Source organism: Oncorhynchus keta, chromosome 10 (genome assembly GCF_023373465.1).
Source record: "Oncorhynchus keta strain PuntledgeMale-10-30-2019 chromosome 10, Oket_V2, whole genome shotgun sequence".
In the NCBI taxonomy this organism is placed as follows: Eukaryota; Metazoa; Chordata; class Actinopteri; order Salmoniformes; family Salmonidae; genus Oncorhynchus; species Oncorhynchus keta.
The window spans coordinates 52498981-52643159 of record NC_068430.1 but is presented as its reverse complement, the minus strand read 5'-3'; the positions used below and the strand labels follow the sequence as shown (position 1 = coordinate 52643159).

The 144179-nt window shown below is 40.7% G+C and overlaps 3 protein-coding genes across 14 annotated transcripts in view; 2 read left to right on the top strand and 1 right to left on the bottom strand.

Moving 5' to 3' along the window:
- LOC118388945 (N-terminal EF-hand calcium-binding protein 1-like) overlaps nucleotides 1-45443 on the bottom strand; it is a 62306-nt gene extending 16863 nt beyond the window's left edge. For all 10 annotated transcript variants that reach the window (XM_052527261.1, XM_052527262.1, XM_052527263.1 and 7 more), the window contains exons 1-5: nucleotides 45095-45443; nucleotides 37346-37370; nucleotides 15433-15541; nucleotides 8826-8851; nucleotides 4495-4592 (exon numbers count right to left, since the gene is read on the bottom strand). In XM_052527261.1, the coding sequence (XP_052383221.1) occupies nucleotides 4495-4592; nucleotides 8826-8851; nucleotides 15433-15541; nucleotides 37346-37370; nucleotides 45095-45220 (384 nt within the window). In that variant the 5' untranslated portion in view covers nucleotides 45221-45443. The remainder of the gene's footprint in view (nucleotides 1-4494; nucleotides 4593-8825; nucleotides 8852-15432; nucleotides 15542-37345; nucleotides 37371-45094) is intronic.
- Nucleotides 45444-52515: 7072 nt separating this feature from the next.
- Nucleotides 52516-113880, top strand: LOC118388944 (E3 ubiquitin-protein ligase Itchy-like). Of its 2 annotated transcripts, XM_035778567.2 has the most exons (24): nucleotides 52516-52778; nucleotides 61792-61860; nucleotides 62331-62472; nucleotides 67945-68069; nucleotides 69970-70101; nucleotides 70774-70822; nucleotides 70950-71149; nucleotides 71535-71754; nucleotides 72557-72652; nucleotides 84116-84290; nucleotides 85529-85598; nucleotides 95342-95426; nucleotides 95535-95663; nucleotides 98152-98224; nucleotides 102685-102756; nucleotides 103001-103089; nucleotides 103227-103386; nucleotides 106461-106594; nucleotides 106802-106942; nucleotides 108430-108550; nucleotides 109035-109139; nucleotides 109262-109358; nucleotides 110281-110353; nucleotides 110722-113880. In XM_035778567.2, the coding sequence occupies exons 2-24, from the start codon at nucleotides 61836-61838 to the stop codon at nucleotides 110819-110821; spliced, it is 2613 nt and encodes an 870-aa protein (XP_035634460.1). In that variant the 5' UTR covers nucleotides 52516-52778; nucleotides 61792-61835; the 3' UTR covers nucleotides 110822-113880. The 2 variants fall into 2 exon arrangements, with proteins under 2 accessions (XP_035634460.1, XP_035634461.1); XM_035778568.2 differs by lacking the exons at nucleotides 52516-52778; nucleotides 61792-61860; nucleotides 67945-68069 and having other exon boundaries at nucleotides 62339-62472.
- A 12635-nt stretch (nucleotides 113881-126515) lies between these two features.
- On the top strand, nucleotides 126516-136618 carry tgm5l (transglutaminase 5, like). Of its 2 annotated transcripts, none has more exons than XM_035778566.2 (15): nucleotides 126516-126598; nucleotides 127130-127309; nucleotides 127500-127733; nucleotides 128200-128318; nucleotides 128585-128713; nucleotides 129123-129300; nucleotides 129512-129647; nucleotides 129831-129934; nucleotides 130236-130475; nucleotides 132859-132888; nucleotides 133029-133058; nucleotides 133824-134033; nucleotides 134312-134469; nucleotides 134727-134863; nucleotides 135599-136618. In XM_035778566.2, the coding sequence occupies exons 1-15, from the start codon at nucleotides 126592-126594 to the stop codon at nucleotides 135750-135752; spliced, it is 2046 nt and encodes a 681-aa protein (XP_035634459.1). In that variant the 5' UTR covers nucleotides 126516-126591; the 3' UTR covers nucleotides 135753-136618. The 2 variants fall into 2 exon arrangements, with proteins under 2 accessions (XP_035634459.1, XP_035634458.1); XM_035778565.2 differs by having other exon boundaries at nucleotides 132856-132888.
- The last annotated feature ends 7561 nt before the right edge of the window (nucleotides 136619-144179 follow it).

Here is a 144179-nt window from a genome sequence, read left to right as displayed (position 1 = left end):
ATCGTTATGTTTGGAGGAAAGAGGGAGAGGCTTGCAAGCCCAAGAACACCATCCCAACCGTGAAGCATGGTGGTGGCAGCATCATGTTGTTTGGGTGCTTTGCTGCAGGAGGGACTGGTGCACTTCACAAAATAGATGGCTTCATGAGGAAGGAAAATTATGGATATATTGAAGCAGCATCTCAAGACATCAGTCAGGAAGTTAAAGCTTGATCGCAAATGAGTCTTCCAAATGGACAATGACCCCAAGCATACTTCCAAAGTTGTGGAAAAATGGCTTAAGGTCAACAAAGTCAAGGTGTTGGAGTGGCCATCACAAAGCCTTGACCTCAATCCAATAGAACATTTTTGGGCAGATCTGAAAAAGCATGTGCGAGCAAGGAGGGATTACACACCTGACTCAGTTACAGCAGCTCTGTCAGGAGGAATAGGACAAAATTCACCCAACTTATTGTGGGAAGCTTGTGGAAGGATACCAAAAATGTTTAACCCAAGTTAAACAATGTAAAGGCAATGCTACCAAATACTAATTGAGTGTATGTAAACGTCTGACCCACTGGGAATGTGATGAAAGAAATAAAAGCTGAAATAAATCATTCTGTCTACTATTATTCTGACATTTTACATTCTTAAAATAAAGTGGTGATCCTAACTGACCCAAGACAGGGGATTTTTACTCGGATTGAATGTCAGGAATTGTGAAAAACTGTATTTGGCTAAGGTGTATGTAAACTTCCGACTTCAACTGTTGGTAGGGTATATTCTGTAGCCTATATCATAGGGTATGTTCTAAAGCCTTTATCTATCCTATAGAGTATCCCTTGAGTTGGTATTCTCAATTCCCCCACCTTGGGGGAAAAAGCATGGGAGTTCTCACTGACCACCAGCAAACATAAAACCTATTTATATTTAGCGTATAACTGCTTTTCACACTACTTTTGGATTATAATTGGATTGTAAGGCTCATATGAATGTCCTGCTTAATTTAATGTTTGTGTCATCGTTGCAAATCAACTGCATTATACTTTTTTTAAAAACACTTAAAATGGTTCTTTGGCTAGCTTTGCTACAGTCTATGTCAATGAGCGTTAGCATTCTAGCTAACAACTGCGACAATCAAAAATAGGTATTTAGCAACGATCACAACCAAATATAATCTTAGCGACCGTTCAAGCAATAATCAAAACAACATTGTAAGTGTATGAGAATCCAAAAAAGTGTTTTTTTAATAACTAAATCTAGGCTAAATTGAATGGGTGCAGATGGCAAACAAGATTTGTTTTCCCCATGGTGGCTGTTAAACAGTATATTGAACAAAAATATAAACGCAAGTGTTGGTCCCATGTTTCATGAGGTGAAATAGAATATCCCAGAAATGTTCAATAGGCACAAAAAAAGTATTGCTCTCAAATGCAACAATTTGTTTACATCCTTGTTAGTGAACATTTCTCCTTTGCCAAGATAATCCATCCACCTGACAGGTGTGGTATATCAAGAAGCTGATTGAACAGCATGATAATTACACAGGTGCACCTTATGCTAGGGACAATAAAAGGCCACTCTAAAATGGGCAGTTTTGTCATACAACAGAATTCCACAGATGTCTCAAGTTTTGAGGGAGTGTGCAATTGACATGCTGACTGTAGGAATGTCCACCAGAGTTGTTGCCAGATAATTTCCTTTTATATACTCAAACTCAGTAAACTCATTGAAATATTTATATTTATGTTCTGTATATTTGCCCAACACCTCTTATTTTCACAATATTAGTCCCGCCAAGTTGTACCTCCAAATTCACTCTGAAGGCAGCTGACCACTTGTACCAGCCAATCATAGTTGACCATTCCCTGTGCACCCCACTGAACCACATGCTGCTGCCGTCATAGTGAGATTGCAGTCAGAAATTAAGACTCATTGAACTGTACCTATCTGCATTTGACTTGTGTTAATGCTTGCATTTAAGTGTAAATACGGCACATGCCATTGCTTCTTTAATTGAGTGTTGCTAATGCAGTCTAGTTATTTACCGTCATGCTTGTTCAAGCTTGCTAGCCAAGATGTTAGCCAGTCATGCTAGCTCATTTATGCTGTGTGCCACATGCCTTGTTTAGAATTATTCCTTTAATACCGTTTGCTTATAGACATAGTATCTTTCTTTAATAGCCATGTTACGGACATTTACAACCTTTATGTACTGTAGCCTCATGCTACCGTGTATCGTTACTGTAGCATGTAGTCTAATTTAGCCGGTACCTTTGCTTGCGGCACAGTTACTATTCCACGTTGGTCGTGGCCTAGTGCACATGTGCAGACGTCGGTTACATTCCAGTCATGTTTTCAGTTATTATGCTTACCAGTATTTTGGTCTTTTAACCTGTATGTGTATTTCTATAGCCTGTGTATTTGGTTTTGCCCCTTACATTATATCTTGGCATAAGCAGTATAGAGATGGGGTATATGGGCTCCTGAGTGACGCAGTGGTCTAAGGCATCTCAGTGCAAGAGACGTTACTTATACCTGGTTCAAATCTAGGCTGTATCACATCTGGCTGTGATTGGGAGTCAAATAGGGCGGCGCACAATTGGACAAGTGTCGTCCAGGTTTGGCCTGGGGTAGGCCGTCATTGTAAATAACCGTTTGTTCTTAACTGGCTTGCCTAGTTAAATAAAATTTAAAAAATATGGGTGATTTTGCAAATATGGGCCTTTTTGTGTCTCAGGGTTAGATTTTTAAGATAACATTTGAACATAGATTGTTTTTCTTCACATCCATTAAGTAATCCAGGCTGAATCACACCCGGCCGTGATTGTGAGTCCCACAGGGCGGCACACAATTGGCCCAGCGTTGTCCAGGTTTGGCCCGGGGTAGGCCGTCATTGTAAATAACAGTTTGTTCTTAATTGACTTGCCTAGTTAAATAAAGGTTAAATAAAACACGTTTTAAACCAATTTCAAAGTAGAGATTAAAATAACCTTAAACTTTTTTTTCTCCATAATGTTATGGAGAAAAAAAGTAATGTAAAGTTATTATTTACACTGTTTTGCACTGTTTTTGTCCTGCTTCACACCTGGACTTTTGACAATCTTCTATGCATTACACTTACAAAAGTCTAATGACAAAACATTTAATGCACCTGTTTAAAAAAAAAGATTCAAATAAATGGAAACTATATACATATTAGATGTGCATAAGCCATTTGATATACATGTATATATATTTTTTTACACAAAATACAGAAGTCTCTAGGTGTTGTGTCATGACCACCATGACAAGCAAATAATAATCACCTTTTTTCTCAAAAGTTTGCGTACTTGGATATGAATAGTGACAGTGGAGCACATGGATGTCATGGAGGGGAATTCCAATGTTGATGCCAGGAAATGATAGGAAAAGAAAGGTAAATATGACTTGAGAAGATATTTCCCAATAGGCTATAGTTTCATCAAATGATGTTAGATTTTTTCAATGTTGTTTTAATTATGTGTATTTAGGATACATTGTATGCTAGTTGTTCAACTGGAGCATGCTGGAATCCCTTCTATTTATGACCAAATACTGTAAAAATGTCATTCCCGCCACATGTCATTACCACCACATAATGAACTGTGATGGTAAGGACAGAATGTGGTGGTGATGACTAACTGTATTAGTTAATACATTATTACTTACCTTAAGACCTGAAAAGACAAACAAATTACCTATATGATCATGGTTAAGTTGAAATTGAACACTTATTTGCAAAATAAGACGATTACATTTTTTATTGTATTATGTTAGGAAGATTGAGTGATTTCGATGTCTATTTATGTGACTTACAATGAATATTACTGACTTTAATTATTTATTTTAAATGTTTCTATAAGATGCCCCCTAAATCAACCAAGAAGAGAACAAGGACATACACCATATATACAAAGGTATGTGGACACCCCTTCAAATTAGTGGATCAAATTAGTTGATTTGGCTATTTCAGCCACACCCGTTGCTGAAAGGTGTATAAAATTGAGCACCCAGCCATGCAATCTCTATAGACAAACATTGGCAGTAGAATGGTCCATACCAAAGAGCTCAGTGACTTTCAACGTGGCACCGTCATAGGATGCCACCTTTCCAACAAGTCTGTTCGTCAAATGTCTGCCCTGCTAGAGCTGCCCCGGTCAACACAAGCTCACAAAACAGAACCGTCGAGTGCTGAAGCGCGTGGTGTGTCAAAATCGTCTGTTCTGCGTTGTAACACTCACTACCGAGTTCCAAACTGCCTCTGGAACTATTAGACATGGGTATGGTAAATTCTTTAACCCACAGTCACTAAGCTGTTAAGTGCAACTCTTGCTTTCACCTGTGCAATCGTGTTAAATCAGTGATTACTTCATTGTGCAGAGTAAAGAAGGTCATATTTTCAAAGTGTTATTGAATGATTGGATTCACGCATCGATTTGACAGTAAACCTCGAGCATGGATAGGATGTCTCAGAATAGTAATCACAAAGGTGTACCTTTTTAGTTTTGTTCATAGCCTCCAAGATGGCAACATTTAGGATCTCCAGAGCAGAGAGGACATTCACATATCCCCCCAAGTGTTGAGCAAAGTCATCTGAAATGAAAGAAAGAAAGCAACACTAATTGTATATTTAACAATGACACCAGTTTCTTATACTATACAGTACGAATAACAAATTCAGTTGAATATCTAATGTGCATGGTATCGCAATATCCTTCCCCATAATGCACACTTTGATCTAAAAAATGTCTATGAGAAATGTCGCAACTACCTTAGACTGATCGAACAACAAAACAGAACAGTACATCCTGAGACACAAGACCGGACATTGATTAGATCAAGTGTTATAATCTCTTATAAAGTTGGAAAGTAAAGTCAACCAAAACGCTTCCGTGTGCCAACACTGTTCTTATACTTTATTATGGTAATGTTAAATCAATCAGGACATTATAACTTTCACCAATCTAAGAGTGCCCCGGATTTCTTTTGCCTATGAAGCAGTCATTGATTGATGTTCAACGAACTAACTCCAAGATAACACAGAGAATGCACTTACAGTGATAAAGAGATAGTCAACATCCCCCCCATGTCAAGCTGCTCCACTGACTGATGTTTTTCCCATTCAATAAATTATGCAGCAGGTTTATTCTCGGAAGTGAGTGTTTACGGGTTCTTGTCCTACTTTTGGCTTTCCATCTGCCACTAATTTTCATAAGCTGGGTATCTAGATGTGTTAATCAGGTTATACCCACACTTATAATAATAGAAGGTTATAGATGATGATCAGCATGACAATGTTGATTATGAGGATAATGAAGATCGGAATGACAAAGTTTTGCTGATAACAACTTATTACAACAATAACCCACTGGGCACAAACTGGCTGAATGGTGAAGGTCGAGAGTCGTGCATCCTCCGAAACACAACCCAGCCAAGCCGCACTGCTTCTTGACACAATGCAAGCTGACACGGTCGCCAGGTGTATGGTGTTTCCTCCTCCGACACATTAGTGCGGCTGGCTTCCGGGTTAAGCAGGCGTTCGTTCTGTCAAGAAGCAGTGCGGCATGGCTGGGTTGTGTTTCGGAGGACGCGCGGCTCTCGACCTTCACCTCTCCTGAGTTCGTATGGGAGTTGCAGCAATGGGACAGGACTGTAACTACCAATTGGATACCATGAAATTGGGGGAGAAAAAAGGCTAAAATAAATGCAAAAAGTAGTTTTGAGGGTGAAATTTCAATCGCAGAATTGTCATCATGGTAACCAATTTTCAACATAGACAAACTTTGTGGAAAATATCTAGAATTTGTACCTTTGAAACCACGTCAGATCTTAAATGTTACAGTGGGGCAAAAAAGTATTTAGTCAGCCACCAATTGTGCAAGTTCTCCCACTTAAAAAGATGAGAGAGGCCTGTAATTTTCATCATAGGTACACTTCAACTATGACAGACAAAATGGAAAAAAAAATCCAGAAAATCACATTGTAGTATTTTTTATTAATTAATTTGCAAATTATGGTGGAAAATAAGTATTTGGTCACCTACAAACAAGCAAGATTTCTGGCTCTCACAGACCTGTAACTTCTTCTTAAAGAGGCTTCTCTGTCCTCCACTCGTTACCTGTATTAATGGCACCTGTTTGAACTTGTTATCAGTACAAAAGAAACCTGTCCACAACCTCAAACAGTCACACTCCAAACTCCACTATGGCCAAGACCAAAGAGCTGTTAAAGGACACCAGAAACAAAATTGTAGACCTGCACCAGGCTGGGAAGACTGAATCTGCAATAGGTAAGCAGCTTGGTTTGAAGAAATCAACTGTGGGAGCAATTATTAGGAAATGGAAGACATACAAGACCACTGATAATCTCCCTCGATCTGGGGCTCCACGCAAGATCTCACCCCGTGGGGTCAAAATGATCACAAGAACGGTGAGCAAAAATCCCAGAACCACACGGGGGAACCTAGTGAATGACCTGCAGAGAGCTGGGACCAAAGTAACAAAGCCTACCATCAGTAACACACTACACCGCCAGGGACTCAAATCCTGCAGTGCCAGACGTGTTCCCCTGCTTAAGCCAGTACATGTCCAGGCCCATCTGAAGTTTGCTAGAGAGCATTTGGATGATCCAGAAGAAGATTGGGAGAATGTCATATGGTCAGATGAAATCAAAATATAACTTTTTGGTAAAAACTCAACTCGTCGTGTTTGGAGGACAAAGAATACCGAGTTGCATCCAAAGAACACCATACCTACGAAGGAGTGGCTTCGTAAGAAGCATTTCAAGGTCCTGGAGTGGCCTGGCCAGCTCAACCCCATAGAAAATCTTTGGAGGGAGTTGAAAGTCCGTGTTGCCCAGCAACAGCCCCAAAACATCACTGCTCGAGAGGAGATCTGCATGGAGGAATGGGCCAAAATACCAGCAACAGTGTGTGAAAAACTTGTGAAGACTTACAGAAAATGTTTGACCTCTGTCATTGCCAACAAAGGGTATATAACAAAGTATTGAGATACATTTTTGTTATTGACCAAATACTTATTTTCCACCATAATTTGCAAATAGATTCATTAAAAATCCTACAATGTGATTTTCTGGCTTTTTGGTCTGTCATAGTTGAAGTGTACCTATGATAAATTATAGGCCTCATCTTTTTAAGTGGGAGAACTTGCACAATTGGTAATAGTAGGCTGAGCAGCCCCTCCTACTGGAGCTATCCATTTGGTCTCCCATCCAGGACTTTAACCAAGCCCTGCTTAGCTTTGATATTATATAGAATGATTATTGAGAGATCTCTTATTATCTAAATAGTCAGTGTTGCTATCAAAGTCATTCAATTATACTATTTAGGCCTATGCTGTCACGCCCTGGTCTTAGTATTTTGTGTTTTCTTTATTATTTTGGTCAGGCCAGGGTGTGACATGGGTGATTTTATGTGTCTTGTCTTGTCCAGTGGTTTATTAGATTTATGGGGTTGTGTTTAGTAGAGTTGTGTAGGAAAGTCTATGGTTGCCTCGAGTGGTTCTCAATCAGAGGCAGTTGTTTATCGTTGTCTCTGATTGGGAACCATATTTAGGCAGCCATATTCTTTGGGTATTTCGTGGGTGATTGTTCCTGTCTCTGTGTTTGTTTGCACCAGATAGGGCTGTTTTATCTTTCATGTTATGTTTATTGTTTTTGTATTGTTCGTTATTATCTTTATGAAAGATGTATCAAGATAACCACGCTGCATTTTGGTCCTCTCTTTCGACGGAAGAAAATCGTAACATATACAGCATTTGCGAAGTCATCAAGAGGTACTGTTTCAATTCAACTAAAAATAAAACATTACCTATAGGCCTAGGGTTTCAAGCTTAAATCTTAATCTTAAATTTAATAATGAATATGTTGGATGCACGTCTACATTTCAACCAAAATTAAGTTAAAGAATTGGACTAAATCAAATCAAACTACAGTATAAATAAAGTTTGACTTGATTTAGTCCTATTCTTTAAATTAGATTTTTGGTTGATATGGAGACGTGCATCCAACATTTAAAATACAAATTTGAGGACAAACTGGAATTAAAGTCAGACTAAGTCAGTAGGCACAAAATATACATAATATATGCCATTTAGCTGACGCTTTTATCCAAAGCGACTTACAGTCATGTGTGCATACATTCTACTTCAAATGTTGGTATTTGGTTGTGTTGTCAACTTAATAACACAATTCTATATGACTTGTAATACTATAAATAGCCTAAAGTTAAGGATGATGTAACAGTTTTTATTCAACCTTAAAATGAGTAACACATACATGGCCACATTTTGAGTTGACTGCAACTATAAAAATCTTACTATGCAATCATAGAAAACATGCATATCTCACAATATACATATGGGACAGCATTGATCACTTGTACTATGTACAGTACTTTTGATGTAATCTCAACTACAATCTAGGTCATTTGGTTGTGCTATTAGATGACACACAGTGATGACACTAAGTTGTTGTATAAATACAAAATATCAGACAATGTTTTTTTTCATTATAATTTGTTTGTGCTTTTAGATGGTTGAAAGCCTAGTGATAACACATTGGCTGTCTTTTTGAGTGGGTGTATAAAAGGTTGAAATGTCATTGATCAACACCTCAACCAAACATAACCCACATTTCCACATTGAAATGACGTGGCGTGCTCACTGGAAAGTCACTGACCTTATTATGAAAGAGAATTGTTGAGCACAAAAGATTCAAATGTGGGAATAATGTATTACTGGAGGCATGTTGGAGAGATTGCAGGGTTAATTTCATGAAAGGATAGGCCACATTAAAACACACACTCACCTGATAGTTTGTCGGTATCTAGGTTGCTGCAATGTATCAGACAATAAATAGATGGGAAAAGAAAGAGTACATTGAATTACAGACATTTCAAAGATGTTTGGTGTTTCATTTAAGTCCTGGAGAGGTCGTGTGCCTCGGGAATGCATGGACAGAATTTCGAATTCTACAGAGGGAAGCTTTGAAACCACTTCATGAAGCCGGGTGCCCCCCAATGTACTGTAAAACGTTCAGGAATTAATAGGTTCATTAAAAGATAACAAGATTACTATGAGCTCTAAATAACGCTTCATTCACCTCACACTTTTCCACTTAGTGAGTGACGCCTACAGGCTTTGATTAAAGAAATGTGATCTCCTCTCTGGTAATATCATTTCCATGGTATTTGAAGTGGACTTTGTGGAACAATATTTAACATTACCTTGTAGTTTACAAATATTACAACAAATATGGTTAAACTCAAATATATACTAATTGATAAAAAAAAACATTATTTTTGGCATGAAAGAAAAAAGGTATCATCTTTGAATTATATCATAAATATGACTGGTGGAGTTAAGTCACACATGTAGTTAACAAAAACATATGGACATGTCTGCTAGATCCAAAATTACAAGCAACTGATTTCAGCATTACTACAAAAATAGAAGTGGAAGGGGGAGGAGGTAAGGAACTTGTCTGTCGGCCCTGCATTAAAGACCGAAATTGGTTAAAGAAAATTGTATTTAATAAAAAAGTATACCAGTATACCAGGGCCAACAAATATAAACGCAACATGCAACAATTTAAAAGATTTTACTGCGTTACAGTTCATATGAGGAAATCAGACAATTTAAATAAATGAATGAGGCTCTAATCTATGGATTTCTATGGACTGCGAATACAGATATGCAGCTGCTGGTCACAGATACCTTTAAAAAATGGGCCTCACAATGGGCCTCAGGATCTCGTCATGGTATTTTTGTGCATTCAAATTGCGAGTCAATAAAATGCAATTGTGTTCATTATCCATAGTTTATGCCTGCCATAACCCCACCACCACCATGGGGCACACTGTTCACAAAGTTGACATCAGCAAACTGCTCTCCCACACGACGCCATACACATGGTCTGCGGTTGTGAGGCCGGTTGGGCGGACTGACAAATTTTCCAAAACGACGTTGTAGGCGGCTTATGGTAGAGAAATTAACATTCAATACTCTGGCAAAAGCTCTGGTGGACATTCCTGCAGTCAGAATGTCAATTGCATGCTCCCTCAAAACTTGAGACATATGCGGCATTGGGTTGTGTGACAAAACTGCACATTTTAGGGTGGCTTTTATTGTCCCCAGCAAAAAGGTGTGCCTGTGTAATGATCATGCTGTTCAATGAGCTTCTTGATATGCCACACCTGTCAGGTGGATGGATTATCTTGGCAAAGGAGAAATGCTTACTAACAGGGATGTAAACAAATTTGTGTATAACATTTGAGCGCAATAAGCTTTTTGTGCATATTAAACATTTCTGGGATCTTTAATTTCAGCTCATGAAACATGGAACCAACACTTTCATGTTGCGTTTTATATTTTTGTTTAATGTGTATGGGGGATACATCCTAGCTGTGCAGATTTTGCAGTGAAGAGACAGAATCATTAGATCACTTGTTTTGGTACTGCCAATATGTATCTTGTTTTTGGTCACAGGTTCAGGAATGGTTGAAGAATTTCAACATTTACCTGGAGATAACTCTGCAAATAGCACTGCTGGGTGATTTGAAAAGTCAAAGACAATTGAACAATAATATAATAATACTCTTAGCAAAAAATGTGATCTTTAATTAATTTACAATCTGTAGAAACTATGAGAATAAAAGGTTCAGAACGTTTGGGAAATCACAGCACAGTAGGAAAATATATGACAATTAGAAATCAAAACGGGATGGTCTTCAGAGATACTGTGGGTGGTAGGGGTTGAGGGTCTCTCTGAAGGTTGGGACTAAAACAGACAAACAAAAATAACTCATGTAAAATATACTGTGTCCGTAAAATGTATAAACTGGAAGTAGAAGCTTAAGTATTGTTGTCCATTTGTTTACTCCAATTACGGGAAGGGTGGTAGAGTTAGGGGAAAATAATAAAGAAAGAAAATATATAAAAAATATATACAGCATATATTTAAATAATGTTTTATGGGGGATTGGAAATGATGCAGACAATTACATGTTATGCAGTGTTAGCCTAATATGCGCATGTATAAAAACATCTCACTTATCCAGAGTGCTTCTTTGCTGGTATTTGAAAGACCTTTACTGGCTCTGCTTGGACGGCCAAATTAAGAGCAAAAGTTAAGTTGGTTAATGACTTGTGTAATTGACATGTGCAACCTGCATTGCTCCTACTATCGTCCACTGTCATTTATCAACGTTGACGCAAAAATTCATTTTCAAAGCAACAAGCCGCAATGCCCTTTGTCACCTTTTAGCTGCCAACGTGTTTTCATTAGAAGAGTAACATTCGTTTGAAGTTGTACTAGTCGTCTGTACGGGATACGCATTGTATACATCGTCCAACGAAATGCTTACTTGCAGGTTCCTTCTCGAAAATGCAATAATAAGAAATAATAAAAGACAAGAATAGGAACATAAAGTAAATGGCTCAGAATAATATAATATATTTTTTAGCATAAGTATAATACAGGAAGGCACAATTTAAAGTCCAATATTTACACCTGTATTGGGGAAGGTGGGGTGATCTTCACTGTGGGGGGAAAATGCCCTTGCCATTCAGGAATTGTTTTCATTACCATAATCATTAACATAATCTCAAAATTGTGTGTAGGACTTCTTCAGGCAATCTTGGTTTCCCTATTTGTTCATCTGAGCTGCAGGGACTTTGACGGACAAGCTAATTTCCCTAACAAGGATTTTGTTGGACTTCAAATGCTATAATGTTGTGAAATTCTTCATGTTTGGGGAGCAAGTCAGTGGATGCTCAATTAATATACAATTCCATTCAACAGGCTTAAACAATGGAAAGTTCAACTTTTGCCACTTCAGGAGAGAAAACGGCTATGGAAAAAGCTGGCTTTTAAAAGGATAGTTTGGGATTTTAAAACTTCATATTAGATGTGAGAGCAAAATTACAATATTATGTTATAATACTGTTATTGCATCAAATGGTTGTTTTATGGAATAGAATAAGGATCTTAACACTCATCTGTGTGTGGTCTTCTGAATTGGGTCTCTGGAGCATAATGCTGACAGTGGATTTACGATGCCTTTGGTGATAAAACCTAAAGACCACATTCCATAGCATGAATTGGTGTTTGTGTACTGGGAGGTACCAGGGTGGAGATGGCTCGGGTATGGATAATGATGAAGGGAACCTTGTTTTGGGGGACAGACCCTGGTTTCCACACAATGAGAACAGTCTTTACAGCAGATACTGTCCACTGTGAATTATTCATTTCTTTCATACGAATCCTAACCTTGTGACTCATTCCACACATCTGTTGTTTGTCATGAACATTCAGGAGGATGTACTTTGCTATAAAATTCTGTGGCTGAAATCAGCTTGTTGGGATTTCAACTAATCATCTAAGGGTGGTTTGTCGACCAGCCATCATTATTGCATAGCACTCACATCATTCACTGGTGTGTGTGGTGTGACATGCTTTCCTAATTAATACGTTTTGAATAAAGTAATATCCTGATTGGTGATTGACCTTGTCTCTCCTCATTGTTGATTAGAATTTCCACGATATAGATCACTGGTCACTAACCGGTTGATCGCTAATCTTAGTCGGTCACCAAATATTTCTGTAAAAAACACAATGATAAAGCCTTGCGTTTTCCTATGTTCTTTATTTGTTTTGAGCTGTTGGCGGTAGGTGCACTTGATTCAGCAGCCCTAGTGCCGGGAAGGCAAAGTATTCCCATTTTGAACCATTTCATGTGTCTGAAGGTAGAACTCCGCCTACCCGGCAGGCCCAGAGGGCAAATCAAGCGCACCTATAGCCCTACCGCTGGCCAATCAGATAGTTCAGATCACTGTGTCTGCAGTTTCCTCGCGCCATATGCTGTAAAAAGAAGCCAAGGACACAAAGTTGATAATGTAAGATTTATAAAGTTTTAAAACCAGGACTAGAGAGAGACTCAACGAATACAGCAAAGAGCTTCTGTTTTAGGAGTAAGTTCATGTTTAAGTTGTTATTCAGCACTGTCAACACTTTGTTCAAAAGTTTTATAAGCCATAAAATGCGCATTCTCCCTACTCCCACTCACACTACAACCAGCAATGCAGCTGCAATAGATGAGTATAGCAAAGTGTTAACAAATCAAAATCAAATCAAATGTTATTTGTCACATGCGCCGAATAGAACAGGTCTACACTTTACAGTGAATTGCTTACTTACAAGCCCTTAACCAACAATGCAGTATTAAGAAAATACCTAAAAAATGTAAGTAAAAAAATGTAAGAGATAAGAAAAACAAATGATTATAGAGCAGCAGTACATCACAATAGCGGGGCTATATACAGGGTCAATGTGTCAACGTGCGGGGGCACCGGTGTCAAGGTAATTGAGATAATTATGTACATGCAGGTAGGGTTGTTAAAGTGGCTATGCATAGATAATAACAGAGAGTAGTAGCAGCGTGGAGGGGGCGCAAATGCAAATAGTCTGGGTAGCCACTTGATTAGCTGTTCAGGAGTCTGATGGCTTGGGGGTAGAAGCTGTTTAGAAGCCTCTTGGACCTAGACTTGGCGCTCCGGTACCACTTGCCGGGTGGCTAGAGTCTGACCATTTTTAGGACCTTCCCCTGACACTGCCTGGTATAGAGGTCCTGGATGGCAGGAAGCTTGGCCCCAGTGATGTACTGGTCCGTTCGCACTACCCTCTAGTGACTTGCAGTAGGAGGCCGATTAGTTGCCATACCAGGCAGTGATGCAACCCGTCAGGATGCTCTCGATGGTGCAGCTGTGAAATCTTTTGAGGATCTGAGGACCCATGCCAAATATTTTTAGTCTCCTGAGGGGGAATAGGATTTGATAAGCTTGCGTTGTTATTATTTGCAGCTTGTGCCTTTTTTAATATCAAGGAAAATGTCACTTTCTCTGGTCATAGGAGTAACAACATGAATTGGTGCATGAGGCCATAATGCAGTGCGACTTTAGTTTCGCCATCAGCTGGACGACTGATTCACCTTTTCTCAGCAGAGGGAAGGAGAGAGGCGGGATGGTGAGTCGGGTGAGAGGCTGACCTTCACTCCAGTAAAAAAAAGCAAATGATTATGCTCACTCAGCTGTGCCTCGCAAGTAATACAACAAGTGACCTATTACCAGTGTGATCATATACTGTAGCTACCTGTACATTTAAAAAAATATATCATTTCAAAATTGTCTGAGAAGAACATTGGCAGGGCCTATTGCCTACTGAGCAAACCTCATTGCTACAGAACAGTTTTTAATTGGTGCATAGGCTTACGCTTTTTAAGTCATGTTAAAAATGAAAAATAAATCAGTGGGTCGTATTTAAATAGCCTCTTGTTTCTCATTCCCCACCATCTACTCTGTTGTTGATTAGTTCTGCAAAATGCTTCATCAAGTTTACAAGAAATGTGCATGTTGATGAATTGGACATGCCTGTGCTATGTTTCGCTATAAATCAAATCAATGTTGCACACCATTAGGCTATGGCAGTATACCTTATATATACCGTATACCAGGGCAATTTTAAATACTCACGGGATAATTTTAATAACATTTTAAAAAAATACATCTTTGCTTCCTGACGATCCACTGTTGTGCATCGCAAGAGAGGTGATCAAGTTACACATGATATTCACTACGGATGTTTGCCAGCTATCTTATAAGTTTAACTGTGTGCTTAATACATTTTCTCCAGTTCAGGGCCCCAGCTATGAATTTGGTTTGCTTAGTGTCTAGCTTGCAAGATCAATATTGTTGAACATAATATACTCTACAGGCATGTCAAAGTTCCAGAGTGTGATCTCTGCTAGTTTTAATGTTGTTTTTTTATACAGAGAATGTAAGCAATCACAACCCTCCTTTTACTTGTATCATTACACATCCTGCAAATCACCAGCAGAGGGCGACCATTTTGAATCCATTTTCACATTCACTCTGTTGGTAATACTTACAAATTTGATTATAACTCCTAAAGTAGAAGAGATCCCACTCTGGAACATTGATATTCCCCCCGAGTATATTATGCTCAACAATATGAAAAATGTACCAAATCTAAAATGGTATATTTTCAATATTCATAAATTAATGTAAGAAAATTGTTGTAAGATATTAATGTAAGGAAATACTACTCATATTATAGAGCAAGCGGTAAAGTGTAATATGAAACCAAATGTTGCTTTTTAGTTCCTACAGATGATACATTATGGTGTCTTAAAGGAGGCCTCGGTCAGGCCAAAATGTCACAAATACTCCAGCCTCAATTATTTCTCAATTATGCTTTAAGATACAAATGTAAAATACATGTCAACAATCCTTCCTCCTACTAAAGGACCCTTCTATGGATTAAATGTTGTGAAAATCCCCCAAAAATCATTGTCTTGTTTTGTTTTAGTTTCATGAGGAATCACAGAGAGGGAACATACTTATTCTGCCGCCCATCTATGGAGTAGAAGAGCTCCTGCAACTCCTCAGTGGTGAGAATCCCGTCTGCGAAATAAGCATTGAACTCATCAAACGACAGTTTTCCATCATCTGAAAGACAACACAAGACCACAGCTTATGCATCAACGACAGACACATGGCCAAAGGAAATCATACTAGGGTTCAAATACTATTTGCGGTCTTTCAAATGCTATGAGCGTTTGATTCGGCATGCCTGTGCCAGATGTTTGGAGTTTGAACTTTTGGGACAATTCCATTTTTGTCCATCCATTTATGCCAGACAAACTCAGCTTAAATTATTTGATAGAAAACAAATATTATTTGAACCCGGGTCTGGACGAAATAGAGCTGGCCTACATATAATAGCTTAAATGGTTACGTCCCAAATGTCACCCTGTTCCCTACATAGTGCACTACTTTTGAGAGCTTAGTTGTCTGATTTGTGATGAACATGTTCCTGGTGTTAAGCTGCCGCTTGGCAGGAGGACTAGACAGACAAACGTTGGAGCTGGAGTCAGCAGCTGGCTAGCCAGACTGGGCGTACTGACGGACAGAAGGAAGTCATCAGCAGATTTATAACACTTTGTGTGTATCCTAAACGACACTCCATTTACTATATAGTGCACTACTTTTGACCAGGGCCCATAAAGCTCTGGTCAAAAGAAGTGTACTATCAATGCGTAAAATGGTCTGTTTCCGAGTGTGTACATGCAAGGGAGAATATCTTTAATGATATGCAGTAGAAGCTCAGTATTGAGATGTCAGAATAAAAGCAGAGCTGGACCACTTGATTAGTTGGCTCTGAAAGGTCATGGATCTTTACACATGCTATTAGCCCCTACACCTTGTCTATTGTACTCATATAATGCCCCAATTCATCTCAGCAGGCAATCTACTCCAAACATGTATTTAGTAGGTATATAACCTAGTTCATACATTTTAAAAATGTCTTAAGAATGATAGACTATAAAGTTAATGGAGCCTATATTCATACAATCCTCAATTAAAGATCCAACATCTAATCAAACTTCAATTCAAATGTTATTTGAAGTGCATTTAAAAGAGCAACACACTTAAAACAATAAAATGAAAAAACAAGCACGGCAATAAAAGAGATCAAATGTTATCAAAGAACATAAAACATAAAAACATAAAACATAAAACAAAATAGGAAAAGTAATCCTTCTCATCCCCCCTTAAAAAAAAATTTAGATGCACAAATGTTCCACTATGTCATAAGGTGTAAATTTGAACTGGATAATAAAACTTAAATGTAAATGTAATAAAGCCGTCATTGATTAAAGGCCAAGCTAAAAAGGCTGGTTGACAATTGGGATTAACATAACAAAAATGTATAATAAATTGTGGAAAAAATGATGATACTTTATAAAATAAACAAACCATTTAAGAAATAAACATGAGAAATGCACAAGTTTCCATTTGCTGGACCAACAAGCTCCTCACAACAGAACAACTGTGTTGCTATGCCTGGTGTTAGCTCTACATCTGGTTGAATGAGTGGTAGACCAATCTGTCTGTCAGTGGCGAACCACGTGGTAAGTACATATGATGAGCGAAAACGTATACTTTGATCAGTGCTTATAACCTCTCACAGCATCCCTACCTTATCATGTTCTGTCAGCTGTACAATGGTGAAATCCTTGTTTAGATACATGAATGTGAAGACACCATACAGATCATGCCGATCTTCACTTCCTTATGACAAACAGCGGTTTAGGGGGCAGGCAAATAATGTCTGAGCTCACTGCAAATTCAACACCGGTCATATCCTTATTCTCATAGATCGTTATTCTAAATTATGTAAGTACTTGGTACCATCAGAACCTACGTGTACTGCACGTCATCGCTCTCATGACTGCCTGCTAACAAGTTTGTCATATTATCAGTCAGTTGGCCAGACCCTGCTCTTAACCTCTTGGGCAGTTCAATAATTTCTCATTAAATTAACTGAGATGCTGTGATTGTTGGTCTTCTGTTTACCGATGAAATCACTGAAATGGAAAGCATCAGAAACGATATACTGGACCATAGTCCAAAAAGTGTTTATTCAAGAGGTTAGGTAGGGGCATATTTGGTGTGCAATACTGTTTTCCATAAAACCTTGCAAAGCTCTCACGGAACTGTTGCAAGTGGCGATGATCCTCTCTAACTCGCTCCATTGTGATACATCTAGCACATAATATGGTACAGGCTTTGATAAAATGGGATCAGAAATCATAATGGGCATCCTCAACAAGTCCTTTAAGAGCGAATAAGGAGTAAACGTATGTCAACATTTTTCATTCTTGTTCACTGAAATGAGAAAACCCTGAAGAGATTTTAGCGGGTACTTGGCACATGCCTGCAGGTGCTTTCAGTTCATCATCTTTAAGATGAGTATGTGTTTGTATTCCATCTTCAAGCACACCAATATTCTTCCAGACTGTAAAAAAAAAAGTGTTTTGCTGTCCCAGTAAAAGAATATGCATTGACAAAACCGACATGTGCGGAACTATGGGGCAAAATAGACATGGTTGGCTTAGACTGTTAACAACATGTAAACTATATTTAGTCTCCCATGTTTATTGAAAACATAAATACATTTGCACAATGAGCACTTGTCTCTCAAATACATTGTTAGTTGTTGGTTATCTAGCTCGTGAATTCTTGCCACATTAGCATTGACATGAAATCAGCCAAAACACCTCAGAACAAGACACAGTATTAAGAACAAGATGAAACTATCTGGAAAAAAAATCACATAGTGTTTCCCCACATGGAAGTTTGTCATTGTTGGTAGCTATCTGGCCATCCTGTATCACAACAACTCACAGACTTCTGCCCTATTGTAGTGTGCACATCTTTTCCATGACATTGTCAGCTAACCCATCTATAGGATCCACTACAGCCATGTTTATGGGCAATGAAATATGGCAATTTAAATAGCTCTCTGCCTTGATCTTCGTCTGTGTCCAAATACTCCCTTGCATTTTGTGAACTTCATTCTGACGTTGTTGTCCTTCCAGTGCATGATGGAATAAAATGCTTTTCATCCCATTTCCATGGAAATGGTTCTAGGCATTTGTTGCAACCTGTGTGAGCTTGACCTGAATCTGTGTTGTTGGAACAGATAAAAAGATTGTGAATAAATCCCAAGTAGGCTACATGAAAGTTAGAAACATCACACCAACAAAAAAAGTTTCTAATAAAAGTTTCTAATCGAATGACATGGAAAATAAACAGGGGCCAACTTTATAAACGGTTATGATATGTTATCGATGTACTCTAGCTTTGAGCGAAGTCTTGTGGATCTGTGCACCTAGAGCCAAAGATGGTGGATAAATGAAGATGCCTTACTCAGCCCGTTTACCATTGAAAAAATGTGTCACAGTTCCGGTCTACTTAATTAAGCGGTGGCTCTCCTATAGATATTACATTTATATTTTTGTCATTTAGCAGATTAACATATTTTTTTTAACCTTTATTTAACCAGGCAAGTCAGTTAAGAACAAATTCTTATTTTCAATGACGGCCTAGGAACAGTGGGTTAACTGCCTGTTCAGGGGCAGAACTACAGAACGACCTTGTCAGTTCGGGGATTTGAACTTGCAACCTTGCGGTTACTAGTCCAACACTCTAACCACTAGGCTACCCTGCCACCCCGTATACACTAGGAGTCAGGAGGCAGGTGCAGAAGGTAAGTTTAATAAAGAGAATAAGCAGATAAACAAAACAGGAGACACGTACTGAAAGTGAACAAAAAGCATATACTGCATGAAGACCAAGGCTACTGAGGACTAAATAAAGGGGAAGTAATCAAGGTAATGATGAAGGCAGGTGTGCTTGATGATGGTTGCCAGGTATGCGTAATGTGGGTTGCTAGGACCAGTGGTTCGTAGACCGGCGACGTCGAGCGCCGGAGTGAGGGAACGGGAGTGGGCGTGACACAAATGCTCTTATCCAGAGCAACTTACAGGAGCAATTAGGGTTAAGTGCCTTGCTCAAGGGCACGTCAACAGATTTTTCACCTTTCGGTTACTGGCACAACACTCTTAACTGCTAGGCTACCTGCCGCCCCACGATATAGCAGCTTGGTCTGTTCTACTTGTATATGAACCAGAATTTCTTTGCCAGTGAGATCTCGATTCCTCTTCCGTCTAACTTGTATCACAGAGGCTGCAGTCCAAATTGAAAGTAGACAGCCCTCGGCCCTTGAATGACGTATTAAATCGTCACATCCGAATGTACCTTAAATGTCCCTGGCCCAAGCGAGGGAGAGTGATGAATCGGAGAGGCAACGTCCTTGGTGGAAATCTTGAAGTTGAGTTTAAAAACAACCAGCCTAAAGCTATTCATGTACCTATAGTTCTATAGTTTGGTCATTTATTCCAATAAATTTCCGAATTCACAAATGTTAATGAAGCTGTCCGGAGACACCTGAAACCCCACCTTTTTAAGGAATACCTAGGATAGGATAAGTAATCCTTCTCCCCCCCCCCCCTTTAAGATTTAGATGCACTATTTTAAAGTGACTATCCTACTGGATGTCATAAGGTGAATGCACCAATTTGTAAGTCGCTCTGGATAAGAGCGTCTGCTAAATGACTTAAATGTAAATGTAAGCTAGCTACGTTTTATAGGCTCCTCACTACGAGATTAAGCCAATTTGCCAACACTAAAATCAACTAAAATCAATGTCGTAATATAAACAGTACCAGTCAAAAGTTTGGACACACGTACTCACTCCAGGGTTTTTCTTTATTTTAACAATTTTCTACATTGTAGAATAATAGTGAAGACTTCTGATCTATGAAATAACACATGACGGTTATTTGATCAAATCAATTAACTATGTTTAATTATTACGTGATTAATTACGTGACAATTAACTCAGAAAAAGTTTGTTTAATGAGTTACCTTTTCCTGAATTAACTCAAAAATATCAGAATATTTCGTCATCGTATTAGTCATCCATTAAATATTATTACATCATATCAGTCTCAATCTGAACGTCGTTGACTTCAAATCTGCACGAACCCTAGTCTAAATGATGATTCAGCGATACACAAATTGGCTTAAACATCTCAAGACATCAGTCAGGAAGTTAAAGCTTGGTGGCAAATTGGTCTTCCAAATGGACAATGGCCCCAAGCATACTTCCAAAGTTGTGGCAAAATGGTTTAAGGACAACAAAGTCAAGGTATTGGAGTGGCCATCACAAAGCCCTGACCTTATACCTATAGAAAATGTGTGAGCAGAAGTGAAAAAGCGTGTGCGAGCAAGGAGGCCTACAAACCTGACTCAGTTACAGCAGCTCTGTCAGCAGGAATGGGCCAACATTCACTCAACTTATTGCGGGAAGCTTGTGGAAGGTTAACCGAAAGTTTGACCCACGTTAAACAATTTAAAGGCAATGTCAACTTCTGACCCACTAGGAATGTGATGAAAGAAATAAAAGCTGAAATAGATCATTCACTCTGCTATTATTCTGACATTTCATATTCTTAAAATAAAGTGGTGATCCTAACTGACTTGGCTCATTCATTCCCCTCCTCTCCCCTGTAACTATTCCCCAGGTCGTTGCTGCAAATGTTCTGTCAACTTACCTGGTAAAATAGCGGATAAATAAATAAATAAAATGACTTGGAATTTTTACTAGAACTAGAATCTCCCCTTTCTGTAGAGTTTGGATGCTACTGACATTTTTTTTTAAATGCAAAAAAACAGATATCTCTATCTCAAACTGACATATTTTGATGAGGAGTTTTGTATTATGTTAAATACCGGTCATGTCTCAGGCTGGACACATTGGCAGTCAGGATCTCTATTCTCCACTGAGTGTTGTTAACACCCATGGTTCCCCTTATCCCTTATCGGTGAAAAGAAACTGTGTTCGGAGATGAAACACCTAAGTTCTTCAAACTGGCATGGAAGTGGCTAGAGTCTTAAGAGGTGTCAAGGATAATTAGGAGTCTGAAACTAGGGTATTTGGTGCAGTGTACAGTATATAGGGAATAGGGTGTCATTTGGGATGGAGAGCCCTGTACGGGCATGCATTTTAAGCCTGAGCCATAACCATACACGCGACATTCAGGCCCGATTGCTTCTGCCAAATTTAAAACCCAGACCTGCCGGAAACCCAAAATCAGAAATAAATTCCTTAGTTAATAAAAACCATTAGATGCTCTTCTCTGTCTGTCTCTCGCTCCCTGCGCGCAGGCATAACAATGGCTTGGGCTGCTCTCCTCAATGAGACACGAGAAAGCTGTGGGCTACTTTGACACTCTAAACTCTGACGAAACTCAAGGAACATGATTATTTTCTGCAAAATAGTCCTGTCTTATATTTGATGAGGTCGAAGCGCTTCTGACACCATGTTGTGATTATATCAGATATGACTGTACTGTGTAGCAGAGCACAAGCAAATGGCTCAGATTCACAATGTTCATCCCCAACCAAACTCTAGTTGAGTTTCATTTTTTATTTAACCTTTATTTAACTAGGCAAGTCCGTTATGAACAAATTCTTATTTGCAATGATGGCTTAGGAAGAGTGGGTTAACTGCATTGTTCAGGGGTAGAACAACAGATTTTTACCTAGTCAGCTTGGGGATTCGATCAAGCAACCTTTCGGTTACTGGCCCAACACTCTAACCAAACAGGCCCTACCCGGCTCTAACCCGATGTATGATGTCGGGGCCCGTCGGGTTCAGGTTGGATAGCAGAGCTCTATTGGGATGCAGCCTTTGGCTCGAGTTCTCAGCTCTAGTCTAGGACACAAAGTAAGGCACTTTGAAAGGGCAAACCATATCAAAACACTCAAAAAGAACTCAGAGCTACTTCCCAAATAGTCAGGCCAATCTGGCCAAATTGCGCACAACAAGGTAACAATGATTATAATTAAATATGCCAGAAGTTCCAGACGAATGATTCTGCTCAATTCAAGGGCAAATTTGAGGACCATCTGTTCGCCGGGCTCCGTGGCACACCTCATGGCGGTTCTGAATTTGTAATGTGCTGGGTGGGAGGATGATGCAAGGCCGTTGCCGCCACCTCCTCTCACTTAAAATACTGTAGCTAACGACAACCCAACCAAATGGCTATTACCCTTTTAAAAGCCGTGACAAACAGAATTCAAGTCAATGTTTACAACTTTGTTCTGGGAATAGGAAAAGGCCAATTTTGACAAAATGAAAGGGTTCTTCGTTTAACTAGGTCCTATATGATGCAATCAATGGCTTTGTTCAGAATTGTGGCTCATTGATAAGATAAATCAGGCAAAGCCTATTATACAGCTGAAATCTCCAAGGAATATTCTTCCACAAAATCAGAGTTTTTAGGAAATAGAAGTAGATATGCAGTAAACTTGGTCCAATATTTTGATGCTTTATCTAGAAACAATGGGAGGCCGTCTGCACTCTTCTATAGTCCTTATTTCAAAAATAATGTCAACACATGTTTCAAAAACAGGATGAAGGAAAGGGTAGATACTAGATCTAGTTCATGTTGTACAGATCCCGATATAGATGTGTGCCTTCAACATCTGACTGTGCCCTTCTTTCATTGAAGACCTCTCATGTCTTGCCGTCCAGCCACTATATTTGATGCCTTGCTCTTTGGCAGCCCAATGGTGACTACTGGGAGCTCACCTTTTTTGACAGCTCTAGGTGGAAATGTTGTCCTCGTAGAAACCAGGACGACTTAGAAGAGCACATTATTTCCATGTTTTCGGCTTATTTCATCTATTAGTACGGAGGGGTCAGACAGAAGGAAGAGCGATTGAGTAGCCTGCTGTGGGATTAAAGTACTTATGGGAATTTACCTTGATTAGAAGAGAATAACAGCATGAGCCAGTTCAAATCCCCAGTGACTGGATCTGTGACTCAATAATCAGCTAGGCCTATTGACATGCGCTCTGCCCCAAATTGCAGGCTTGCCAAATAGGCATAGGACCACCCATACGTAGAATGTATGCACACATGACTGTAAGTCGCTTTGGATAAAAGCGTCTGCTAAATGGCATATATTATTATATTATTATAAGCTTGTGATTTGAAACAATCCACAGCTATTATTTTTTTTTAAAGAAGCCAATGGTCGTCAATTTTTCTGTGAAGTGATGCTCTCTGGCGAAGTATTTTTTAATGATTTTAATCATTTTGGTATAGACAGGAGAAATTACATAATTTTGGCAAATGCATTTCCATTTATACTTCCCCATTGGACCCACCGCTATGCCATTTCTCTACTGTTCTATTGGTTTTCATATGAACTTTTTTTCCATTGTCCAGAAGCACAATCCTGCTCATATTAGAAACCCATCCTAGTTGTTGCACCTTAAATTCCACTCCTTTCTAAGTTTCTAACAGAGATTTGTTAACTCTGTCACATATGGAACCGCTATCAGGTGCACTGTTTAGAATGGTGTTCTCCCACAAATTGCATTTTGGCAAATGTTTGAAAATTAGGTTTAATTGGTTGCTTCATTACGATTTGCATGTTCTGTTAAGATGCACTAAATGTGATTTATGTCATTCTGACATTCTGAGAACTGTGGATGAATGCCCTAATGTGCTTTCCACCCAATGCATATGGGTCCAGGTAAATTCAAATCTTCCCGGTCACGTTGTATAGTGCCACATTGTCCTAACGGAAAAAATGTCATCCATATATACTTTATCAGTATATTGCTGTACTGACAAATATACAAAAATATATTAAGCAATATATTGAAATACACTGAGTATACCAGACATTAGGAACACATTCATAATATTGAGTTGCACCCCTACCTTTTGCCATCAGATCAAACTCAAATTGGTCGGGGCATGGACTCTACAAGGTGTCGAAAGTGTTCCACAGTGATGCTGACCGATGTTGACTCCAATGCATCCATCCCACTGTTGTGTCAAGTTGGCTGGATGTCCTTTGGGTTGTGGACCATTCTTGATACACATGGAAAAACCCAGCCGCGTTGCAGTTCTTGACACAAACCGGTGCGCCTGGCATCTACTACCATACCTAGCTCAAAGACACTTAAATCTTTTGTCTTTGTTTGAAAATACTGGGATGTCTGGGACTGCTCAAAGATGGGATCAGTAACCCTCAGATTGCATCTCTGACTTGCTCACATTAAATGAGCATTGGGGACGGCTGCGCGCCCTAAGTAGGCAACAACATGGGAATTTTGTGCCCGATCACAAAAACTTGTCTGGAACATCTAAAATCAGTACCAAAATTGCGTAGTGTATGTCCGGCCTTAACTTTAAATCAACAAAAAGGATAAAGACCTGACCACACTGGAAGTTATAGACCTGTCAACCTTCGTAATGTGGATGGAAAGATATTATCTTAAGAATCTTGCCTCTAGACTGGAGAAAACTATTCCAGATATCATCCACTCTGACCAGGTTGGCTTTGGGAACTTAAGTGATAGCTTCGGACGTTTGTGGCTGAATAAATCTGGATCCTGCCCTGGTTTTTCAAGTTTGTCCTCAGTAGATTAGGTTTGGTTCTGGGTTTATGAATTGATGTCCTGTTTTTCAGGTCCTATGACAGCTGTACAGACTAATGGAATGATTTCGCAATTGTTTATTTATCTAGATCTACAAAACTGGAGGACCCTCTCTCTCCTTTGCTGTTTTTGATAGCGATAGAACCTCTGGCGATATCTATAAGGGGAAACCCAGAGATTCAACAAGTATATAGGGGAGAGGAATACAAATTGTTCTTATAAGCTGATGACATTGTGTTGCTGATTAAAAACTCCATGTCATTGATCCAACCACTGCTCAAAACTGTGGAGATACGTTCTGTTATTTCCGGATACAAGGCTAATTGGCATAGATCTGAGGCTATGCCAGTCTCTACAATACTCCCGTCCGCTATGGTTAACCCCTTTTGATTGCAAGTGTATACAATCGGGTATTAATTATCTGGGGATTGTGTTGACATTCGAGTTAGATAAGATAGTGGATATCAATATGCTTCCAGTCCTCCAACAAAGAAAACAAAACATTGACAAGTGGAAGTTGTTCAATCCTAGTTTATGGGGGGGAACTTTTATTCAATTAAAATGATGGTTACTCCTAAGTTTAATTATATTTAAATGATGCTACTGATATGCATTCCAGCATACATTTGTAAGCAGTATAATTGCATTATTAAAGAGCAACTGAAAGCACAGATTGGTTGCTAATGAAGAAAAACGAGATTTCAGTCTTGGCGTTGTGGTTTGATGTGGTAGTTACTGATGTGTCTCCCATGAGTCACCGTAGGAACAATGGCAGTATCAGTTCTTCAAAGTAGTAAGTGCATCTAAGATAACTCAAGAATTTTGTAATTAAATTAGAAGTCTTTGCAGGGGAAGTTTTAGTGGTGCAATTTTACATCTAGCTACGGTATTTAATAAGTAAAAAATGTGCAACGTGATCTCTTATGTAAACCAAGTCCAATCCGCTGTGCTGCTGGGCAGGTCAGTCTCACAGTCTGTGTGTTCTGCGGCAGCATTGGATAGAGTGCAATCACTGCAGCTGTGTATCCCGTGTTACTGGGCAAGTGTCGAAATCAAAAACCAATGCTCAAGTAAGTTATGATGAACCTTTGGATGAGATTGACTTTATCACCAAAATTATGATATTTACACTGCAGTCAATTTTGACACTAGAATGTTTGTCTAATATCGATGCCACATCGGCCGTTTTCTATCAGAGAAGTTGATTGTTGCCTTCAGTTGTGCTTTAAATACTTTACATGGGAGGGAAAAAAGACCATGCATTGGTATGCTGAAAATACATGCCCCTAAAGAAAGAGGGATATGACTCCCGGCAAGGCCGGTCCATGCCGTTCTGACGCTCTAGGCAAGACCAAAAAATGCCAACCCTGCAAAAATGGATCGTCCCAGTAAGCAAAATTAAGTCTAAAACACGTATTTTCCAGGCGTTGAAGTTACATGCTGACCTGACCAGACCGGACACGTCGCGTGCGTCGCAAAATAAATGTAGAAATCCATGTTATTCAATTATTGCACCCACACTGCTCGCAGGCGCCAACGAGTGTCTGCGATGCCAATGGCTAAAATATAACTCCTTTCTATTTCTGACACAGATCGCGCTGAAAGTCCTGCCTCTCCCAACTCCTCATTGGTTTATAGAAGCAGGTACCTACGTGCCATCTCCTCATTGGTTATACCCACGTGGGTGATTGAAAGACAAACTGTTTTGCCGGTCGTCGTGGTAATACTATGAAAGTTTAGATGCAATCACCATATAAGTTCAAAGATGAAAAAGCTTGGAAGGAGGAGAGATGACTAGAAACGATTCATTTGGCTGTTTTATGTGTGGATTAATTGTCGGAGTAGAGGACCTTGTGCATTTTAGGTAAAATAACAACTCAATGTTTATATCCCAGGACAAATTAGCTAGCAACAAATTAATATCATTGGTTCAGAGTTTGTTTTGATATTTTAACCTGGGTGTCGTGATCGCGTTTGGTGTAGGGGGACAAAATAAATGTATGCGCACGTGTTCAGTCGGTTTGGGTTCCGTGTTCCGTTCTGAAGGTGAAAATATGCATTTTCCAGGACTATGAAAATGCATTTTTCCCAGACATTGAAATAAAAACGTATCATCTGGATGTTGAAATTAGGTTTCTTTTCAGTTCTGAATGAAGGTTGAAACTATGCATTTTTTGGATGTTGAAATCAGGCAAATTTTGGGTTCTGATTGAAAGTTGAAAAGACGTCATTTATAGACGTCGATGTTTGGGCCTAATCAAAAACCGGACAAAAAATAAAAATATATATATTTTTTAAAAACGATGTCCGGGGACGATGAAATCAAGGCCGGTCCAAATCTGAACCAAACATAGACGTCTATGAGTGATTCTGATTTTGTCCGGACCAAAAGACGCCCAAAAGGCATCAGCATCGGTCCGTTCTTACTGTGATTAAAATAACTGCCAATGTCAGTGTGCTGATTCAATGAATGATGGTGCTGAGTTTGCCTTTTAGACCAACATTTAATTTTAAGGTGCTCCAGAGCTTTTTACTGTCATTCTTCATATAATTTCTTTGTTTCATAGTGTGGTTTCTTCTTTTTATTCAGTTTAGTCACATAATTTTCTCAATTTGCAGTACTTTTGCCAATCGGTTGTGCAGACGGACTTAAATGCCATTCGTTTTACATCAAACTGACATCAGTCAGTTTACATCCGTCGTTTTACATCATTACATCAGTCTAAAATAGGTGATGCATTCAAATATGGCTGCACTGTAACTATAGATGCACGTTAGCACATATGCTAATGCTAAAAATGCTTTAAAAATCTTATTTTCATCAACCATATATCAGATTGACTCCAGATGTTATATATAATTAGTTTCTAATGAATTTAAAAGAGTTACAGCACTAGACTAAACTTAACTTGCATCATTGTTGTGATATTGAGAAAAGCATGGTAATATTATAATATTTTACACCTTTTTCTCCCCAATCTTGTGATATTCAAATTGGTAGTTACATCACTGCAACTCCCGTACGGACACAGGAGATGTGAAGGTTGAGAGTCATACGGCCTCAGAAACACTATCCTGCCAAGCAGCACTGCTTCTTGACACACTGCTCACTTAACCCAGATGCAAGCCGCACCAATGTGTTGGTGTACAACTGGTGACCGTGTCAGCGTGCGGCCGGCCCGTCACAAGGAGTCGCTAGAGCACGATAGGACAAGGACATCCTGGCTGGTCAAACCCTCCCCTAAATCCAGAAAAAAAACTGGGCCAATTGGGTGCTGCCTCATGGGTCTCCCAGTCACGTACGGCTGCGGCACAGCCTGGGATTGAACCCTGGTCTGTAGTGACGCCTCAAGCATGGTGATGCAGTGCCTTAGACCACTGCGCTACTCAGGAGGTTGGTAAAGCTTTTACTGATTGTACCTAAAGGAAGATTGTCATGTAGGAACTGATTAGTTGTTTTGTTATCCAGCGGATCTTGTGTCCTCTCTATCATCCTGCAAACCCCGTTCATTGCTGCTTGCAGCTATACTTGTATTTATTATTACATTTAATTGAACAGGGGCAACATACAACAAAACACAAGTCTCAGTACACTTCAGAAAAGATGCGTAGAAACAGATTTTGGGAAACCCTGCTCTACACCAGATTGTTTGGGGGGGAAATTAGACGCCTTCATAAACAAAACAGTTTTTTGGGGAAAAATTAGGCAAATTAGGCTAAACACAAAAACGTTTTTTGGTAGTGCCCTTTAAAAACATTGGTGTGGCACATTAAAATCAGTTATGTTTTGCCTAATTCATTTTTTTTAATTCAAAATGTTTTCCCCAAATTTTTTTTGTTAAATCATAAAAACAGCTGAATGTGATGTTCTATGCTCACAACAATACTTAAACCACATCAAATCCAATGTTATGTCACATGCTCCAAATACAACAGTGAAATGCTTACTTACAAGCCCTTAACCAACAATGCAGTTAAGAAAAATACAAAAAATAAAAAATAAAAGTAACAAATAAAGAGCAAGAAGTAAAATAACAATAGCTAGGCTATATACAGGGGGTACCAGTAAAGAGTCAGTGTGCAGGGGCACCTGTTGGTCAAGGTAATTGAAGTAAAATGTACATGTAGGTAGAGGGGTAGAAGCTGTTTAGAAGCCTCTTGGACCTAGACGTGGCGCTCTGGTACTGCTTGCCATGTGGTAGCAGAGAGAACAGTCTATACTAGGGTGGCTGGAGTCGTTGACCATTTTTAGGGCCTTCCTCTGACAATGCCTGGTATAGAGGTCCTGGATGGCAGGAAATTTGGCCCCAATGATGTACTGGTCCGTTCGCACTACCCTCTGTTGTGCCTTGCAGTAGGAGGCAGAGCAGTTGCCATACCAGGCAGTGATGCAACCTGTCAGGATGCTCTCGATGGTGCAGCTGTAGAACCTTGAGAATCTGAGGACCCAGTCTCCTGAGGGGGAATAGGTTTAGTCTTGCCCTCTTCACGACTGGCTTGGTGTGCTTGGAACATGACCTCCTCCCTATAGGCTGTCTCATCGTTGTTGGTGATCAGGCCTACTACTGTTGTGTCATCAGCAGGGGACTGAGCACCCACCCCTCAGGGGCCCATGTGTTGAGAATCAGCGTGGCGGATGTGTTGTTACCTACCCTTACCACCTGGGGGGTAGCCCGTCAGGAAGTCCAGGATCGAGTTGCAGAGGGAGGTGTTTAGTCCAAGGGTCCTTAGCTTAGTGATGAGCTATGAGGGCACTATGGTGTTGAACGCTGAGCTGTAGTCAATGAATAGCATTCTCACATAGGTGTTCCTTTTGTACAGGTGTGAAAGGGCAGTGTGAAGTGCAATAGAGATTGCATCATCTGTGGATCTGTTGGGGCAGTATGCACATTGGAGTGAGTCTAGGGTTTCTGGGATAATGGTGTTGATGTGAGCCATGACCAGCCTTTCAAAGCACTTCATGTCTACAGACGTGAGTGCTATGGGTCGGTAGTACTTTAGGCAGGTTATCTTAGTGTTCTTGGGAACAGGGACTATGGTGGTCTGCTTGAAACATGTTGGTATTACAAGCTCAGACAGGGAGAGGTTGAAAATGTCAGTGAACTTGCCAGTTGGTCATGGCATGCTCGGAGTACACGTCCTGGTAATCCGTCTGGCCCTGTGGCCTTGTGAATGTTGACCTGTTTAAAGTTCTTACTCACACCGGCTGCGGAGAGCGTGATCACACAGTTGTCCGGAACAGCTGATGTTCTCATGCATGTTTTAGTGTTACTTGCCTCTAATTTGGCTCGTCTGGTAGGCTTGTGTCACTGAGCAGCTTTTGGCTGTGCTTCCCTTTGTAGTCTGTAGTAGTCTGCAAGCCCTGCCACATCCAATGAGCATCGGAGCCGGTGTAGTACGATTCGACCTTAGTCTTGTTTTGAGGCTTTGCCTGTTTGATGGTTCCTCAGGAGGCCATAGCGGGATTTCTAATAAGCTTCCGGTTTAGAGTCCTGCTCTTTGAAAGTGGAGGCTCTACCCTTTAGCTCAGTGCGGATGTTGCCTGTAATTCATGGCTTCTGGTTGGGGTATGTACGTACAGTCACTGTGGGGACGACGTCATCAGTGCACTTATTGATGAAGCCAGTGACTGATGCCAGAGCTTTGTACGTGTCTCTGTGTGTGGAGTATAGCATAGTATAACGGATTTATGTTTCCCTGCATTAAAGTCCTCGGCCAGTAGGGGCGCCACCTCTGGATGAGCATTTTCCTGTTTGCTTGTGGTTCTATACAGTTCATTGAGTGCGGTTTTAGTGCCAGCACTAATACCGGACATTCACCAAAAAGATCAGTTCTAGTTGCTATCCAAACTGAGCATTTACCCACTGAAGTCGGTTACGACGACGAACTGCAGTCAGGTCAGGACCCTGGTAAGGATGACGAGCACGCAGATGAGCTTCCCTTAGATGGTTTCTACAGAAATTCTTCAGTTGTGACTCGTCTCAGACCGTCCCGCAGGTGAAGAAGCTTGATGTGGTAGTCCTGGGCACACGTGGTCTGCGGTTGTGAGGCCGGCTGGAGAAATGAACATTCAATTATCTGGCAACAGCTCTGTTGGACATTCCTGCTGTCAGCATAGCAATTGCACGCTCCCTCAAAACATGATACATCTGTGGCATTGTGTTGTGTGACAAAAATAGACAATTATTGTATTTTATTGTCCCCAGCACAAGGTGCAACTGTGTATTGATGTTTACTCAGATTCTTGATATGCCACACCTGTCCGGGGGATTGACTATCTCGGAAAAGGAGAAATGCTCACAAACAAGGATGTAAACAGTGGCAGGCCACACAAGCTCAGAGAACCGTACTGCCGAGTGCTGAAGTGTGTAAAATGTGTCTGTCCTCGGTTGCAACACTCACTACAGCCTTCCAAACTGCCTCTGGAAGCAACGTCAGCACAAGAACTGTTTGTTGGGAGCTTTATGAATTGGGTTTCCATGGCCGAGCAGACGGGATGCAAAGCATCGGCTGGAGTGGTGTAAAGCTCACCGCCATTGGACTCTGGTGTAGTGGAAGTGCATTCTCTGGAGTGGTGAATTACACTTCACCAACTGGCAGTCCGACAGACATATCTGGGTTTGGCAGATGCCAGGAGAATGCTACCTGCCGGGATGCATAGTTGTTATAGAAATTCATATGATTTATATGTTTACGGTAATGGTAAGATAATGACTCAATTATGTATAAGGTCAAATTAATGATAAGGCAATAACTAACAGTATTCCACCCTGTCACTGTATAATGGAGTGAAATTAGGTTTGAATCATAAGACTAGAATTCATGAATGTTTGTGCATAGGAAAAGAGGTACTGTTACAGACAACTTGTGACCACTGTGAAACTGATAACAGGGAAGGAGGTCTCCCCACCCAGGGAGGGGAGAAACCGTTAGGCTTGCAGTAGATCATGAAACATATTGAAGCAATGCATTTGTTGGAAAATTCTTGTAAGCAGCATTGACAGTGTTATAGAGGAGGAGGGGCATTTACAACCCCTGGGAATTATTCAAGGCTTAAGTGATAGTTGAGTTCAAAACATTGGGATAAAAATTCTCATGACAATAGTGCCAACTGTAAAGTTTGGTGGAGGAGGAATAATGGTTTGGGCTTACTTTCATGGTTCGGTTTAGTCCCCTTAGTTCCGGCTAAGGGAAATCTTAGCATACAATGACATTCTAGATGGTTCTGTGCTTCCAACTTTGTGGCAACAGTTTGGGGAAGGCCCTTTCATGTTTCAGCATGACAATGCCCCAGTCCACAAAGAGAAGTCCATACAGAAATGGTTTGTTGAGATCGGTGTGGAAGAACTTGACTGTCCTGCACAGAGCCCTGACCTCAACTCCATCAAACACCTTTGGGATGAATTGGAATGCCCAACATCAGTGTCAGACTTCACAAATGCTCTTGTGACTGAATGGAAGCAAGTCCCCACAGCAATGCTCCAATATCTAGTGGAAAGCCTTCCCAGAAGAGTGGAAGTTGTTATAGCAGTATAGCAGTAAAGTGAGGACCAACTCCATATTAAATGGCAATTATTTTGGAATGAGATGTTCGACGAGCAGGTGTCCACATTCTTTTGGTCATGTAGTGTAGCTTAGAAGCCAGTTAGCCGTCTAGGTCTAGTTGTTTTGTATTGCTTTGCATTGGTTGTTATTGCATTGGTTCTTATGTTATGTTGCCTTGACTCTTATCTGTTTAATAAGCTCTCTAGGTAGATAGCCAAGGAAGGCACTGAGCCCCAAGCTGTCCCCACAAACCCAAGTGCTTGAAATGCCCTCCTCAACCTCATACTATTCCTCAACAACATCATAATTGACAGGTTAGTTCAGACAGAAACATGCTATTAAGACGTTTAATGTAATGGTTTATTTTTTTTAGCAACCATCTCTAAACTTGTGGAGATCGTTTAAAAAAATATGCATATTTTGTGTTTCTTCAAATGCATGTGTGACCTGTGATGGAATGGCATCAGACGTGAGTTGGTGTCTTCCAAAGGTGGAGAAGAAGTGACCTGGCAGAAGATGGTGAAACGTTCTAATGGTAAGACAGCCTGAAAAATATACCAGGCCTCGTTTTAAAGGAAGCTGACATATATCCTGATCCAATATGTTTCCCACCTGATCACATCGATAATTTGAAATGTTGTTTTCCCCCATTGTATCATTTGGCGATGTGGCCCTGAAGGTTGTGCCTGCCACCCTGTCTCCATTGGTATACAGAATAGATGGAAGGGGAATGATATCCCCTTAACAATACAACCTGTGCGTGCATGCTAAATAATAACACATAAGACCATTACTATAATGCAATCAACCTGTCCTATCAGTGCAGCACAGAAATGCCCTTATCCAGGTGATGTGACAAAGGCATTTCCTAACAGACCTGCTAACTTTCTTTCTATACCATTTGTATTTCATATACCTTTGACTAATGGATGTTCTTATAGGCACTTTAGTATTGCCAGTGTAACAGTATAGCTTCCGTCCCTCTCCTCGCTTCTACCTGGGCTCGAACCAGGAACACATCGACAACAGCCACCCTCGAAGCAGCGTTACCCATGCAGAGCAAGGGGAACAACTACTCCAAGTCTCAGAGCGAGTGACTTTTGAAACGCTATTAGCGCGCACCCCGCTAACTAGCGAGCCATTTCACATCATACACCAGCCTAATCTTGGGAGATGAGGGAGACCTGTTTGAATGAACGAGCCTGCTGGTGCCTACCATCGCTCAGACTGCTCTATCAAATCATAGACTTAATTATAACACACAGAAATAGGAGCCTTAGGTCATTAATATGGTCGAATCCGAAAACTATCTCGAAAAACAAAACATTTTTTCTTTCAGTGAAATACGGAACCGTTCCGTATTTTATCTAACGGGTTGCATCCAGAAGTCTAAATATTCCTGTTACATTGGTAAGGTTTAAAAATATAAATGATATATATATATATGATTTTAAGAAAGGCATTGATGTTTAGGTACCTTTTTCACAAATGCGCACCGCATCGATTATATGCAACGCAGGACACGCCAGATAAACTAGTAATATCATCAACCATGTGTAGTTAACTAGTGATTATGATTGATTGATTGATTTTTATAAGATAAGTTTAATGCCAGTTAGCAACTTACCTTGGCTTCTTACTGCATTCGCGTAACAGGCAGGCTCCTCATGGAGTGCAATGAGAGGCAGGTGGTTAGAGCGTTGGACTAGTTAACAGTAAGGTTGCAAAATTGAATCCCCGAGCTGACAAGGTAAAAATCAGTCGTTCTGCCCCTGAACAAGGCAGTTAACCCACCGTTCCTAGGCCGTCATTGAAAATAAGAATGTGTTCATTACTGACTTGCCTAGTTAAATAAAGGTGTATACATTTAAAAAAAAAAAAAATTAAAAAAGAAATTAAAATAAATATATATTTTTTTATTTTTTTTATTTTTTTATTTTTATTTTTTAAATCGGCCAAATTGGTGTCCAAAAATACCGATTTCCAATTGTTATGATAACTTGAAATCGGCCCTAATTAATCGGCTATTCTGATGAATTGGTCGACCTTTAGTCAGGACATACAGATACGTTTCCACCCAGAAGTCAATACATTATTATGTACAATCATTTGAAACTATGCTATTGGACCTATAACTCATGAAAACCCATAGCAAAACACAGCAACAAAATAAATTATACACTACTGTTCAAATGTTTGGGGTCACAACGAAATGTCCATTTTGACTGGCTCTAACCCGATTAGAAAGAGTGGGAGGCCCTGGTGCACAACTGAGCAAGAGGACAATTACATTAGCGTCTAGTTGGAGAAACAGACACCTTACACGTCCTCAACTGGCAGCTTCATTAAAGAGTACCCGCAAAACACCAGTCTCAATGTCAACAGTGAAGAGGCGAGAGTAATGGGGAGTCACTACCATCATGGGACCTTTATTAATTGTTTTATTCAGTGTTGTTACAGCATTCAACCCACATAATGTCCCCCAAAAATTATGAAACCGGGGAAAAAAAAGTGTATTTTTTAAATATAACCAGAACTGAACCAGCCTCTTAAAGCACCTATCGCTCAGCACTAGTCTCGGGACTTGAAACACATTGAAAACCTGTGGTTTAAATTGAGGAGGTCAGTCCATAAGTGCAGGTTGAAGGATATCTAAGAACTAGGGATGCACCAATATTACATTTTGGCCAATATAGATATTCAATATTAGTCTTGACAAAAAAAACTATGCCGATATTTCATTATTTTTTTTTGCTGCCTTTTAAGCATTCTAGTACAGTTAAATACTTAACACACATACACACGCAAACATGGATGCAGCGGTCTAAGGCACTACATCTCAGTGCAAGAGGCGTTACTTCAGTCCCTGAGGGCGGAGCAAAATTGGCCCAGCATCGTCCGGGTTTGGCCGTCATTGTAAATAAGAATTTGTTCTTAACTGACTTGCCTAGTTCAGGTTACACACACACTCACAGGTTATTTTGTTGGCATTTATGTATGTCCCCATTGCCAGTAAAACACAATCAAAACCTATTTATTTCATTTACTTGCTGTGCTCTTTCGTTCATTTGTTCAGTCGTTTCATTCTCAACCAGGATTTCATCATACATGTCAAGCAGTGAAGTTTCAGCTCTGTCTGTCCGTGGTCTCTCTTCCTCGGTGCCCACTTTCACTGTGTCCATTTCCATCTTGTCCAGCTGTGTACAGTATGTACCATTTCACGTAAACCCTGTTTCTTGTCTGCATCGAAGTAGAGGTCCTAGTACCAAGTATCGAGCATGGTGGCGACACAGTAAAGAGGCTCAGAGAGAATGCCACTGAGTACTTTTGTAAGTTTTAACCCCACGGAATGTGTCGACAGTTTTGTCAAGCAGGCATTTCAATGCCACAACAGAAGGTATCACGTCTGCTGCAGACGCAGTTGATTAGCTTATTTCTCGAGTCAGTTGTTCGAATGGCGCTTAGAGTGTGTTCATGTTTCCAATATTCAAACATGTTCTCAAATGCCATTGAGATGGCAGCAGCGGTATGAGAACCAGAGCATTCTTGAGCGTGCAATATGGCTTTCCTCAGTACGAAATCCTCGTCGACCCCGACTCAGCATGCTCAAGGGGCTGACATCGCTGGTCCAAATGTCAGTCGTGAAGCTAATAGCAGTGACGCCCAAAACAAGTAGCTCATAGATGTACGTTTCAACAATACTGTGTAACTCTGGTAGGGCAACATGTGAAAAATAGTGTGTACCGGGGCTCGACCAGTCGGCGAAAGCCAACATCATCCACGACAGAGGACAGTTGATTGTCAAGGGCAATGAATTCCATTACCTTGGCGTTAATGGATTTTGCCTTTGAGTTGTCTCGCTGAAATGTTCTTACTCTTTCAAATGACTGCTCAACTTGAATTTGTTTGCTGAGTATTTTTCTGCTTCTGTTCTGTGTAGCGCTGTATTTCGTGGCATCATTATCTACTTACGTTATATAGGTATCCACGTCAGCTTTGACATCGATTTTGCACATCGGTGTTAAACTAGACATCGGGCCGATGCCAATGTTAGCATTTTTAGCTAATATCGTATGTTTCCGATATGCTCAACGATATATTGTGTATCCCTACTAAGAACACAGCTCCTACCACTCCCTCTTTGTCAAGTTTCAGTTGAATATTCCCCAAAGAATAACAGTTTGCTAACGCATTAGAATGATTAGCTCTGAAACCAAATTGCATAGGGTGCAATGAGAAACCACTCGTGTCCAAATGATCCATCAATTGCTCAGCAACTACCTTCTCTGCAGCCTTAGAAATGATTGACAGAATACTTAGAATACTTATAGGTCTATAATTATTGATCATTAAAAAAAACTTTACTTCGATTCTTTTGAGAATATACCTTGGTTTATGGATAAATTAATCAAATGTGTTATTGGGGAGGTTAAAATATCTTTGTTTTAAAGAACACGATCAAAACCACAGACAGTTTGGCCAATATCCCTTGTTTATTGATGGCACTGGCTGCACCAGGTCGGAGGTTTCTTTCTCTCTCTCTCTACCCTCGGATCTGAAAGAGTCTCTCGGATCCAAACGGGCACGGGTCTGTTTTCCACAGGCTTTTTCAGAAATGGGTCTGACTGTCCTTGGGTCCATTCGGAACAGGCCTGTGTTTTACTTTTTAAAATGTTTATGTATTTTAAATGCCACGAAAGCCACGATTGAATGAACCATAATAACAACAGCACATTTCCCCCCTAAATGGCACCGTGTGAAGATGATCCTTTAGAAATGGAACAAGATAACTGTAAAAAACAACACATTCACAACACAAACTGTTGTTTTACTCACCGTTTTTGTCAGCGCGGCAGAAAATCTGAAAGAAAAGGGAAAACATTTAGGTATTGATTTTAACAAAGCGTCAAAATAGGGTTTCTTGCAAGGCTATTTCAAATTGAGGTAATTCATCATAAAAGACAGTTCCCAGAGACTGTGATATCCTTTTGTGTTAATGGAGCATTTGAGGGACATGTGGTCCTTCTGTGGCTCAGTTGGTAGAGCATGGCGCTTGTAACGCCAGGGTAGTGGGTTCGATTCCCGGGACCACCCATACGTAGAATGTATGCACACATGACTGTAAGTCGCTTTGGATAAAAGCGTCAGCTAAATGGCATATATTATTATTATTTATATATTAGGGTAGGCTATTAATTGAAATATATATTGTGACAAGGAAACAAGCATGCAGGGAAATGCGTACATCCACTTATCCACACATTTATTCATAGTCATAGGATCCCTTGTAAAACAAATCAAATCTAACTCAATCCAAAGAGCATAAACCAACACTTACATGTGACAAGCAATTACTCAATCTGATGTCTCCATCACTTGGGATAAGTGAAGAGTAATGACCTTTGACATCAGGATCCATCCCTAGCTCAACCTACGGCGTATTAATAAGCTGCCTCCGACTATCATCTTGCAGAAGTCAACAACCTCAGGGTCTTCAACTAGCCTATGACCCCTATTGTCAATGTTTATTTGCTCATAGGCCCAGACCAGTCAGTTGTGACAGTGTGACCACATATGTGTTTTACTTGCTATATTGTATTTACTTTGCCACCATGGCCTTTTTGCCTTTACCTCCCTTCTCACCTAATTTGCTCACATTGTATATAGACTTGTTTATACTGTATGTTTGTTTTACTCCATGTGTAACTCTGTGTCGTTGTATCTGTCGAACTGCTTTGCTTTATCTTGGCCAGGTCGCAATTGTAAATGAGAACTTGTTCTCAACTTGCCTACCTGGTTAAATAAAGGTAAAATAAATAAATAAATAAAAATATCTATCACAATTGTTTTTCTATTTCGGATGCATTTGTCTGTGCTAGACAAGCTGATAAGTGCAAAGTTATGCCATTGTGTTTACTGTAAATTATAGAAATACAGTTGAAGTCGAAAGTTTACAAACTTAGGATGAAGTCATTAAAACTCGTTTTTCAACCACTCCAAAGATTTCTTGTTAACAAACTGTAGTTTTGGCAAGTCGGTCTGGACATTTACTTTGTGCATGACACAAGTAATTTTTGAACAATTGTTCACAGACAGATTATTTCACATGATCATAATTCCAGTGGATCAGAAGTTTACATATACTAAGTTGACCGCGCCTTCAAACAGCTTGGAAAATTCCAGGAAATTATGTCATGGCTTTAGAAGCTTCTGATAGGCTAATTGACATCATTTGAGTCAATTGGAGGTGTACTTGTGGATGTATTTCAAGGCCTACCTTCAAACCCCAGTGCCTCTTTGCTTGACATCATGGGAAAATCAAAAGAAATCAGCAAAGACCTAAAAAGAAAAAAAATTGTAGACCTCCACAAGTCTAGTTCATCCTTGGGAGCAATTTCCAAACGCCTGAAGGTACCACGTTCATCTGTACAAACAATAGTACGCAAGTATAAACACCATGGGACCATGCAGCCGTCATACCGCTCAGGAAGGAGACATGTTCTGTCTCCTAGAGATTAACGTACTTTGGTGCGAAAAGTGCAAATCAATCCCAGAACAACAGCAAAGGACCTTGTGAAGATGCTGGAGGAAACAGGTAAAAAAGTATCTATATCCACGGTAAAACGAGTCCCATATCGACACAACCTGAAAGGCTGCTTAGCAAGGAAGAAGCCACTGCTCCAAAACCGCCATAAAAAAAGCCAGACTACGATTTGCAAATGCACATGGGGACAAAGATCATACTTTTTGGAGAAATGTCCTCTGGTCTGATGAAACAAAATAGAACTGTTTGGCCATCATGACCATCGTTATGTTTGGAGAAAAAAGGGGGATGCTTGCAAGCTGAAGAAAACCATCCCAACCGTGAAGCACGGCGGTGGCAGCATCATGTTGTGGGGGTGCTTTGCTGCAGGAGGGATTTGTGCACTTCACAAAATATCATCACGAGGATGGAAAATTCTGTGGATATATTGAAGCAACATCTCAATACATCAGTCAGGAAATTACAGCTTGGTCGCAAATGGGTCTCCCAAATGGACAATGACCGCAAGTATACTTCCAACGTTGTGGCAAAATGGCTTTAGGGCAACAAAGTCAAGGTATTGGAGTGGCTATCACAAAGCCTGACCTCAATCCTATAGAAAATGTGTGGGCAGAACTGAAAAAGCATGTGCGAGCAAGGAGGCCTACACACCTGACTCAGTTACACAGGCTCTGTCAGGAGGAATGGGCCACAATTCACCCAACTTATTGTGGGAAGCTTGTGGAAGGCTACCCAAAACTTTTGACCCAAGTTCAACAATTAAAAGGCAATGCTACCAATTACTAATTGAGTGTATGTCAACTTCTGACCCACTGGGAATGTGATGAAAGAAATACAAGCTGAAATAAATCCTTCTCTACAATTATTCTGACATTTCACATTTTTAAAATAGAGTGGGGATCCTAACTGACCTAAGACAGGGAATTCTTCCTATGATTAAATGTCAGGAATTGTGAAAAACGGAGTTTAAATGTAATTGGTAAGGTGTACGTAAACTTCCGAATTCAACTGTATATTCCCATGATTAATTTTGCTTGTTTTTAATGACAGATTTGAAAACATCTATTTTACACTTCAATGAACAACAACAAAAAAATCACATTGAATGTAACATCTTAGCTTTCCTGTCTTCCTTGAAAATTAAAGTAAATGTATTAAAAGAAATCTCTAATTGGACCAACACATTCTCTTATCTGTCTAAACGTTATTTACTTGGCATTTGCTTCTAGATGGCAGTGAGAAAGGCTCAGTTGCATGGCCCCATATTTTGCTAAAGTGTTTTGAGAGGATAATGCATCATTTACAACGTGCAGATAAAGGTCAGCCTTGCATCCCAGAGCGTCTCGAGTCCTACTGACACTGTTCTCTATGAGGGGAAGGAGACTGGTGCCCAAGTGACTGCCTGAGGATGATCTCCCTCGTCCCAACTTCCTGTTATTCAGTGTACGGAAACGCACGCACGATCGCACAGTTATGCACGCACACGCACATTCAAGCACAAATATTTTACACACGGTCAACAAAGAAGCCATCAAACCAAGCGTCTGCCTTCTCCTTCTGCCTAATTCAAGCAGTTGAGATGCGAGGCTGTGTTCAAATTGCAGCTTAAGACCATTATTATTTGTGTTCCCGATTACAAATATTACGCACAGCTTCACACTTCACATAAATAACATATGATCCCAACTCACTGTGATGAAACAAACAAAGAAACAAGGAATCCAATTAAAACTAGGCAGTAAAAACCTCAACGGAGCTTCTGTGTCACGTTCTGACCTTTATTTTTGTATTTATTTAGTATGGTCAGGGCGTGAGTTGGGGTGGGCAGTCTATGTTTGTTTTTCTATGATTTGGGGATTTGTATGTTTCGGCCTAGTATGGTTCTCAATCAGAGGCAGGTGTCATTAGTTGTCTCTGATTGAGAATCATACTTAGGTAGCCTGGGTTTCACTGTTTGTTTGTGGGTGATTGTCTATGTTAGTTGCTTGTGTCAGCACAGGTCTCATTTATAGCTTCACGGTCGTTATTTGTTTATTGTTTCTGTATAGTTTGTATTCAGTGTTCAGGGCTTTCTTTTATTAAATATTCATCATGAACACATACCACGCCGCATTTTGGTCCTCCGATCCTTCTCGCCTCTCCTCTTCAGATGAAGAGGAGGACGACCGTGACATTCGGAGTGTTATATGAATAAGACATCCACAAATGAACAGATCCAAACTCACTGTGATGATCAAGGAACACATAAACCAACTAACAAGGGATGCTGTAAAAACTACACAATAGAAGCCACTATGTCACTTTAGTGTGCTAGTATTCAAGGTTACTGTAAAAGCCAATGTAAACAGCAGTCTATCTAAGGAGCTTTTCCATTATTGCTTCAGATCTCGACTTGTGTCAAGCTTTGCAGAAACATTGCTGCTCCTTATAACTAAGATGTGCCAAATAAATGATCTCTAACTAAGGGCTCCAGCTATACATTTGGTTTGCTAACTTACTAGCTAAGTGGCTAGCTTCCGAGATCAAGCTTCTTTGTTACAGCAGAGACAATCAATCCCATCCAGGATCAAGATCCTTGGTGCCTAAAAATGTTGTGTCCAAAAAAACAAAACATTTTTCAAATACTTTTTTAGGTTTGGAGAGCAATAGCGCCCCTTGTGTGCACTGTCAGTAATATCAAATACCCCAGTATGGTACAGGAACGGTATGAAGGTATGAAAATCTGGATACTGCCCAACCCTAGTGATACCGCCCAACAAACGCACACACAGTCTTGTACAGCTAACTTTGTGGAGGAACACAATTCAGTGCCATTCAAAATCACATTTTCCCTAACCTGTACTCTTACCCTAACTAGGGATGCACGATATATCGGTGAACATATTGGAATTGGCCGATATTAGCTAATAATGCCAACATCGGTAACGGCCGATGTCTAGTTTAATGCCGATGTGTAAAACCGATGTTAAAGCCGACGTGCATAACTATATAACGAAGGGACATGACGTAATGACGCCACGTAAAATGTTGCGCTACACGTGCAACACAGCATTCCTAACCTCGTCCACAATGTCTGCTTTTGGGATCAAGCAGTCAACAAGTCAAGCAGTCATTTCAAAGAGTAACAAAAAAGGCAAGACAATGGAATGTCATTGCCCTTGACAATCAACCGTTCTCTGTCGTGGGTGATGTTGGATTCGCTGACTGGTCGAGCACCGGTTAACACTACAAAGTGCCTTATTTTTCCGATGTCGCCCTACCCGAGTTACACAGTAATAATGTCACTTATTAGCTTCACAACATTTTATTTATTTATTTCACCTTTATTTAACCAGGTAGGCTAGTTGAGAACAAGTTCTCATTTACAACTGCGACCTGGCCAAGATAAAGCATAGCAGTGTGAACAGACAACACAGAGTTACACATGGAGTAAACAATAAACAAGTCAATAACACAGTAGAAAAAAAGAAGAAAAAAATAGTCTATATACATTGTGTGCAAAAGGCATGAAGAGATAGGCGAATAATTACAATTTAACAGATTAACACTGGAGTGATAAATGATCAGATCAGGTCATGTGCAGGAAGATATACTGGTGTGCAAAAGAGCAGAAAAGTAAATAAATAAAAACAGTACGGGGATGAGGTAGGTAAATACATACTATGGAACGCCATTTGGGTCTTTGCGTGTCAAAAAAGATACAGTAGCACTGTCAAAGCTGTACAAAAAAAGTCAGCAAACAAGCAAACACCGGCCACAAACGATGTGTTTACAATACCGCGTAGGTAATAAAGAATCATTTGTTTGACCGCAACTTCTGGGGTTGCTAGCTTTAGCTTGGTACCGAGCTAGCACCAATACAACCAGCCTGAAAACAATGACCAGTAGAAACTGCAGTCATTTTGATTATTCTTAGCAATGACTTAGGAATCCTTGTGAGTAACTATTAGCTAGGTTGCCACTTGTTGTTCACCTATTGAAGTTGAACTTTAGTTCATGAAAATAAATAGCTTGCCAGCTACTTAACCCTGTTGCTGTCACACCTTGGTCTTAGTATTTTGTGTTTTCTTTATTTATTTGGTCAGGCCAGGGTGTGACATGGGTTATTGTGGTGTGTTTTTTGTCTTGGGGTTTTGTGGGGTGTCTACGTAGTCTATGGCTGCCTGAGGCGGTTCTCAATCAGAGTCAGGTGATTATCGTTGTCTCTGATTGGGAGCCATATTTAGGCAGCCATATTCTGTGAGTGTTTGGTGGGTGATTGTTACTGTCTGTGTTTGCACCAGATAGGGCTGTTTCGGTTTTCGTTATTTCATTTAATTTACTTTTGTAGTTTCTGTATGTATAGGTTTTCCTTCATTAAAATATAATGAATCATCATCACGCTGCATTTTGGTCCGATCCTTGTTCTACCTCTTCGTCAGAGGAGGAGATAGAAGAGAGCCGTTACAGTTGCCCAAAGCTAACATTATATGCAGCCAGCTAGATTAATCTGGCTAGTATTTTTTTAAATGACCAGCACTGTAGGTGCACAAGACAACTTCACTAGCACCATAGCATACGTATCGATGAATCGTTGTGATATATGAAATACGAGTGGTAGTGTAATCAATGTGTAATAACTACTCTAAAAAATGTATGATTGCGTTAAATGTTTTGTGTGACGTGCAGTCATATTCAGGTCCTGATTGGTCAACAAACTTATTTGACACGTCAAATAGTGCTATTTGAAATGTCAGTGTTATTTGACACGTCGAATAGTTTTAAATAGTGTCTTTTTTGACAGGCAAAGACCCAAACGGCGTTCCATAGAAATCCTGGTTGAGAATGTAACGACTGAACGACTGAACAACGAAACAGCACAGCAAGTGAAAGAAATGTGGAAAGGACTTGTGTTTACTGGAAAGGAGGACATAAGTAAAGCCAACAAAATACATTTTTGGTCAGTGTGGTGTGTTTGTGTGTGTAAGCTTTATTTAACTAGACAAGTCAGTTAAGAATTAATTCTTATCTACAATGACGGCCTACCCCGACCAAACCCAGACGACGCTGGGCCAATTGTGCGCCGCCTTATGGGACTCCCAATCACGGCCGGATGTGATACAGCCTGGATTCGAACTAGGGACTGTAGTGATGCTTCTTGCACAGAGATGCAGTGCCTTAGACCGCTGTGTCCATGTGTGTGTGTTAACTATTTAACTGTACTAGAATGTGTAAAAAGGTCGCATTTTAAATATCGGTTATCGGTATTGTTTTATTTTTTTTACAAGGAAAATATCAGATATCGGTATCAGCCAAAAATGTAATATCGGTGCATCACTAACCCTAACCCAAAAACCTAACCTTAACCCTAGCTCCTAACCCTAACAAAATGTCCCCAGTTGGTCAAATTTTTGGTTTGTTTACTATTCTTGTTAAACACACACACACACAGCGGTTGAGTTCAATTCATGGTTGTCAAATATCATATCAGGAGTGAATGAGTGCAGCAAGGTGTGGTGGAGATATGGGCACTTAACCTCCTCAATTGAATGTTTGTGTTGGTTACAGTAGGTCGATAATGGGGTCTTTAGCCACAATATGGCAAGATGTATTTATCATGCATTTTTAAAACAAGATGCTTACAAAACAAGTAACTTAATCTCCATAATGATTGATTATAAATACATAGAGGTTCACTGGTTTTTAACACATAGTTCAACTATGCATAATAGTTTTTCTGCATGCTTTCAAGGGTGGGTATAATTTGTGTTACGTTCCAACAGTAATCTGTTCCAAAAACTTCGTAAATAACAAGGTTGTAAACAAACAACGCATACAAAGTTGTATAGCGGGAGAATAAGATACCAGGTAGGGAGGGAGCGGGCAAAATCCTTGTTATTTACGAAGTTATTGGAACAGATTCCCGTTGGAACGTTCCACAAAATTATACCCACCCCCAAAATTAACATACATCAACCATAGGCAAATAAAGAATTTCAAAAGCGTGATTGTTTCTGACAGCAGTATGCAGAGCTTTCAAGAGAGAATATGTGACTACTTACATCTTTGAAAATTGGAAGTCCATTAACAGGGCTATGCAGTGGCTGCGGTTGTTCCTGCTGAGAGCGAAGGTGCTTATTTTTCGCCGACTGAAGGCACATAGTGATCATCTTTGTGCACGCCATCATCTTGATGTGGAAGATGTATAGCCGACTTGTAGACAGACACCTGCTCGTTGGAAAGTGTAGCCTTTGACAATGGGTTCAAAAGTGTCGCCCTGCTCTGTTAAACCGAGGCAACAGTGCTGCAACAGTGATGTTGATCTGCAACCGTACTCCAGTAGAGATGTTGCTCTTCAACTTTCTGCGGTAGGTAAACCCCACCTTCTGGAGCGCTGATTGGTCAAAATCTTTGTTGCGCATCCCTGCGAAGCAAGAGGAGGAAAATATACTACGTGGCGCAATAATAACATTATTTTACAATATAAATGGTAGAAAAGGCTAGAATAGGTGAATTTCAAACATTAGAAGCGAATAAATTGATAGAGCTACAATAAGGATATGAAGGAAATAAAAATTGGCCTCCCGCTACCTGTAGGTTAAAGGTAGACTCGGCGAAATGAGCAGATAATGGTCCTGTTTGAGAGAATCAAAACTGTGATGTATCATGGGTAAGTTGATGTGACTGATCTACAAATAATAATGAGTAGTTATTTATGATGCAAGCTTTTTTACTGGGTAAAGTTCATGATGCCATTGACCTTAACAGGGGCCCCAGGACCAGTGGAAACAAAATAGCCCCATAACATCAGAGATCCACCACAGATGTTCCCAAGCGGTCTTCCCTTGTTAACATAGCCACAAAGTCATGATTATGGCTACTCCCCGCCCATTTATCAAATGTGTCTTCTTAAAATCAGATATTAAAAACCCTAACTGTACGTCCAACCCTAACCCTAACCTGTTTTTCAACAATAACAAACGAGTACAATCTTTGTTAATTATATCATAAATAGGACTGGTGGAGTTGTCACACATGCAGCTAACTAAAATATATGGAAATGTCTGCTCTATCCAAAATTACAACCAACTAATTGCAGCATTACTTCAGAAAGGGGGGAAGTAAGGAACTTGTCTGTCGGCCCTGCATTAAAAACCAAAATTGGTTAAAGAAAATACTGATAAATAAGTAAGTATACCAGTTCCATTTAAGGACCAAAAATTGACAGCTGTGCCATATAGATTGAAAAATAGTTTGGAAGAGATTTCCGATGTACCGATTCCATGGCACATGGTTTTTGAACTGATTGTAATGGCTGTCTGTGGAAGAAGGTGAAGACCAATGCTCAACGTGGTACGTGTTCATCTTTTTCATAAAGTAAACTGAACACTGAATAACAAAGAAACAACCGGAACAGTTCTGTCTGGTGTAGACACACAAAGACTGAAAACAACCACCTACAAAACACAATTGAAAATAGGCTACCTAAATATGATTCTCAATCAGGGACAACGATTGACAGCTGCCTCTGATTGAGAACCATACCAGGCCAAACACAGAAATAGAAAATCATAGAAAAACTAACATAGACAACCCACCCAACTCATGCCTTGTCCATACTGAAACAAAGACATAACAAAATAACTAAGGTCAGAACCTGACACTGATACACAAAACGCTGGATTCAAAACATCACATTTTTCAATTACAATTATTATACAAATTCTTGCAACCAAATAGAATGTTATATATTTGGGGGATACAACCATCCCAGATCTGCAGATGTTGCTGCAAAGAGAAAGAATCCTTTCTTTTGGTACTGTCTATATGTAACCTGTTTTTGGTCGCAGGTCCAGGAATGGCTGAAGAATTGCAACATCGTCAATCGATCAATAATATTATAATACTTTTAGCAAAAATGTGTATCTTTAATTTACAATCTGTAGACACTATGAGAAGAGAAAGGTTCAGAACTTTTGTGAAACATCACAGCACAGTTGAAAAATATATGGCAAATAGAAATAAAAATGTATGGTGTTAAGAGATAGATGGGAGGGGTTGATTGGAGCTGAAGTTTGCGACTTAAAACAACAAGATGACCAATGTAAAAAAAATATACTGTGTCCGTAAAATGTATATAGGTTCAGAACTTTTGTGAAACAGCACAGTTAAAAATATATGGCAAATAGAAATCCCATTTGATGGTCTTCAGAGATAGATGGGAGGGATTGAGGGTCGTTGAAGGGTGGGATTAAAAACAAACAAAAGATAACTATTGTAAAATACATTGTGTCTGTAAAATGTATATAGCATGTATGAGCTGGAAGTAGAAGCTTAATTAAAGTGTTGTTGTCCATTAGTTTACTCCAATTAGGGGATGGGTGGTGGGGTTTGTGGAAAATAATAAGGACAATATATTTATATGCTGTATATATTTACAAAAAATATATGGGGGATTGTAAATGATGCAGACAATTACATTGATGGAAGCTACAATCTATCGGCAATATTAAAGCTGATCTACCCCCCCCCCCCAAAAAAAAAAAATGTTTTTTTAAATAATAATACTTGCCTAACCTAATGCCTAACCCTAACCTTAAATTAAGACCAAAATACACATTTTTGAAGCCAATTTAGATTTTGTGGGTGTGAAATCTGACTTTGTGGCTGTGTTATCTAGTCGAAACAGAGCCTGGGCTCTGCTCAACTCCATTGGTGGAGTTCATCAGAAACTTCCTTCACCATGGAGTTAACTTGAGTCAGCTAGTGGAAACCTAGCTATCAAACACTTCCCAGTGGGGTTTTCAGAGATTAGCTTCGCCCACAGCTGTCTCCATGTGAACTACAATGTCCTGATGTCCTAGTCATGTCTGAAACCATGCTTAGGAAGGCCACCTAAAATTCAGAAATTTCCATCCCCAACTACAACATTTTCCGACAAGATAGAACTGCCAAAGGGGGCGAAGTTGCAATCTACTGTTCTGTCATACTATCCAGGTCTGTGCCCAAACAATTCGAGCTTCTACTTTTATAAATCCACCTTTCCAGAAATAAGTCTCTCACCGTTGCCACTTGTTATAGACCCCCCTCAGCCTCCAGCTGTGCCCTGGACACCATATGTGAATTGACTGCCCCCCATCTATCTTCAGAGTTCGTACTGTTAGGTGACCTAAACTGGGATATGATTAACACCCCGGCTGTCCTACAATCTAAGGTAGATTCCCTCAATCTCACACAAATGATCAAGGAACCTACCAGGTACAACCCTAAATCTATAACCATGGGCACCCTCATAGATATCATCCTGAACAACTTGCCCTTTAAATACAACTCTGCTGTCTTCAACCAGGATCTCAGCGATCAATGCCCCATTGCCTGTATCTGTAATGGGTCAAACAACCACCCCTCATCACTGTCAAACACTCCCTAAAACACTTCATCGAGCTGGCCTTTTTAATCAACCTGGATTGGGTATCCTGGAAGGATATTAACCTCATCCCGTCAGTAGAGGATGCCTGTCTCTTTAAATTGCTTCCTCACCATCTTAAATAAGCATTCCTCATTCAAACAATGTAGAACTAAGAACAGATATAGCCGTTGGTTCACCCCAGACTTGACTGCCCTTGATCAGCACAAAAAAATCATGTGGCATATTGCATTAGCACCGAACAGCCTCCGCGATATGCAACTTTTCAGGGAAGTCAGGGAAGTCCTAACTGACACAGTCAGAGCACCTCCTCCCAGCTGCCCACTGCACTGAGGCTAGGAAACACTGTCACCACTGATAAATCAACGATAATCGACCATTTCAATAAGCATTTTTCTACGGCTGGCCATGCTTTCCACCTGGCTACCCCTACCCTGGCCAACAGCTCTGCACCCCCACAGCAACATGCCCAATCCCCCCCCTCCTTCTCCTTCACCCAAATCCAGATAGCTGATGTTCTGAAAGAGCTGCAAAATCTGGATCCCTACAAATCAGCCGGGCTAGACAATCTGGACCCTCTCTTTCTAAGATGATCTGCCGAAATTGTTGCAACCCCTATTTCTAGGCTGTTCAACCTCTCTTTTGTATCATCTGAGATTCCCATAGATTGGAAAGCTGCTGCGGTCATCCCCCTCTTCAAAGGGGGAGACACTCTAGACCCAAAGTGTTATAGACCTATATCCATCCTGCCCTGCCTTTCTAAAGTCTTCGAAAGCCAAGGTAACAAACAGATCACCAACCATTTCGAATCCCATCGTACCTTCTCCACTATGCAATCTGGTTTCCGAGCTGGTCATGGGTGCACCTCAGCCACGCTCAAGGTCCTAAACGATATCATAACCAACATCGATAAAAGACAGTACTGTGCAGCCTTTTTCATTGACCTGGCCAAGGCTTTTGACTCTTTCAATCACCGCATTCTTATCAGCAGACTCAATAGCCTTGTTTCTCAAATGACTGCCTCGTTTGGTTTACCAACTACTTCTCAGATAGTTCAGTGTGTCAAATCGGAGGGCCTGTTGTCCGGACCTCTTGCAGTCTCTATGGGGGTGCCACAGGGTTCAAGTCTTGGGTCGACTCTTTTCTCTGTATATTTCAATGATGTCGCTCTTGCTGCTGGTGATTCTCTGATCCACCTCCACGCAGACGACCCCATTCTGTATACATCTGGCCCTTCTTTGGACACTGTGTTAACAAACCTCCAAACGAGCTTCAATGCCATACAACACTCATTCCATGGTCTCCAACTGCTCTTACATGCTAGTAAAACTAAATGCATGCTCTTCAACCGATTGCTGCCTGCACTACTCTGGCCGGTTCTGACTTAGAATATGTGGACAACTAAAAATACCTAGGTGTCTGGTTAGACTGTAAACTCTCCTTCCAGACTCACATTAAGCATCTCCAATCCAAAATTAAATCTAGAATCGGCTTCCCATTTCACAACAAAGTGTCCTTCACACATGTTGCCAAACATACCCTCGTAAAACTGACTATCCTACCGATCCTTGACTTTGGCGATGTCATTTATAAAATAGCCTCCAACACTCTACTCAGCAAATTGGATATAGTCTATCCCAGTGCCATCTGTTTTGTCACCAAAGCCCTATATACTACCCACCCTCGCTACATATTCGCCGCCAAACCCACTGACTACAGGTCATCTATAAGTCTATGCTAGGTAATGCCCCGCCTTATCTCAGCTCACTGGTCACCATAGCAACACCCACCCATAGCACGCACACCAGCAGGTATATCTAACTGGTCATCCCCAAAGCCACTGGTCATCCTTTGGCCACCTTTCCTTCCAGTTCTCTGATGCCAATGACTGGAGCGAATTGCAAAAATCACTGAAGCTGGAGACTTATTTTTCCCTCACTAACTTTAAGCATCAGTTGTCAGAGCAGCCGTACCTGTACACAGCCCATCTGTAAATAGCACACCCAACTACCTCATCCCCATATTGTTATTTATTTTTTTGCTCTTTTGTACCCCAGTATCTCTACTTGCCCATCATCATCTGCACATCTACTTCGGTGTTAATGCTAAATTGTAATTATTTCTCCACTATGGCCTATTTATTGCCTTACCTCCCTAATCTTACTATATTTGCACACACTGTACATAGATTTTTCTATTGTGTTATTGACTGTATGTTTGCTTATCCCAAGTGTAACTCTGTTGTTGTTTTTGTCATGTAACAGATGTGAAACGGCTAGTTTAGTTAGCGGTGGTGCGCGCTAAATAGCGCTTCAATCGGTGTCGTCACTTGCTCTGAGACCTTGAAGTAGTAGTTCCCCATGCTCTGTAAGGGCCGTGGCTTTTGTGGAGCGATGGGTAACGATGCTTCGTGGGTGACTGCTGTTGATGTGTTCCTGGTTCGCGCCCGGGTATGGGCGAGGGGACGGTCTAAAGTTATACTGTTACAGTTGTAAATGAGAACTTGTTCTCAACTGGCCTACCTGATTAAATAAAGAACACAGTCCCGATGCTGTGTTTTAACGTTTAGAAATGTCAGTAATACTCGCATGCAAAACAATTTTCGAAACATATGGCCCTTGTCTTTCCTATTGGCTATAATGAATATTTTAAATAAAAAATATTCACTCGTAGCAGTTTTGCACACACCCATATGCTGTGTGCCTCCAAGCGACAAACTAATCTTCCTCCCCAGTTACGCTTACAAACAGGTCTTCGAAGCACACAGGGTTGGGTAGGTTACTTTCTAAATGTAACCCGTTTTCATTTCATAGTTACCTGTCCAAAATTGCAATCTGTAACGTAACTTTTCGATTACCCAAACTCAGTAACATTATCTGATTACTTTTAGATTACTTTCCCATTAAAAGGCGCAGGTTAGTAGCTGGCACAGCCACAAAGTGATAAAATCTGACTTTAAATGTAACCTTAAATTTAACCACACTTCCTAACCCTAATGTTATATTAAGACTAAAAATCTATTTATTTTCTTAAATGTTTACAACAGGCTATATCCAATTTTGACTTTGCAACCGGCCCATCTTGTGGAAATCACTCAGTTCTTCCTCAAGGACCTCATCTACCTTGGACCCCTGCATATTGATTCGGTACATTTTAGGAATGGGCTCGAAAGTAAGCATTTCACCATAATGCATAAAGCACATTTTTGTTAAGAAAGTGCTCTGTGAACAGAACAACATCGACTGATGTGAACTCCGTGACAGCTCTGCTTGTCCTGCTTCGCATGCCATTCTCTACTCTCATCTGAGATGCAGAATAAAGCTACTACCGGAAGTGACTTTTTCGGAGCAGATTATGAGAATTTACACAGCAGGTTAGTAGAATTAATGTAGCAGGTTAGGTGAATGAGGTTAAGGTTAGGAAAAGGGTTAGAGTCTGCTAAAATGCTCTTCTAATCTGCGGTGGATTTAGAGCTTTCAACATAAAAAAATACAAAATAATTTTGTAGTATTGAAACAAGATCACCTTCTCTTGGTCACAGAGAGACAAAATCAACTTGTCCTTAGAGCTGAAGTTTGTAACGAGTCAGCAGGCATTTGAATGGTGGAGAACACTGGGCAGAAAATGCTCTGTCATCAGTTACAATTTGTACTGTAACTAAGTATGATCATATTTATTTGAAAGTTATAGGAAATGTGAGATATTAGATTAAGTCGGATATAATTTGATTGTTACTATATTTAGAAAGCATTTCAATCATTTAAACCCCTATTCCCCCACTTTTGTTGAATAGGAAAAATGATATGATTTTTATATTTTTACATTTTAATCATATTTGTACTGTGTACTTGACCTTGTGTCCTAAAAATGACTACACCTCAGCAATGTATAACTATGTTTGATAAATAGATAACATAACTATGAGATTGTAATATTTCTGGTAGTATAAGCATTACTAGGTTTTGTTTATGGCCCTCTCATTATAACGAATTGCAGTGCTTTTGGGTATGTCTATGTAGGCGGAAGTCAGGTTGTGTTTGTTTATTATTTTTGTCTGTCTTTATTAAACTGTGATTGACTACACACTCCAGTACAGTAGGTGGTGGCATGCACCTCTAGTGTTTGTTTGCTAACCGCCGTAATACCATATACGAAGAAGTGAATGGGCTTGTGCAAACCTGGTGGAAACCGTGCCGAGGGCTGTTGAGCGCTACCTGTCAGACATCTTTCTAGTTTTTCTGAGAAATCGTTTACCGTCCACATATGCCTTGGTGGGCGTGAGGGGACATCACAGAAACATTTGCTACCAACCGTCACGGGTAAGACATAATCCAATCGTTTTTATGGAAGAATTGTACATTTTCAAAGATATCCGTAGTTAGTTATTTAGCTTAGGCAGCTAGCTAACGTTAGCTAACAATCTCACCTGTGTGACAGCAAAATGCAAAGCTAGCAAACCTGTGCAAAACTTCGCGACACATGCTACTGACTAAGTAGCTAGTTAATCATTAAGATGGCTAACTATAATCTAGTGTTTGTTCTTATGTATGTTGTGAAGCTAATATGTAATGATAGCTAACTAGCTAACTACTAGAGTTGTTGTTGTTAGCTGTTCGTAACTAGCTAGCTTTTTTGGCCTGCTTTCAACCAGACAGAGCGACCAGGGATTGTTATTGTAATCCCCGTTTTGCTTTTCGCTTGACATTTTCCTCTTTTATTGCTCATATTCCATGTAGCAGTAGGCTATACATTGTTGTATCATTACCCTGTTGAATCAGAAATTATTCAAATAGTATCTACAGGGCAGATAATTTATCTAGCAAACATACAGTAGATACTTTAGTTATCTAACGTGGTTAGGTCTACATTGGTTGTATTTTGCTAACACTAAAACGTGGATTAGTTGGTTAGCTAATTTAGCCGTATATCCCCCCACACAAACTAAAATATGAAGCAATACTAATAACGTTAGTTACTACGCGTTTGTCCTTCTACCAGAACTAGCTAGCTAGTTAATTATGTAAAATCGGATTTGCGTTTTGTAGTGAGAACGTTATATATATTTTTTTATTTTATTTAAATTTAACCTTTAGTTATGGAAGGGGGTTTTGTGGCAACTTCTGACCTTGACATACTTAATGCCACTAGCCTGTGGAAGTCAGGAAACCAAGGGACGAGTCAATGTTTGCCTTCAACCCAGACAGAAAAGTGTGAGCCAGGTCACAGTAACTAAAGAAATGAGGCGAGGGGAACAGTAGGCCAGCATCCTTTATTTTTTAGACTGCCTTGTTTCCTCGGAAGCCCATTGCCACTACCAACATTTGTTTAAAAGGTTGATGTAAAAGGTCAAATTCACATCTTGAAATTATGACCAAGTATTTCAAAATGTTGACTTGCTTATCTAGAAATGTTCTGATACTAAATAGACATTTTGAGATGCACAAGTCAATCCATCTAAATACATTGTAGAGATCAGCACAGCAGGCCGCTGGCAAACATCTGGCGAGCTGGCATTTGCCCCAACAAATATTGACACAAACGTGTTGAAAAGGGGACAAAGTACTGTTGTTTAGACTGATTTGCCTCATGATTTGTGAGCTTGTGCACAATGAATCTGTGCTTCAGTCTGATCAACTGTAGCCTACTGATAACAACCACAGCTGCAGGTAGCCTAGAGATGCCTATGCGCTCTGATCCCCATTGGCCAGGGGAAACGAAGCGGTAACGTCATGTATTTATAGCCTAAGCTATGGATTTATAGCCTAAAATAGGCCTATTTATTTGTGTGAAATGTTAATGTGATCAAATTTGGTTTATATTCTAACTTCGGGTGGCAAGGCTACCTAGACGTTATCAATCACATTATTGACTGGGATTAATAAACACAGTAGTGATGACCTACTGTGTGAGTACATTTTTAATTGGAAATGCAAAGGCCTACACGATGCAACCCAGCATAAAGTAAGCTCAGCCCTGTTAGTTCTATTGTCCAATCTGGCCCCATCATAGCCCATATAAAACTGTTTTACAGCTGGTTTATTACAATGTTCTACTCTACAACTAGGGTTCTCCCCACTCTGGGACCTTGTTGTGAATCACTACATAATGTTACAAATGAAAAATCATGTACAAGTATGGTCTACTATCTCAACATTTCAACTTAGTATCTCAACATTTTGAGTTGCGTGTCTCTAAATTGTGAGTTAGTATCCTCATTTAATATTTTTTTTGGGGGTGGTGGGAATGGGCTTCCATACTGTGGGACCCATTGTCATTCCAAAACATGTTATTAAACAGATATGAACATTTAGGCAAAAATATTTTGTTTCTATTGATTTGGGTGTACTTTATTCAGTCAGACTTAAGACCCATGCACAGTACTGAGACTGCCTTGGTGAAAATTGCAAATGACCTGCTCATGGCTGCAGATTCAGGATCATCTTGACTTTTCTGGAGCTCAGTGCTGCTTTTGACACAGTAAATCACACCATTCTACTGCAGTGCCTCAGAGAACACACTGCCATCTGTGGGACTGCCCTAAACTGGTTCACCTACCTCTCTAACTACAAGCAGGATGTCACCCTCGGTGATACAAGTTCAGATGAGTCCACCATAATCTGTTGGGTCCTACAAGGGTTGGCGCTAGCACCCATTCTCTTCCTAGTCTACATGCTCCCACTTGTCCAGATCTTCAGACAGCACAGTGCCCATTTCCACTGCTTTGCAGATGTCGCACAAGTGTACCTTTAAACAAATCCTGTCTGGAAGAGGTAAAATCTTGGATGCAGAATTACTTCCTTCAACTCAACAGCAGCAAGACAGAGACAATTCTGATACTCACCCCCCAGCAGATCAACATCTCCTGCAGCATCTGTCTTGCGATAGAGGCCACATCATTCCCATCTCCTCAGTCATTAACTTGAGTGGGAAATTCGACCCTGCTCTCTCCTACAATACCCACATTAGTCACATTTGTAAAACGGCATTCTTTCATCTGAAGGAACATTTCCCGCCTAAAACCCTCTCACCATTTCTGATCAAGAAAAGCTTATCCATGCATTCGCGTTCTCTAGAATTGATTATGTGAACACAGTACTTGGGGGACTGCCTGCAAATTCAATTAATAAATTACAGCTCATCCAAAACAATGCTGGAAAACAAAAATGTCTACCCCCATCCATGCATGCCTCCATTGGCTGTCCCTCAATGAATTGCCTTTCAAATTCACTTCGTCTACAAAGCCTTAAATAGCACCGTACCTGCATACTTGTCAGATCTACTCTCACCCTATAAACCTCCACGCACACTACGTTCAGGCCATGCCAAACTGATCCATACCAATAGGACCTGGCTCTGCACAATGGGGTTCTGTGCCTTTTCTTCCCAAGCACCATGCCTTTGGCACTCCATTCCTGACAGTCTCAGAGCTGCTCAAAGCTATTGGGGCTTTTAAAGCAGTCTTTAAAGGTCATGGACAGTCAAAATCATGTTTTTCATGAAGTTGGAGGATATTTGAAGAAAACCAGATCAAATTATGATGACTAAAGGTATGAAAAATGTCTGCTTCTACATTGATAATGTTTTATCAGAAAGTTACTGGTCCCCTCCAGTGTCAAACACTTTGATTCATTATTAAGGGGAAGAGGTGAAATCACCTTAACTCTCATTTTATTACGCCAATGGTAACATGATATTATCTTACCTAATTTAAGTACTGCCTTGTAACCAACATTGGAGAAGGTGTTTTTGTAGAGGGGTTCATATAGCTAAATGACTACTCTACTCTACTCTGTTGCCAACATTTGACTGTAGGATGTCAGCAAATATAATGACGTTTACCCTATTAATCTATTATTATAGGGTAATAGTGAAGACATCAAAACTATGAAATAACACATGGAATCATGAAGTAACCAAAAGTGTTAAGTCAAAATATATTTTAGATTCTTCAAATAGCCACCCTTTGCCTTGATGACAGCTTTACACACTTGACATTCTCTCAACCTGCTTCACCTGGAATGCTTTTCCAACTGTCTTGGAGTTCCCACATATGCTGAGCACTTGTTGGCTGCTTTTCCTTCACTCTGTGGTCCAACTCATCCCAAACCATCTCAATTTGGTTGAGGTCAGGTGATTGTGGAGGCCAGTTCATCTGATGCAACACTCCAGCACTCTCCTTCTTGGAAAGGCTATTTGACCACAGCCTGGAGGTGTGTTGGGTCATTGTCCTGTTGAAAAATTATAGTCCAACTAAGCGCAAACCAGATGGGATGGAGTATCGCTGCAGAATGCTGTCATAGCCATGCTGGTTAAGTGTGCCTTGAATTCTAATAAATCACAGACGGCAAAGCACCATAACACACCTCCTCCACGCTTCACTGTGGGAACCACACATGCAGAGATCATCCGTTGACCTACTCTGCGTCTCACAAAGACACGTCGGTTGGAACCAAAAATATATACAATTTGGATTAATCAAACCAAAGTACAGATTTCTACTGGTCTAATGTCCATTGCTTGTGTTTCTTGGCCCAAGCAAGTATCTTCTTCTTATTGGTGTCCATTAGTAGTGTTTTCTTTGCAGCAATTCGACCATGAAGACCTGATTCACGCAGTCTCCTCTGAACAATTGATGTTGATGTGTCTGTTACTTGAACTCTGAAGCATTTATTTGGGCTGCAATTTCTGAGGCTGGTAACTCTAATGAACTTATCCTCTGCAGCAGAGGTAACTCTGGATCTTCCTTTCCTGTGGCTGTCCTCATGAGACCCCGTTTAATCATAGCGCTTGATGTTTTTTATTTTATTTGTTTAACTAGGCAAGTCATTACAATTTTTGTGACTGCACTTGAAGTTCTTGAAATTTTCTGGATTGACTGACCTTCATGTCTTAAAGTAATGATGGTCTGTCATTTCTCTTTGCTTATTTGAGCTGTTCTTCCGTAATATTGACTTAACCTCTCTAGGGTATGTGGGACGCTAGTGTCCCATCTGGCCAACATCCAGTGAGGTTGCAGAGCGCCAAATTCAATTACAGAAATGCTCATTATAAAAATTCAGAAAACAAAACATATTTTACATAGGTTTAAAGATGAACTTCTTGTTAAACCAATCACAGTGTCATATTTATAAAATGCTTTTCGGCGAAAGCATACCTAGCCCAGAATATACCTAGCCCAGAACATAGCCCAGTTGACAAACTATTACAAACAGTAACCAGCCAAGCAGAAACGTTACAAAATTCAGAAATAGAGATAAAATTCATCCCTTATCTTTGATGATCTTCATATGGTGTTAATCAGAAGACATTCATTTACTCAATACATGTTCCTTTTGTTCGATGAAGTCTCTTTATATCCAAAAACCTCAGTTTTTTTAGCGAGTTTTCTTCAGTAATCCACAGGCTCAAACTCAGTCAAAACAATCAGACAAAAAAATCCTAATTGTATCCGTAAAGTTCATAGAAACATGTAAAACAATGTTTATATTCAATCCTAAATTGTTTTTTTTTGCCTAAATGATCTATAATATTTCCACCGGACAATGACGTCGCCAATATAAAAGGTAAACAAGAAATGCACATGCGCCTGAACACTTTGGGTCCACTTGTTCAGACTGGTCTTACTCCCTCATTTATAAGAATACAAGTCTGAAACGATTTCTAAGGACTGTTGACATCTAGTGGAAGGCATAGGAACTGCAAATGGAGTCAATCAATGGATACTGTAATGGCATTGAATAGAAAAATCAATTCAGGAAGTATTTATTTTTTACACACGATGCACAGAAGGCCCTTTGATAGGAACGCATACGTCCTATGTTATTAGTTGTAAGGAAAACAACCAGGAAGGCAATGCAGACACCAGCCAGAAAATATGCCACGGGGGAAAAGTTTGTGCAAGACCTGTTTTGACTAGAGATGCACAAATGTCTTCATACTTAATCTGGGGAAACACTGGGGAAGTGCTTGAACTCTCGCTGAAGAGTTTGTCAGGCTCAATAAAGCCTCAAACATAATTTGTCCAGTGAAATGGGCTACTACTTAATGTGAATTAATGAGTAGGGGCAACACACCTTCATTGAAACTTGTTAGAAAATAATTTGAAATTGACTAGTTGAAACAGCCTATATATAAATAGCTTGAGGGCAGTGTGGGTTAACTGTCCTGTTGCGTAACAATCGCATTTTGGAACAGTGAGTAAGACCATTCTGACATCGCGCCCATAAAAATAAAAAAAATGTTTGGATGACCGTTAGAGATATTTGGAACTCATGCGTGAAAAGGTTAAGCACACTGTGATTAAAAAGTTAAGACACACAAATGACTCAAGGGAGACAGAAATCAAGATAACTTGTTCCCGAACCGCCACCTCCCGCTGCTGCTGGCCTTCACAGATTCTGCCATTACGGTCCCGAAGTTGCCGGTAATAGGCTACACCAGTGGTCAGCAACCTTTTTTTCCATTTGGAGTTCCAATTTATCATAACTGACATGCAGATCGGTAGAAATGTTATGGTTTTCAAATGTACATGTTTTTTTTTTGCAGAGTAGTTATCAAAAGAGAGACACTTGGAAATATTGTTCAAATAGGCTACATTGAAGAACTACTGTAATTCTCAATGGATGTAAAAACAGACTTAATTTACTTGCTATTTGAGGTGGAGAAAAATTACTTTGAGACGCTCCACAGCTCATTAGTGGTGGTGAGTTAAGAGAATCAGAAATACTATCAGCTCCCCAGATGGTCACATTTTATAAGCCTACATTTGCAAGCAGGCCAGGTAGCCTAAGCCTACTTATATGCATAATCAGGTGCGCGTCCTTACTCAACATTGACAGGAGCGTTTCAAACAAAAGACAATAAATTGACAACTCATTGCCTAAATGGAATTAAATAAACTTGTTTCTCACAAGTGTAGCCTAGGTTGTGCGCTCTGCAAACAATGCGTCCACTCTGACAATGAGAAGAGTAAAAGACTGAAATAATAATAATATATTGATTGCATTAACAGAAATTATGGTAACCAAACAAACATAATTCTGGGAATTAAGGGTGAATGGACTACTGGTGTGCCATCCCCGCGGCGTCCGCAATGGATTAGTCTGCTGAGACAGGCGACAATCGAGATGTTTTTTTTATGCAACGGCTCGACTAAAAAATATAAAAAATATCGGTCGACCAACAGTCTATAAACCAAACAATCGATCAGTTGACTAAATGGGGTCATCCTTAGACATTAATAAGGGATCATAGTGTCATAGTGTTCCTAATGTCTTCTACACTCAGTTTGTTTGTGTATAAATATTTATTTATTTAAAACAATATATATTTTATGCACTTTGATATTATTCTTGTAATATGAAAAATGCGCTTTATAAGTGTAATAAATTATTAGTGCAATATCCTATACATTTTCTCCTTGGTTTTTCCTGCAATTTGCAGTTACTGCATTGATGATTAGCAGATGTAGGATTTTTTTAGACTGCTCCATCCTGCGTCATCATACCAAAGCTTTTATCCCAATCAAAAAGAACTGTCCTACCTACACTGATATGTTTGTCTCAGATTTCCGTGTTTGTTTCCCCCAGCACTGATATATTTTCAATGGCGTGGACTGTGCCATTGGCATATTCTTATACATTAATTTTGAACTTGTTGGCAGATTTGAATGTATACACTGGCCTTACGTAGGTACGCCGTGCATACAGCCAATCCTAGACAACAAGGCCCAGTTGAATACATATAACTTTAGGCTAAATCTTACAATTCTCTTGAAAAGTCGCATACAAATGCATTTTCATAGCTTGTAATCGAAGGAACAGTTTTCCTAAACCTAAATTAAATCGACTTGATTTAATTGTATTGGCTCTGCTTTGGATACAACTCTGCTCACATTAGTGAGTCAGACATGAGATGTTAGCATGCTAGCCTAATTTTGCTAAGAAATATCCTAGCTATGTAGATGCAGTGCATTCGGAAAGTATTCAGATCCCTTGACGTTTTCCCAATTTTGTTACGTTACAGCCTTATTCTAAAATGGATTAAAAACATTTTCCCCCTCATCAATCTACAAACAATACCCCATAATGACGAAGCAAAAACAGGTTTTAGGTCTTTTTTGCAAATATGGCACCATCCCTACGGTGTAGCATGGTGGTGGCAGCATCATGCTGTGAGGATGTTTGTCAGCAGCAGGGACTGGGAGACTATTCAGGATTGAAGGAAAGAAGAAAGGAACAAAGTAGAGAGAGATCCTTGAAAACCTGCTCCAGAGCACTCAGGACCTCAGACTGGGGGTGAAAATTCACATTCCAACAAAACAAGTCTTTGAATGTCCTTTGGGACAAGTCTTTGAATGTCCTTGAGTGGCCCAGCCAGAGCCTGAACTTGAACCCAATCGAACATCTCTGGAGAAACCTGAAAATAGCTTTACAGCGGTGCTCCCCATCCAACCTGACAGAGCTTGAGAGGATCTACAGAGGAAAATGGGAGAACCTCCCCAAATAAAGGTGTGCCAAGCTTGTAGTGTCATATCCAAGAAGACTCAAGGCTGTAATCGCTGCCAAAGGTGCTTAAACAAAGTACTGAGTAAAGGGTCTGAATCCTTATGTAAATGTCATATTTCCACTTTTAACATTTTTTTATATATATGTCTAAACCTGTTTTTGCTTTGTCATTATGGGGTATTGTGTGTAGATTGATGAGGGGGAAAAACTATTTTAATCTGTTTTAGAATAAGACTGTAACGTAACAAAATGTGGACAAGGGAAGGGGTCTGAATTCTTTCCGACTGCACTGTAGATCTAAACCTACATAATCTAAGATATAATGAAATCTATAAACCCAATTTTTAACTAGGACCCACAGTCTGTAACTTTCACCTATGAGCCGCTAGGCCAAACGGCTATCTGAGGACACCAATCAGGGCCTAAAACTATCGGTGACTCATGATGTACTAGTTTGCGTAATCTGGTAATCCAGGAGGGATTTAACTTTTCCTATCCTTCTGATGTAGCTGTGACCACCAATGTCACAGCTCTATGGTAGAACAGGAACATGGTAGTTGGGATTTCCTAGCCTATTAGTATGCCAAGGTAGGCTATGTGTCTACTTCTTATTCTCTGTACAACAAAATGCTCAATGTTAGCATTTCATTGCCTTGTTTAGTTTAAGTCTCCATAGGTTTGTTATAGGCCTAAGTATAGTAGTATATTTAAATGTTCCGTTGACTGCAGTGGGATAATCCCTTGTGTAACCGAGAACGCCTGTAATATAGACGAGTGTCTTGTTTTCTATTGTTTACATTTGATGTCACGTTTGCTTTCTCTGCAGAGCCTGTCGTAACCGAAGTGGGCTTCAGTGTTAATGGCTGAACCATGAAGGCCCAACTTCAAGTTACTGGTGAGTTTTGACCTTTTGTTACACCCTAACTTATAGCCCTGAGTAGCTAATAGTAAAGTGGTGGTATGTTTTTCTTTTTTTCAGTAGGCATTTAATATAGTTTTGTGGATAGAATGGAAATAAGAATCAGCTGCTGACACCCGAGGAGGCAGAAGACACCTTTGAATGGGACTGGGCAGTGCTTATTCTCTATAGGCCTAGCTGATGGCACAGGCTCTGATCAAGTACTTATAGTGTATAGAATCATTTTATTTTGAGGGAACTTTGCTTTTCAGTGGTTCAAAAAAATATAAATAACATGGTAGGATATTAGCAGACCCCAAAACAAGTTTATTGGTTAGGCCTAAGTGAATGTCGTTCTCGCATTTCAAGGTTTATTTCTATATCTCACTTCAGTGACTGATAAGAGCATTTACTACACTTTTGCTTACCATGCTATTTGTGTGTTGTATGTCCTCTTTTGCACACAGTGCTGTCGGCCAAACTGAAGGAGAACAAAAAGAACTGGTTTGGCCCCAGTCCGTACGTGGAGGTGGCTGTGGACGGCCAGTCGAAGAAGACCGAGAAATGCAACAACACACACAACCCCAAATGGAAGCAGTCACTGACAGTGTAACTACAGCAATAATTATTTGCATTAAAATATAAATGTATATTCATTTAGCATACAGTGGTTCTTCCTTATAAAGTTACGAGCTTATGCTGCGACTGTTAGTGGTAGATGGTGGCATTCTGTCATTGCACCACACTATCACAATGGGGAGTTAAAACGCTAATCAAAATATCGTTATCTTTTTAAACAAGACATAGAAAGTTGATTGCAATTTCAGTAAAAAAAATAGAATAATTAAGGAACTTGTCTGTCGGCCCTGCATTAAAAACCAAAGTAGTTTAACTTCTTATGGCTGCAGGGGCAGTATTGAGTCGATTAGATGAAAAGGTGCCCATTGTAAACGGCCAACTCCTCAGTCTCAGTTGCTAATATATGCATATTATTATTAGTATTGGATAGAATACACTCTGAAGTTTCCAAAACTGTCAAAATATTGTCTGTGAGTATAACAGAACTGATATTGCAGGTGAAACCCTGAGGAAAATCAAACCAGGAAGTGACTTCTATTTTGAAAACTCCATGTTCCATAGCCTCCCGTTGCTCCATTTAAAGGGATATCAACCAGAATCCTTTCCCTATCGCTTCCTCAAGGTGTCAACAGTCTTCAGACATAGTTTCATGCTTTTATTTTGATAACATCGTGTCAAGTGTTCACATGAGTTTTGCTCACGCAACAGTGTTTGGGCAGACATTGCCGTTCCCTTTCCTACTGAACAAGACATTTGCGGTTAATATATTATCGATTTATATATTTTAAAAAACAACCTGAGGATGGATTATAAAAAACTTTTGACATGTTTCTGTGGACATGTGTTGTTGTGACGGCTCTTTTCTGTGGATTTCTGAACATAAAGCGCCAAACAAATTTTGGATATAAAAATCATCTTCATGGAACAAAAGGAACATTTATTGTGTAACTGGGAGTCTTGTGACTGAAAACATCCAAAGATCATCAAGGATAAACAATTAATTTGATTGCTTTTCTGATTTTCGTGACCGAGCTGCTTGATGCTAAGTGTACTTAATGTTTGTGGAGCGATCAATGAATTTATACAAACGCTTGGATTGCTTTCGCTGTAAGGCATAATTTCAAAATCTGACACGACAGGTGGATTAACAAAAGGTTTAGCTGTTTTTTCCTATATTGCACTTGTGATTTCATTAATATTTTTAGTAATATTGTTTGAATGTGGCACTATGCTATTCAGCGATTGTTAGATGACAATTATCCTGTTAATGGGATTGCAGCCATAACAGATAATTTCTCTGTAATTAATATTACCTGATTAAACTAATCATGTAAATGTAATTAACTAGAAAATCGGGGCACCACGAAATAATGTTTATTGAGCTGTTCCGAATAAACTCTTAAAGACCTGGTAATCTTTTACATCAATAGCAGTCAATTATTAATCGTCACCTTCTTCAGTCTCATCTGAACATCGTAAACTCTTGGTTATCTTCACTAACCCTGGCTTACAAGTTGAATCAGCAATGCAAAATTTGGTTTATTTATTTACTAATACCTAAACAATCACACAGAACTACATATACACAGGATGGGTCATACATTGATTAATAATTGTCATTAAAGAAAATGTCCCTAGCTGACGGAACAGATTTGACGGCTGGTTACACAAAAAAAGGGGGTTGGGGTTCGAATTAAAGCGCGGGTAGACTGAGGAACAAATAATTTGGTCTCTGATTGGACCTTGTGAAGCTATGCTATCGTAAATACAGAACCTTATGCATTCTAAATAACCGCCCATTTGGAAAAGGAAAATGCAAGAAATATTTACTCTGTGCTGTGCTTCAATAGGTTGGTCATAGATGGAAGGCCATGTTACCCATCAGAGATCTCCCTTGTCCATTGAAGAATATGTCTTGTGGCAGAACGGATACGCTGTAGAACCGTCGTCGTGTGGTAGAACAGATACTTCGTCCGTCCTTTCCTAGCCCACATTTACATCTGGTGCTGCTAACTCAACGGCTAGGATGTATCACTTCTTTTCTGAATAAGAGTTCAACGTTTAAACTAAGTTGCCATACTTTGAGCTCACGCTGAAGTTGGCTTAGTTCTGTAGTTTGATATTAGCCCTTTTAATGTATGGACCGTCGTCCTCGGGAACACAAATGTTACATTTTTGTAAAGGGCTTATGTAGTAGGGAGAGAAGGGAGTGTTTCATAATTCACATCCAATGTCGGCTCACACGGGCGGGGCCACTGAGTTGAGCCTAGTTCACTTATGAAAACCAATTCTCTCATTTAGAAGCTGAAATTACATTTAATCTGTTCACAAATAGTTTCATATTTAAACATTTAAATTGCACAACAGTTCCATGTTAATGTGATAACTATAATGTGTAGACTTTCCAAGATACAGTTCATGTCATCCTATCAATAATAATGTCTCAGATGACAACTGATCTGATATCATTTTCTTTAAGTACCAACGCATATTTTCAACTGGTTGGATTACTGAAATATGGTTCTGTTCACCACCCTTTTGATGTTACCCGACTCTATGTTAACAAAGGGCTGTCCAAGAGTCACTCTCTAGGTTTGAGTGAGTGGAAAAGGGTAAAGGTATTTATGGGGGTCGTAAACCTCACCAACAGGCCAACGTCATGACACCAGTTTAATTTAAGGACCAAAAAATTGACTGCTGTGCCATATAGATTGCAAACGAGTTGGGAAGAGATTTTTGATGTACTGATTCCATGGCACATGGTTTATTAATTGACACAATTTTCCATTTATTATAACCTACTGCAGGCCCAAAACCTATGGGTTTAATCTTCTGAACTTATGTTTATATTGAAGATCGAAGCCACCGCTTAATGAGTTCCGAGAGCCGATCTGTTATCCAACTATTATTTTTATTGAATGACAGAGCATGGGGACTGGTCTTGATAAATCAATCAGATTTCTATTTTGGAATATAAGGATTATTTTGCTCTTCACTTGCAGTCACCTACTAGCTTAGGCCTACAGTACTCTCGACCTGTCTCGTTGTACAGCGCCATATTTTCTTAACTGAAACCTTTTAATTAAATCGCTTTAGCCGTGATTGTAAAATGAATCGGCTGATGCATTGGTCCAGAGCCAGGAGAGTCACGGAGAGTCACCTGTGAGCTCTGGAACGCCACTTTTTTTGTGTGCTTTTTTGTGTGCTTTATTACAAAATGGTAATTTTAATAGCCCGGCTACTGTAGGTGTGAACCCCCCCAACTTGCAATATATTCCATGTTTATTTCAACTACATTTTAGTTGCACTTACCCCAGCTCCACGACCACGGGTAAAACCAAGCTGAGATGATCAATGTATTTGTTGCATTATTGTATCGTAATTTTCTCAAGCCAAAATGTCTTGATGGGCATCACCAGTTCATCTTTCCTTGTAGGCTTTGCAGAGTTACGGATTAATGTTTTCACTTGATGTCAAACAAGTTCGATCAGGTTTAAATTAGGAGACCTACATGTAGAGATGTTATACTGTAGGCCAACCGTAGGCGACATGAGTCTCACTAATGTTGAATAATGTGCTGTTAAAAGTGTTGTAGGTATTTTATTTTTTATTTAACCTTTTTATTTTACTACATAAAGGTCTACTCTGCTGGTGTCTTGACCTAGTTTATGCCCTCATTTGCAATGCAAATCCGGGCGGAAATGTGTTTTGGGCCATTGTCTGCATTTGGTCGATGCCTGGGCCTGCTGCACACAAAGTTCTTTGTTTGTCAGACAAATCATTGCGTCGAAACTACAGAACAAAACAAGAGAACACGCATGTTTACTGTTCTGGGGAGAAAAAAATATATAAAATCTCTTCAACTGTCTTCTGACTGTGATTAGAGCGAAGTTGATTGCCTTTCCCGGGGCTCATCGTTTCTGGATGGACCCATCACTGAATGACAGAAATATTGAAATAAATTGGGCTAATGAAGGCAACATTGTTTCTTACTGGAACACCCAAAGTCATCCAATTGTTATAATAGGATTTGAAGAAAGGTCAGGGAGGTGACAATGAACCCGATGGTCACTCTGACATACCTCCAGAGTTCCTCTGTGGAGATGGGAGAACCTTCCAGAAAGACAAGCATCTCTGCAACACTCCACAAATCAAGCCTTTATGGTAGCGTGGCCAGACGGAAGCCACTCCTCATTAAAAGGCACATGACAGCTCAGAGTTTGCCAAAATGCACCTAAAAACAAGATTGAAGTCTTTGGCCTGAATGCCAAGCGTCATATCTGGAGGAAACCTGGCATCATCCCTATGGTGAAGCATGGTGGCAAAATCGTGGTGGCAGCATCATGCTGTGGGGATGATCCTGCCAGATCCTTGATGAAAATCTGCTCCAGAGCACTCAGGACCTAAGACTGGGGCGAAGGTTCACCTTCCAGCAGGACAAAGACCCAAAGTCTGGCCCGGACTTGAACCCGATCAAACATCTCTGGAGAGACCTGAAAATAGCTGTGCAGCAATGTTCCCCATTCAACCTGACCAGAGCTTGAGAGGATCTGCATAGGAAAATGGGAGAAACTCCCCAAATACAGGTGTGCCAAGCTTGTAGCGTCATAAGGTGCTTCAACAAAGTACTGAGTAAAGGGTCTTATTACTTATGTAATTTCAGTTTTTAATACATTTTTTTTTTTTTTTTTTTTTTTTTTCATTATGGGGTATTGTGTGTAGATTGATACGGGTGAAAAAACATTTGACTATAAATGTTAAATAAATGTTGAATAAATGTTGAATAATTCTGTAACATAACAAAATGTGGAAAAAGTCAAGGTATCTGAATGCTTTGAGAATGCATTGTATATCACTAGTAGTACATTTACTCTTAATTCCTAATCTACACTTTCTTGCTTTGGTTACGTAATTGCTGTTAATGCATTAAATATTATTATTCCAGTCTTCCTGTTATCATTGTTGGAGTGGACACATTGTTTGCACAGTGTACAAACTATGCTACACTTGTGAGAAACGACTTTGTCAATTCAGTCACTGTCTTTTTGTTTGGAGCGCTCCTGTCAATGTTGACTAAGGACGCACACACACAAAGTAGGCCTATAGGCCACCTGGCCTGCTCACAAATGTAGGCATATGTCTTGATTTACCCAGTTTATCAATAGAGATTTACCATTGAAATAAATTACTACCATTATGTTGTTTTTGTAGTTGGATTGGTACAAGGAAAAAAATCACATGGATTTGCATGATTTTATTCATTAATGCATACATTCTAATGTCAAATGTAATGATATTAATCTCAAAGGATCTGTCTGGATCAAGTGCCATTCTGTGACTTTGGCTAATGCGCCTTATTGGTATTGAGTATCGTGATACTAAATCTGTCGAAGTCAAAATTATGGTATCGTGACAATACTATTGTCTCTTCCTTGTGTACTGTTGTATAGTCTACGTGCAGTGTTTAAACCCTAACTAAATATACCTTTTCCCTCTACACAGAATTCTCACACCTTTCAGTAAGCTCATTTTCCGGGTATGGAGTCATCAGACGCTGAAAGCCGACATCTTATTGGGAATGGCTACATTGGAGATCAGTGAAACCCTAAAGTCCAATGATATGAAACGTGAGTTGATTCTCTGTTCCCTGTAAGGCACAGAGCAGGTAGTATGAAATATGATGATCTGAAATCTCTGACTCTTTGATACTGGAAAAGCGTGATGCATTTGGACATAAGATATACAGTGCCTTCGGAAAGTATTCAGACCCCTTGACTTTTTCCACATTTTGTTACATTACAGCCTTATTCTGAAATGTTAAATGTTTTTTCCCCCCTCATCAGTCTACACACAATACCCAATAATGACAAAGCAAAAATAGGTTTTTAGACATTTTAGAAAATGTAAAAAAAATAAACTATCTCAGTACTTTGTTGAAACACCGTTGGCAGCGTTTACAGCCTTGAGTCTTGGGTATGACGCTACAAGCTTGGCAGACCTGTATGTGGGGAGTTTCTCCCATTCCTCTCTGCAGATCCTCTCAAGCTCTGTCAGGTTGGATGGGTAGCGTTGCTGCACAGCTATTCAAGTCCGGGCACTGGCTGGGCCACTCAAGGACATTCAGAGACTTGTCGCTAAGCCTCTCCTGTGTTGTCTTGGCTGTGGGTCGTTGTCCAGTTGGAAGGTAAACCTTCACCTTTGACAAACTTCAAGCGGGCTGTCATGCCTTTTACTGAGGAGTGGCTTCCGTCTGGTCACTCTAGCATTTGGTGGAGTGCTGCAGACATGGGTGTCATTCGAGAAAGTTCTCCCATCTCCACAGAGGAACTCTAGAGCTCTGTCAGAGTGACCATCAGGTTCTTGGTCACCTCCCTGACCAAGGCCCTTCTCCCCCGATTTCTCAGATTGGCTGTGCGGCCAGCTCTTGTAAGAATCTTGGTGGTTCCAAACTTCTTCCATGTAAGAACAATGGCCACTATTTTCTTGGGGACCTTTAATGCTGCAGACAGTTTTTTGGTACCCTTCCCCAGATCTGTCCCTTGACACAATCCTGTTTCGGAGCTCTATTGACAATTCCTTCGTCCTCATGGCTTGGTTTTTGCTCTGACATGCACTGGCAACTGTGGGACTTTATATAGACCGGTGTGTGCCTTTCCAAATCATGCCCAATCAATTGAATTTACCACAGGTGGAAACAGGATGCACCTGAGCTAAATTTTGAGTAACATTATATAAAAAAAACCTTTCGCTTTGTCATTATGGGGTAGTGTGTGTGTAGATTGCCCAGGATTTTTTTTGTTGTTCATCCATTAGAAGAAGGCTGTGACGTAACAATGTGAAAAAGTCAAGGGGTCCGAAGGCACTGAACAAGGGCTTTGCAATATATATTTACATATAGTCCTTTATATACTAACATACTTTTTTGTCTTGTCAAGGCCTTCATATAGGCCTATATCTGTCTGACTGTGCACACGCGTTATGGAAGAATGAGATTTTCTTCTCTAATCCACTATTTCATACATGTATGGTATTATTTGTGATGCAACCCTCACTCCAGCTTATATTAGCCCACTCTTGACTTTCACTCAAGCAGGTGAATGGGCTTACTCTGCCAATACAGTGAGCCCTTTCGGTCATGGTCGGCATGTGACCCTCAAACACCCGATTCATAAATTATTGCTCTACAGTCAGAGGTCAAAGGAACCAGACACACCATCTATCAAAGCTAATGAATAAAAATGATAATATGGTACATAAATGCTTTTCATACTTGTTGTCCCAGCCATAGCTTTTTCAGGAACACTAGTCATATTTCTCACATGAGATGGGAATAGATCTAGGCTAGAATTCAAGCTTATCCACCACATCCATGCTTATACTGTCTTTAGTTTGTTTACAAACTGGCATGTGCGTACACGTGCTTACATGCCTGTATGTATGTGTGCGCGTGCTTACATGCCTGTGTGTGTGCGCATGTATGTGTGGCGTGCATGCCATATCTCTCAACTCTCCTCTCCTGTGTGTCAGTCTCTGAGGTGGTGCACACCCTGCAGCTGTGTTCAGACCGAGACCACACTGACGTGGTGGGGGACCTGTCAGTCTGTCTGGACGGCATGCAGGTGGACCCAGAGACATTCACCTCTGCAGAGAGGGACCATGGTGAGAGTCATGTGATTTTAAAAGGGATTGTTCACCTGAATAACAAAATTACGTATTGGTTTATCGTGTATAAATGCTAATATACACTACCGGTCAGAAGTTTTAGAACACCTACTCATTCAAGGGATGTTCTTTATTTGTACTATTTTCTACATTTTAGAATAATAGTGAAGACGTCAACTTTGAAATAACACATACAGAATCATGTAGTAACCCAAAGTCATGTAGTAATCATGTAGTAACCCAAATGCCAAGAGTGTGCAAAGCTGTCATCATGGCAAAGAGTGGTATTTGAAGAATGTCAAATAGAACATATATTTTGATTTAACAGTTTGTTTTTTGGTTACTACAAGATTCCATATGTGTTATTCCATAGTTTTGATGTGTTCACTATTATTCTACAATGTAGAAAATAGTAAAAATAAAGAAAAACTCTTCAATGAGTAGGTGTTCTAAAACTTTTGACCGGCCTGATCAAAGCATGGATTGCTGTCATACTTTGTCAATGGACAGCTTATATGGAAAGGAAACCAGTATGTAATTTGGGTGAACTATCCCTTTAATATGTTTCCCTGGATAGAATGGGATCAATTCTCCCCTCAGAATTGTATTATTCTATTTCTCCCCTCAGAATTGTATTCTTTGTTTTGATTTTTAAAAACATTTCAACAGTTGCTGTTCCAAACGGGGAGGTGAGACAGAACAGAGATAGTGTCAACAGGTATTGTCTTTTTATACTTCTAAAATATTTTCTAACAATTGTTTTATGTCTTCTGTAAGTATATGTTGAAAAAGGACTAGGAGCCATTGGCTATGTTACTTTTGTTTCTATTTTTATTTATTTTTAGTGATAACATACCACCCAGATCCAGCAGGGACACGTCCCCCTCCAGTGACTCCACAGAGGACTGGGTCATCGTCCCCAACGGCCACACGGTCAACAGCATGGGTTCTCCTGCCCCATCCCCAGGGGGCTCCAAGTCCACACGTCCCCCCAGACCTGCACGGCCTCCCCCACCCACCCCCCGCAGACCAGCCGCATCCCCAGGTGGGCACCACACAAAAAAATACTGTAGAAATACCATAGTATTACCCTAGATATATATGGTAGAAATACCACAGCAATACCATAGACATACTATAGAAAAAGTAAAACCATAGTAATACAATAGAAAAACATAGAATTCTCTGACAGAACTATCGAAAGATATTCCTTTCATGTGTTGACATGCTAATGCCATTTATTGCGTTCTCATGTAATGAAACTATCATGGTTTCATGCCATTCGCTATTCATGCCATTTTGTGAAATTGAAAGAAATAATAAATAATTCAACACAGATATGCATTCTAGTAACCTTTTAGCCTTATTTACTAGATTCTCATCGGCATCTCCTACTAGCGACCACAGCTAACATTCTCTCCTCCGTCCAGCCTCCTCCAGCAGCTCTACCCATAGCGAGGTGAGTGAGCCCCCGGCTTCATATGGCTCGTCCCTGGCCTCAGCCAGCGGGGCCTCCTCAGACCCCGCTCAGGAGAACGGAGCAGCACCCACACAGGCAGCCAGCACCCCCCCAGCCATCGGGGCACCAGCCGGTGCACCCCCATCTGGTGGGCCCCCCCGAGTCATCCCTAACGGCCCACTGCCTCCAGGGTAAGGGGACTCATAGATGCCTAACCAGATGTTATAATGAGAAAGTACAAAAAGAACAAAACAAAAAAAGCCCTGACCAGCTACGTCTATAGAAAATGTGCAAGGTGCGTTCGTGTCTGTAGAGTCATTACTTCGTTTTAATGCACATATTCACCAACCAAGCTATTGCATATGTCAGGAGTTGACTGTATTTCCTATATAGCCTATTGTATGTTTTGTGCAATATATCCTTACGCTGTGTACCTGCATCATGTAAGAGATTTGGGCTTTATCACATCCGGATGCGATTGGGAGTCCCATAGTGCGGCACACAATTGGCCCAGCGTCGTCCGGGTTTGGCTGGGGTATGCCGTCATTTTAAATAAAAAGTTAGTTCTTAACGGGCTTGCCTAGTTAAATAAAGGTTAAATAAATGTTTAACGCCACGTTGGTTATGAATAACGGTTGACACTTCATTTTGATATTTCAAACAACCTCTCAACCGCCAGTAGATGGGACTTGAGAGATTTCTCACTCATTTGACAGTCAGTAGAAAAAATAATAGATTTACTGTAGTCAGTGTTAGTATGTTACATTAGCGCAGGTATCCCTATTGTATAATGCATAACGTGGTATTTACATGTAATAAGTATAAGTAGTAAAATATACGTCAGTTGCTAGTAATAATATTCTTTGAAATTTCAATGAATGTGAAACCACATTTTGGCTATGCTTTTCATGAGGAACTTAACATTCCTTTAGGTATTACGATTACATTTGTGCAAGCCTGTTGCCGACTGTTCTGTGTGTTTTTTGTATGAAGCTGGGAGCAGAGGGTGGACCAGAATGGCCGCATGTATTTCGTGGATCACATTGAGAAGAGGACGACATGGGACCGACCAGACTCTCTCCCCTCTGGGTAACTAACGCTTAAGAAACAAATACTTTATTCATCAAATCCTTATTTCATTCTTAATATACTGTATGTTTGGCTTCCATACGGCAGTCGTGTATAACTGAGCCTACTCTTTGAAAAGTAACCAATGTATTTTGGATTACAGTAACTGTGTATGTTACGCTGTATTAAAAAAAGTGAGAAAGTACAATGATTCATAATTTTAGTTAAATTACTTTCAGTAGAGCACCTGGACAAAGAGGACACGATTACTAGTTTGACATGATGTGGCACTAGGAATGTTGCATAGTACCAGTTCTAGCTCAGTTGTAATGCTAAATTCCTCTTTAGAGTAATATCAGCCCTGTTGTAATACTTTAGAAATACCTTCCCTACTTGTTTCTTTGAAGTAAGTTTTGACCGACTGCCTTTGAATGTCTTGGTACCGACTGGAGAGCTCTCCTTTGTCTACACCCATTCAGCATCGTTCACACCCTCTTAAGCTTTAGCTCCACCAATCTCTTTAAGGGTTGATCTGAGCTCTCTGTCCAAACAGCAGTCAAGCACCCAAGCTTACTGGCTAACAGTTGTTGCAGTGACATTTTATTAAAATGGAAATTTGCATAGTGGAGTATTTTGTTAAGACATGTAGCTAGCTAGTGAAACAATAAACCATATTCACAACTCATAACGTCACTATGAATGTGCATGAATGTGCAGGTAGCAAACCAACCAAGTGCAATGTTAGGTAGCTAACATTAGGCTATAACTAGCCAAGTAAATGGCTCTTGAGATACGAATAATAAGATCGTACATGTAACATTCGCTAGCGTACCAGTTAGCTAGCTAGCTAACAGTACACTTTAACTTGAAATCAAAACGACTTTGTAAAAATTTGAATCATGTAATATCTGAAAATGTAGCTGACTCGGCGATCTTACCCATATGCATCACGTGACAAACTTTATTTGTCACGTGCTGAAAACAACAAGACCTTACTGTTAAATGCTTACTTACAAGCCCTTAACCAACAGTGCAGTTCAAGAAGAAGAAAATATTTACCAAGTAAAATATAATATAGAGTAACACATTAAAATAACAATAACGAGGGTATATACAGCAGGTACCGTGTACCTAGTCAGTGTGTGGGGGTACAGGTTAGTTGAGGTCATTTGTACATGTAGGTAGGGGCGAAGTGACTATGCATAGATAATAAACAGCAAGTAGCAGCATTGTCCAAAACAAATCGGGGGGGGGGGGCATTTGATTAATTGTTCTGCAGTCTTATGGCTTGGGGGTTCCTCCTTTAAAAGTTGCGAGCTTACGCTGCGGGACTTAGAGATAATTTGTGGTTTAATACGGTACCCTGCGTCACCACTTCATTGCTCCAGACCAGCACAAGGGGGAGTTAGAGCACTGATTATGCAATTGGCTCCTACTGTGTCTCTAACTGAATGGGCAACATAAACCTAAGTAGAAACTGTTACACTAAGGTTTTATTATTTTACTTTGTTAGGATTTTTTTGCTCTTACTGTAGTACTGTAGGCCTATCCTGACCGGTCACGTTGTACAGTGCCTGAGTGGCGCAACGGTCTTAAGACACTGCATAGCAGTGCAAGCTGTGTTGCTACAGATGCTGGTGCCGGCCTCGAATGGGAGACCCATGGGATGACTGTATGTTTTTGTTTTTTCTCCCTCTAAAAACAGAAATAAATAATTCTAAATAACAAATGGGCTTTGTTTACAAATGAGTAACAATGTCTCATCCCATGTTCAAGAATGTCCTTTTTCTCAGTCATTTTACGTTATTTGAAAATAAAATAATCTCCAAAATATTTAAGGGACATTGCACTAATAATGGCGCTGACTAGGGAAATGTTTCCGCTGTTCTTATTGCCAGTCTGCACGTTCAAACTAAAACAATGTAACTAATAATGGCATCTTTATGCTTTCATTAATAAAATAATGATAAAAATACTCTTTCAAAATGCCGATGTTTATTTAGTTATGGATCCATTACGAATTACTATGGGAATAAATATCACAATTACAGAAATATCCTCTATGTAGTTATTTGCGGAGAGTCACGTTATATGTTTTGATACACTGTAGGCCTACCGTAGACATGTTGAGTAATATGCTGTTAAAAGTGATGTAGGTCTTGTTTATTTAAAGAGCATATTGAAGTTAGAAGTAATAGCCTACAACTATTTTAGCACCGTTTCACACTGCTCTGAGACAAGCATTGGGACTGGTCTTGATGAATCAATGAGATTTTTATTTTCACTGAATCTCCGTTTGGGTATTGGTTAGACTAGAATTTGAATATTAACGTGTAGAAATGTTATGCTCTTCGTGTAACCTTTATTTAATTAGACAAGTCAGTTAATTAAGAACAAATTCTTATTTACAAGGACAGCCTACTCCTTCCTCCCCATCGGGGAATTGAACCCCGGTCTCCTGCAGGACACTGGATTCTTTAGCTAAATAGCCCAGTTCTGTGCTCCTGACCGTCACGTTGTACAGCTCCATATTTTCCATTCCATCCTTACGGAATATTCTTTCAAAATGCAGATGTTTATGTAGTTATGGATCCATTACAAATGACTGAATAAATATAAGTGAATTACAGAAATATTGGAACAAAGTTGTCTAAGGAAGGTAAGCAAATTGTTGCTTACTGGAAAATACTTGTTCAAACACACAGTCATGTTGTACAGCGCCATTATGGCTATTAGTAGGGCTATATTTTGGCCTTTCTGCGCACCATTGGCCCAGCGTTTCTCTCCCTCTAAAAACAGAAATTAATGTTTTGGCCCTTATTGAGGTTACATTCGCTCTCTTTCGTGTTTATTTGAAAATGAAATAACTTAAAATATCGTTATATATTATCAAGTTGATGACACAGTCATATAGCAGCACCTACATAAAGCTGAGTGACTCACTCATTCATGGCGTTGGATCAAAATAAATAAGTAACAATGTTCTTTCTGATTAGTCTTTTAATAAAGAAATGGTTTGGTTATCCTGACCTGGACACTATGTACAGTATTATAATAGCCCATTATGGGCCATTAGCAGGACAATATACCTTTACCAACACCTCTCTGTATTTTGATACTTTGTTGATGGGATCTCCTGAGTGGATGGGGGCTCTCGCAGTGCAAAATGAGTTGCTACAAATGCAGGTTTGAGACCCATAAGGTGGGTTTTGGTTTTAATTTAGAATCCTGCAATCATCTTTATGTAATTATTGGTGGCGAGTTCTTATTTACAAGGACAGCCTACTCCTTTCTCCCCGTCGGGGAATAGAACCCCGGTCTCCCACGTACCCGCATTCTCTAGTACAGCCATTATTGAAGGTACTTCAGGTCCCCGAGAAAGTCTGGACAGGGCCTGCTCTCCCTTATTCAAGAAATTAGGCACTTTCCCATGTTTACTACAGTTTGTGTTGTAGGTTATATTTACTTGTCAGACTGCACAGTAGCCTAACAAATGCAGGTGGCTTATATCTTCTAAATGCTTTATTATCCAAACGTGAAAGCATATACGATACAGTACTGCATTTCTTCATCAGCGTCTTCATGCTTTCGTTAATAAAATAATGATAAAAACACTCTTTCAAAATGCAGATGTTGATTTAGTTATGAATCCATAACGAATTACTATGGGAATAAATATCACTGAATTGCAGAAATATTGGAACAAAGTTGTCTAATGAAGGCAAACAAATTGTTGCTTACTGGAAAATACTCTTTCAAACACATGGTCACGTTGTACTGCGCCATTATTGCTATTAGCAAAATATTGTTATATATCGCCTTCCCACTGTGGACATCTATTTCAGCATCGTTTCGCACTGCTCTGAGGCAAGCATGGAGAAACGCAAATGTTCAATTATATTCCATGATATTCTTAAGATGTACAGTTGACGTTGGCAGTTTACAAACACTTAGGTTGGAGTCATTAACTCGTTTTTCAATCACTCCATACATTTCTTGTTAACAAACTATAGTTTTGGCAAGTCGGTTAGGATTACTACTTTGTGCATGACACAATTTTTCCAACAATTGTTTACAGACAGATTATTTCACTCATTCACTGCATCACAATTCCAGTGGGTCAGAAGTTTACATACACTAAGTTGACTGTGTCTTTAAACAGCCTTTTGATGTCATGGTTTAGGCTAATTGACATAATTTGAGTCAGTTGGAGGTGTACCTGTGGATGTATTTCAAGGCCTACCTTCAAACTCAGTGCCTCTTCACTTACCATCATGGGAAAATCAAAAGGAATCAGCCAAGACCTCAGGAAATAAATTGTAGACCTCCACAAGTCTGGTTCATCCTTGGGAGCAATTTCCAAATGCCTGAAGGTACCATGTACAAACAATACTACACATGGGACCACGCAGCCGTCATCCTGCTCAGGAAGGCACGTTCTGAAGATGCTGGCGGAAACAGGGTGGAGGAAACCGGTACAAAAGTATCTATAGCCACAGTAAAACGAGTTCTACATCGGCATAACCTGAAAGGCCACTTAGCAAGGAAGAAGCCACTGCTCCAAAACCGCCATAAAAAAGCCAGACTACGGTTTGCAACTGCACATGTGGACAAAGCTTGTACTTTTTGGAGAAAAGTCTTCTGGTCTGATGAAACAAATATAGAGCTGTTTGGCCATAATGACATTTTGTTATGTTTGGAGGCAAAAGAGGGATGCTTGCAAGCCAAAGAACACCATCCCAACTGTGAAGCATGGGGGTAGCAACATCATGTTGTGGGGGTGCTTTGCTGCAGGAGGGAAAATTATGTGGATATATTGAAGCAACATCTCAAGACATCAGTCAGGAAATTAAAGCTTGGTCGCAAATGGGTCTACGAAATGGACAATGACCCCAAGCATACTTCCAAAGTTGTGGCAAAATGGCTTAAGGACAACAAAGTCAAGGTATTCGAGTGGCCATCACAAAGCCCTGACCTCAATCCTATAGAAAATTTGTGGGCATAACTGAAAAAGTGTGTGCAAGCAAGGAGGCCTACACACCTGACCAGTTACACCAGTTCTGTCAGGAGGAATGGGCCTAAATGTATCATTTTCTCAACTATTATTCTGACATTTCACATTTTAAAATATAGTGGTGATCCTAACTGACCTAAGACAGGGAATTATTGCATTTACATTTAAGTCATTTAGCAGACGCTCTTATCCAGAGCGACTTACAAATTGGTGCATTCACCTTATGACATCCAGTGGAACAGCCACTTTACAATAGTGCATCTAAATATTTTAAGGGGGTGAGAAGGATTACTTTATCCTATCCTAGGTATTCCTTAAAGAGGTGGGGTTTCAGGTGTCTCCGGAAGGTGGTGATTGACTCCGCTGTCATGGCGTCGTGAGGGAGTGTGTTCCACCATTGGGGAGCCAGAGCAGCGAACAGTTTTGACTGGGCTGAGAGGGAACTGTACTTCCTCAGTGGTAGGGAGGCGAGCAGGCCAGAGGTGGATGAACGCAGTGCCCTTGTTTGGGTGTAAGGCCTGATCAGAGCCTGGAGGTACTGAGGTGCCGTTCCCCTCACAGCTCCGTAGGCAAGCACCATGGTCTTGTAGCGGATGCGAGCTTCAACTGGAAGCCAGTGGAGAGAGCGGAGGAGCGGGGTGACGTGGAGAGAACTTGGGAAGGTTGAACACCAGACGGGCTGCGGCGTTCTGGATGAGTTGTAGGGGTTTAATGGCACAGGCAGGGAGCCCAGCCAACAGCAGTTGCAGTAATCCAGACGGGAGATGACAAGTGCCTGGATTAGGACCTGCGCCGCTTCCTGTGTGAGGCAGGGTCGTACTCTGCGGATGTTGTAGAGCATGAACCTACAGGAACGGGACACCGCCTTGATGTTAGTTGAGAACGACAGGGTGTTGTCCAGGATCACGCCAAGGTTCTTAGCGCTCTGGGAGGAGGACACAATGGAGTTGTCAACCGTGATGGCGAGATCATGGGACGGGCAGTCCTTCCCCGGGAGGAAGAGCAGCTCCGTCTTGCCGAGGTTCAGCTTGAGGTGGTGATCCGTCATCCACACTGATATGTCTGCCAGACATGCAGAGATGCGATTCGCCACCTGGTCATCAGAAGGGGGAAAGGAGAAGATTAATTGTGTGTTGTCTGCATAGCAATGATAGGAGAGACCATGTGAGGTTATGACAGAGCCAAGTGACTTGGTGTATAGCGAGAATATGAGAGGGCCTAGAACAGAGCCCTGGGGGACACCAGTGGTGAGAGCGCGTGGTGAGGAGACAGATTCTCGCCACGCCACCTGGTAGGAGCGACCTGTCAGGTAGGACGCAATCCAAGCGTGGGCCGCGCCGGAGATGCCCAACTCGGAGAGGGTGGAGTAATCATGACAACAGAGCCAAACTAAGAAGTTTCTCACCTGGAGACGATGTCTGCACAAGAAACTTGGATTGCTTGGATTAAATGTCAGGAATTGTGAAACTGAGTTTAAATATATTTGGCGTATGTAAACTTCTGTCTTCAACTGTATGTGTTGACTGAATATAAGCAAGTGATGTCTGCTTAATAATCAAGTTAGGTTTCTCCAGAAATAAATAATTAGAAATAACGAACTGGATTGATTTAGAAATTAGTGAGAATGTTTCACCCCATGTTCAAGAATGGCTTTTTCTCACCCACTCTAGCTTAAATGAAAACGAGATCTCCAAATATCGTTACTTTTTAAACAAAGTGATTTATTAATTAACTTTGAATTATATGGAAGCACCTTAGATATTTTCACAGGTCCTAACAGAAAATGACCCTTTGATATTAATTTAGAGTCCTCCAATCCTCTAAATGTTATTATTGGGTGAGAGTCACGTCATTGATTAGATATTAGATATACTTTAGGCCTACCATAGGTGAAATTAGTATTTGTTACACTACAATTAGGCTGTGGAAATGTTGTGCCCCTTAGATATTAATTTAGAATTCTCCAATCCTCTTATGCTGTAACATACTCCCAACCACCACGCAATATTTTCCATTCCATCCTCATGGAAACCCAGAGTTTTTCGGGATAGAAACACCATAATATTAATCAACTTAATTAAGCCAAATTTCTTCAATTCTAATACAATCTACTATGTTATTACAAAAAAGGTTTTACATTTTCTAGTTATGCCAATATGGGAGACTATCAAATGCTTCTCAAAGTTGCCCTCTGGTGTTCAAACTAGCACTAACTTGCATTAATGTAAAAAATAGCAGCCCGCACGCAAGGTGTGCTGCAGTATGACACAACTTTGAAAGGAGGAACCTCTGTAGAAGCTATTAAGGAGCCTTTTGAACCTTGACTTGGTGCTCCGGTACTACTTGCCATGCGGTAGCAGAGAAAACAGTCTATGACTTGGGTGACTGGTGTCTCTGGCAATTTTATGGGCTTTCCTCTGACAACGCCTATTATATAGATCCTGGATGGCAGGAAGCTTGGCCCCAGTGATGCACTGGGCTGTATGCACTACCCTCTGTAGCGCCTTACGGTCAGATGCAGAGCAGTTGCCAGACCAGACGCTGATGCAACCAGTCATGATGCGCTCGATGGTGCAGCTGTAGAAGTCTCATGAGGGGGAAAAGGTTTTGTTGAGCCCTCTTCATGACTGTCTTGGTGTGTTTGGGTCATGATAGTTCGTTGAAGTGGACACCAAGGAACTTGAAACTCTTGACCCGCTCCACTCCAGCCCTGTTGATGTTAACGGTGGCCTGTTTTTCCTGTAGTCCACGATCAGCTCCTTTGTCTTGCTCACATTGAGGGGGAGGTATTGCACGTTTACAAATTGCACGTTTACTTTCTTCTCCAACACTGTGTTTTTGCATTATTTAAACCAAATTGAACATGTTTCATTATTTATTTGAGACTAAATAGATTTTTATTTGTTTTAACTTCATTTGAAATAATAGTGTTCATTCAGTATTGTTGTAATTGTCATTATTACAAATATATATAAAATCGGCCAATTAATCGGTATTGGCTTTTTTTTTGGTCCTCCAATAATCGGTATCGGTTTCAGCGTTGAAAAATCCTGATCGGTCGACCTCTAATATCTACGTACGGTCACTGTGGGGAGGACATCGTCGATGCACTTATTGATGAAGTCGGTGACTGAGGTGGTATACTCCTCAATGCCATTGGATGAAACCCGGAACATATTTCAGTCTGTGCTAGCATAACAGTCCTGTAGCGTAGCATTTGTGTCGTCTGACCACTTCCGTATTGAGCGAGTCACCGGTACTTCCTGCCTTAGTTTTTGCTTGTAAGCAGGAATGAGGAGGATAGAATTATAGTCAGATTTGCAAAATGGAGGGCGGGTGAGAGCTTTGTATGCATCTCTGTGTGTGGAGTAAAGGTGATCTAGAGTTTAATTTAAATTTTATTTTTTTATTACCTCTTGTTGACATGCTGATTAAAAATTTGGTCAAACTGATTTAAGTGTGACTGCATTCAAGTCCCCGGCCACTAAGAGCGCCGCTTCTGGATGGTTGAACGCTTCTCCCCGTCACGGATGCCATGGTTGCCCTTAGTTTGAAGATGTAATCTGGAGACAGATGTTTTCTCCATCTCCTTAGCTATCATACTCTAATTCTACTGATTTCAAAACTCTGTCCTCCAGAAAATGGAGAGCAACCCCCTGTATATAACCTTTTTTATTTTTATGTAAATGTTTTACTTTTTGATTGATTAGATTAAAAAAGTGTTATTTAATAAATATTTGATTAACTCTCGAACTACATTGTTGGTTAAGGGCTTGTAAGTAAGCATTTCACAGTAAGGTCTACTACACCTGTTGTATTCAGCGCATGTGACAAATAAAATTTGATTTGATTTATACAGTTGTACTAAGCAATATATATAAAAAATAAAAAAAAAGCTGTGTTAGGTTTACCTACACACAATAACAAGTTCAAATAGACAGAAGTGTACTATATAGCAGACCAATCTGAAATCATCTCGGCATGTCCAGCCCACAGAAAAAGGAAGGTTGCTTCCTTGTTCTGCGACTAAACCAACTAAGCTCAGAATTTGAACAATTTAATTTGTATTTACAGATGGCATACACGTTTGTCTATTAAGGCACATGAAATTTCACATGTACCTGAAGGCATTTCTGCACAAAAATGCATTTTGAATTTGTATATATATTTTTTTACGTTCAAATGGCTCTCGTGTGTAGTAGTGACCCGCGACATATGCCTTGTTTCCTGAAAAATGTTGTTCGGTTACAGCCTTATTCTAAAAATGTATTAAGTAATTTCCCCCCCCTCATTAATCTACACACAATACCCCATAATAACAGAGCAAAAACAGTTTTTTTGAAATTTTGGCTAATTTATTACAAATAAAAAACATATTACATTTACATAAGTACTCAGACCCTTTTACTCAACACTTTGTTGAAGCAACTTTGGCAGCGATTACAGCCTGGAGTATTCTTGGGTATGACTACAAGCTTTCCACACCTGTATTTGGGGACTTTCTCCCATTCTTCTCTGCTAATCCCCTCAAGCTCTGTCAGGTTGGATAGGGGTGTTGCTTCACAGCTATTTTCAGGTCTCACCAGAGATGTTTGATCGGGTTCAAGTCCGGGCTCTGACAGTGCCACTCAAAGACATTCAGACAATTGTCCTGAATCCACTCCTGTGTTGTCTTGGCTGTGTGCTTAGGGTCGTTGTCCTGTTGGAAGTTAAACCTTCGCCCCAGTCTGAGGTCCTGAGCGCTCTGGAGCAGGTTTTCATCAAGGATCTCTCTGTACTTTGCTCCGTTCATCTTTCCCTCAACATGATGCTGCCGTCACCATGCTTCATCTTAGGGATGGTGCCAGGTTTCCTCCAAACATGACACTGCATTCAGGCCAAATAGTTTAAATCTTGGTTTCATCAGACCAGAGAATCTTGTTTCTCATGGTCTGAGTGTCTTTAGGTGCCTTCTGGCAAACTCCATTGCGGCTGTCATGTGCCTTTTACTGAGGAGTGGCTTCCGTCTGGCCACTACCATAAAGACCTCATTGGTGCAGTGCTGCAGAGATGGTTGTCCTCCTGGAAGGGTTTTCCATCTCCACAGAGGAACTCTAGAGCTCAGTCAGAGTGATCATCAGGTTCTCGGTCACATCCTTGACCAAGGCCCTTCTCCCCCGATTGCTCAGTTTGGATGGGTGGCCAGCTCTAGGAAAAGTATTGGTGGTTCCAAACTTCTTCCATTTAAGAATGATGGAGGCCACTGTGTTCTTTTGGTGACCTTCAATGCTGCAGAAATGTTTTGGTACCCTTTCCCAGATCTGTGCCTCGACACAATCCTGTCTCGGATCTCTACGGACAATTCCTTCAACCTCATGGCTTAGTTTTTGCTCTGACATGCACTGTCAACTGTGGGACCTTAGATAGACAGGTGTTTATTTGCCAAATCATGTCCAATCAATTGAGTTTACCACAGGGGGACTCCAAGTTGTAGAAACATCTCAAGGATGATCAATGGAAACAGGATGCACCTGAGCTCAATTTTGAGTCTCATAGCAAAGGGTCTGAGTACTTATGTAAATAAAATATTTCAGTTTGTCATTTTTTTTAATTTTTCAAAGAATTAAAAACCTGTTTACATGTTTCATTATGGGGTATTGTGTGTAGATTGCTGAGGATTTGTATTTATTTGCATTTTAGAACAAGGCTATAAAGTAACAAAAAGTGGAAAAATTAATGGCGTCTGAATACTTTCCGAAGGCACTGTGCGCCGAGTGTACCAAACATTATGAACACCTGCTCTTTCCACAATATAGACTGGGCAGGTGAATCCAGGTGAAATATATGATCCATTATTGATGTGACTTGTTAAATCCCCTTCAATCAGTGTGGACGAAGGGGAGACGATAGGTTAAAGAAGGATTTTTAAGCCTAGAGACAATTGAGACGTGTTGTATGTGTGCCATTGAGGGTGAATGGGCAAGATAAAATATTGAATTGCCTTTTTAACGGGGTATGATAGTAGGTGCCGGGTGATAGTAGGTGTCAAGAACTGCAACACTGCTGGGTTTTCATGCTCAACAGTTTCCTGTGTGTCAAGAATGAGCCACCTCCCAAAAGACATCCAGCCAACTTGACACAACTGTGGGAACCGGGGTCAACGTGGGCCAGCATTCCTGTGGAATGCTTTCAACACCTTGTAGAGTCCATTCACCAACCAATTGAGGCTGATCTGATGCCAAAAGTGGTGGTGCAACTCAATATTAGGAAGGTGTTCTTAATGTTTTCTATACTTGGTGTATAAGTTAATGGATAGATGTAAGCAAGGTTACCACCCTATTACTTACACCAATCCAACTGTTTCAGATCTGTGATTACTTCAAGAAAGGTGGACTGGAAATGGATCCTTATTTCTGAACTATTCAAACAGGGCCTTCATTATTTTGCCGGCATTCAAAATTCACTCGCCTCTCTCCTCCTGTACCGTGTAGGTGGGAGCGGCGTGTGGACCCCATGGGCAGGGTGTACTTCGTGGACCACATCACCCGGACCACCACGTGGCAGCGCCCCACGCAGGAGTCTGTGCGCAACTATGAGGAGTGGCAGCACCAGCGCAGCCAGCTGCAGGGGGCCATGCAGCAGTTCAACCAGAGGTTCATTTTTGGGGTATGACACAGGCTACCTTGCAATACTCTATTCTACCTCCCAAAGTGTGCACTCGTTCACTTCCCTGCACTGGCACAATCCTAAATTGTGGAGATCTGAGAATATTTGGAAGGTGGAAGCAATATGATGAAACTTAGCCTTAGAATCTCCTAGCTTATCAAAGTGGCAAGTTGAAACTATTACCAAATTGCTTACACCTGTTAAATCATCTCAGATCTCAACAAGTGTATATGGTCTAGGGGTGGATTTTGGATTGGGCCACTGTCGTGACATGACCTTGATTAATCTCAGGACTGTTGTCTCTCACTAACTATGTTTAATTGTTACCTGGTTTTAAATTCATCGTGTAAAACAATTAACAATTTTGGGCACCATGGAAAAAGTTGTTTAAAGAGTTACCGTCTCCTGAATTCAACTCTAGAAGGTATAGATCTATTTATTTATTATCTAACAGTCAACTTATTAATCATCACCTCATCATATCATCATTCTGAACGTTGTATCCTCCTTGCATCTGCAAAAAACCCAGCCTTATGATTCAGCACTACACAAATTTGTTTAATTATTTATTTATTATCTAACTAAATAATAAAGGATAAACACATACACAGTATAGATTATTGACTTGAAACTTAATACGAAGCAAACAGGTCCCTAGCGGACTGAAAGGTAGTTCGATGGATATTCTTTCGGTGTGCTTGTAAGGCTCTGATTGTCCACGAGGTCACAATGTCCTCCTTAGTTGCCCATGGCTCCAAGACTTGTCATGTTGTCTTGAACAGAGCTACAGCATGGATTTTTAGGCCAGTCAGCCCTCTCTTAACAAAAACACTTTCATAATTGTTCATATGCCCAACGTATTGAATGAAAACTTTGTGCATATAGTGTGTATACTTTTCAAGTTACAGTATATCCTCATCATTTTAATGACATCACAAAATAACAGCCTATATGACATTTGTTTTCTGTAGATCATCTGACAATTCCCCACGTTCTTATGTTAGAAATATTGATCCAGTATTCACTTTTTAACGTGTTAGTTTCGGCGGGTGTCTGTTAACAAAGGACATTCCTTTCGCCAATACTGGAAGGGAAAATCGAGTCCTCTTATACTTACATATACGACAGGGTGTGAGTTGTCAACCCCCACACAGGCTCCCTCCCTTCTACTATTGTAAAGAAGCATTATTCAACACATGTACTGTAAACTCTTTCACCTCCTTGTTTCTCCATTATAGCTCCAGGATCAGCAAATAGCTGCAGCAAACAAAGAGTTTGACCCACTTGGGCCGCTGCCACACGGCTGGGGTAAGTGGCACATTCCACGACAATGCGTTTCAACTGTAACTTATGTCACTATGCTTGGAAAGTGCAGACACAACATCAAAAGGTGAACATTGCCCAGAAATGCCTTGCCAGTTTTGGAGGCAGCGTTATGTTTGCTAGCACAGGGCAGTGTTATAGCTAACTAACTATACATTGTTTTTGCCCCACCGTTTGGTTAGTTAGCAAGCTAGCTTCAATTACTTCCAGTTAGTTAGCAACTGCTCACACTTTCACTTTACCCCCAAAATTGACATGTTTCCAGTTTGTTTTATTTTGACAGATTACGATTCAATTAACTTTCTAAGCATACAACTGCAATGGAAATCTATATGTGGTACGATGAGGGATTCTAAAGCTTACTCTATGCTTACCGGTTGACACAGTTTGCAGAAATGTTGTAAAGTTTTTGTTAGTGTTGGTGTTCGGCAGTTTTTTTTCCCCCGGCTGTTCGAGTGCATATTTATTTTCTTGAGGTAAGCCGAAGTTCGGTAGTCAACGTCTACGCCCCTTTGTCTGTGAGTGGTCAACAGTAAGGATTCTTCAATTAAATGTTTGTTGTCATTCAACGAGAGGAGACTACTTTTTATTTTTTTTAGCTTGAGAAATATTTACCCAAACATCTTAGTTAGATCTAATATTGTGAGAATGAAGACCGCCTCAGCAAAAACTTCAATTGATAAATTTCTTCATTTATCTTAATTGTTTCTGGCTATTTTTAGGAAAGTTTTACTGGGTATGTTATTGATACAGTAGGGCTTGGTGATATGGCCAAAATATTATATCACGGTATTTTCAAAGAAAAAATGGACGGTATGACGGTATATGACAATATTTTTATTTTTTTGAATAATAAAAGTACTACATTTGCTTTATGAGTAGTGAGTGATCCTAGGGTGGTAACACATACATTCTAAGTGATATCAATGAGTCTTTGTCCATTCTGATTTGTTTTATACTGTTCAATTCAACTTCAACCAAAACAAATTTCAGCACTTTTATCATTTCTGCGTTTCCTGCACTCAATTGAAGTGGTGGAAAAAGTACCCAATTGTCATGTTTGAGTAAAAGTAAAGATACGTTAATAGAAAATGACTCAAGTAAAAGTGAGTCACCCAGTGAAATACTGCTTGAATAAAAGTCTAAAAGTATTTACTTTTAAATATACTTAAGTATCAAAAGTAAATGTAATTGATAAAATGTACTTAAGTATCAAAAGTAAAAGTATAAATAATTTCAAATTCCTTATATTAAGCATACCAGATGGCACCATTTTCTTGTTTGTATTTTTATTTTAGGATAGCCAGGGGCACACTCCAACATTTACAAACAAAGCATTTGTGTTTAGTGAGTCCTCTAGATCAGAGGCAGTAGATGACCAGGGATGTTCTCTTGACAAGTATGTGAATTTGACCATTTACCTCTCCTGCTAAGCATTCAAAATGTTACGAGTACTTTTAGGTATCAGGGAAAATGTATGGAGTACAAAGTACAGTATTTTCTCTAGGAATGTATTGAAGTAAAAGTTGTCAAATAAAAATTGTAAAGTACAGATACCAAAACAAATGACTTGAGTAGTAATTGAAAGTATTTTTACTTAAGTACTTCACACCACTGCTCGAGATAATTTCCACACTGCCACGTAGGGCTGCACGGTATGGGAAAATAATCTAGGGCTTATTTTTAACCAAATGTTGCAATCGCAATTTGACTTGCTAATTAGAGCAAAACTGTTGGAATCATGGAAATATAATGACTATTCTAATTCTATAGAATATAATAGTGGGCACTTGGAATACAGTGTTTGAGATGACAATGAATTAAAATGCCAGGGAGGAGTTTTTGTGACAGGGTAGGAACTAAACAATGATAAGTGTTTCCTAGGGAACCCTATAAGCTTTGGCTACATTGCATGTATTCTCTTAGCTACTTCATGTAGCTAACATATTCTTGCTTTGCATATTCCTCTTTGATTTAGAAGATGCTGTTGCCCAAACAACATGCTGATGTAAGAAACACAAACGAATAGTGTCATTATAGAACGCTAGTGTATTTATATTAAGAAGGAAAGTGAAAACAGTATGGTTGTCATCAACATTGTTACATGTGCTGCGTTGACCATGCAGACTGAACACAAGTGTCTCGTGGTTGAGGAACATCAAATGCGCTCCTTGAGTGACAGGGGGCGTGGCTAAGTCTGTGTGGAAAGTGGCACGGAGAGAAATGGGGGAGAGAGAGATGACTCAAGTAGCGAAGTAAACTATAAAAATTGAGATTACACATGGCGTATCACATTTAACAAACCAAACATTCAAATCAAAACCCAAACCGGTCCCTGCATCAATACCGGTATATCATAAAATACGGTATAATATATGCCATTTAGCAGACGCTTTTATCCAAAGCGACTTACAGTCATGTGTGCATACATTCTACGTATGGGTGGTCCCGGGGATCGAACCCACTACCCTGGCGTTACAAGCGCCATGCTCTACCAACTGAGCTACAGAAGGACCAGTACCGCCCAGGCCTAGTCTCAAGTGGGACAAACAACTTTAATATTGCAGATTTGTTCCTGTTTTTTGACCAAAGATCTTGAGGGAGTATGCGAGGCAGACGTTCGCTTCACCTAACCGGGTTCTGCTAGGAACAAGCCGAACCTAGTTTGTAGATGCCTTGACGGCTCTATTTTAACAATCCAAATGCAAACATAAATCTTAGTGCACTCGCTGTTGCTTTGTGGGTGTGTCAGAAATATTTGTTATATTTTGACAGCGGGAATTATGGGCGCACACCTGCCGTTTAGTGTAAAGAGGCAGGCTTTCTATGAATTATACCGTTGTTGGTCTGACGAGGGCTTGACTACTCACTGGTCAATGAAAGCCTGTTCCAAAGTAAAAAATAAATAAATCTTTCCTTGTTTCAGGTCAACATCATAAACAAATTGTACATATATTTGATTTCCAAAAAACATAACCAGGTAACATAAAACAAAGCATAACAAACAACAAAACACTGAGAGCGAACAAAAACACACTAACAATTGTACGTTCACTTTGAGTTCTCTGCTCTCTTACAATGTTTCATTGCCTCTAACGATTTGTTTTTCTATACAAGCCTTCCTTAATTTGACTGTTGCATAGTGTGTGGCTGTAGTGTATATAGAATACAAAATACCCCTAACGAAAATTCTTCCATACAAGAAAGCGTAGTCAAATGGGCCAGGGTCCAGTTGTATCAACGAAAGACCCATAGTATTTGTATATTGACACTTCTTAGGGTATCTGCAAGTTTAGGGGGAAGAGATCCAATATTGTGAAGTAATCTCTTTCCTTGTTCCGAAATATAGTGCTCATTTTCTCCAGTGGCAGCACTTTAAAGACCTTATAATTCCCCTGATGTATTGTTAGTGGCTGGTAGCTCGTACAGTTAAGGAGAATACATTTGCGGCCAACAAAGAGTATTTCTTTTAAGATTGAGCTGTGCTATGGTAAACAAGGTCCTATTTCCAATGACACTTATAGATGATCCATTCCTAGAATGGAATTCCTTTATCCATTGCTAGAAAATTGTAATTATAATGGAGTCCAAAACAGATGGCCATGAGTGGCTTTTTCCTTCTTACACATATTACAGGTATCAGATGATTTCGCATTCATTTTTATTACATATAATGGAAGTCATATGAACCTTTTGCACAATCTTTATATTGTATCTTTTGTATCTCTCGAGCACATCTTTTATCCAGTTTTGAATTTCTGGGCCTCTTTCCAGCTCTGTTTCCCATACCCTAGTCAGAGCACCTGTGTTACTTTCAACATTAGTGTATAGCAACATAAAAATGGCTATACAATGTTTTATCAACTGTGGTTCGTATTGGGTTCTGTGGGGGGAACACCATGTTGGATTCAATAAGATACGCATAGAATTGTCTGTGTGATACAGCACATTTTTGTTGGATTTGATGAAACAATAGCAATATCACCATCAAACATCTCTATTGACCTTTTATCTTTCTGTTACCAGAGGTGGAAAATGCTGTTAGGAACACCAGGGGGAAGACCTTGTTTTTAATAAGGGGAGTCAGAGCAGAGAAGTAATCCTTTCTCCCAAGGTGTTTGCAAATATCTCTCCAGACTTTAAAGGGATTCTTTGGGATTTAGCAATGATGTCGTTTACCTAATTCCCCAGAGTCAGACACTCGTGGATACCATTTTTATGTCTGTAGGAACTTAGAGGTAGTTTCGTGGACCAATGCTAACTGTGCGACTGCATTCCATTTTTTTTTTTTTATCACTGGCCTGAGGGGCATGGTATATCAACTTTATCCAGTTAACGAAATTCTCTCCCGCTTAAGTACTTTAAATAGGTATGGCCATTCTACTCGGTCAAATGCCTTCTAAGCATCCAGTGATAGAGCAGTGAGCCTATGTTGTGATTGCTCACCGTGTTGTATTATGCTGAGGAGATTTATGAAATTGATGAATGAATGCCTTTGCGTCTACCAGCTTTATTAAAGGTGGTAGAAATCTTTCTAGTCTCCTAACTAGGGTCTTAGGTAAGAGTTTACTGTCCACATTAATAAGGGACACAGGCCTATAGCTCACGCGGTCTTCTGCTGGTTTACCTTTCTTTAGAATAAGATTAATATTAGCATGGTTTAAAGTTGGAGGTAGTTCGCCATTTGGAAAAGGAGTCTGTATACATTCCTAAATAGGGATTCTGTTAAGTCTTGTCAATTCTTATAAGGGTTTAATTGCCTTTTCTATTTATTCTTTGGATATCTCTTGCATTGTAATTCTGCCTCCCACAGGTATTGTTGGGAGAGAGTTTATCCAGAAAGGATTGCATGTCAGCCAGATTATTGCTGGAGTCTGAGCTGTAGAGCGACAGTTAATTTCTCTAGTGTTGAATCGTTCCAACCCTGATTGATGCTTTAATGAAGGGATAGCAGCTGGTGCAGTTGTATTATTTGCCAGTCTTGAAAGGAGGAGATTTTGCTTACTTCCGTATTCATATAATCTGTGTCTAGCCTGGAAAAAAAGATGCTTTTGATTTATCTGTAAGCAGTTAGTCTAATGCTGATCTTGCAGCTTGTAATTCTTTGAAGTGTTTTTAAATTCATCTTCAAGTTGCCTTACTTAACTCTAAGTCCAACTGTAGTTCTAACGTTTTCTCTCTTTAAACAGCAAGAAACAATCTTAGTTTTAATATCACGTGCACAATTACAGTGAAATGCCTCCAATGCCTTGCCAGGTCTAAACCCAACGATGCAGTAATCAATGTATTACTACAAATGATTCCCTCTCATAACTGTCTTGCCTGCTTCTCAAATTATTGAAGGAGATATGTTGGATGTTTCATCGTTCTCCATGTAGAGATTCCATTGATTCTTTAAATAGGCAATGAATTCAGGTGTGGTTCGATCCCAGGCTGTGTCACAGCCGGCCGTGACCTGGAGACCCGCGAGGCACATTTGGCCCAGCGTTGTCCGGGTTAGGCAAGTGTTAGGCCGGCTGGGATTTCCTTGTCCCATTTGGGCTCTAGCAACTCCTTGTGGCGTGGCGGGCAGGGTGCCTGCAAGCTGACTCCGGTCGCCAGCTGGTCGGTGTTTCCTCCGACACATTGGTGCGGCTGGCTTCCTGCTTAAGTGAGCAGTGTGTCAAAGAAGCAGTGCGGCTTGGCCCATTCGCTTTTCGAAGGACGCATGGCTTTTTACCTTCGCCTCTCCCGAGTCCCATCGCTGCAACTCCCCTACGGACAAGACTGTAACCACCAATTGGATATCACGAAAAAGGGGGAAAAAAATACAAAAATATGTTTGTATATATATCTATATGTGTATGTATATTTATTTATTAATTACACAGAAAATGAAATAAAATGTATGTATACCCTTAGTTTTCCTAGATGCCTTCTGATTGGGAGGTTTTTGATCGACCCAGTGGGTTCAATGGACAGGTATAGTCTCGTCCTAAAACACAGAATGGTGTTGCCAGTGAAAATACATCATTTACAAGTTTTGCAATAAAAGGTATTTTCGTACATATTAGGTGCATAAATTGATCCCAGCTGAATATACTCGCATATAGAAAACCAGTAATAATGACATATCTTAAGAATCCTGAACAATCTTAACCAGTGATAACATCTGGGTATTTTTTTTACCTAAGAATGTTAGCCTCTCTGCTTTTAGAATTATGACACGTAAAACACTTTGCCTATCCATTTCGCTTTAATTTCTCATGTCAGATGTTTCCTGTAGGAGAGCAATCTGAACCTTTTCTCTTTTAAGCTGATAGGCAAATTAATTCCTTTCAAATGAATAGTAGTTGTCTTTAAATACTCATGGGGGTTTGCTGTTACAGGATTTGCAATGAGAACAGTCAGTTTTTCACATATTTTGACAACATTAAAATAAGAAAAATATAACAATCAATATACAGTACCAGTCAAAAGTTTGGACACCTACTAATTTTCTTTTTGTGCTGTTTTCTACATTGTAGAGTAACAGTAAAGACATCTAATTGAATAACGCATATGGAATCATGTAGTAACCAAGAAAGTTTTTTTTTTTAAATGTATTTTAGATTTAGCCACCCTTTGCATTGATGACAGCTTTGCACAATCTTGGCATTCTCTCAACCAGCTTCACCTGAAATGCTTTTTCAACAGTCTTGAAAGAGTTCCCACATATGCTGAGCAATTGTTTGCTACTATTCCTTCATTCTGCAGTCAGGTGATTGTGGAGGCCAGGTCATCTAATACAGCACTCCATCACTCTCCTTCTTGGTAAAATAGCCCTCGCACAGCCTTGAGGTGTGTTGGGTCATTGTCCTGTTGAAAAACAAATGATAGTCCCACTAAGCGCAAACCAGATGGGATGGCGTATGGCTGCAGATTGCTGTGGTAGCCATGCTGGTTAAGTGTGCCTTGAATTCTAAATAAATCACAGACAGTGTCACCAGCAAAGCACCGCCTCCATGCATCCGGAGATCATCTGTTCGCCTATTCTGCGTCTGACAAAGACACAATGGTTGGAACCAAAAATATCACAGTTGGACTCGTCAAACCAAAAGGACAGATTTCCACCGGTCTAATGTCCATTGCTCGTGTTTGTTGGCCCAGGCAACTCTCTTCTTATTGGTGTCCTTTAGTAGTGGTTTCTTTGCAGCATTTCGACCATGAAGGCCTGATTTACGTAGTCTCCTCTGAACAGTTGATGTTGAGATGTCTGTTACTTGAACAGGTCCTGACTGTCTTGCCCAACCTATTTTTTGTGTAACCTTCCCAAACCAGCAGGTCAAGCAGTAGGATAGAATGCTCTCAGTGAATGATCTATAAAAGAGAACCATGATGGTTCGATCAACATTAAGTGCAATTTCCGTAGGAAATAGTCTGTTGTCCTTTCTTAAAAATTGCATCAGTACACTGATCCCAGGACAGCTTGTTGTTTTAAAAAATGTTTTTTTACCTTTATTTGACTAGGCAAGTCAGTTAACTTCTTATGGTATAGGGGACGGTTGCGTCCCACTTGGGCAAAAAACAGGGAAAATGCAGCGCGGCAAATTAAAAAAGAAAATTATATAAAAATAAAACTTTTGTTAAATCACACATGTAAGATACTTAATTAAAGCTACACTCGTTGTGAATCCAGCCAACATGTCAGATTTTAAAAAGGCTTTTCGGCGAAAGCATAAGAAGCTATTATCTGATGATAGCACAATAGTGAACAAAGAGTAGCATATATCAACCCTGCAGGCGCAACACAAAACGCAGAAATATAAAACATGCATTACCTTTGACGAGCTTCTTTTGTTGGCACTCCAATATGTCCCATAAACATCACAATTGGTCCTTTTGTTCCATTAATTCCGTCCATCTACAGTGGGACAAAAAATGATTTAGTCAGCCACCAATTGTGCAAATTCTCCCACTTAAAAAGATGAGAGGCCTGTAATTTTCATCATAGGTACACTTCAACTATGATACACAAAATGAGAAAAAAAATCCAGAAACTCACATTGTAGGATTTTTAATGAATTTATTTGCAAATTATGGTGGAAAATAAGTATGTGGTCACCCACAAACAAGCAAGATTTCTGGCTCTCACAGACCTGTAACTTCTTCTTTAAGAGGCTCCTCTGTCCTCCACTCGTTACCTGTATTAATGGCACCTGTTTGAACTTGTTATCAGTATAAAAGACACCTGTTCACAACCTCAAACAGTCACACTCCAAACTCCACTATGGCCAAGACCAAAGAGCTGTCAAAGGACACCAGAAACAACATTGTAGACCTGCACCAGGCTGGGAAGACTGAATCTGCAATAGGTAAGCAGCTTGGTTTGAAGAAATGAACTGTGGGAGCAATTATTAGGAAATGGAAGACATACAAGACCACTGATAATCTCCCTCGATCTGGGGCTCCATGCAAGATCTCACCCCGTGGGGTCAAAATGATCACAAGAACGGTGAGCAAAAATCCCAGAAGCACACGGGGGGACCTAGTGAATGACCTGCAGAGTTGGGACCAAAGTAACAAAGCCTACCATCAGTAACACACTACGCCACCAGGGACTCAAATCCTGCAGTGCCAGACGTGTCCCCCTGCTTAAGCCAGTACATGTCCAGGCCCGTCTGAATTTTGCTTGAGAGCATGTGGATGATCCAGAAGAAGATTGGGAGAATGTCATATGATTAAACCAAAATAAAACTTTTTGGTAAAAACTCAACTCGTGTTTGGAGGACGAAGAATGCTGAGTGGCATCCAAAGAACACCATACCTACTGTGAAGCATGGGGGTGGAAACATCATGCTTTGGTGCTGTTTTTCTGCAAAGGGACCAGGACGACTGATCCGTGTAGAGGAAAGAATGAATGGGGCCATGTATCGTGAGATTTTGAGTGAAAACCTCCTTCCATCAGCAAGGGCATTGAAGATGAAACGTGGCTGGGCCTTTCAGCATGACAATGACCCTAAACACACCGCCTGGGCAATGAAGGAATGGCTTCGTAAGAAGCATTTCAAGGTCCTGGAGTGGCCTAGCTAGTCTCCAGATCTCAACCCCATAGAAAATCTTTGGAGGGAGTTGAAAGTCTGTGTTGCCCAGCAACAGCCCCAAAACATCACTGCTCTAGAGGAGATCTGCATGGAGGAATGGGCCAAAATACCAGCAACAGTGTGTGAAAACCTTGTGAAGACAGAAAACGTTTGACCTCAGTCATTGCCAACAAAGGGTATATAACAAAGTATTGAGATAAACTTTTGTTATTGACCAAATACTTATTTTCCACCATAATTTGCAAATAAATTCATTAAAAATCCTACAATGTGATTTTCTGGATTTTTTTCTCTCATTTTTTTGCAGTTGAAGTGTACCTATGATGAAAAGTACATGCCTCGTCTTTTTAAGCTGGAGAACTTGCACAAGCTGGAGAACTTGCACAATTGGTGGCTAACTACTTTTTTGCCCCACTGTGTGTGTTATTTCATAGTTGTGTTGTCATCACTATTATTCTACAATGTGTAAAATAGTTATAAAAAAAATGAAGAACCCTTGAATGTGTAGGTGTCAAATTTTCTATCATTCTGGGGGATTGGAAATATGCAGACATTTACATTAATGGAAGCTACAATCTATCTGCAACGTTAAATGTACATGTAAAAATAGAGCCCTAGACCTTTTTTTAAAAGTGTCGTTCTTCTGTTTGTTTTTGTCTACTGCAGAGAAGCGAACAGACACCAACGGCAGGGTTTATTTTGTTCACCACACAACGCGGATGACTCAGTGGGAGGACCCACGGACACAAGGGTCAGTTGAACTTCTAAACAAACAACACAAGTATTGTACTGTTAATCAAAACTCTTGCATTGCTGTCGATGCCCTGTAAATAAGTGTGTGTGTCTGTCCCTCCTGTAGGCTGCTGAATGACAAGCCCCTACCTGAAGGCTGGGAGATGAGGTTCACAGTGGATGGCATCCCCTACTTTGTGGACCACAACCGGAGAACCACCACCTACATAGACCCTCGCACGGGCAAATCCTCCCTGTGAGTCTAGTAAACTCTCAAGTGTTCACTCACCCTTTGATTTCTGGCCGGCTCTCTAATCTCTAGACTCGCTTACTCATTCACTTACGTGCTAATACACCCACATATTTAAAATACTTAATTTTAATCCACAAATCGCATTAATCAAAGTTCACAGGTGCACTCACCCACCTAATTGACCATTCCCTAAGCCCACCTCCATTTTTCAGGAAGTCCAAATCCTAGTTCAAACCATTGGAGAAAACCCCTCAATGATCGCAAACAGTTTTTAATACACAATGAAATTGAACAGAGTACCCCTTGTGGATCAGGAGAATCCTGGGAATGTTGTGGTGGACAGTCATTACAATTGCTTCATGTGAACCTAGTAAAATTAAGTTTGTATTTTGGCAAGTCACTGGATGCCTCTGAATGCAGTGTAAAAGTTATATTCATGATAGCTAATATGGCTAACTAACATGCATTAGGAGAAAACATGTTATATTAATTGGCTAGCTAGTGTTAGCAAAGGTTTCAATGTTGACTCAAGTAGGGCTGGGCGCTATACCATATTTTACTATACACCGGTATTTATGCACGGACCGATTTGGGTTTTTACTTTACATTCTATAACTGTATTTGAATGTTTGGTTTGTTAAGTGTGATACGACGCGTGTAATGTCCATTTTTATAGTTTACTCCGCTACTTGAGTCGTCCCTCCGCTCTCTCTCTCTCTCTCTCTCTCTCTCTCTCTCTCTCTCTTTTCGTGCCGCTTTCCACACAGACCTAGTCCCATCCCCTGTCACTCAAGGAGCGTATTTGTTGTTGCTTGACCACGAGACACGTTCGTTCAGTCTGCATGGTACATGCAGCAATGTTGATGACAACGATGTTTACACTTTGATCTTAATATATTGTGGTCCTTCTGTGGCTCAGTTGGTAGAGCATGGCGCTTGTAACGCCAGGGTAGTGGGTTCGATTCCCGGGACCACCCATACGTAGAATGTATGCACACATGACTGTAAGTCGCTTTGGATAAAAGCGTCAGCTAAATGGCATATATTATTATTATTTTTTATTATTAATATAAATCCACTAGCGTTCTATAATTACAATATTACTTTGTGTTTCTTACATCTGCAAACAGCTAGTTTATATTTTCTCAGCAAGTTAAGCTAAATCGTGTTAGCCACTAATGCTAATCGCTAGTTAGCTGGCAGAGTCAGAGCGAACGGAGCTAGCTAATACAGCCTGATACCAGTACTGGTGGAGGCTTAAATCAGCATGTTGTTTGTGCAACAGTATCTGCTAAATCAAAGAGGAATAGGCAAAGCATGAATATATATGGGCTATATAAATAAAGATTTAATGTAGCCAAAGATTATAGCATCCCCTAGGAAACACGGGACATCACTTGGGTTCCTAACCTGTCACAATAACTCGTCCATGGCATTTTCATTCGTTGTCATGTCAAACAACACTGTATTCAAAGTGCCCACTATTATTTATATTCTAACTATAGAATTATAATAAACATATTTGCATGATTCAAAAAGTTCACCCAAGTGTTTTGATCTAAATCGCAATTTCAACATTTGGTTAAAAATAAGGCCTGGTAATTTTGCCCATATCGTGGCAGTGTGGAAATGATCTCAAACGAGTGCAGGAAATGCAGAAATTGATGGAAACACCGGAAATTATTTTAGGTTGAAGTTTAATTGAACAGTATAAAACAATCAGAATGGAGAAAGACCCATTGAGAATATGTGTTGCTACCCTAGGGCCACGCACTACTCATAAAGCAAATTTAGAACTTTTATTAATCAAAAACATAAAATACTGTGAAAAATGTGAAAAATACCACATGATATTTTGGCCATATCGCCCAGCCCTAGACTCAAGGAGCGCTAGGTAACCAGTTAGAAAACAATGCATTTTAAGGTATAACAGTCGCAATTACCCCTGGGGCGGCTGGTAACCTAGCGGTTAAGAGCGATGGGTTAGGAACTGAAAGGTCGCTGGTTTGAATTCCTGAGCTGGCAAGTTTGAAAAATCTGCCGTTCTGCCCTTGAGCAAGGCAGTTAACCCCCAACAACAACTGCTACCCGGGTGCTGTTGACGCGGAAGTCGATTAAGACAGTCCCCCACACCTCTCTGAGGGGTTGGGTTAAATGCGGAAGACACGTTCTGGTTGAATGCATTTAGTTGTGCAACTGACTAGTTATCCAATTTCCCTTTCTTTCCCTGGTGAACTGTTCATTAATTTAGCCATTTAAAAAATTGTTTATTTTTAATTTTTAATGGAAACTGTTTTTGCCATTGTCCTCATTAGCTTCCATGCTTTTGAAACAGGAGTTTGTCATGACTCGGGTTTTGTTAGCAACGTTTGCTATCCACCGTAGCGCTGCAATTTTTTTGCCCCAAATTCTGGGGTGGGGCTTAACGAAGGTTCAATTGTGTCACCCAATTCAGAGATGGGAAAATGTATTTCATCTTTGCTTCCCACAGTGAGAACGGGCCCCAGATCACCTACGTCAGGGACTTCAAAGCGAAAGTGCAGTACTTCAGGTTCTGGTGTCAGGTATGTACCCTACACACCCTGAATCCTAGTTTCAAGTTTGTCACGTGCACTAGTACACGTCCTTGCTCTTTCCCAACAATGCAGTAGTACTATAGATTTTTTTTTTAAATAAGAAAAAGCCAACTTGAACAAAAACACAGGAAATACAAATAATAACACAAAGTAAGTAAGCTATATACAGGGTCAGTGCCAATACCATATACAATGTGCATGGATACTGGCATGGTAGGGTTAGTTAGATATGTAGGGTGGTAAGGTGACTAGGCATCAGGATATATGATAATCAGAGTAGCAGCAGCGTATTTGATGATTGTGTGTGGGTGTAGAGTCTGTATGAATGTGTGTGCGTGAGTAAATGAAGAGTGTGTGAGTGTGTAAAATGTGCATAAAGTGTGTGTGTGTGTGCGTATAGAGACAGTGCAAAAATATAAACGTCAATGCAGAAAGTCCATGTAGCCCTTTTGTTGGCTATTTAGCAGTCTCATGGCTTGGGGATTGAAGCTGTTCAGGAGTCTGTTGGTGTCAAACTTGATGCTCCGGTACCACTTGCCAAACGGAAGCAGAGAGAACACTATGGCTTGGGCCTTTTAACAATTTGCCGGCCCTTTTCACACGGCCTGATATCGAGGTCCTGGACGGGAGGGAGCTCTGCGCCACTGCCTTCGGAAAGTATTCAGACCCCTTGACTTTTTACACATTTTGTTAGGTTACAGCCTTATTCTAAAATTGATTAATTTGTTTTTTTCCCCTCATCAATCTACACACAATACCCCCATAATGTTAATTTATTAAAAATAAAAAACTATACATAAACTATTCAGACCCTTTACTCTGTACTTTGTTGAAGCACCTTTGGCAGCAATTACAGCCTCTAGGCTTCTTGGGTATGACTCTACAAGCTTGGCACACCTTTATTTGGTGTGTTTCTCCCATTCTTCTCTGAATATCTCAAGCTCTGTCAGGTTGGATGGAGAGCGTCGCTGCACAGCTATTTTCAGGTCTCTCCATCGATGTTCTATCGGGTTCAAGTCCGGGCACTGGCTGGGCCAATCAAGGACATTCAGAGACTTGTCCCGAAGCTACTCCTCTGTTGTCTTGGCTGTGTGCTTAGGGTCGTTGGCCTGTTGGAATGTGAACCTTCGTCCCAGTCTGAGGTCCTGAGAACTCTGGGGCATGTTTTCGTCAAGGATCTTTCTGTACTTTATTCCGTTCATCTTTGCCTTGATCCTGACTAGTCTCATGTTCCCTGCCACTAAAAAACATCCCCACACCACCATGCTTCACCGTAGGGATGGTGCCAGGTTTTCTCCAGATGGTGACGCTTGGCATTCAGGACAAAGAGTTAAATCTTGGTTTCATCAGACCAAAGAATCTTGTTTCTCATGGTCTGAGAGTATTTAGGTGCCTTTTGGCAAACTCCAATCGGGCTGTCATGTGCCTTTCACTGAGGAGTGGCTTCCGTCTGGCCACTCTACCATAAAGGCCTGATTGGTGGAGTGCTGCAGAAGGAACTCTGGAGCTCTGTCAGTGACCATCCGGTTCTTGATTACCTCCCTGACCAAGGCCTTTTTCCCCCGATTTCTCAGTTTTGCCAGGCGGTCAGCTCTAGGAAGAGTATTGGTGGTTCCAAACGTCTTCCATTTAAGAATGATGGAGGCCACTGTGCTCTTGGGGACCTTCAGTGCTGCAGACAATTGTTGGTACCCTTCCCCAGATCTGTGCCTCAACACAATCCAGTCTTGGAGCTCTACGGACAATTCCTTCGATGAGGTCAATTTCGTGTCTCATACCAAAGGGTCTGAATACTTATGTAAGGTATTTCTGTTTTTATATTTTGTAAATTAGCAAACATTTCTAAGAACTTGTTTTCGCTTTGTCATTATGGGGTATTGTGAGTAGATTGCTGAGGAAACATTTTTATTTATTCCATTTTAGAATAAGGCTGTAACATAAAATGTGGAAAAAGTCAAGGGGTCTGAATACTTTGAAGGCACTGGGCTGTCTGCACCACCCTCTATAGAGCAGTTGCGGTGCAGTTGCCATACCAAGCAGTGATGTAGCCAGTCAAGATGGCCTCAGTGGTGCAGCTGTAGAACATTTTGAGGATTTGAGGGCCCATGCCACCATGACTATGGTTTTGTAGTCAATGAACAGCATTCTCACATAGGTATTCATTCCTCTTATCTAGGTTAGTGAGGGCAGTGTGGAGTGCAATTTGAGATTGCATCGTCTATGGATCTGTTTGAGCAGTATGCAAATTGGAGTGGGCCTGGGACGATGGAGATGATTTGTACCATAACCAGCCTTTCAAACACTTCATGATTACAGATGTGAGTGCTATAGGGTGGTAGTCATTGTGGCAGGTAGTCTTAGGAACAGGAATGATGGTGGTCAGCTTGACACATGGGGATTACAGACTGGGACAAAGAGAGGTTGAAAATGACAGTGAATATGCCTGCCACCTGTCCTGCACACGCTCTGAGAATGCGCCCTGGAATACCGTCTTGCCCTCCGAGTCCTAATGAGTCTTGACCTGATTTAAAAACCTTACTGACGTTGTCCGCGTAGCGCAAGATCACCCAGTCCGCGGGGTCCCTCGTGCACGGCTTGGTGTTGTTTTTGTCAAACCTTGCATTGAGTTAATCTGGCAGAAAGGCAAAATTGGCCAGATCACAGCTGGGTCTTTCTTTGTAATCAGTAATGGACTGTAGCCCCTGCCACATGTGTTGGGCATCAGAGCCTGTGTAATAGGATTCCACCTCGTTCCTATATTGTCCTTTTGCTTGTTTGATGGCACTGCAGAGGCCGTAGAGGGAGTTCTTGTACATGTTCGTGTCCTCAGCCATAGCCTTAGTGTTGGCTGCGGTTGACCTGTCCTTTAGCACCAACCTCAAGGCTATGGGCTTTTGATTGGGGAATCAGCGAACCTACACTTTGGGGACAACGTCGGTGATGCATTCCTAATGTAGCTGGTGACTGAGCTCATTAGCTCGCTGATGCTGTTGGCGGAGTCCCGAAACATGTTCCAGTCAGCGCTAGCAAAGCCGTCTTGTAGCATAACCTTCGAAATGGAGGACCAGCTTCTGCTTGTAAACAGGAAGCAGGAGTATAGAGTCATGATCTGCTTTGCTGAAGGGGGGACAAGTGAGGGCCTTTGTATGTGTGTAGAGTAACCATGGTATAAGACTTTATCACCCATAGTAACATAGGATGAAAGGAAAGCAGCGTTCGGGTGCATTGCTTCCTGCTTGTTTATAGCCTCATACAGTTTAAGTGCCAACTTGAGGTATTCCAAGATGGGTGAGGTATTCCAAGATGGGTGAACAATGGGTCGAGACTTACACTGCGCTAGAGTCAGCACACTGTTTGCTGTTGATTTCCCTGAATCCAATGTCCTGTCTGCACGAGAATCCATCTAGTTGGATAGCCATGGGGTTATTGAGGGTCGGGTATCTAGTCCGAAAGGCCAGTTTCATCAAAACACACAATATTGCAGTTACGAGAGTCCATTTTGTTATCAAGTGACTGGCCAATAGAATGGAGGGAGTAGGTGGCCGGCGTGTAGATAGCCTAAAAAATTGGATCGGAATTACACAGAGCCCAGGGCAGATTTAGTTTACTACCGATCTGATGTTCAAAAGTTCTTGTTGATCATAAGAAATCATAGTGGATGCATTTCGTTCAAAAATAGTAAAGATAAACGCAAAATAACAAAGTTGGCTCACAAGACGGCAGCCATACAGTACGGCGTCATCTTCCATCACTACTAGATCGTAGTGTGCACTTTATATCCTCAACCACCTCTGCCCTCTACCACCTCTACCACCACCACCTATCGTTTTTGTTTTTCATTTGGACACTCTTGAAAACAAGATTCGAGAGATTTCATTCTGCTAAATGTTAAATAAATATTCAGTGAGTCTTTGGCATTGTGTCCCAATTCTCCCAAAGTATGCACTTACAGGTGCTCACTACCCCATGTCTTTAAAAGGAGTATTGGTGTATTTATTGCCGGTTTAGAGGGAGATTCCACTAGACCTGGGTCAAAATATTATGAAGCATTTTTACAATACTTTGAGCATTTGCTTAAGCCTGTCTGTAATGCCTCGTGGGTGGATTTGCACTTTTTGGGACATTTGTATTGGTTCCATTGCAACAGGCAAGCTCAATCAACCACAGCTCAAGTATTGGAGCCCAGATCTGGCTTCCACCAGTCTAATTTTACTTTTAAATTCATGAAGGGAAGTAAACACGTGCACGCACTCTTAAGTGAAAATTAGGAGTTGCCCTTAGGTCGAATTTTCACTTAGTTTCCCATTGACATTAATGCATGACTAAGAAATGTGACTTAATTGGAAGTTAGGATTTGTCATTTATGGCAGAAGGGTAGAGAATTGTTACCCATAGTTATTCCTCTTGTCCCTGTGGCTGTAAATTGAGTAATTCTCTTCGTCTTCCAGCAACTGTCAATGCCACAGCACATCAAGATCACCGTCACCCGCAAAACTCTGTTTGAGGATTCATTCCAGCAAGTGAGTGTATAAAAAATGATATTTTATAAAGAAATTAATAATAATATATTGTAGGCCTGTGAATAAATAAAAAATAAAATAACACTAGTTGAAAAGACATCAGTGTTAGAGAAATAGTTTGTAATATTCTTTCCGTACTCTATTTTTGTACCATTGCCCATGGTACAGAATAGTGGATGAATATAGGGGCTGTGTTCCAAGAGTAGTCGAACGTAGTAACGGTTTCCAATTCTGTATCCATCAGATGATGAGCTTTCATCCACAAGATCTCAGGCGGAGACTGTGGATCATTTTCCCTGGAGAGGAAGGCTTGGACTACGGAGGAGTGGCAAGGTGAATTCTGATAGGTTAAGTATGAACTCATATTAGAGATCATTGCAGATTGTATGTTTGTTTTTTTGTGTGTGTGTATGGAATATTTTTAGTGTGTGTGTGGTACATGTTCTTATATGGTGTGTGTGTGTTCTCAGGGAGTGGTTCTTCTTGCTATCCCACGAGGTGCTGAACCCAATGTACTGCCTGTTTGAGTATGCCGGCAAGGACAACTACTGTCTCCAGATCAACCCTGCCTCCTATATCAACCCTGACCACCTCAAGTACTTCAAGTTCATTGGAAGATTCATTGCCATGGTACCTACCTCAATACTCTCTATGGGGTGAAACTTGACTTACACTTAGGTTGAATTTCCACACTATTTCGTTGGAATAATACTGTGAAATTGTGAAAATTATGATAATGCCTTGAAAATTATGATAATACAACTATTATGCATGGATTTATAGATACACTTCTTCTTAATGCAACCCCTGGGTCAGATTTCAAAAATACTTTACTGAAAAAGCACACCATGCTATATTCTGAGTACAGCTCTCAGATACCCATACATATATCCGCCATGTTGTGGAGTCAACATTAGTCAGAATAGCATTATAAATATTAACTTACCTTTGATCTTCATCAGAATGCACTCCCAGGTATCCCAGTTCCACAATATATGTTTGTTTTGTTCGATAATGTCCATCATTTATGTCAAAATAGCTCCTTTTGTTGACACGCGTTCACTAGTTTCAGACGAGAAGTCAAAAAAGTTCCGTTACAGTCCGTAGAAAGATGTCAAACGGTGTACAGAATCAATCTTTAGGGTGTTTTTAACATAAGTCTTCAATAATGTTCCAACCGGAGAATTCCTTTGTCTTCAGAAATTAAGTGGAACTTTCTCGTGAGCGCTCAAGACTGAGCTTGTGGCTGCTGGCAGATCTCTGACTCATTCCCCTCTCATTACCCCCTCCTTTATAGTATAAGCATCAAACAAGTTTCTAAAGACTGTTGACATCTAGTGGAAGCCTTAGGAAGTGTAAAATGACCAATATCCCACTGTGTATTCGATAGCAGTGGAGTTACAAAAACTACAACCTTGGATTTCCCACTTCCTGGGTGGATTTCTTCTCAGGTTTTTGCCCTGCCATATGAGTTCTGTTATACTCAGACATCATTCAAACAGTTTTAGAAACTTCAGGGTGTTTTCTATCCAAACCTACTAATTGTATGCATATTCTAGCTTTTATGGCTGAGTTGCAGGCAGCTTAATTTGGGCACGCTTTTCATCCAAAAAGGAGTTAAGAGAAAATACCTTAAAAATATATATAATTAAATTAACAAATAATTCAAGAGCAGCAGGAAAATAACAATAGCGAGACTCTATACAGAGGCGACCGGTACAGTCAATGTGCAGGGGCACCTCTTAGTCTATGTAATTGAGGTAATATGCCTTCCTCTGATACCGCCTGGTATAGAGGTCCTGGATGGCAGGAAGCTTGGCCCCAGTGATGTACTGGTCCATACAAACTACCATTTGTAGTGCGTTGTGGTCGGAGGCCGAGCAGTTACCATACCAGGCATTGAAGCAACCAGTCAGGATGCTCTCGATGGTGCAGCTGTAGAACCCCTTGAGGATCTGAGGGACCATACCAAATCTTTTCAGTCTCCTGGGGGGGGAATAGGCTTTGTCGTGCCCTTTTCACGACTGTCTTGGTGTGCTTGGATCATGTTAGTTTTTTTGGGATGTGGACACCAAGGAACTTGAAGCTCTCACCCTGCTCCCTGTCGATGAGAATGTGTGCGTGCTTTGTCCTCCTTTTCCTGTAGTCCACAATCATCTCTTTCGCTGCACAACAGGTGATATTCTGTTCAAACTCTGTATGCCATAAACTCTCCAACCCTGTTCCTGCAGCTACCCAGTGCTTTGGGAAACCAAGTGAAATCTGTTTGGGAACATCAATAGTCATGTTTTCACAACTAAACATATTTCATTAAACTGTTAATAGCCCCTCTCTCTGCACACTGGATAAAGAAATTAAGGAGAGAGGGTAACTCAGTGGTGAGATATTCTCTAGCGAAAGGTAATGTCACCCTATTATTTATGAAAATATTGAAAATGCCCTATTATTAGGCTATTCAAAATCAAAGGACTCTCAGACCATGAGAAATACGATTCTCTGGTGTGATGAAACCAAGAATTAACTCTTTGGCCGGAATTCCAAGCATCACGTATGGAGGAAACCTGGCACCATCTCTACAGTGAATCATGGTGGTGGCAGCATCATGCTGTGGGGATGTTTTTCAGTGGCAGGGACTAGGAGACTAGTCAGAATCAAGGGAAAGATGAATGGCGCAAAGTACAGAGAGATCATTGCTAAAAACCTGTTCCAGAGCGCTCAGGACCTAAGACTGGGGTGAAGGTTCACCTTCCAACTCGACAAAGACCCTAAGCACACAGCCAAGACAACGCATGAGTGGCTTTGGGACAAGTCTCAATGTCCTGGGTGTCCCAGCCAGAGCTGGACTTGAACCAAATCGAGCATCTCTAGAGATACCTGAAAATAGCTGTGCAGCAAAGCTCCCCATCCAACCTGACAGAGCTTGAGAGGATCTGTAGAGACTAATGGAAGAAACTCTCCAAATACAGGTGTACCAAGCTTGTAGCGTCATACCCAGGAATACTCGAGGCTGTTCTCGTTTCCAAAGCTGCTTCAACAAAGTGCTGAGTAAGGGGTCTGAATACTTATGTAAATGTGATATTTCCGTATTTCAAACAACCTGTTTTTGCTTTGTCCTTATGGAGTATTGTGTTTAGATTGATGCGGGGAGAATTTAAATAAAAAAATGACAATAAGGCTGTAACGTAAGTGGAGGGGTCTGAATTCTTCCCGAATGCTCTGTATATTGGCCTATGCATAATCTCTAATATGCATATGTATGTTTTGAATTAATCATCACCTTAGAAAGTGCTGTCCATTTTGTTCTGCTTTGAAACAACATCCACAACGACCATGTTTTCCACCCGGTTTCAACCTGTTGTTTTTAACTTTTTTTTCTTCAAATTGATCAATCATAGTGATGGTTAGTTTTTAAACCACATACTGTTTTAATGGTAAGTGTTTGATGTGATTTTCAGTCGCATTTGCATTGATGTCAGGGTGGTTAGAGAGACAATAGAGCCCTGAGTACCAGGCTATTAGTGACCTGATGATCGTTAGCGAGTTGGGTACTGCCAATGAATGTCCAGAGTGCGTAAGAGGAGATTACCGTGACTCAACAGTCACGTACAATTTTACTGCGGTCATGACTGATGACTGCCGGCGTGGCGGTAATACTGTCACCGCAACAGCCCTTCACATCCCTGGTTCATTATGTTTCTCTCCAGGCCTTGTTCCATGGGAAGTTCATCGACACAGGATTCTCCCTGCCCTTCTACAAGCGCATCCTGAACAAACCCCTGGCCCTGAAGGACCTGGAATCCATCGACCCGGAATTCTACAACTCCCTCATCTGGATCAAGTGAGTCCGGGAATTGGGAGTAGAAATGGGAATTGGTGTGAACAGCTTTCCTTATAAATGGAAACTGCTTGTTGATTGTTATTGAGTGAGGTTAAGTGTAAGAATGATTATAAGGAAGAGAAGAGGACAATGTATGACTATAACGATAATGGCGTAGAGGAGGAGCTGATGAGGATGACTTGCACTCTTGTGATTGCCAACCACCAGGGATAACAACTTGGAGGAGTGTGGTCTGGAGATGTACTTCTCTGTGGACAAGGAGATCCTGGGGGAGGTCACCACTCACGAGCTGAAGCCAGACGGAGGCAATGTCTTGGTCACTGAGGAAAACAAAGAGGAATACATCAGGTAGGATTGCTTTGAAAACCAACTACACTGAACAAAAATAGAAATGCAACATGTAAAGTGTTGGTCCCATGTTTCATGAGCTGAAATGAGAGATTCCAGAAATGTTCCATACGTACAAAAAGCTTATTTCTCTCAAATTTTGTGCACAAATTTGTTTACATCCCTGTTAGTGAGAATTTCTCCTTTGCCAAGATATTCCATCCACCTGACAGGTGTGGCATATCAAGAAGCTGATTAAACCGAGTGATCATTACACAGGCGCACCTTTTTGCTGGGGACAATAAAGGCCACCCTAAAATGTGCAGTTTTGTCACACAACACAATGCCTCGGATGTCTCAAGTTTTGAGGGAGAGTACAATTGGCATGTTGACTGCAGGAATGTCCACCAGAGCTGTTACCAGAGAATTTAATGTTAATTTCTCTACCATAAACTGCCTCCAACGTTGTTTTAGAGAATTGGGCAATGCATCCAACCGGCCTCACAACCGCAGACCATGTGTATGGTGTTGTGTGGCCGAGCGGTTTGCTGATGTCAAAGTTGTGAGTTGTGTGCCCAATGGTAGCAGTGGGGTTATGGTATGGGCAGGCATAAGCTACAGACAACAAACCCAATTCAATTTTATCAATGACAATTTGAATGCACAGAGAAACCGTGATGAGATCCTGAGGGCCATTTAGAAACCGTGATGAGATCCTGAGGGCCATTCATCCGCAGCCATCACCTCATGTTTCAGCATGATAATGCACATCCCCATGTCGCAAGGGTCTGTACACAATTCCTGGAAGCTGAAAATGTCCCAGTATTTCCATGGCCAGCATACTCACCAGATATGTAACCCATTGAACATGTTTGGGATGCTCTGGATCGACACGTACAACAGCATGTTCCAGTTCCCAGCAACTTCATACAGCCATTGTAAATGTAAATGTTCCAGTTCCCAGCAACTTCATACAGCCATTGGAGAGGAGTGGGACAACATTCCACAGTACACAATCAACAGCCTGATCAACTCTATGCATTATACAAATGGTGGTCACACAAGATACTGACTGATTTTCTGATTCCCACCCCTATATATTTATTTTAAGTATCTGTGACCAACAGATGCGTATCTGTATTCCCTGTCATGTGTAATCTATAGATTAGAGCCTAATGAATGTATTTCAATGGACTGATTTCCTTATATGAACTGTATAACTCAGTAAAATCTTTGAAATTGTTGCATGTTGCGTTTATATATATTTTTTGTTGAGTGTAGAAATCTCTGTGTGTGTGTGTGTGTGTGTGTGTGTGTGTGTGTGTGTGTGTGTGTGTGTGTGTGTGTGTGTGTGTGTGTGTGTGTGTGTGTGTGTGTGTGTGTGTGTGTGTGTGTGTGTGTGTGAACACTTTATCAGATGTTTTCTTCCAATAGAAAAAAGCTAATTTTCTGACACATCGTGTCTGTCTTTCTTTGTGTCCCCCTGTGTGTCTGTGTCCTTCCTTCAGGCTGGTGGCAGAGTGGAGGTTGTCCAGAGGGGTGGAGGAGCAGACCCAGGCCTTCTTCGAGGGCTTCAATGAGGTCCTTCCCCAGCAGTACCTGCAGTACTTTGACGCCAAGGAACTGGAGGTACACAATGGGTTCATTCGTAGACTGATGAAATGAGTTTCTGTAATGAAGAAATGTGACGTGAAAACTACTGTGCTTTTTAGACCACCTGTAAGGGGACTACCCAAATAGAGGCCTCCTTTAAATCTAACCGTATGGCTGTTACACAGCGACCTACCTTAAGTATTTAAACTTTTCCTTTCAAGTGCTAATGTCTTGCGCTGAAGTATCGAATGCCTCGGCCCTAGACTTGATTCTCGGGGTCACTTTTGAAACCAGCAGTGGTCAATCACCACAGTAGCGGGTAAAAAAAATAAAAATTATCCCAAAGTGATATCCGGTCCCACCACCAGGTGTTGCTGTGTAGCATGCAGGAGTAGACCTGGTGGACTGGGTTCAAAACTCACTCCGGGTAAAAACTCACTTTCCCAGAGCGTACAGCTTTTCTCAATTTGAGTATGGTGTAACATAGTATCTGGTCCCCTCCCGGTCCCCCACCCACCAGGTGATGCTGTGTGGCATGCAGGAGATAGACCTGGTGGACTGGCAGAGGCACACCATCTACAGGCACTACGCACGCAGCAGCAAGCAGATCCTCTGGTTCTGGCAGGTCAGAATTGCTCTACCGTTTTAATGAAGCAGTTCATTAATTCATGAATTATGGAATATTGTGAAGGGGTGTTTGGCATAGTTTGACGCGTGAATGTTCTGACGTGAAAATGTTAATTCCAGTTTGTGAAGGAGATGGACAATGAGAAACGTATGAGGCTGCTGCAGTTTGTCACCGGCACCTGTCGGCTCCCCATGGGTGGCTTCGCTGACCTCATGGGTACGTTGGAGAATAAATAATACATGGATTTGAAACAGTTAGAGAGAAGGCTGGCTTTAACCCCTGCTGTCCCAATATAAGATATGTTTTGTTCTATTCATTCGACTAACTCACACCCAAAGGGATTGTTTATGGATACCGAGCAAGTAATCCAGGATTAGGATTCAAATAAATATTTTGGGTGGAAATTTATTTGGATGGATATAGACATTGAATCAGAAGTGGAGACATACAGGTAACTGCCAAAATATAGGAAACAGCAATATTAAGTGTCCTAATAGGGCGTTGGACCACCACGAGATACCAGAACAGCTTTAATGAGACTTGGCATAGATTCTATGGAACTCTGTTGGAAGGACGAGATTTTCTTCCACGAGAAATTCCATCACCCGGTGTTTTGTTGATGGTAGTGGAAAACGTGGTCTCAGGCGCCGCTCCGGAATCTCCCATAAGTGTTGAATTGGGTTGAGATCTGGTGACTGAGACACACACACACACACACACACACACACACACACACACACACACACACACACACACACACACACACACACAACCCTTTCAACCCCCTATGCTCCTTTTAAGACCCATCTTTCAAAGTCACTCAGATCTCTTATTCTAGTCATGATAGCCAAAATACTGGGCAACTGGGCATTTGTATACATGACCCTTAACATGGGATGATAATTGCTTGATTAACTCAGGAACCACCTGTGTGGAATCACCTGCTTTCAATATACTTTGTATCCCTTATTTACTCAAATGTGTCCTTTATTGTGGCAGTTACCTGTAGATGGAAATGGACAAACAAGTACGGACTGCTAGACCAGGCCCAATTACAGACATTGAGGAATTTTATGTTACTTGTGTGGATGAGAAGTGAGGAGAGTTGTTTCAAATAATTTTGTTTTTGTTTTTTTAGGGAGTAATGGCCCACAGAAGTTCTGCATTGAGAAGGTGGGCAAAGAAAACTGGCTTCCAAGAAGTCACACTTGGTAAGTTCCTTCATGGAGTTACTCACAGGTAGTTTTTGAGCACTTTCACTGACTGAATATTAAACGTTGCCCTGCCACACAAGACGACTTTGTTTTTTTTTTTCAATTCAACCGTAGACAACCTTTCCTCTCTTTCTTCAAACAATGAATTTTGTCATCAAATATCTAATACATTTTATGCCACTTTTATCAAAAGCAACTCTGTACAGTGAGAACATAAATATTTACTATGTGTCTGTGATCCCCGCCAGATTGAACCCCACAATCTTTGTGTTTCTAGTGCCATGCTCTTACCAACTGGGAAGTCTGTATCATTTGTCTATTTACAATGTAATTGTCTCATTCTGTGTTCCTTTTGTGTTTTTAAGCTTTAATCGACTGGACCTGCCCCCTTACAAGAGCTACGAGCAGCTGAAGGAAAAACTGATGTTTGCCATTGAGGAAACTGAGGGCTTCGGACAGGAGTAGTAACATGGGGATGCCAAAATGGCCGCCACGAGGAGCCGTTTTCCACACGACGTTACGCTCTCCAGCACTTTGTTCTGTCTAGGTTTTAGGCAACAGCACTTTTCCCCAGGTCCTGGCTCTCTTTGTAAGGGCAGAAACTGACAAACACTCCTTTCTGCAGTCCCGAGCCCCATTACAGACACACCCCCTGCACCGAAGGTTGGAGTCAGTCCGTCTCCATGTTGATGACCCTTAATACTGACTGATTTACCTTTCACCTCCTAAATTGTGTGTGACCCTGTTGCAGCTTGCCTTATTCAGCCCACGTGTCCGGGAAAGGAGGAGGAGGAGGAAGCGAGCGGGAGGAAGAAAGAGGTAGGGATTGAGAGGAAGAGGGGATGTTCCCTCCCCAACTCACGTCTGTCTCTGTCTCATCTCCACACCGCACCACAGTAGTTAATAATCACGGCGACTATTCAATATGCAGTACAATGTCAGCCGTCATTTCTTCCCTTCCTCTCCCTGAGCTCTGATTTGTTAAGTGTATGAATGGATGGATGGATGAATTAATGTTAGGATCGAGTGCTGCGGATTCTTCCAAAAAGACATTGACCTCTCATCGATTTGACATTTAGAGATTTACAGTATTACTTGATTTAACCTGTCTCTTTCTGAAAGAAATATTGACACTTAAAGCATCTACTTTGCTGGCACACCGCCGTGTTGTAGCAGAAGGTATTTGTGAATGTTGCAAAGATGAAAAGCTATATTTTTTACGTGCAATAGCATAGTTTTCTAGTCAGCTGTTTATGCCCTTAATATAGATAAACCAGACATTAATTATTTACTGCAATCCAAAGTTTTTGTTTATAAGTCAGTTTTTAATCAAGTCTCTGTATTGATTTCAACTCAGAATATGGAGAATGCTTTTTTTTTATAGCCTGGAATCATTCTATTAAAACGGGGTCGTATTCATTAGGCCTCAAATGGAAGAAAAGTGACAACGTTTTGTCTTAGTGCTCAAGCCATTTTTGTTGTCTGTTTGAAACGGTTTGTTTTTGTGCCTACTGAAGTCGACCCTGGTTTGTTGTCATTACGACGGACCTTTCCTTTCCCAAAAATTCAGGATCCGCACAGTACTAATTTGAGCTGAATAGGGGTTCAAATGTATACGCTAATAACTTTTATTTTTCATTTTTATGGCAAACCGAGTGAGTTACTAATGACGTGGGAGTGTCAGCAGCGTGTCAAGGACAGCGGCTAGGTGAAGAGTATATTTTAGGAGTACATTTTAAGAATGAGATAATTAGGAAGTGAACTAAGACACCGGCTTGTGAGAATCACTCCCTCTGAAAGGTATCGCTTTCCTTTTTTTGTCATATAGAGAATAACTAACAACTCTGTGATTTAAAGATCAAACGATTAAGTGTCCAAACTAGATGATTTTAATGAATGCTCGGCGTGTATACATCCATATACAGTATGATGCAGGGAACTTTTTTAAATGGCGTACTTATTAACTAGAGCTAAGTATGAATGAATCCGAATATACAGTATATAGTCATGACCCAGGCCCATAGCCCTAAGAAATATACTGTATATTCATGTTAAGTGAATAAGAGGGTAAGAATTACAATAACAAGTAGTTAACGTAATTAACCCGAACACCAATGCGACCCTAGTTTTATAGGGTTCAGTTTTGTCATTCTAGATATTTTGTTAAAGGTTTGATGCTAAAATAAAAAATCGCTATATTTTAAAACCGCTCGAGTGAGCGTAGCAAAACGACTGTGAATCAAAAGTCAAATATGAACCATGTCCATGCACAACCGCAAATGGTCAGCACTGTGTTTAGAGGAAATAAATGTTTGGTAATAGGCAACATTGTATCTTAAAAATCTAGACACCAAACAGACAAGCCCAGAGTCAAGTCAAGATAAGTTCTAAGCTGAGTTTCAGACAGACTGATAGGAGGGGGGGAGGAGGGAAAAAGGCTTGCCAGAAAACAAACAGGTTGTGTTAGGCACCACATGGAAGAAAATTGACTCAAACCGGGAGGGGCTACCTGGACTTTGCAAAATTTTGCAAAACCTTTTCTGTCTCGTGACCTGATAAACACTAGCCTGTTGATTGGCATTGAATGAGATCTGCCACTTTTTGTGTCCTCTGCTTCTCAGGCATGTCTCTAACAGGCCTCTTGGTAGGATTTCTTCACAGGAACAGTGGAAGTGTAATAAAGTTAGATGAAATATAGCTTTCACTCATGAAATGTTTAGGTCACGTGTATTTGCAGTCAAATCAAACATGCAAGTGACACACATAACCGTGTCCTGAGTGTGTTATTTTAATGCACTGGACACCAACTTACATATTTGGCGAAAATATTGTATGTTTAACTCTAGGCTGTCTTTGCTATGAGCATCTGGGTCGTGTTCAGTAGTTTGAAAACGTTTTGAAACAGATGTACTCCTTGAGCTTGTCCAATAAGAAACACATTTTTTTTTTGTTTTAAAATCGCCATGTTATTGTATGGCTTGGTCTCAGTCTTGGCTCTGAAACCAGTTTTATATAACTGGGTGACTTGTCAGGGTGATTCTGTCCCATTTCTTCACTGCATTACTCATGACTTCTTTGTCACACGCACCCATTCTGGCTCACCACTTCGTAGTGCACTGCCTTGGGAAGAGATTGCTGTTATTTAAATCATAATTTGTGAATTAAATGTGGAAAACGATGGAAAGATTTAGCAAATAACAAGCGATGGCACCTTACTCGGCTGATTAACCACTTCTTCTTTTCTTGCCGCTGTTTCCAGATCATAGTGGAATAAAAATGTCTAGATATATGAAGGTGTTAACTAATACTTTAACTTCTAATGATTGGATTGTAAATCATGTTGATAGTGTATTCACTGTATTTTTCTTTGTAAAAGCTCTAACCTTTTAATAAAAGGGAGTTTATGGTTCAATGCTATTTATTTTTTTTCTTATGTGAATGTGAAGAGGGAGGATCTTTGATGTTAATGTCAAAATTAATTTAGACAATTCTGAAATAAAAACAATGGCCTACTGGAACTTCAATCTTTGTTATATTTTAACTTTGTTTAGTGTTTATCAATTTGATATCCTACTTGATTGTATGTGTGCACTCATTTCAACGAGTTTGCAGACCAGCTGGCTGGAATGTTTACGGACATATTCAATCTATCCTATCTGTCTGTGGTCCTCACTTGCTTCAAGATGTCCACCATTGTTCCTGTACCCAAGAAAGCAAAAGTAACTGAACTATAAATTGCTATTGCCCTGAAGCACTCACTTCTGTCATCATAAAGTGCTTTGGAGAGGCTACTTAAAGAATATATCACCTTCACCTCACCTGACACCCTAGAACCACTACAATTTGCATACTTCTTCAACAGATCCATGGATGACGCAATCAGCATCGCACTGCCCTATCCCATCTGGACAAGAGAAATATCAATGTAAGAATGCAGTTCAGTGACTACAGCTCCTGCCTTCAACACCATAGTGCCCTTGACGCTCATCACTAAGCTCGGGGTCCTGGACCTCTTGACAGGCCGACCCCAGGTGGTGAATGTAGGCAGCAACACCTCCACTATGCTGATCCTCAACTAGGGGGCCCCACAAGGGTGCGTGCTCAGCACCCTCCTGTACTCCCTGTTCAACCATGACTGCGTGGCCATGCATGTCTCCAACTCAATCATCAAGTTTGCAGATGACACAAGTGGTAGGCCTGAATACCAAAAACGACAATACATCCTACAGCAGGGGTTCCCAAAATTGTAATATCTAAAAAATATTGCAACCATGTGAAAAAAATTGTAATTAACAGCCTGTTTACATTTTTATTTGAGGCTATGGCAGTCAATTGATAAACATTCTAACAGTATTTCTGATTGTCTTCTCAAACTGTGACAGTCAATTGCAAATTAGTCTGACATAAGATACATTATCTCACCACCACTAATGAGATGGGTGTGCTTGATCTGTGTGTGTGTGTGTGTATGTATATATATATATATATATATATATATATATATATATATATATATACAGTGCCTTGCAAAAGTATTCGGCCCCCTTGAACTTTGCGACCTTTTGCCACATTTCAGGCTTCAAACATAAAGATATAAAACTGTATTTTTTTGTGAAGAATCAACAAGTGGGACACAATCATGAAGTGGAACGACATTTATTGGATATTTCAAACTTTTTTAACAAATCAAAAACTGAAAAATAGGGCGAGCAAAATTATTCAGCCCCCTTAAGTTAATTCATTGTAGCGCCACCTTTTGCTGCGATTACAGCTGTAAGTCGCTTGGGGTATGTCTCTATCAGTTTTGCACAACGAGAGGCTGAAATTTTTTCCCATTACTCCTTGCAAAACAGCTCGAGCTCAGTGAGGTTGAATGGAGAGCATTTGTGAACAGCAGTTTTCAGTTCTTTCCACATTCTCGATTGGATTCAGGTCTGGACTTTGACTTGGCCATTCTAACACCTGGATATGTTTATTTTTGAACCATTCCATTGTAGATTTTGCTTTATGTTTTGGATCATTGTCTTGTTGGAAGACAAATCTCCGTCCCAGTCTCAGGTCTTTTGCAGACTCCATCAGGTTTTCTTCCAGGATGGTCCTGTATTTGGCTCCATCCATCTTCCCATCAATTTTAACCATCTTCCCTGTCCCTGCTGAAGAAAAGCAGGCCCAAACCATGATGCTGCCACCACCATGTTTGACAGTGGGGATGATGTGTTCAGGGTGATGAGCTGTGTTGCTTTTACGCCAAACATAATGTTTTGCATTGTTGCCAAAAAGTTCAATTTTGGTTTCATCTGACCAGAGCACCTTCTTCCACATGTTTGGTGTGTGTCTCCCAGGTGGCCTGTGGCAAACCTTAAACGACACTTTTTATGGATATCTTTAAGAAATGGCTTTCTTCTTGCCACTCTTCCATAAAGGACAGATTTGTGCAATATACGACTGATTGTTGTCCTATGGACAGAGTCTCCCACCTCAGCTGTAGATCTCTGCAGTTCATCCAGAGTGATCATGGGCCTCTTGGCTGCATCTCTGATCAGTCTTCTCCTTGTATGAGCTGAAAATTTAGAGGGACGGCCAGGTCTTGGTAGATTTGCAGTGGTCTGATACTCCTTCCATTTCAATATTATCGCTTGCACAGTGCTCCTTGGGATGTTTAAAGCTTGAGAAATCTTTTTGTATCCAAATCCGGCTTTAAACTTCTTCACAACAGTATCTCGGACCTGCCTGGTGTGTTCCTTGTTCTTCATGATGCTCTCTGTGCTTTTAACGGACCTCTGAGACTATCACAGTGCAGGTGCATTTATACGGAGACTTGATTACACACAGGTGGATTGTATTTATCATCATTAGTCATTTAGGTCAACATTGGATCATTCAGAGATCCTCACTGAACTTCTGGAGAGAGTTTACTGCACTGAAAGTAAAGGGGCTGAATAATTTTGCACGCCCAATTTTTCAGTTTTTGATTTGTTAAAAAAGTTTGAAATATCCAATAAATGTCGTTCCACTTCATGATTGTGTCCCACTTGTTGTTGATTCTTCACAAAAAAATACAGTTTTATATCTTTATGTTTGAAGCCTGAAATGTGGCAAAAGGTCGCAAAGTTCAAGGGGGCCGAATACTTTCGTGTGTGTGTGTGTGTGTGTGTGTGTGTGTGTGTGTGTGTGTGTGTGTATATAAGTTTATATATACACATATAAAAGAGAGAGAATAAGAGGGATAATACTTAAATTCACACATGATACCCGATAAGACACCTATATGTATATAGTATATATATATATATATATATATATATATATATATATATATATATATATATATATATTTGTGTGTATATACAGTGGGGAGAACAAGTATTTGATACACTGCTGATTTTGCAGGTTTTCCTACTTACAAAGCATGTAAAGGTCTGTCATTTTTATCATAGGTACACTTCAACTGTCCAGAAAATCACATTGTATGATTTTTAAGTAATTTGTTTAATTAATTAAACCCTTGCACCAGTGTGTGTGTGTGCGCTTGAGTGAGTGCATGTGTTTGTGTGTCCCCGTAACCACATGACCACACCTGTTTTCCTGTGAAATTTTTCTGTTTTATACAGAACTGTTTTCTGGGCTAGGTTTCATCAGTATGTGGAAACAGGCTCATAATGTGATGTTGGTAGATCTATAATTTAATCTACCTTAACCTTTCATCATACCCGTGTCACCTCAAAACCAAAGTAGTAGGTCTACTGTAGATGTGGTTTATTTTTACGTTATATGGTTAGAAAAACATTATTTCAGGAGGAGTAATAGATGATATGGCTTTAAGCTGCAATATAACGGTTTGTATTTGTGTTCAATAAGTCACTAGTGGTCATCCAATACTAACAACAGTGTGCCCCTAGCCTGCCTGATAACTGCCTGTATTCAGTGGTATTCATTGTCCTGGTCGGGTCGGAATTTCTGCTTGATTTTGTGGAGCACACAATGAATGATGTGTTTTCTGTCACTGAGGACAAGGTGCCACAGGGGATATTCTAGTGGTATGATTAGGGCTGTTGCGGTGACCGTATTTCCGCCACACCGGCGGTCACGAGTCATGAAGCCAGTCAACTTCCACGTGACCGGGTAGTCACGGTAATTAATCAATCAAATCAAATGTATTTATGAAGCCCTTTTTTACATCCGCCGATGTCACAATGTGCTGTACAGAAACCCAGTCTAAACCCCAAAACAGCAAGCAATGCAGAGGTAGAAGCACAGTAGATAGGAAAACCTCCCTAGAAAGGCCAGAACCTGGGCCTCCCGGGTGGCGCAGTGGTTAAGGGTGCTGCACTGCAGTGCCACCAGAGATTCTGGGTTTGCGCCCAACCGGCCGCGACTGGGAGGTCCGTGGGGCGACGCACAATTGGCCTAGTGTCGTCCGGGTTAGGGAGGGTTTGGCTGGTAGGGATATCCTTGTCTCATCGCGCACCAGCAACTCCTGTGGCTGGCCGGGCGCAGTGCACGCTAACCAAGGTTGCCATAGGCACGGTGTTTCCGCCGACACATTGGTGTGGCTGACTTCCGGGTTGGATGCGCGCTGTGTTAAGAAGCAGTGCGGCTTGGTTGGGTTGTGTATCGGAGGACGCGTGACTTTCGACCTTCGTCTCTCCCGAGCCCGTATGGGAGTTGTAATGATGAGACAAGATAGTAGCTACAAACAATTGATACCACGAAATTGGTGAGAAAAAAGGTGTAAAATAAAATAAAAATGGCCAGAACCTAGGAAGAAACCTATAGAGGAACTAAGCTCTGAGGGGTGGCCAGACCTCTTCTGACTGTGCCGGGTGGAGATTGTAACAGAACATGTTCAAGCGTTCATAGATGACCAACAGGGACGGATAATAATAATCACAGTGGTTGTAGAGGATGCAACACCTCAGGAGTAAATGTCAGTTGGCTTTTCATAGCCGATCATTCAGAGTTGAGAGAGAGTCCAAAACTTGACAAGGTAGCATGTCTAGTGAACAGCTCAGGCCGCATAGCCGCAGCCTGTTGAAACTGAAGTAGCAGCACAGCCAGGCGGACTGGGGACAGCAAGGAGTCATCAGGCCAAGTAGCCCTGAGGCATGGTCCTAGGGCTCAGGTCCTCCAAGAGAAGAGAGAGAGAGAGAATAAGCGGGAGCATACTTAAATTCACACATGATACCCGATAAGACATGAGAAGTACTCCAGATATAATAGACTGACCCTAGCCCCCGACACATAAACTATTGCACCATAAATACTGGAGGCTGAGACAGGAGGGGTTGGTAGAAACTGTGGCCCTGTCTGACGATAGCCCTGGACAGGGCAAAATAGGCAGGATATAACCTCACCCACTTTGCCAAGGCACAGCCCCCACACCGCTGGTGATGTCTTCAGCCACCAACCTACTATCCTGAGACAAGGGTGAGTATAGGCCAAGAAGATGTCCTCCACAGCACGAACGCGAGGGGGGCGCCAGCCCGGACAGTGATTTAACCCACTCAAGTGACTCATCCCTCCTAGAGACGGCATGGATGAGCACCAGCAAGCCAGTAACTCAGCCCGCATAATAGGGGCAGAGGATCCCAGTGGAGAGGGGAACAGGCCGGGCAGAGACAGCAAGGGTGGTTCGTCGCTCCAGTGCCTTTCCGTTCACCTTCACACCCCTGGGCAAGACTACACTCAATCATAGGACCTACTGAAGAGATGAGTATTCAATAAATGCTTAAAGGCCGAGACAGAGTCTGCGTCTCTCATATGGATAGGCAGACCAATTAGGCTTCTCCAAGCGCTGATGCTGCTGATGGTCATTAGTAGCCTTCCAAACTTGCTAGCTGCCTGGTACTCAGCACTCTATTGTCCCTCTAATCACTCTGACATCAATGCAAATGTAATCGAAAATCTAATGAAACACTTAATTAGAGCCCATGAGCTCATGTTGTGCAACATGTAGGCTATGCAATTGCGCGAGAAAAACATGTTTTGATGGCCTCTTAAAAAGAGGATCCCATCAGCTTTACACTAGGCCTACTATATTTATTTCTCAACTTTTTCTTATATTAAGCACAGTATTTATCTTTACAACAGGAGTATAGCCTACCTGGCTGGCATGAAATTCAACCACAGGAAAAGTGTCCTCCATTCGCTATTTAAGTGCATGATAATGGTCCATTCTAAATTGCAACAAATGTCACATGTATTATTTAGTATATGTAAAGACAAGATTAAATCAAGAATTGATTTAGACAGGTGGCAAAATTAGCCTATCACTTGTGAATGATGCCCAGCATTAGACCTGCCTTTTTTTGCGACTTTTATGAATCCTAGTCACACACCTCATGTAGCCTGGCCCATAGGCCTATATGTTTTAATAAGGTTTGTATCACAACTAAAGTAGCCAAATAACTTCTTAAAATTAAGCGCATTAATCCGCTTTACAAGGGGTTTAGAGCCTAACTGGCATACATAAGCAGCGCGTGAGTGTCACCATAAAAATAATTCTCACCATAAAAATAATTCTCACCGTAAAAATAATTGACACCATAAAAATGTACCTTTTAAAATAAAAGCATTACATGCATAATCATATTTGCATTCACTTGTGATCAGTGTTTTCCCACTAATGGAACATTCTGAGCTTTTATCCTATCGCATTGTGCTTATAATGTGAAGAAATAGCCTAATAGTTTATCAACATTTTAAGCTAAATGTTCTGATCTGATGTGTCTGCCACATTGCATTAAAAAAAAAATGTTATGCTAGTGGTTGTATTCATTTGAGATCTATTGCATCCCACAACTGTTCTGGCACAGACTATAATAAGTTGACTTTTGTACTATGGGGGATAGTAGATTGACATAGGCTAGTGCTTTTGCTGTTCATTAGGCCTACTCATATTGCTGGCTGACGAAAGTAAATATGGAAAGTTCTTCCAATATCTTCAATATGCACCTCGGAATTGGATAAGGACGCACACAGTTGCATCCCTGATGTGTTTGTCTTCACTTGTACCCTGTGAGAAAGACCTAATCATGTGATGGAGCACCCAGGGAGAAGGGCACAATGGCCACTGGCCGCAAACAGCATGGATGTTTTTAGGGTGCATTACGGTCAAACAAAGGAGATGCTGTTGTGAAATTCTAGGCATTGTCAAGTGCTTGTCAAATTGTGAATGATTGAGTGACTGTAACGTGCACAGCCTGTGCAAAAACAACAAAGCAGAGCTCATGCTTTTCAAGTGACTTTTATGAAATCATCATTAGTCACATCATGCAGCCTTACAATGTATTACATATCTAAACATGTAGCCCAACGTTTGTAGAATAGTCTGATACTCACCTTTTGAATTATATCGCATTCCTCTATATTGATTGATAGCTCATAATTTAGCCTATTGTTCACGAGATGAAGGTAGTTTACAAATGGGCATGACCAACAAATGAGTCCTTTGACAAGTATTATATGGACAGTAATGCTGTTCTACTGCCCAACCCTGTCACAACATTAGCATATGCTAGCTAGCAAGTCTGAGAAAAGAAAGTATCCTCTTCACAGGGGACTGTCAGAATTTGTCATTTCAGTTCCTCTTTCTCTCTACACCCTATAATTGTTTATAGGAGTAAACATTTGATCTGTTCCTAGTGCCTCCCTAAGTGTGGTTTACAAAGCAGTTTGAATTCAAGGGAAAGAGGATGTGCTGTGTGTTTTGGTTTTACATGAACCTTACACACACACGGCATGTAAAGTACAGGTGTGTGTGTGTGTGTGTGTGTGTGTGTGTGTGTGTGTGTGAGAGAGAGACGTGTAGTTTGTTGCATTCCCACATGGTCTCACCTGTAATTGTCCTGTGAAATTAAGTTATCCTGCATCATAACTTTGTATATTAATAACAAAGTAAGTCCAATTGAACCTGTTTTAACCAAATTTTCCACCTCAACCATGCAACTTTGATGGTCTTAGTGGTACAATAGAATGGATGGGAGAAAGTATAATGTGGGAGTTTAGTAGAAAAATAAAAGCGGCTAATTTCCACCACCAGTCCTTGTTAAAACTAGTTTGTGTGCATGTCAATCAAATTTGATTTCCCACAAACTTCGTAAACAACAGGAGTAGACTAACAGTGAACTGATTACTTAGGGGTCCTTCCCAACAATGCAGAGAGAGAAAAAGTGAAATAATAGAAAAATAATAACACAGGGAATATATACACAATGAGTAACTTGGCTATATATATACAGGGTACAGGTACCAAGTCGACGTGCAGGGTACGAGGTAATTGAGGTAGATATGTACATATAGGTGGTGATAAAGTGACTAGGCAACAGATGCATGTGTGACGTCAGGGTAGTTCCTCGAACACTGTCTGACCAATAATTTTCCTGTGAAATTAACCTATTCCACTTCAGGGGTTTGTATGCTGAGTCAACCGAATTGTCCACCCCATGCCACTTTGACGACAAGGTGTTAGTAGTCCAGGAGAAAGGATGAGAGACAGCATCGTGGAAGAATAGTAGACATGATTGTGTAGATCTCTGCTTGAAAACTTTACTAAATAGAAACCGCTAAATTCAAGGCCAGGTACTGATAAGATCTCAATTAAACACGCGTGTGTGCGTGTGCGTGTGCGTGTGTGTGTGTGTGTGCGTGTGTGTGCGTGTGCGTGTGCGTGTGCGTGTGCGTGTGCGTGTGTGTGTGTGTGTGTGTGTACTTGAGGGAGTGCATGCATTTGTGTTTGTGTCTCCCCACACCCACATGGCCACACCTGTTTTCCTGTGAATTTCACGTTTTATACAGAACTGGTTTCCGGTCTAGGTTTCATCAAAACCTGGAAACAGGCCCATAATCTGATGTTTGGTAGATCTGTACTTAATCCACCTTAACCTTTCATCATACCCGTGTCACCTCAAAACCAAAGTAGTAGGTCTACTGTAGATATGATTCATTTTTACATTCTATGGTTAGAAAAACATGATTTCAGGAGGAGTAATAGATGATATGGCTTTAAGCTGCAATATAACGGTTTGTATTTGTGTTCAATAAGTCACTAGTGGTCATCCAATACTAGCAACAGTGTGCCCCTAGCCTGCCGGAGAACCTCTGTATTCAGTGGCATTCATGTTCCTGGTCGGGTCGGATTTTCTGATAGATTTTGTGGAGCACACAATGAATTATGTGTTTTCTGTCACTGAGGACAAGGTGCCACAGGGGATATTCTAGTGGTATGATTAGGGCTGTTGTGGTGACTATTTCCGCCACACCGGCGGTCACGAGTCATGAGGGCAGTCAACTTCCACGTGACCGGTTAGTCACGGTAATTGATCAATCAAATCAAATGTAAAAAGGGCTTCATAAATACATCAGCCGATATCACAATGTGCTGTACAAAAACCCAGCCTAAAACCCCAAACAGCAAGCAATATAGATGTAGAAGCATTGTAGCTAGGAAAACCTCCCTAGAAAGGCCAGAACCTAGGAGGAAACCTAGAGAGGAACTAAGCTCTGAGGGGTGGCCAGACCTCTTCTGACTGTGCCGGGTGGAGATTATAACAGAACATGGCCAAGATGTTCAAACGTTCATAGATGACCAGCATGGTCAGATAATAATAATCACAGTGGTTGTAGAGGGTGCAACAGGTCAGCACCTGAGGAGTAAATGTCAGTTGGCTTTTCATAGCCGATCATTCAGAGTTAGAGACAGCAGGTTCGGTAGAGAGAGAGTCCAAAACAGCAGGTCTGGGACAAGGTAGCATGTCCAGTGAACAGGTCAGGGTTCCATAGCCGCAGCCAGAACAGTTGAAACTGGAGCAGCAGCATGACCAGGTGGACTGGGGACAGCAAGGAGGCATCAGGCCAGGTAGCCCTGAGACATTGTTCTAGGGCTCAGGTCCTCCGAGAGGAGAGAGAGAATAAGAGAGAGCATACTGAAATTCACACAGGTTACCGGATAAGACACAAGAAGTACTCCAGATATATAGTGGGGCAAAAAAGTATTTAGTCAGCCACCAATTGTGCAAGTTCTCCCACTTAAAAATATGAGAGAGGCCTGTAATTTTCATCATAGGTTCACTTCAACTATGACAGACAAAATTAGAAAAAATGGTGGAAAATAAGTATTTTGTACGTTTGCTTTGTTAAATTGTATTCTTCATGCTATAAAATAATGCCACGGAATTCTAAGCAAATCTTGTTTGTTAAATGAACTATTGTAGCCAACAGCCATATGGCATAGCCAGATCAGGACCTTACATAAGGATGACTCAGAGTATGCAATTCTGTTCTCCTGAAATAGACTACATTTTCTTCATATCATACCTCTTTAGACCTGTCTAAAATAAATAATGGATTTATTGAGAAGGTGTAGGCTATATTACATGGATTTATTAGACTTGTTTAAATGTAGATGTTCCAAATGCCTGCGCCGGTGGCTTGTAGGCTGTGTGTGGAAGCCAGGAGATGCTAAATGTGTTTATGTTAATTAACTGTCGATCACTGTGAGACCGACAATTATTTGCTTGACAATCACCGGCTGACAAAATTGTGTGACTGCCACAGCCCTAGGTATGATAGCTAGCCAGCTGAGCCCATGGCCAACACTTAGCTAGCATAGATATGGCAGACGTGATGGGCAAACGACCTGACCCAGCAGAAACTACTCCTCCTTCTAAGCCATAGAAACAGAGAAATTTGGAGCGCAGACAGGAAAGAATGGAAAGTGATAGAGCCACAATCAGAGTAAACCTGAGATTTCCATTTTTACAGTAGAGAGAACTAACGAGTTTAAGGACTTCAATAGCGACCCAGAATTAGCCATTTCTTTCTGTTGGAAAAGACAATGCTAGGTACAGTGAGGGGAAAAAAGTATTTGATCCCCTGCTGATTTTGTACGTTTGCCCACTGACAAAGACATGATCAGTCTATAATTTTAATGGTGGGTTTATTTGAACAGTGAGAGACAGAATAACAACAAAAAAGTCCAGAAAAACGCATGTCAAAAATGTTATAAATTGATTTGCATTTTGAGGTAAATAAGTATTTGACCCCTCTGCAAAACACGACTTAGTACTTGGTGGCAAAACCCTTGTTGGCAATCACAGAGGTCAGACATTTCTTGTAGTTGGCCACCAGGTTTGCACACACCTCAGGAGGGATTTTGTCCCACTCCTCTTTGTCAATCTTCTCCAAGTCATTAAGGTTTCAAGGCTGACGTTTAACAACTCGAACCTTCAGCCCCCTCCACATATTTTCTATGGGATTAAGGTCTGGAGACTGGCTAGGCCACTCCAGGACCTAATGTGCTTCTTCTTGAGCCACTCCTTTGTTGCCTTGGCCGTGTGTTTTGGGTCATTGTCATGCTGGAATGCCCATCCACGACCCATTTTCAATGCCCTGGCTGAGGGAAGGAGGTTCTCACCCAAGATTTGACAGTACATGGCCCCGGCTATCGTCCATTTGATGCGGTGAAGTTGTCCTGTCCCCTTTGCAGAAAAACACCCCCAAAGCATAATGTTTCCACCTCCATGTTTAACGGTGGAGATGGTGTTCTTGGGGTCCTAGGCGGCATTCCTCCTCCTCCAAACACGGCGAGTTGAGTTGATGCCAAAGAGCTCCATTTTGGTCTCATCTGACCACAACACTTTCACCCAGTTGTGCTCTGAATCATTCAGATGTTCATTGGCAGACTTCAGATGGGCATGTAAATGTGCTTTCTTGAGCAGGGGGACCTTGCGGGCACTGCAGGATTTCAGTCCTTCACGGCGTAGTGTGTTACCAATTGTTTTCTTTGTGACTATGGTCCCAGCTGCCTTGAGATCATTGACAAGATCCTCCCCTGTAGTTCTGGGCTGATTCCTCACCATTCTCATGATCATTGCAACTCCACGAGGTGAGATCTTGCATGGAGAACCAGGCTGAGGGAGATTTACAGTTCATTTGTGTTTCTTCCATTTGCGAATAATCGCACCAACTGTTGTCACCTTCTTACCAAACTGCTTGGCGATGGTCTTGTAGCCCATTCCAGCCTTGTGTAGGTCTACAATCTTGTCCCTGACATCCTTGGAGAGCTCTTTGGTATTGGCCATGGTGGAGAGTTTGGAATCGGATTGATTGATTGCTTCTGTGGACAGGTGTCTTTTATACAGGTAACCAGCTGAGATTAGTAGCACTCCCTTTAGGAGGGTGCTCCTAATCTCAGCTCGTTACCTGTATAAAAGACACTTGGGAACCAGAAATCTTTCTGATTGAGAGGGGTCAAATACTTATTTCCCTCATTAAAATGCTAATCAATTTATAACATTTTTGACATGTGTTTTTCTGGATTTTTTTGTTGTTATTCTGGCAGTTTAGGAAGTGGCATTTATTGCCACAAATATATAGTGCCTCAAATATATAGTAGCCTATATTAAATCAATGGTAAAAATGTAGGCTATTATTGGACATAATAATTTTATCATTAACTTAAACTGTAAATGTTTAGATGTAGGCCTATCACTTTTTATGTAATCTGTAATGGATTATGTCCCCATGTGTGGTTGTATTGTGTTTTTAAATTGGCAAATAAATGAAATCTAAATAAAATCACAACAAATACAAGGTATTTATGGAAACAACAAAACAGCTTGCAGCCTCTGGCTGGCTATAGTAGGCAGAGGGTGGCAGGCCGAATTTGAGATGAGAGAAATTCCTTGCTATTATCTTTCAAATTAATTAATGGCTAAATGGCTGTCCTCTGAGCGGAGGCTTTAATACCAGAGATGCAAAAGTGGTCTGCCAAGGGCTTATAGTGGCCCTCTGAATGGGGGCTACCAGCCAGACATGCAAATCATGTCTTAAGTGGCTAACTCGAATGTATAGCCTTGGGCATTGTGCCAGCGTAAAATAGCATGCAGGGGACATATCTTGCTATCTGGGATGTACTGTACCTTTGAGTGGGTTGGTCCTGTTAGTCACTCACATTCTAAACATGCATGTTGGTAAGACATCTGCGCACGAACACACCTATATCCTTGACTATTGTACAACTCTTTCCCTAGGCGATCACATAAAGGTTATAAGTCATATTAAAAACCTGCCAGTGATCATAGGCGAAACCAGTTAATCCGCTTGCAAACACCCAGTACAGTAATTCTTCAGACACTCCAGTGGGTGGGGCAGAGGAGACTGTTTAAATAGGTAGAGATGGAAAGTGTTCCCCATATCACTAAAACAGTGAGCCTTTCGAACCGGAGCACACACAGATGGAAGGTGAGATACTGCTTTTGATATGCTTATCGTTAGGCTATGTCTTATGACTATTTTTTAGACTGCTCAATTTGTTGTCCTGTGACATTACAAGTTTAGTGGTATGATTCTTTGGTGGGTTTTATCACAACTCCGATTTACTCAGCTGTCAAACTGTAGTTGTGTGGTCATATGGTCAATCCGCAATAACACTTTCGCGGCAATTCAACACTGCACACCCGTGAGCTCTTGACACCACAATTGAATCAGTATGCTTTAATAATGCTTGAAATTATGTCAGTGTAAAACTGAATGATTTGATTATCTGTTTAAAAAAAAGAAGAAAAATCTTTCTTTTTCTAGATGGAATTGTTAAATGTGTTATTAGCACTGCTAAGGAAAATTGACTTCAGAGTAGATATCTTATTGAACAGCAAAAAAGGAACATCTTGGTACTTCCGCATTTCGATGTAGTTTCCGATCTCTGCATTTGACTCGCGTTAAAAGTCTTCAGTATTCCATTGACAAACGCCCAGTGTGTTTCTTTCCCTCCAGAATTGAGAATCCAATATGTCAACCTGGAACTTCAGGGCAACCATGAGAGCCACTACACCCAGGGGTTCAGCTCTAAAACCCTGGTGGTGCGGAGAGGAGCACCCTTCAAAATCACCCTGCTCCTGAAGGGACGAGCCTTCAACCCACACACCGACACCCTGATGTTCAGAATCCTCCTAGGTACACTGCGATGCATACTGTTCAAGTCATATTTGTTTTGTCAATAATTGGTTAGGACATTTGTCAGAGCATGGATGATGTATTTAACTCTGTAGAAAGCTTAAGTATACCCATTCATGAGGATTAAGGAGACAATAGTGGTGGTGAGCATTGCGTTATCTGACCCATATTCATTCCTTTTTCCCAACAGGACAGCTGTACGCAGAGTTCCCCGTTACCTTCTCCAAGCAGAGATCCACCTCCCGATGGAGTGCCTACTTCACCCCCAAAGGCCTGAACCCCAACTCTCCCTCTCTGTACATATCCAGCCCTGCCTCTTCCTCCATAGGGCGCTACAGTGTTCAGCTCCACGTGCTCACACAGCACGGTCAGAAGGGCTACGTGGTGGGAGACTTTGTTCTCCTTTGCAACCCCTGGTGCCACGGTGAGTTAATCTACAGAACGACTTAAACCCGCTCCTATGATTAAATGTATTGATTGTAGCCGGGTTTGGGGTCAAGTCCATTTCGCTTCATAGCAATATAGAAGTGAATAGGAATTCTGATTCAAGACACAAAATGAAATGGAATGTATCCCAACACAGATTGTCCTTGAGTCTAATGCAAACTTGAATCTCGGTTAGATAGGATAATAAGATTTCTGGACATGATAATGGTACACTGCATTATTGCAGTGCCTTTCATCAAAAGTGCTTTACTAAGTGTGATAACGTTGGTGATGCATGGCAGCTATTTTGAATCCTCAAAATCCGCAAAACCTCTGTTTTTGCGGTGGAGAGGTAAGGGTTCATATTGGCACATTTCTACATCGATCCATTCTCAAAGTAAGTACGAATTATTTAAGATACAAACATGTTTGATGTCAAAGTAATCAAAGTGTTCTCCCTCCAGAGGACGCAGTGTACATTCCCTTCGAAGACCAGAGAGAGGAATATGTAAATAATGACTCTGGTTTATTGTACATGGGGACCCCTAAAAACCTTGAATCAAGACCTTGGTCGTTCGATCAGGTGAGCATCTCCTGACCAGCTTCAAGACATTTTACGATACCATTCACAGTCAATTACCACATTTTCCAGAGACATCTACAAAAAGGCTGGACATGACAACATACATGACTAAAGATAAATATAAAGGAATAAATGAAAAATCTATTCCATAAACGAATAAATAATGACATAAGTTGACAAAATAATTACAGAAATGAAAAATGTATAACATAGATGAAAAAAGTAAATAAATAAATAAATATTCCATTTTGTTTCTCTCTATGCAGTACGAGCCAGAGATTCTGGATATTTGTCTGAAGCTGCTCCAGGTCAGCCCGCAGCACGGCAGGAACTTGCAGAAGGACTACCTAGGCCACTCCGATCCTATCTACCTCAGTAGGGTGGTGTCTGCCATGGTGAGTGACAATGCCTCAGATCCCTCAGATAGTAAATTAATCTCTCATGCTTTATGTGTGGAAATTAGAATAAGAGCTCTGGAGCTCACAAAACAGGTCCTGGCTTGAAATGTCTGGCAGTCTATAATACTGATAATACGCTCACGCAATGTGTTTATATTTCAGTTCAAGCAATGAGGGTTGAAGTGAGGTTACGTGATAAGGCCATTAAAAAAATATTGTTTCATCTTACCATGTTAACCTTTCTTAAATGATTTCACTCTGAATTGAATAAATGGTTCTTTGTACTTGATTTTTTGCACTAGACTGTTACAAGGTATTTAAGAAATGTCAAATAAATGGTTACAGAATAAACATGGTTGATCCCTAGAGGGAACATTGGGTAGATAATTGTGTCATTCTCTGTCAGATCAACTGCGAGGACGACCGAGGAGTCCTGAGAGGGAACTGGTTGGGCGATTTCAAGAACGGGGTGAACCCCTCCAAGTGGACAGGAAGTGCGGATATTTTGAGACAGTGGGCCAAGTCCAAGTTCAGCCCAGTGATGTACGGCCAGTGCTGGGTGTTTGCTGCTGTGATGTGCACAGGTAATGAATATGTTGGAAATGTATGTATTGTAAAAATGTTTTATCAATGCATATGGAATAATATCACTCCCAGCTGAATTTCTGTATAAGTTCATCATGGCACCATCGTAATGGAATATTTGAACAAGAGTGTCTAATTTATGTTAGGAATAGAAAGAGTTAGAAAATCATTGGTCAAATTCTTCATCCTTGTATTTCTATCTCTTCCTAGTCATGAGAGCTCTTGGTATTCCGTCCCGTGTCATCACCAACTTCAACTCAGCCCATGACACCAACGGCAACCTGGTCATCGAGGAGTTTTACTCTGAGACGGGCAAGAAACTACCTCACAGTAAAGACAGCATATGGTAAGCAGATATCTAGTCTACAGCATTACCACACCGTGAATATTAAATATTATTCGTCGATGAAATAATATGAAGGTAGATTATATGATAGCAAGAAGTATTTTAAGTGACATGTAAGTAATTGCATGTAAAAATCAATCAGTCTTTGGTATTACAATGTGCTTTTTTTGTCCTCCGTTTCAGGAATTTCCATGTATGGGTGGAGTGTTGGATGACCCGGCCAGACCTGGGTGCAGGATTTGACGGATGGCAGGTTTTGGATCCAACCCCGCAGGAGAGGAGCGGAGGTCAGAGTCGAAACAGACTAAATAGAAACTCCATAATACAAGTTAGATTAAATAAAAACTGAAAGTCCATTCATAAATAACAAAAAACTATTATTTTAGTTTTTTATGATATTCAGACACTGCACTTGTCAGTCACAAGCCACCGACACTGATAACCAGACAATTTCTTTATATATATGTCTATTACCTGTTTATATTATTTTTATGACACATTCTATGTCATCCAGACTGGAATCAATCAAAGAGTAAGGCTACTATCGCTTCTAGTTCTAAAGCTCCACCATATATTTCCCCCTCCTAGGAATCTTCTGCTGTGGCCCAGCCCCAGTGAAGGCTATCAGAGACCGGCGTGTGGACCTGGTCTACGACATCCCCTTTGTGTATGCTGAGGTGAATGCTGACGTCCACACGGTCATTGTGAAGCAGGGCCAGGTGCTGAGTTCCAGCATAGACACAGAGAGAGTTGGTTCCCTCATCGTCACCCAGACCATAGGCTCACCAAGGCCCCAGAACATCACAGGGAACTACAAACCCACCAAAGGTGAGTCGAACAGGAAATGATGCCATGAATCAAATGCTAATATCAAATCGGTAAGACTTTGTAGTAACTAATAATAATAAACTATTTGTAGACTATGAAGACACACCATACACACACACACACACACACACACACACACACACACACACATGTATATACATAAATAAATACAGTGCATTCGGAAAGTATTCAGACCACTTCACTTTTTCCACATTTAAAAATAAATATATATATTTTTACCCCCTTTTCTCCATAATTTCGTGGTATCCAATTGTTAGTAGTTACTGTCTTGTCTCATCGCTACAACTCCCGTACGGGCTCGGGAGAGACGAAGGTCGAAAGCCATGCGTCCTCCTAAACACAACCCAACCAAGCCGCACAGCTTCTTTAACAGAGCGCATCCAACCCGGAAGGAGTCGCTAGTGTGCGATGAGACAAGGATATCCCTACCGGCCAAACCCTCCCTAACCCGGACGACGCTAGGCCAATTGTGCGTCGCCCCACGGACCTCCTGGTCACGGCCGGCTGCGACAGAGCCTGGACGCGAACCCAGAGTCTCTGGTAGCACAGCTAGCACTGCGATGCAGTGCCTTAGACCACTGCGCCACCCGGGAGGCTCTTTTTCCACATTTTGTTGCGATACAGCCTTTAAAATGTATTACATCGTTTTTTTCCCTCATCAATCTACACACAATACCCCATAATGACAAAGCAAAAACAGCTATTTAGAAAAACGGAATTATTACATTTACATAAGTATTCAGACCCTTTACTCAGTACTGTCTTGAAGCACCTTTGGCAGCGATTACAGCAGCGAGACTTCTTGGGTATGATGCTACAAGCTTGCCACACCTCTATTTGGGGAGTTTCTCCCATTCTTCTATGCAGATCCTCTCAAGCTCTTCAGCTTGGATCGGGAGCATTGCTGCACAGCTATTTTCAGGTCTCTGCAGAAATGTTAGATCGAGTTCAAGTCCAGGCTCTTTGCGTGGCCTCTCATGGACATTCAGAGTCTTGTCCCGAAACCACTCCTGTGTTGTCTTGGCTGTGTGCTTAGGGTTGTTGTCCTGTTGGAAGGTGAACCTTCGCCCCAGTCTGAGATCCTGAGTGCTCTGGAGCAGGTTTTCATAAAGGATCTCCCTGTACTTTGCTCCATTAATCTTTCACTCGATACTGACTGGTCTGCCAGTCCCTGCAGCTGAAAAACATGCGGTACCTGGTTTCCTCCAGACCTGATACTTGGCATTCAGGCCAAATAGTTCCAACTTGGTTTCATCAGACCAGATAATCCTGTTTCTCATGGTCTGACAGTCCTTTAGGTGCCTTTTTGCAAATTCCAAGCGGGCTGTCATGTGCCTTTTACTGAGGAGTGGCTTCCATCTGACCACTCTACCATAAAGGCCTGATTGGTGGAGTGCTGCAGACATTGTTGTCCTTCTGGAAGGTTCTCCCATCTCCACAGAGGAACTCTGGAGCTCTGTCAGAGTAACCATTAGGTTCTTGGTCACCTTCTTGACCAAGATTGCTCAGTTTGGCCGGGAATCCAGCTCTAGGAAGAGCCTTTGTGGTTCCAAAATGCTTCCATTTAAGAATGATGGAGGCCACTGTGTTCTTGGGGACCTTCAATACTGCAGAAATGTTTTGGTACCCTTCCCCAGATCTGTACCTTGACACAATACTGTCTCGGAGCTCTACGGACAATTCCTTTGACCTCATGACTTGGTTTTTGCTCTGACATGCACTGTCAACTGTGGGACCTTATATAGACAGGTCTGTGCCTTTCCAAATCATCTCCAATCAATTGAATTTACCACAGGTGGACTCCAATGAAGTTGAAGAAACATCTCAAGGATGATCAATGGAAACAGAATGTGCCTGAGCTAAATTTTGAGGATCATAGCAAAGTGTCTGAATACTTATGGAAATAAAATATTTAGGTTTTTTATTTTCAATAAATCTTCGAACATTTTTATTAGTATTTTTTTGTTGTCATTATGGGGTATTGTGTGTAGATTAATAAGGGGGGAAAAGATTTAAGATTAGATTAAGGCTGTAAGGTAACAAAATGTGGAAAAAGTGAAGTGGTCTGAATACTTTCCGAATACACTGTCTGTCTGTATGTGTATATATATATATATATATATATATATGTATGCATATTTACTGTATATATATGTGGTATATAAAGGGATTCACCATAACCCTACACTACCTCTCTATACTATGAGTAAAGTGGCCTTTGAGTGGTTGTTATGAATCCATAAAATGATTGTGAATGTTGGTTCAAGAATAGTGATCTCTTTTGAGTCTCAATGTCACAGCATTGTGTTCATACTGTAACGATCGTCTTTGTCTAAATCCATTTTTGTTTCATATGCAGCAGCCATGTCCTTACACAGATCAAAGAGTGCAAGTAAGTGCTAACTTACTAGCTACATTATTCATTCAGTGTATGAAAAAAATATCACTTATTCAACAGTATTTATTACAAGCAAATTCCTATTCCTATTTCCAAATGTCTAACGAGGTTTTTTTGTTTTTTTTTCTCTCTAGCATTTTCAGGAGAATCAACACATAAGCGAGGTGAGTGTTGATTACTTGATCTTCTATATGGTTCTGTCTGTATTTCCATCTGTCCACAAATTTCATTGACATCATACATTTAATTGAGTCATTGACATCATACATTTAATTGAGTCATTGACATCATACATTTAATTGAGTCATTGACATCATACATTTAATTGAGTCATTGACATCATACATTTAATTGAGTCATTGACATCATACATTTAATTGAGTCATTGACATCATACATTTAATTGAGTCATTGACATCATACATTTAATTGAGTCATTGACATCATACATTTAATTGAGTCATTGACATCATACATTTAATTGAGTCATTGACATCATACATTTAATTGAGTCATTGACATCATACATTTAATTGAGTCATTGACATCATACATTTAATTGAGTCATTGACATCATACATTTAATTGAGTCATTGACATCATACATTTAATTGAGTCATTGACATCATACATTTAATTGAGTCATTGACATCATACATTTAATTGAGTCATTGACATCATACATTTAATTGAGTAATTGACATCATACATTTAATTGAGTCATTGACATCATACATTTAATTGAGTCATTGACATCATACATTTAATTGAGTCATTGACATCATACATTTAATTGAGTCATTGACATCATACATTTAATTGAGTAATTGACATCATACATTTAATTGAGTCATTGACATCTTACACTTCTTTGAGTCATTGACATAATACGCTTCATTTAATGTGCCATTCATATGTGTCTCATTTAGGGTCAACCCGGGGCCTCTCAGTGTCTCTGAGCCTCCTTAAAGTGCCTGTGGCTGGGGAAAACATAACCTTCACAGTCATGGTCACCAACACGGACAGCATCCCCAAGGTGCTGAGGGAGCATGTCAACGCTCAGACCAAGAAGTACAACCGTAGTCCCTCGGGCACCTTCTGGGAGGTCCACAACATCGTCCGGATAGCGCCGTATGAAGGTAGGAAGCTTAACGCATCGATAACGTTAGAATTAGCGCATAATGTCATATGGTTAGCACCCTAAAGATACTGTACTCCCTCCATACAGATATATGAAATGAAATGTGTTGTATTTCTTGACATACCTTCTATACCACTTAAAAGTAGTACTTTCCCTTCAAATTCAGTCTTTGGTCATATAGAACATTTCAGGTACACCATACCATTTTGTTGAACCTACCTTGTGTATTCACTCATTTGTTCCCCCCTCACTCTTTCTCCCTCGCCCTCCCTCCAGCTATGGTCATCCATCACCTGATCGACCATGCCCAGTATGAGTCTCTGATGGGAGATGACTTGGTCAACCTGGCTGTGGTCATTGAGGACGAGTCCACTCAGGAGAGAGTCTTGGCCTCAGAGGAGTTCAACATCACCAGCCCTCAACTCTCCATACAGGTACAGGCATCTCTTCAGAACGTCTCTCCACACCAAATGAACTTCACACGGGTTGGTCTTTGAACGTCCGTTACACATCTTGCGTCAACACTCAACGCAATTAAGTCCCAGACTAAACAATATAGCTATGTTTAGACGGGAATGTGCTATGTGAAATAGGTCCATTACTTGTTTTATACCTAAACAAATGGGTTGATAACATCCTGTGTACTGTGTGTGCAGATGAAGGACATAGCTTTAACCTTTTTATTCTTTAGATTGCAGATGAAGACTCCGTCATGCTACACAAGGAGCACACTGCCCTCGTAGTCTTCTGCAACACCTTCTCTGTACCTGTGAGCGGCCTACTAACCGTGACTGGCTCTGGTTTGATCGAGGGGGAAATGCACTCAAGGTAAAGGACATGTTCTTTTCGGGTTGAATGTGTTTCCTTCTTTGGCGTCTCATTTCTTACATAAGGGAGTGACGGAAGGCAGTGTTGGCGACTGCTAACAACAACAAAAATGTGGATCCCATTGAGCAAAAGCACGTGTAAACACAAGGAGTGGCATAGTCGTACGGTATAAGTCCTTAAATATTTGTATGGTTAGTCAAGGACAGAAGGTAACAATGTATAAACTTCCGTGGCACTATACACCAGTATAAGATCATTTGGAGAAACAATTGAAACTCTTATATAAAGGCTGTAACTATGCTGTACATGGTTACTTGGTGCCATGGCAATATGAGCCATGGCAATGTGAATGATATCCACAGGGGGGACACAGGGGGGACAAGATTTAGAGGCAAAACCACATTCTGTAAACTCTTTGCACTTCAACATGTTCATTATGAGATGTTACGCAGTAGATGAACTTCACTAGATTCAAAGGGACAGTTCACTCAAATGACAAAAAGACACATTGATTTCCTTATCCTGTAAGCGGTCTATTGACATGGAAAGATAGGTAAACAAAACCAAAGCCTGGATTGCTGCCAGTGTCTTATCTTGTCCATAGACTGCTTACAGGGTGAACTACCCCTTTAATCCCCATTCCCCTAACCTTCACATGAGTAACCGGTCTTGTCAGTTCGTATGTTGCGTCATTCAGACAAATACCTCACGTACAAATGCCTTCCTATCTTGCAGGATTCAACTGTTTAAGCCAGGGTGCACTATGGAGAGGAGCTTCAGTTTCATTCCGAGGATGGTGGGGAAAAAAATGTTGCAGGCTACTCTAGTCCTCAAAAACAACTCTGCAAAAATTGTAGGCTACAGAATGATCTCCGTGAAGTCAGCTTAGTCATTTTGCAAGGATTCAGGTGGTGCTAATAAATATAATTGTATTTAAGGTAGGAATTTCATGTACAACTTAAGTATTATATATATTATTTATATTTATGTATTTTTTTTAAACTAAAACATGTATTGCTTTCGTTCTCATAATAACTTTCTATGTTGTTTGATGTTTATGATATAGATTTATTTATTTTTTCATTTTAATGTATGATTGGTAATCACTACTTGAATAGTCACTTATGACTTTACATAAGATGAGGTTTAATTAGTCAATTGACATTGGCCTGTGAACAAGTTAAGGTTTCTGGAGTTTGTTTCATTTAGTTTGTTTTCAGTTTGTTTCAAGTCTATTGAATTTAGTTTTTATCAAATGAAACCACTTTTTATACAAATCTGTATACAAAGCAGATAAATAAATTCTGAGTGACAAAGCTTACAAGTTGAAGTCTTCATCTTTGTCCTTGTATTGTAGATCACTTAAAGACAGATTTATTTTCAATAATTGAAACCACATCCTCATTCCCTCAATATCTTCTTAGTATTTCTACAACACAGGTATTTTAATACAGTCATATGTAATAAATATTTTTTAAACACTTTTTTTTACCATAACCACATCAGCTAGTCAGTATTTGGGTACTTCCTGTGTACTCTCCTGGCTAAATAACCCCAAAAACTATACTGCATAGCTAGGCCTTCTGTAGATGGTTGAAAAACATGATTTGTTATTTGTTTCTAACTCAAATACCCTCACAGTAGCTTGCCATCAATTTACTGGAGAAAATGTGGCGAAATTATAATATCTTATCACACGTGCAGCAGTAGAAAAATACTGGGAAAATCAAAAAATAAACCCATACTACAACGCAACCTCAGTGTGTGTTTTCCTGTCTCCAGACCTATTTAAAAACAAGGATTGCCCACTCACTAGAAACTTGCTGTGAGATGAAAAACATTGAGACAGTGGACCAAAGTTGTAAATTTTATTTGTAACATGGAAAAAATCTAAATATGAGAAAAACATAGTCACATAAAGACAAAAGGTTGAAACGGAAGGACTTGATAAACAGTGATGAGGTATCTTGATAGGCCTACAGTGCCTACTGAAAATCTACATACCCCTTGCACAGTTGTCATATTTTGCTGCCTTAAAAATTTGTCTAAATAAGGTATTAAATTAGTTGTTTTTCCTACAGATCTACACAACCTGCTCCACATTTTCTAAATGAATAATAATAACATGCCTTACGCATGGTCATCACACACCAGAGTTAATATTTGGTGGAAGCACATTTGGCAACAATTACTGCAGACCTGCCGCCAGAACGAATCAGTTGAACGAATCATTTTTGAAACCCCCTAGTTTTATCATTGGAATGTGATACAAAATGAGTGTCACGGCCGTCGTTCAAGGAAGACCAAGGTGCAGCGTTGTGAGCGTACATTTTCTTTTGTTTGGTCAAATGTCGCCAACAAAACAAGAAATTACAAAAACGAAGCTTACAAAGGGCTATAGTGCCCCTAACAAAGACAACTTCCTACAATGACAAAAGGGGAAAAGGCTGCCTAAGTATGATTCCCAATCAGAGACAACATAGATAGCTGTCCCTGATTGAGAACCATACCCGGCCAAAACATAGAAATACGAAAACAACGAAAACAGAACATTGAATGCCCACCCAAATCACACCCTGACCAAACCAAATAGAGACATAAAAAGGCTTGACAATGACAATGAGGCAATGGTATGCTTTAGGATAATGCGACGCTTCCGAGCAGTCGGGTAGGCTGTTTGGAGTGTGTATCTGACTGGATTAATAAAAAATATATAGTTACTTCTAAAAACCAAAGTTGCCCCTCTGGTAAAGACCATAGGCTGATCTAGAAGAAAAGAAATGCACACCTATTTAGGCGAGGTGCTGGCTAGCAGAGTAGAAAACTTGAAAATAAAAGAGCCGCACTCTCTAGGAGCTCAGATGCAAAAATTTAATTACCAACATTTCGACAGCCAAGCTGTCTTCATCAGAGTGTAAGGCCATAGGCTGCTCATGAGTTTCAAGTTTGGGGAAGCTTACAATGTATTCTACAATTTCTACCGGTCTGCGTGCCAGTTCTGATTATTTGCATTTGCACATTTTTATGGAGACAATAGCATACGCTGAAATCCCAGAGGGGACGGGGGAATATGATCTGCCCCCCCAATATATCATTGTAAACATAACTATACAATTTCAATAATATTAAGAATACGCAATGAAAGCACTTGTGCTGATTACAGACACTTAATAGCACGTTTTTAAGTTTCAAAAGTTTGCATTCCCCCGCCCCTTTGCCTCACAATGGTTTGATCCACTTGCTTGCTGAAAATTGTTAGTTCGGTGCTGCATGTAGCAAGACGGGGACAAGCCTTTAGCGGCCACACGGATGACAGTGGGAATTTATACCAGCTTTTGAAACACAGGGCAGAAGAGGATGATCCCATTTTACTGAAGTGGTTAACAGACCGTACGTACCACAATGTACGCAGGCCCCATAGCACAGAATGAAATTATGAACATCATGGCCAAGACATCCAAGACAGCTTCAACTGCCAGTGGCTTATTTGAGCACTTCAGCAAAGGCAAGACTGTGTTGGGCCTCACACTTGCCTTTGCAGGCTGCAGTCGACTGTGTGCGGTCATCTCGTAGGGGCAAGAGAAATGACGAAAGCTACCTTGCACTGTATGAGAAAGCAACAACATTGATTGACTCCATTGAATCCATTGAGACACACTCAGGACGATTTGCTGACAAAGCAGTGGATCACAATAGGGCAGGATTTTTAAAAAGTTTTGGACGGTGTGGAGGTTCAGTTTGGCGACCATTTTGACCAGGACAGTCTAAACGTCCTGCAAAAGTTGAAAAGAGCGCTTCTCACAGGGGAGTTGGATGAGTCTCTCGATCAGTACCCTGAGCTGAACATATATTCTCTTTCAGTGCAGTTGCCTCTCTTTCGCAACAAATACCAATGTAGCAGCAGTGGAGAGGCAGCAGAGGTCGTCAGGACTCTTCCAGTGGAGGTGCTGGGGTTGTTTGACCAAGTCGAGTTGCTGATCAGAATTTTGTTTGTGGTGCAGGTCATGTGAGGCTGAGAGGAGTTTCAGTGCACCCCTCAAGGTTGAAGACTTGGCTACGCGCTAGCATGAGCCAAGAGAGAATGAACGGCGTAGTTGTCTGTAATGTACATAAAGACAGGCTAGACAGTCTCAAGAGGGAAAAATCTGCCAGCAATTTGTTGGATCTATTGAAACCCACAAACATATGTTCAGTTATTTTGTTCATTAGTTCAGTAGTGTGTATAACAGTGGTTCTCAACCTTTTTTTGGGTACTGGAACCCCTGCATATTTTGGGGCAAGGTTTTGAGCTGTCCTCAGGGACCCCCACCCCATCTATATGATATGTAAAGTTACTGGAAACCTTGTGTTATTGAATACGTTCATTACACTTTTTTATTTCACAGACTCCTTGCAATTACACCAGGGACCCCTGTTTGAGAACCCCTAGTGTATAATATTATATTTGTTCTTTTGTTTCGTAGTTTTCAGTTTTAGTACATGACAGTACACTTACTAATGATTTCTTTTATGTTTTTTTATTTAAAATGGCATACTTTGTGTGACATAGTTGTCCATAGCTGTTGTTTGAAGAGTTGAGACACTGACTGAACAATAAATAAATATTTTTTTAAGGATATTTGAGTTGATTTATTTGGGTTATTCATTTAATTTAAGTAGTTTTTTTCACTTTTTGTTCTTGTAAAGCTATTGTAGTAGACTCAGGCCAGTGGCACATATTTAACAACTATATAAATGTATCAGAAAAAGTCCAATAAAAAGATAAATTTAATACTGAGACCAACTTTGTGATGGTTCTCAACAGAGATTATTTTAGATGAGATCACACGTCCCCCTCAGGAATTGCTCTTGAGAAGATTTCATGTAATTGTCCTCTCCAAAGTTGATATCAGATTTTTGACCCTGGACAGGAGTAATTATAGAATGTTGGGAAAACATGAATTTTCTTTAGGGCAATCCAGCATCCTAACAGTGCCAACTTTCCTTTCCAATTCGCAAGAGGTTGAAACTAGCGGTCCGTATGTAATGACGAGATGCTCATGTCTCTGCCCTGACAATGGGAGTCTTTGTCCCAGAGGCGGAAACGCAGGAGACAAGCTTAGGTCTGTATATTATTCCTATAGAAACGCATTGGGTTTATACTGGACAGATTTTGGCGAGTGTAAGCCCTCTCACTTTGCCTCTTCCTCTCTACTGAAACTATATCGCAGGAGAAAGTATCTGAGTGAGCGAAGCAGCGCCCCTCTATACTGCCCTACCAAGCAAAAAGGAAGTAATTGCTCATAGCGTGGAACTGAGAAAAATTGCTTTTATTTACCTTGGTTTCACAAGTAGCGGTAACTGCTAACATGACCCCCATTTTTTCCAAAACACAATTACAATAGAGGCAAGATACTTGTCCACATGATTAAGCATGTATTTAATGTAGCAAATATGACATTAACTCATTTTCTACCAAATGAGCAGTTACTGCCTTTTTGCTTGGTAGGGCAGTATATGTAGCCCATGTATCTGACGCTGTGTGGACAGAAATAGTATGACATGTTATACTCTTTTGGTCCAGACAGTATCAGATACATGGTCTACATGTAGTGAGACAGAGGGGCGCTATTTCGCTCACTCGGATGCTTTAAATGAGATTGATGTGTCTTTCTGTCGGCGAGCGTCTCGTCAAATCAATGATCAATATTTAAATATTTTATTTGGGCGGGCAACGAGGTATGGTTGCCCGTCCACCCATAACACCGGCCCTAAATTACAGCAATAAATAATTTTGAATAAGATACTACCAACTCTGTCCAAATCTTAGGGCAACATACACTACATGACCAAAAGTACTGTATGTGGACAACTGCTCATTGAACATCTCATTCCAAAATCATGAGCATTAATATGGAGTTGGTCCCCCCCTTTTCTGCCATAATAGCCTCCACTCTTCTGCCATAATAGCCTCCACTCTTCTGGGAAGGCTTTCCACTAGATGAAGGTTGGGCACTGATGTTGGGCGATTAGGCCTGGCTCGCAGTCGGCGTTACAATTCATCCCTAAGGTTTTCGATGGGGTTGAGGTCAGGGATCTGTGCAGGCCAGTCAAGTTCTTTCACACCGATCATTTATGTCTGGCCCTCGCTTTGTGCACGATTTTTACGAGTTACTTGCTTCAGCACTCAGCCTTCCCGTTCTGTGAGCTTTTGTGGCCGACCACCTTGCGGCTGGGCCATTGTTGCGTCTAGATGTTTCCACTTCACAATAACAGTACTTACAGTTGACCGAGGCAGTTCCAGCAGTGCAGGAATGTAACTAACTGACTTGTTGGAAAGGTGGCATGCTATGACGATGTCAAGTTGAAAATCACTGAGCGCTTCAGTAAGGCCACGTTTGTCTATGGAGATTGCATGGCTGTGTGCTCGATTTTACACACCTGTCAGCAACGGTGGAGGCTGGAATAGACGAATCAACTAATTTGAAGGGGTGTCCACATACTTTTTTTCCTCAAAATTGCTTAAGCTCAGTAAATGTGGTTAGGAATCATTGCCGGACAGCCATATCCATACCTTGTCTCACACTTTCAAGCCAATTTAAAACAGGACAGACTAGTCTCCTCAGGAACACTCAACACCTATTGGAAAAACATTCTGTTGAGTCTTTGGCATTAAAATGAGTGTAATTGTCCCACTGAACACTTTTTTAGAAGCCTGAGGCACTGTGGCCGGAGGTGCTGTCTGACAAACATAGGTGTGATCTTGTCAAAAAGGGACCAAAACAGATCAGAGATATTGTATTCCCTCAAAGTGGGGACCCACTTTTTTTTTCCGCACAGACATGTTTTCTGTGTTCAAGTAGAGCTGATGCAGCTTTTTGTTTTTGTTGTCGCATTTTTGGGGGGAAAAGGGGACTTATTTGAGCAGTGATGGTTTTTGTTACTGGAAGAATATCGGGACCAATTTCAAAGCACATGAGCGTTAATACTGAGCATTTCCAAAACATGGAGAGTTGGCGACACCTTGCGGAAAGATTGGAAACATGCACAAACATTGACGCAATCAACCAAGAGTTAATGGCACTTGAGGTAAATCACTGGCAAGTGGAGTTAATGGCACAATTGGACCCTGTAACGAGTGAACATTTGAGAAAGTTTGAGAATCAGCAAATAAGTGACTGTTATCTTAGCAAGAGTATAAAAAAATAAAACCATAGAGGGAATTGAGAAGATTAATTGAGTAAAATCATTTGCTGTCATCATGGACTGCACGCCAGATATAAACCATACTGAACAGCTGTCAGTGGTATTATGTATCATACACTGTGTGTGCAATACAATGGTGTTGCCATTGAAGAGCACTTTATGGGGTTCATCAATGTTCCCACGAAATCTGCCTCCAGAAATAAAGCTTCTCCCAAGTGGGTGTGACACCTGCTTCCGCTGCACTGCTGCTTGGATTTCACCTGGCGATCTGTTCACCGTCTGCCCTGTCTGGTACAAGTACCCCCACCACACTCCCCCCCCTCTCTACCGAGCTTTCACTCGCCTCGAGCACACAGGCACTGTTGGGGTGAGTGACTCAATTGCTTGCTGTTTGGGGTTTTAGGCTGGGTTTCTGTACAGCACTTTGAGATATCAGCTGATGTACGAAGGTCTATATAAATAGATTTGATTTGATTTGATTTGAACGTACAATGGCTAGTCCCAAGTCATAATTTTTTTATTGTGCATTTTTGCTACTTGTCTTATGACTCCTGCATGCTTTGTTGACTTGAACTTTCTTGTTTACCCTACTGTGGGACAGACTATGGTTGTTATTGAAATGATGCGACGTTAATATTGTCGCATCATTTCAAATGTCTAGCACCCTGAAGATACTGTATCTCCCTCTGCACTGATGGCATTATATGTGCTATATTTCTTGACCTATAATCTGTACCACCTACTGTAAAAGTTTTCATTTTCCTTGTTGATATAGAACATTTCAGGGACACCATACCATTCTGTTGAACCTACCTCATGTATTCATGCATTTGTTCCCCCCTCTCTCTTTCTCCCTATCTCTCTCCCTCCCTCCAGCTAAGGCCATTCATCACCAGTGTGAGTCTCTGATGGGAGATGACCTGGTCAACCTGGCTGTGGTCATGGAGGACGAGTCCACTCAGGAGAAATTCCTGGCCTCAGAGGAGTTCAATATCACCATACTGGTATAGGCATCTCTTCAGAAAGTCTTTAACTTCACTTAGAGTATTTCAATTATGTTATACAGTACCACATTGGAGAATAATATTGAAGACAAAAAATATGAAATAACACATGTGGAATCATGTAGTAACCAAAAAAGTGTTAAACGATTCAAAATATATTTATATTTTAGATTCTTCAAAGTAGCCACAGTTTGCCTTGATGACAGCTGTATTTATGGCCATAGTCCAACAAGAAAATGCTCATCCAGAAGCACTGCTCCTAGTGGTCTGGGACTTTAATGCAGGCAAACTTAAATATGTTTTACCTCATGTCTACCAGCATGTCACATGTGCAACCAGAGGAAAAAAACCTCTAGACCACCTTTACTCCACACACAAAGACGCATACAAAGCTCTCCCTCGCTCTCCATTTGGCAAATCTCACCATAATTCTATCCTCCTGATTCCTGCGTACAAGTAAAACCTAAAGCAGGAAGTTATCAGTGACTCGCTCAATACGGAAGTGGTAAGATGGCGCAGATGCTACGCTACAGGACTGTTTTGCTAGCACAGACTGGAATATGTTCCAGGATTCATCCAATGGCATTGAGGAGTATTACACCTCGATAAGTGCATCGAAGACATCGTCCCCATAGTGACAGTACGTACATTTCCCAACCAGAAACCATGGATTACAGGCAACATCGGCACTGAGCTAAAGGCTGGAGCTGCCGCTTTCTAGGAGCGGGACACTAATCCAGATGCTTCTAAGAAATCCCGCTATGCCCTCAGACGAACCATTAAACAGGCAAAGTGTCAATACAGGACTAAGATTGAATCCAACTATACCAGCTCTGACGGTCATCGGATGTGGCAGGGCTTGAAAACTATTACAGACTACAAAGGGAAACCCAACCGCAAGCTGCCCAGTGACGAGAGCCTACCAGACGGGCTAAATGCCTTTTATGCTCGCTCCCAGGCAAGCAACACTGAAGAATGCATGAGAGCACCAGCTGTTCCGGACGACTGTGTGATCACGCTCTCTGTTGCTGCTGTGAGCAAGACCTTTAAACAGGTAAACATTCACAAAGTACCGGGGCCATACCGATTACCAGGACGTGTACTCAAAGCATGCGCAGACCAACTGG

Coding starts and splice junctions, on each gene's coding strand:
- LOC118388944 (XM_035778567.2), top strand. CDS start 61,836: ATGAAGGCCCAACTTCAAGTTACTG. Junction 71,150..71,534: donor CAGACCAGCCGCATCCCCAG/GTGGGCACCACA, acceptor TCCTCCGTCCAG/CCTCCTCCAGCAGCTCTACC. Junction 95,427..95,534: donor GAGGACCCACGGACACAAGG/GTCAGTTGAACT, acceptor TCCCTCCTGTAG/GCTGCTGAATGACAAGCCCC.
- tgm5l (XM_035778565.2), top strand. Junction 128,714..129,122: donor GTAGGGTGGTGTCTGCCATG/GTGAGTGACAAT, acceptor ATTCTCTGTCAG/ATCAACTGCGAGGACGACCG. Junction 129,648..129,830: donor CACAGTAAAGACAGCATATG/GTAAGCAGATAT, acceptor CCTCCGTTTCAG/GAATTTCCATGTATGGGTGG.